Source organism: Zosterops lateralis (genome assembly GCF_965231275.1).
Source record: "Zosterops lateralis genome assembly, chromosome: 3".
Classification (NCBI taxonomy): domain Eukaryota; kingdom Metazoa; phylum Chordata; class Aves; order Passeriformes; family Zosteropidae; genus Zosterops; species Zosterops lateralis.
Window position 1 is genome coordinate 33,428,147 of NC_139764.1, and position 121,207 is coordinate 33,549,353.

Sequence of the window (121,207 nt, forward strand, 5' to 3'; positions counted from 1 at the left end):
AGTTCAGAGGAGGCACTTGTTCTGTTATGCTGCCATTCTTTGGGGCAGCTACTTAGGAGAGCAGAGCTCTTTCAATCCCAGCCAGTTTCTCCCTTATCCTCGTAGGGTGCTGTAGTTGCTTAAGGTCATGTTTGTTGCAGTGAGTAAAACAGGTCAAGGTTTTTTTGGCCTCCAAGATGTGTGACATACTATGGCGGTCAGCCACGTGCCAGAGCACTCTTCCCCCACAGGAGATGCCTGTCTCCCTGCAAGCTGGCTGCTGCTCACAGTCTCTGGTACATGCCAGAGACTCCCAGCTGTGTGTGAAAGAGGGCAGGACCAGCACTGTGCCAGCCATAAAGCAATGTAGATGATCACAGGCTAGCAGCAGTGGTACCTGTGTCCAAGCAATAGTTCTGGCTGTGAGCCATCACTGGAGGAAGGTGCCTGTAGAACAGATTTTGGAAATCTGCATCTGTATCTTAATTACCAAGAAGTGGAATCCAAAACAAATGGTTGTTTAGCAAAACAGTTGAATGTGGGAATTTGTCAAACATGATATGCAAGTTTCATGGCGAATTGCTTCCAACTGCCTCTAGCCTGATTCTGTGAATTGAGGACACATTAGCAATAGAAGCACAGGAGGGGCATTTGTGGAGTGCATCTTCTGTCATAGTGCCTTCTGATGGAGATGCAGTGATGGACTTTCAGATTTTCACAAAGCATATCAAAGGTCAGTTGGGGATGGCTGTGGGATGACTGCAAAAAATGCTTTGTATTCAAAGTAAAACCCTAAAAGAGGCACAGCATAAGAACTAGAGAGGGGTATGATCTCAAACAGCACTGGTAGCTTCAGGCAGTCCCCTGTTCATCATCCTGGTTGGTTGGATTCAAGCTGAAGGGGTCTAGTTGTACTTGTTTGCAGGGGAAGACTAAGGAACAAAAATGCTTCTAGTGGTGAAGCAGTGAGCTACTCACACAGAAACCATTTCCACATCCATGGAGAAAAGGAGGCACTTTTAAGGTGAGATTCATCTCATCCAAAAAGGTAATGAAACAGAGCAATGAATCATAATGTAGAAAAGCTTGTTTCTCTCCACTAGGCTCTAAAAGATGCCTAGAGAACTGTGTCAGGAGAACTGGATCCCACTCTTGCTCTGTAAATTAAGGTTCAGAAGAAACTCTTCTCTAAGTTAAATACCATAGAATTTATGTTCATTGCTGGAAACAAACACTGCATGATTACTCATCATATTCAACCACTGCACAAATCTTCTCCTGAGCATTCCTTCTTCTTGCCTAAGTACCACGAGGGGTTGTGATGATAAAGGTGAAAGCAGTGCTGCAAAAGCATTCTTTGTATTCATCAGGGCTTTAGAGAAAGTGGCAAGGTCCAGTGTTGAAAAAAAGTGGTTTGTATAGGATCACCAAAAAACTTTATTTTAAACCAAGCTTTATTTTTTCCATGGAAGCATATTTGGATATTTGTTTCACCAGCCCAAAGGAGGTTATAGTAAATCCTGCCCTGAAGTTATCTCAAGTCAAGCTACAAAACACAGACCGCTTAATTCAGACTTTTTCCCCTCCAGTAAATTAAAGATATTTGAAATGCTTTTTATGTCTCAACAGTGAATAATTCAGTGGGAGTGTTTGTTAAAAACTTACTTCAACAATAAAGCATTTGCAGGCCTGCTGAATTTGAAGGGAGAGGAAGAGAATGTACAGGCTAAGGCCTGTTTGCATATCTGATAGGACTTCAGAACTCTTGGCTTGTTTCATCTTTAAAAAGAAAAATCCAACTCTTCCAAAGAATTGAATTGTACAAAATGTATGGGAGGTACAAAATTACATATGTCATAGGTATGTATTTATACATGTGAGTCATCTGGAGAAAAACTGTGGGTCATTTATATATCTAGAGGCATATGGAAGTTTTTCAGAAGAAAATTATAGATGAAAATCGAGGTAATTTTGTACTATTGTGGGTCTCTTTCCCTAAGTTCAGGAAGTAGCCAAGAATCCTTGTGGCCCACTGTAGAATCCCAGAATGGCTGGGGTGCAGCATTCCCCAAATTCAGCCTGTCACCTTCTGACACACCTGTGCCTCTTTGGACCCCCGGGTGTGTCTGTGCTTCTGTAGCACTGGGTGAGAACAGGGTGGTTCTTGTTTCTCTGGGCTGCAGGAGTGCCTTCCTGCAGCTCAGAGAAACTCATCTGGGAGAGCTCCTGTCAACCAGGATCTCAGCACACTGGAGTAAGTGGTCTGTCCCTTTTACCAAAGGATCTGGAGCTTGAGTGTAGGGAGTACCAGCAGGGGTGTCACTCCACAAGTGGGTGGCTGCATGGTGCTTGCTTGCTGCCTGGGGCTCAACCACAACCTGAGCAGTTGCACAGGTGTAATCTTTAGGGAGGGCTCAGGATTAAGCTTTGAAAGAGAACACTCAATAAGGTGTGTAAGGTCATTCCTCAGATCTCCCTGTGCGCTGCTGCAATTTTGAACAAATCTCTTTCCAGTGCTGACATGAATGTAGCTAGACTGAATTTAGGAAACACTGGGAAGCATCAACTGCCATGTACTGTTTGGTTTGCATCATATACATCCTGTGCTGAATAAGGAACTCTCCATTTCCTCTTGGTCCATTTACTCTTGTGCTGTTCTCATAAAATTTTTAATTCCACAAGAGCACAGAGGTAATAATCCAATATAGACATTTCCCTCTCAGTCACTAGTAGTCTTTTGCTACTTAGCAGGAATTTTCATCCACTGACATTACAAGCTGCATGACTTCACTTTGCGATGTGTGTTAGATAGAGCAGGTGAAAGGAGAAAATTATTTTCATTTTCCTTCAGCCAAAGACATTTGTGCATAGGAAAAGCAAGAACCAAACAACATGTGGTTAGTATAACTCTCTTTGTAAAGGCCCCTCCTTTGAGTTGTACAAGCAACTGTAAGGAAGCAAATAAAACAGGAGAAGTAGGCATTAACTTCGTTTGTGAAATTTAATAAGAACTGTTATGTGTACTCCTAACACTGAAGAAAGTGTGAGAATATGTTTTGAGGAAGACAGGGCAGATTAGTTCAGTGTGTGAAGAAGGAGGAATAAATCTTTTATGGAATTAACTTTAACCTAATGCACGCAGAGTTTTGCAGCAAGTTACTTTTAATAGTATGTTCACATCATTACCGGAATGAATATAAAAATATAAAACCCATGACAAACAAAAGCCCACAAAGGAGAGGTGGAGGCTTAATATTTTAAAGCTTTTAAAGGCTTTCCTTTTACTTCAGATTTTCTTGAACAGTATCTCTATAGAAAAGCCATGAGATCAGAATCTGACACCCATTTCTATCCTTTAATTAATCTTCTTTTATCTGGTGACCCTCTTGCTATAATTTATGGTTTTCACATTCTGATCTCTGCAGAGTTCTTTCAGCAGAGAAGGACAGTACCTTTACACCCACACTGCCCCACCTATTCCAGTTTGTTAGCACTAAAACATCCTACCCACTCAGTATTAAAAGAGGATGAGGAAACACACTCAGGTTAACTGTCTGAGCTCACTGACGCTGAGCCAGAGAATCACGGAATGAAAAGCAGGGGGAGCTTGAGGAGCACAAGAGAATCTTCCTCATGTGGTGTCTGGTGTAAAGCACTGAGCCCACACAGCACAGAGCTGCAGTTTCTGTGCTCGCCAGAAGCTGGGACATTGTCATTGCAGACAGTTTCTCTGGGAAAATTAGTTATAAACTGCAATATGTTTCTCCTGATCGTTGTAAACCACATATTTTCAAAGACTTTTTTTCTTGGCATGTCCCAGATGGGGAGACCACCTCCTGGCAGATTTCGTGTGAATGCTCCAAAGCTTGGGGGTGCTAGAGCAGCTCAAAGAAAATCCCACTATTTTTTTTTAGCTTTGTTAGTTATTTTCTTTTCAGAAACAGTTGAATCGTTGGCTGACCTTTTCCGAAACTTTGAGCAGGCACCAAGCTTGGAAAATGGCAGACTATATGGTTAGAGCTGGAAAATTTAAAAACGACACAAGACAGAGCCTAACTATGGGAAATGCCAGGCATCCTTAATGATTTTTGGGGGTTTTTTTTCCCCTTCCCTGCCATGTATGGAAGTAACAAAAGAGGTAGAGCAGCCCCCATGCTGCCATGTTTCCCTGCCTGAACCCCAGCAGCAGGGTTTGCCACTGCCCCACTGCTGTTCCTGCCCAGCCTGTGTCTGGTGGCAGGGGTGGTCTGAGCCAGCAGTGCAGGCACCCTGTGGAAACTCTGGCTATGCTGGATTTCAGGCCAGATGCCTTCCCTGGAGAACCTCAGCTCTTTTCACTTAAAATCAGAGACCTGCCTGGAGCTGCCTGGAGCCACAACTTTGAGGTGGTGCTGCTGGGTTTCTCCTCCATGGAAATGGAGAGTCCAGGAAGAGGGCAGGACATGGCCAGATTAGATCTGGTGTCCTTACAGAGAGTTGACTGAGTAGTAACTTCTGAGTATCCAAGTTCTGCAAACACATTTTTACACCTCATTTGCCCGTGTAGGATCTGTTTCCAACCACATAAGTTAGAGAGCCTGTTGGGTCTGAGCTCTTGTAGTGGGTAGCAAGTTCGGAAACAGGAAATTTGATGAATACTTTAGGTCTGTGGTTTGCTAAACTTCTAGCAATTGTTTTCTGTTAGCAGGGAGGTGTGGAAAGTTTTCTCAACAACAAGCACGCACCTTCCTGGCTGGGTGTGCTCTTTGTTCTGCCTGTTAGCTCTGCCCTGAGGCACCAGTCCCACTTGGGCTCCTCTGAGCCCTCCAGTACCCAAATTATCTCCTGAAGGTAGACTCCACGGGTGGAGCCTGACTTGCAACAATCCCAAGATGCTAGAAAACTCTAGGCATCCTGCAAAAAAACAGGGTGGCCCAAACCTTTACTAAAAAAAAAAAAAAAAAAAAAAAAAAAAAAAAAAAAAAAAAAAAAAAGAGCGAGAGAGAGAGAGACATGGGATGTTTGGGATAGTTCAGTGTGATCCATTGCCATGAATATTTCTATATGATCGCCTGCATTAGGAGGATCATTGCCAGCAGGGGGAGGGATGTGGCCCTGCTCCTCTGCTCCACCAGCGGTGGGGCCACAGCTGGAGCACAGCTGTGCTCTCCGGCTGGGACAGGGAGATGGCGCTCTTGGAGAGAGCCCAGCAAGGGGCACTCTGAGGAGCAGCAAAAGCCAAGAGGGCTGGCACTGTTCAGCCTCGAGAAGAGAAGGCTTAGGGCAGATCTCATCAATGCATATAAATACAGGGTGTAAAGGGAGGGTGTAAAGAAAATGGAGCCAGGAACATTCCAGTGGTGCCCAGTGACAGGAACAGAGGCAATAGGTACACACTGAAACACAGGAGGCTCCCTCTGACTGTCAATAAAGATTTTTTTCACAGTTACGGTGACTGAGCTCTGGCACAGGCTGTCCAGAAAGGTTGTGGAGATATCTGTCCTTGAATATAGATATCCAAAAGCCATCTGGACATGATCCTGGGCAGCCTGCTCTAAGTGACCCTGCTTGAACATGCATGTTGAACCAGATGACCTCCTTGGGTTCTTTCCAACCTCAACTGTTCTGTTATTCTGTTAAATTCTGTGGTAACTTCTTTTAAATTGAGGTAGGGAAATTACCAAGTGAACCATTTGAATGCTAGTAACACATTTCTGTCAGTAATTGGATGCATTTGCTTGTTCTTTTATTGCATTTTCATTTTATCACTGATTTTGTGATTATCATCACATATATATAATCACATTTATATTGAAATTACTAATCCTTTGTGGTACTCTGTTTTTAATTTCAAATTGTTTACTCTGCCAGAATTACAAGAACTGAATGGATCTAATGTCTTCATGTAAATTCTTGATCCTCATATTTAGGGTTTTATGACAAAACTCAGTAGACCTAAAAGTAGCTATAATATTAAAATGATGTTGCTGTATCATGGATATAACTTCAGTTTGGGCAAGTGCATAAGCCTCCTCCAAGCCAGGACAGAAACAACCATTGGTGACAGAGCTGAGAATAACTGGCATGTGGGTTGCAGGTGTATTTTGGATTGTGACCTGTCCCAATGAGAGGAACAGAACAGGTCATATTTTCAGTGACAATACTCCTGGTGGTCTGTAGACTCATGGACACATTTCGCGTGTAAGATGTTTGCAGGGAACAGACCCTTGCCAACAGTAACAGCCAAAGCATGCATTATAGTAATCCCAACAGAGGGTTATTTGGTTTAGGCAAAAACTGTGCCAAGGATCATTCTAGCAATTTCACAGTTGCCCTCTAGTGCCATTCGGGGCATCATCCAAGTCAGAAGAGTAGGTGCAGCCAAAGTTTGTCAGAAGGTATTTATTTATTTTTAATGGAAGATTCCTCTACATCTATCTGAAGTCATTAGCAGCTTCTAAAGTAAATTTCATACCTACAAATCAATGCCTTTTTTGTTATGTTTTTAGCGTGGTGGTACAAATGCAATTTTGTAAGCCAATCAGCAGGGTGCAAATACTGAAAGAGAAGATTTTCCTTGAACCAGACATCTGAGCAAGAGGGGTGATTATGGGTGTCTGTCATTCCAGTCTCAATATCTGCAGAGCCACTGGGGTGCCATCTGTTAAACTGACTCCTGGAACCTTGATGTCCTCCTTCCTGACAGGACAGCTCCTTGCTGATTTTTTACTCATCATCTTGTGCAAGTTTGGTCTTCACAAACTACGAGAGATCAGCACTTAATTTATGTCTCTAAAATATAAACAAATGTCTCAAATAAATATACTTAGGTGGGACCTAATGGGATGACTTGTAAGATGAGGACCTTCATTTCCTGACCTCGCATGAAACAGGGCAGTTGTGTTTTTACCTTCTCAATTGTCTCCACTTTCCCCTGTTACTTCAGGTTCTTCTAAATCCATATGGTGTTTACAAGTTACAATGCCACTTACAAGAGTAATTCTGTTTCCAAATTTGCCATTAATATTATTATAAAAAATGTTTCCAAAAGTTCTGAAATGAGCTATAAAATACTCCAGGACTGAAAAAAACACCCCCAATTCATCAATAATTTAAGATTACTTGCTTATAAAAATTGAGCAGTGACTTTATACATGTGAAAGTAGCTTCATAGAGGTAAAATGCTTGATGCCAACTGACTACCTAGCTTATCAGAAAAATCTGCAACAAAAACCAATATCTGGAATTAAAAAACAGACAATGCCAATTAAAAAAATTATTTTTTTAAGCTGGAAATTACTATCACAGAATAAACTTTCAAAGAGAAGTAGTTGATTCTCTATTGCTTAATGTGATTTCCAAGCAAGACTGGCTGCATTTCCAGGGAGTGCACTTCAGGTGAGTCTAATTACTGAATTCAATACATGAGTAGCTGGATAAAATGAAGTGGCCTCTGTTAGGTACTTAGAGAAGATGAATTAAGTTCTTTCAGGCCTTGAAAAGTGCAAGTCTATGAGAAGCAAGAGGAAATCATTACTGGATCTATAAAATCCACTTCTGTTCAGGTTATAAGCAGGAGATTATGAAGCTGTGCTGCTCATATCAGAATTACTCTTCACTTTGACCATTCAAGAAGTCAGCAAAGAGCCTAGAAATAAAGAGCTCTCCAGAAGAGTGTGACATGGTAACTCAGACACTTCTACCTGTCATATGGAGCATGGGTGAGTTTCTCCAACAGAAGACAGAGAAAATAAATGGAAGCACAAAGCCACCAACACAGCTACCAACACAAAGAGTTATCAGCCCAGCCTTTAGAGTTCAGCTTTTCACCTACTGCATTGAGTAGTTTGATTAGATTTGCAGTGACAGTAAAACTAATATGATATTAGATTAATGAAGAAATTTTGTGTGATCAGGTAACAAGGTGGATTGTCGAATTTGTTGCTTATGCTTATATACCTTCTTGTAAATCATTCAATGTCTTTATCTTAAATAGGGAAATGGTTACAGTAAAGATTGCACAATGTAGAAGTTGGAAAACAGTCTCCTTAGACTTGGTCTGCTAGAAGTTCATATTCTTGATTATATTTCCAATTGTTTCTTATATCTTCCAATTTTTTTTTTATCTTCACAGTTTATTTTAAATTTTGGCTCAGTTATTCTTTGGCACTGATCCAGTAACAGGACACCACGTGTTGCTGTGTTGTAACTGCTGGAAGCCTGGCTGCAGAATCACTATTTGCCAGTGTCTACTAACTTCCACTTCTAACAATACCATAAGCAGTGGATAGACCCTTATGAAAGTATTGTGCAGAATGAGAATGAGTTGTGTCTGGCAGTTACAGTAAGAATTAGGGTAATGCCATCTGGATAATGAAAGGCACACAGCATTTGTATTTCTCATTACAGCTAGATATCTGAAAGCCAGCGCCTGAAGTGCCAGCAGGAATTAGAGGGGAGACACGAGGAACTCATGAACTGAGCAGAGACTGGTGGCTGCTAGACCTGCAAGGGGTAAATGTCAGGAAGAACAAGTGTGTGATGTGGGGCAAAGCATGCATACTGAATGTATGATTAAATATATTTGTGGATTCAAGCAGAATGTTTGAAGTACTTCAAGTGTGATGTGCTCAGTGCAGAGTTATCAGGTGACAAGGTGTAGCAAAAAGGACTGTTTTCTAAACTGTAAGTCAACACCAAATGCTATGGCTTGTTGGATTTTTTATGTACACATCTGTGATTTTCATAGTTTAACCAGCATAGCATCTGATTAACATGCAGTTATTTTTTGTTTGCTACAGGCCTCCTCCTCACTCCCTAAATTCATCATAAATGCATTGAGATTATTTGACAAGACACCTCTTGCCTTCAGAAAAATTGAATGTAACCTTTTCTTAGATTTCAAGAGAATATTTTACTAGCAATTTGCTACCATTATGTACCTGTACCTGTGCTGGGGCTCAGGGCGGGCTGTACCTGTGCTGGGACACTGCTGACCTCACAGCCTGGGAGGCTGACACATTCCTGCCATGACCCTGAGCGTCATGGGCCACACTGTCTTCATGACTCTGCTCTTGGAACATACTTCTTTTATTTTTCTCATGGCAGTATTCTTTTAGAAATGGTTTGTCATTCCTCTTGCTTAAGGTGCAAGCATCTTTGGTTGTTCTTCTATTTCCTTTTTGTGTACTTGCAAGTCTGGTATACCACTAGTGATGAAGGAGGGGCTAAGGAGGGGCTATAATGCTCTTTATTTCTGTTTTGCCAGGTTGCTCTGACCATCCTACAGGGAGTCAGAATCTCTATGTTCTGTGCTTCAGGCATTTGATTGCTTCCTTTCTGGAGCTGCTGAGCCTGCCTGATTGGCTGTACTAAGAGATGTATCAAACTTACACTGACTGTTTTAGATTGCTATCTTGTTTTATTGTGTTCCATTTGTGTCTCTTGAGGGTGTCCAGTTACACCATCCATCCTGCTGTCCTTTTGGGAACATCTGAGGAGCTGGAGCAAAGGTGGAGTGAATGGAAAGGAACAGGAGGGGGCAAGTATGTGAACATAAAACTGCATCTCTGGAGTAGTAGCAGCTCTAAAGTCATATTGTCTCCATAAGCAGATGTCCTCCCATGTAAAGCAGGGCTGCCAGCAGCCCTCTCCAGAGGCTTGGCTCAGCTGGAACACTTGAGCAGAGCAGAGAGGCCCTCCCTGCCAAGTCTCCTCTTGGGTCACAGTGGCAGAAGATGTTGCTTTCCTTGATCATCTCACTATCAGCTGTGCTCTCCTCTCACAGGGAGCCTACAGGACTGGTCCACAGCCAACACAGCTCAACAGCACACTGAGACTTGGCATGGGCTGGGGGAAGAGTAGGGGAATAACCTCTTTGTGGAGATATTCTGGCATTTTCTCTAAGTTTTGCCTCCTCCATGGTTGGAGACAGGGACTTGCTGTTTGAGAGTACTGGAATCCAGGCTCTGTTTCAAATGTGGCATTTGCCAGTCTCTTGAGGAGCCACGTACGTTTGTTCAAGTTAGAAGCATTGCAATCATTATCTCAGGCTAAAATTAAAATTTATGGCTTTTATTAAGAGAAGCAGAGTAAGATCAACATGATTTTGGCAGAATTAGAGGGCAAGTCTAGCTAAGTGCTGACCTACATAAAGAAAAAGAACAAACTGAGAACATTTTGACTTGGCATCAATGACAGGAGAGAAACAACTTTGCCTGCATTAAGCCATATGCCAAGTCCCATAATTTAAGAAGTTCTACATATTGGCAAGCATACAGAACTCACACACTTTTGAAACTTAGCAAATGTCTACTTTCAACTTTATAGAATTTCTAAAAATGTCTAATTGTGATAACAAGTAGAGTATGAATTCAAATGAGCTTAAATTAAATTTCTTAAACTAGAACAAGCATTTTAATTAGTGCATACCTAGGAACAAAATATATTTTGGGGCCTCTTAGAAAGTACTCTGAATTCATGTATTATATATCAAAGTAGCATTTATTTTTACAAATACCTAGGCAATTCAACATATTTGAAGTTGCAAATATGTGTTTCTACAACTAAGTGCCAATAGCATTAGGCAGGGGCATGATTATTGTTAGTGCTTGTAATATCTTCTGGAATAATAAAAACAAGCTGGGTCTATTTATGCCCTTTTTTGTTATGCTTTTTTAATTTTACTTAGGGGATTTAATTTTCTTCATCAATGTTATCATATGATCATTTGAAGAGAAAAGTTTATGCTGCTGAAATGTAAGAGGCAACTACAAAAGAACACAATAGTAACTGAGGATTTTTTTTAAATAGGGAAAAAAAAACACCTTTTACTGATATTGTATTTTTTTTCAATTTAATTTTTTTCCCCTCAAAATAATTAGATTGAATTTTGCTGCTTTGTTAGGAGTTAAAAGTAAAATATGTAAAAATGTTATGCTGATGTGCATACATTGTTCTGTCACAGCTTGGGCTGAATGTCCCACTTTTCTCTGAAAGTTATTAACATATGCCAAAAAGCTTGTGGAAAGCCTGATGGAGGATCAAACTCTATCCTAACAACCTTGAGGGGTCTTGCCACGGAGACATGCCTTCCCACTGGCTTCTTCCCAGCAATCACAGAATGCTAAAATATATCAAAAGTAGTGGGAAAACAGCCACTCCTGAAAATTCACCCTGTATTGTGACAAAAACAGTGAATTGCATTAGAACTGAACAAGAAAAAAAAGTAAGGATAATATCATCTATTCATAATCATCAAAACATCTCCAATGGAACTCATCTGACAAAGGAGTGTTACATTAGGACACATAACAATGGTACCAGAAATTTGCCAGGAGATTTAACTGGAAAAATGTCTTTCCATTTTCAGGCACTCCCCACAATGGCAAGAGCAAAAAGAAACTAAATTCAAAAACTGAAAAAGAAATTGTGGGAAAAAACCATTTACCCTGGCAGTGCTGCTGGCAGTTGGCTAACATTTTTATGCCATGTAGCTGTGTGGTTTCTCTGTTCTGGTAACCCCTGCCTGAGCATGGCCTGCAGAGCAATCTGTGTTCATCTCATGAGTCATTCCCAGGAGATGGCAAACATGACTAAAAGACTGGAATACGAGACACATGTTACAGGATGAAAACCAAAAGAACTGGAGGATATTTCAAAAGCAGTCAAGAGATTAACTATAGAGAGACTGTGTAAGGAAATGGGCATGAAGGAGAGATGCAGAACATGATCACAATTCCCTTTGCTCCTATTGTCCTCCAGGGCTGCTGCTGGAGTGCAGGGAGTCCATGGCAACCCCACAGAGAGCTGAAGGAAGAGACAGCTGTCTCACAGGTCCCAACCCCAAGACAAGGAGACCACTAATGGTCCCTCTGGCACACAACTACCATTCTCCATTACACACGTAGCACAGACTTTAGTAAGCTGTGCAATCGTTTGCTTGGCACAGGGTTGACATTGTCTTGCTATTTATGAAATCGATAAAAGCTTTTTTGTTTATTGAGCATATGTTCTTGATTAAATGGTTTATTGAAGCACACTTGTCCTTCCTAAAACATGTGAGTGTCTTTTGTGAGGGACAGGCAAATTTTCAATGTCACACAATGCCATATTCAATTACAAATACCATAACATATTGACAAGACATGTACAGCAGCCTCAACACTGATTATGTGCCATAATAATAGTTCATTGAAAGGGTTGGGGGCTTTTTGTGAATCAGTGCATGAAAAAGTACTGGGTCACACCTGATGCCTCCACACTCTGGTTGGGAAGACAGAAGTGCCTCCACACACTTGTCCAGCTGACAGAGGCACTGGGCAGCCACCTCTTCTTCTCTCCTTCTGTGCTCTGCTCAGAGGAGCTTTCAGCTATCCCACCACCCACCAAGTTGGCATTTGCCTTTAGAAAATTCTAAAACACAATATGCATTGGTAACATAAACCAGAAATTTCTCAAATGCTTCAAGCCATGTCCTGACATGCTTCCATTTTTCTTCCCCTCTTCCAAAATTCATGCTCATTATTCAAAAATTGGTCTGTAGCTCAGAAGATATCTTTCCCAGATTTCTATTTACTGAGAGTAAATGTCACCTGAGAGTAGATAAAATCCAAATAATGGTGGTACTAACAGATCTTTTGATGTCTGCAATGTGAGGCTGTGGAAAGTGGGGGAGATGCAATATATATACAATCAAATTACTTTTGAAACATGTTGGCATGAGAAGCTATTCCAGTACTTTGTAGACCATGTAGCCTAAAGCTAAAATTCTGCTCCTAAAATTCAGCAACAGAAATATGGAAACATGTTTTGAGATTCAGTTCAATATTTCAACAGAAGAGAAGGAAATAAAGAGAAAAAAAATTAGTTCAGTATAAGTCAATAACACATTTCAAAAGGGTGCTTTAATTTAAAATGTGAAAAAATGCTGAAGCTGCTTAAATCTGTAAAGCATAAGTTAATATATCATTCAAAAAAAAAATAAAACATCCTATTTTACCTAGTTTTTTATTTTGTTGGAATAAAAGGACAGCTATCAATTATTTGTTTATCTCTACCTGAGGCCGCCTGGCATTTCTTGTTCTCTTTCAGTTTTAATTCCTTTTTTGCACTTACACTCCATCTTACTATCTCTAGCTCATTCTACACCATTCCTTTTAGATTAAAAGAACCCATGTTTTTTAGTTACTCTGAAAGGTGATGAGAAGAAGATATATAAATGTGCTTGTTTGTTTGCTTGGACAGCAGAGATAACATTTTCAACTATGTTCTTTAACCACAGTTCCCAACCGAGAATTGGGGTAAAAAAGCAACATAAAAGTTGGTATTGAAAATAAATTCTCCATTACCAAAAGCAAGTTTTAAAAGCACAGCAGCCTATTTTATAATAAGTTATTCTAGTGAATAACTTCAGTCAGCACGGACTTTTGATTTTATGTTACAAGCTTTGGAAGGTGACAAAAGTACACAAAACATATTAGAGACAAATATATTACCACTGATCTATTAATTAAGAAATGTAGATCAGTTGGCTAATTATCTTTTCATTTTTCTTTATGCAAAACTTAGTAAGAACAAATTGTATTAGCCCAATTACATTCAAAGACTTATCTTCATTTCCTAAAGGCCAAGTTATACATATGTTCAGCCATAGTGTCACTGAACTTCCACTTCTGTCTGTTGTACAGTCAATTGAAACATCACCACATTCTTGCATTTTTCTTTGTGGGAGAAAGTAAAACAGATTTGGCAGTGGAGGAATGTTGCAGCTGAAAGGTTCACAAGATAACTCCTGGATGAAAACCAAGACTATCATTGTACCAAAAAAGCAATCTAACTTGGTTTTATTTTAAATTTAAATTGTGTTTTAAATTTAACTGCAATTTCAGGGCAGCGTTTCTTTGCTTTATGCAACAGTGAGATTTAGGCTAGCAATAGTGAGATTTACTTTGGGGACATCAGCTTGAGTTTTCCTTGGGTTTGTAAAGACTTTTTCCTCACCATAGCACTGTCAGTTTGGACTGAATAGGGTTTCCTTTTGTATTTTTCCATGCCCTTTGCTCAGTTGAAAAGTATCAAAGAAATTGTCATTTGTTGAGAAACTGGCATCTAGCAGTCACTGTTACAAGCCAAATGTTAAGCAAACTTTGCCACCACAGAGAAGCTTAATTTTTCTAATTGGTGTGTATGGTAGGATGCTGAGGTAAGGTTGGAGAAGATTTCCTAGTTCTAGCAGATGTTAAGCACTGGATGACTTCACACTTTAGATTGTTTCTGAAATAACAGTGTTTTAGAAGTATTTTCTTTTGGATTCTTAGGGAAGTCTAAGAAAGTCTGACCTGCATGCAGCAGGGATACCTGTGTGGGAGGAGACCTTGGTGTACTTCAGCTTTGTATTCCTGTTGCCTGGAGCAGTGACTCATGGCGTTGTGTACCTCCAGCATGCTGGCTCCCATGGAAACCCTGCTGACTGCCTTCCTCTGAGCATCTCTGTGGATGGTCTTGCCAAGCGGATGCTCAGACCTGAGGTGCAGAGATAAATGTGGGATGATGCCCCAGCCACTCAACACTAACCAATGGACAGTGGGTATTCATGGATCTGGGACTCCCTGGCAGCTGAGCTCTCCTAGGCCCGTGTAGCTTTGTCCTTCCTCGATGAGAATATTTTTAAGCTGATATTCCTTTCCGTGTGAGAAGCAAACAGGTTACCCCCAAAAATAACTGTCCTCTTTCCAGCCATCACTATTAAAGATGTCGTGAGGAATGTGGGAAAGCCGCATGCCACAGTTCCAATGGTACCAGTGAGAAGTGGGTGCCTAAGCACCCGAGGTGCCTTGGAAAATCCCAGACACTTATGAAATCAAGCAGCTCTCAGCTGTCCTTACACATTCCAGCAAAGGCTGTGTGTCTCTCCTTTGCAGGCTCCAGAATGTCTCTCTCTTTTCAGCATGGGAATGAGCTGCTCGAGGAGCAACGAGGCATCCCTGGTGCATTACAATGTAAAACCCTTGCTGCTCTGAAAGCACCTGTGGCCTGAAATATGGGGACAACATATCCCACTGAAGATAGGTTCATACTCTGGGTGTCAAAATGCTTCCCAAGTATTTGGCTTCCTGTTCAAGCTTTTGCTATTTTCCCTGGTTTGCCTTTTGACACTCATTTTTTCCATTCTTTTGCTGCTAGCTATTTTTCATTAGTATCCGTGGTCAGCAGGAACCTTCCCTGATTCAATTTTACAAGAATTTTGACAATTGAAATTCACCCCATCATGTATTTCAAAGCGAATCTCAACAATTCTTCATCTGTTCTAAGCTGTGAATTGCTGACACATCTGACCCAAATTATGGTTTCAGCTGGCATGAAGAGGAATTTACTCAATGAAAATCAGTTCCTTCCAGAGAGTTTGTTTCATCCATGCAACATTTTTAAATGCAAGTTTGAAGATTAGGAAGAAGTCTGTGTTATCACTTATTTCCAACTAAAGGTTGATTTCCTCCACCGTTTTAAAAACAGATGAAAATCAATTTCCCTGAAATTTTATTCATTTGTATCTATTCTAAAACAAATTTTCAAAATAATAATATTTGAACAACTTAAAATGGGAGACTACAGTCCAACTCCCTCAGTTTATTTTCATCCTTCCCATTTCCCTTTCACTGTTACATTGCAATTTTTTAATGTCAGAAATGTGTCTGTCTACGCCTGTCTATGTCTGTATTGCTGTTTCTATGTCTACAAGATCCAAAATGTAAGAATTTGCCATGGGATTTAATTTATTTTTTTCACCAGCTCAGAATTTGATCATAGCTGAATCATCTCAGTAGCAGGTCCTGTATCTCACATCAGATCCCAAAGCACTGAGTACACTTTATCTCCATCTGCAGACAGATGCACTGTCTCCATCCCAGGCTGTCTGAACCTGGGTAAGTACCCATCTGCCCCACACTGAGGGATTTTACTGGGGGCTCACTTGCCTCTGGGCAGATGAAGTGCAGGTCACTGATTTCAGCTCTAGGGCCCCTTCTGCCAGCCTTTCCTTAAGATGCAAAACCCCATATTCAAGCTGTTCCAGGTACTGAAACTAGTGGCACAGGTCACTCAGTGCCCTCCTTGGTTAGTCTCACTTCTTGGAGCTCCACCTACACTTGGGAACTCTCATCTCTTTTATTTCCTCCAGGAAAAAAAGAGTAAAAAAGAATGCAAGGCCACTTTAATTTCCTAGGAAATTATACACAAAAGTATCCTGAGCTGTGATTTGTCCACAGCCAGTCTCATCCCTATCTGTGAGTCTGAGACAGCAGATACAGCAAGACCTTGCTGCCCTGTAATCCCCACTGATATGCCCCAGGGATATGCACAAACTCACTGAAAAGTAAAAACAGTTTCTGCAGTGCCCACTTACAGCCTCACGGTCTGATGGTGTCCTGCATATCTTCTTTTACTGGCATCTCAGGGTCTCAGTAGTCTGTGCTGGGTTTCCACAAGAGTTTACATCTTGTTCAAACCTTGTGCTTTGTGAGAGCAAACAAGTCTTAACAACACCTTGTAAAGTCTCATGAAAGCAGTGCTGTGAGACGCACCTTGTTAGCTGTCCTGACAGCTGCAGCCTTAAACACAGCAGCTGCCATAAATACTGATGGAAATACAGCCTGCAGCCAGAGTGACACTGGGCTGCTGCCAGCGCCACCCATGCCAGAGGCAGAGTAACACAAGTGTCAATATTTCATAGCCCTTTGCCTTCTCTTCAAGTCCGGACACCACTGCAACTAGAGGAACCCAGGAAGGGCAGGAGGCAGATCCCTAAACACAGGTGGATACTGCCATTTTACACACCATATTTATATGTCTCTCCTCCTCTAATGTGCCTGTCCATCTCACTTGGCTTTAATCCATCTGTACCAAAATCTAGCCACATGTCATCTGTCACACACTTTGACAGCATCAGTGACAATGGTCTCCTTGTGCACCACATCAGGTGCTCATCATTATTCTCCCTGCCTGTATGTGATCAAACCTTTACACTTCACAGCCTGTCTGCCAAGGGTCATTATCCAAATGACAGAGGTCCTGGCTGGAACAAAGCATGGCATTTGGTGACACAACTTGCATTTCTCTCTTTCCAGCTCACCTCAGTGTTTCTGAGTGCTTATCTCAATGTATGTGGTTATTCTCAAGCCTATTTCAGAAAAACAGTTGCACTAAGCATGGGTTTAAGAGCTATAAATTTACTTGATGCTGAAAAGACAAGGTTTGAAATTAATTTGCTCAAGCACATCTTTGCACCAACGTGCTAGCGTTGTGTTTTAGCCAAAAGCTGGTGCCATGTCTTACCTCAACCTCCAAGGCAAATTCCAAGCGTGTTCTTTAGAAGGGAAGAAATTGCCACATAAAAGAATGTCCAGAGTCCCTCAACAGATGATTCTGGGTCATCAGAGAAACCTGTAATTGGCAGTCTTGCCACCTCCATAGGGTTTTTCTTGAAACAAGTTGTGAGAAGTCTGATTTCAATGGCAAGGCCCTAAGGATGCTGCTTTAACTTCTCTTGTGATTAATGTTAATGGAATGTTCTTCATATGTGTCCATCAGCATCTACTTTGTATACGAGTTGTGAGGTTTTGGTCTGAGTGACAACCACCTTGGCAGAGAGTTACAGTTCTGAGCTTGGGAGCAGGGAATCAGGGATGTTTTTGTTCTCACCGTGCCCTGAGAAGGATATGTTCAGTTGGTTTTATGGATGGATCTGAAGATGGTGGGTTTTTTCTGGATTTTGCCTTGTTTTGCACGCCTGATCAATGTATTGAGGTGCATGTCTCTATTCCTAATGCCTGGCAACTGGAAATGATACAGGCTAAGGGATGAAAACTGCTGTGCCTGTTGGACCAGTGATGGTGCTGGGGATTAGTGACTAACAACCATTTTAGTTCCAGTAGTTTGTCTGAGGCTCAGCAACTGGCTCCTTTTCAGTTTCTGTAAAAAGTGTTTTGTGAACTGTTCAAAGTGTGGGTCTCTTCTTTATATAGTACATGTTCCAAGAGCTGACAGATTTATGTTTTGCCAGAGGTGCACTTGGGTAGACACAGTTACACTGACTATTTTACTAAGTAGGGAAGGGAAGTTTTCCTGAGCAGCGTTGTAGAACTTGCAGCTTTGTCTTGATTTCATTTCTGTTCAGGAAGTAATTCCAGGTTGTTTTTTGGTATTTTGAGTGCCTCTTTTGATCAGTGTAATCTGTTCTTTAATTAGTGTTTATGTTTCTTCCATAGACATTATCTGTTCTTTTGGCAAATTGTTTAATGCCTGACCTTTTACTCTGGGGGAGTGATTTTAAACACTCTTAGCTAGATGCTACACGGAAAACATTTGGAACTGCATCCTCTCTGATCAGTAATTTAGCCTTGGCTGATGTTTGGTAACATTTCCATTCCAAGGAAAGACAGTATAACTCATGGCACTTTGGTGCCATGCTCCTTGTGGCCCAGTTGACAGGTTTTATTACAAAGGTAGATAATTTATTTTCCATCTTTATTTTCTCTAACAAAGCTGTAGATAAGAATTTGAACTGATGCTTCATAGCTCATGTTTTATTTCAAACATTTCCCTCCCATGACTTTCTATGATTCACCCTATATAAAACATGTAATTGTGGTACTGTTGGAATTTCTCCTGAAGAGATGGATTTCTTTTGAGGGAAGGCTTCTTCTCCATTTGGGCAGTATTGGGAAGTAGGAAAGTGAATAATAATTTTCTGTAAGCAGCACGTGGAAGTTCTGGGATCCACAGAACTAAAACTTTTGATGAGCCTTAGGCACTAGCAAGAGTACAAAATGGCAAAATCAGTCTTATAGGAGGTGTGGTATGACAAAGTTTGGGGTAAGTGGTCTGGGCTTGGCTCCTGAGCTCCCAAATTTTTGCACCAGCTCTGTTCTGCTTTGTGTGGGACATGAAAGGCAAGGAGCAGTGTCAAGAGCCTGGGAGGATCAGATCCTCTTTGACCTACCATGTGAATCAACACACAGAGGAAACCACAGGGCCACACCAAAATGCAAAATGCAGCTGAAATGTGAAGAGTGGATTTATTGCATTATCTCACTAACAACACCAGGCAGCTGAGACACACGGGGACACAGCCTTTGTTAGGCTCAGTTCATCCCAGAGACCAAAGGCACACAGGGACACAGGCTGTGTTAGGCTCAGTTCATCCCAGAGACCAAAGGCACACTGAGCTTTAGGCTCAGTTCATCCTGAAAGGCTTTATGCACACTCAGTTTATCACAGGGCTGTGTTTTTATCATCTCTTTCCCCGAGCAGGAGGCTGAAGCATGTCTGTTAGAGTGTTATCTCTACACAGGAATTGTACTTTTCAGAGCAGGCAGAGGATGAACAACACTAGGCATAATAAATGGAGTTTTCCCAAACTGATTTAGCATTCCCAGCTGCAAGGTCACTTCAAGAAAAAACCGTTTGGTCCTCACCAAATGTTCCAGCTTTAACCCTATCCTCCCAACACCTACATTTTGCAGAGCATACATCCAGTGGTGACTCATCAGATCTCATCAGTATCTCAGCTTTGGACCTGCATGTGTTGGATTGGAGCTAATTCTCTCCCCACTGACCAGTTGACTCAGGCAGCTGTGCTCCCGGGGTGGCACCCAGCTTTAATGGTTTGCCAAGTGAGATTCACAAGCTCTGTTGTCAGCTTCTTTTTTCAGGCCATATGAAAGACATTTGGGGAAAAGTTTTGCCACTTAGTTATCACCAGGCCTTTACCCTGAGGCTTGAGGAGAGATGGTCAAACCTCCAAGGAATGAGGCAGTGCAGAGTTTCATCCCTCCTTTGGCTGTCATCTTCAGGCCAAGAATCTGGCAAATAGACTGCAAACTGTGTGGTTTGGCTGTGAAACCTCATCATTCCTCCTTTGTTCTCAGTAGGGTTTTGTCTCTGGAGCATTCCAATTTTGCCTAAAATACATGAGGCTTTTCCACCAGTTTGATTGCCGTTGATGGTGGATGTCTTTTGATCATTAAGAGTTCTCAGTCTGTATTCCAGGTGCTTTTGGAGTAACATCTGCATTTTTCTCCTGTGTTCAGTAATTGTAAGATGCCTAGAAAATGAGACAGGGCTTGGCCCTCACTCAGTCTCTTTTTAATTAAGACTTAGTAAAGAATATTGTGAAATTGCCTTTGTGGCCTTTCCATTTTTCTTGTTGTTGTCTGCATCTGAGTGAGCAAAAGTATTTGAAGCAGGTATCTGAGAAAAGTGGATTCAGATGCAAATGAAAGTTTTCACTCAAAAATATGCAAAGCCTGACATAGAAATTATTCAGATAATTTAGAAGTCTTCAAGGGGACTAGAACAAATAAACTTCACCCTGACATCCTGAAGGCTGGGTAAAAGTAACCTCAGAATGATGCAACCTCAGCAAACCCACAAAGGACAAACAAGGTGGCCTGAAGGTGACAAAATCAAAACCACAGGGGATAATTTTGAAAGGTGTAGAATGGAGATGGGAAGTTATCAGCTGATGAAAGGAAATTTCCATTGAAAAGATATTGGTGGGAAAAATAAACAAAATATATGGAAGACAATGAAGTATTAGCTAAGATAGGTTTGTCATGTATAAATGGTGTTAAACTGGTTTGCTTTCTTTCTGTAACAGGGATAACACATCGTGTGGAAAGGGCAAAAGCAAGAGTTTCCACATCCCATGATTCTATCCAGCCTTCCCCAGCATTTGATACTACAGTTTAGGGAAACACAGTGTGGATGGTTGGTTCTCTGTCTTTTCTAATGTAGCTCACAGTGCTCCATGGTAAATTCTGCTTACTGATAATATGCCTTCTTCTCTTTGCTACATTTCAGAAACCTCTTAAAGGTAGCACATCCAAAGCTTTATGACAGTACTTTCCCAACCACTGGTTCACACAAAGCTACCACAGGCCCAGTACAAAACTGGTGACATGCACAACTACAGAGCAGCCCCTGGTGATCCACCACTCAATGTAAAACATATGGAGGTGGTTTCTGTAGAATCTCATCTCGGTTTGCTCTGTCTCTAGGTAATGAGACAAAAGCACAGAGACCCCTGGAGTCATAAATCATAGCTTGGAATGGTCCAAGGGGAATCAATAAGCTAATTGAAGAAGTTGAACTCACATCAACAGTGCTTGTCTGGTGACAATAAAGTAAATACTGTTCTTATAAAAGCAAGACTACAGACTGCAAGACATAAGAAATAACCATTCTGCTCTACTCTGTGCTTGGTAACAGCTCATCTGGAATATTCCTTGCAGTGGTCTGGCTTTCATCCCTGCAGATGGAGAAAGGTAAGGAAAAAGCAGCACAAATTACTAGTGATCTGGAAAATACAACTTGTAAAGGAAGACTGAAGGAACTGTGTTCTCAGATTGAAAGAAAAATATTTTAAAAGTCAGGAAGGTCTTTTATATCCTTAAACATGTATAATGTTGCTTTATAAAGGAAATGAATGAGCTATTTCCCATATTCACAATGAAAAATAGTAGGCTTAATTTACTGCAAGGGACACTGAATATAAACATTAAAGAAGACATTACAATATTTAGGGCTGCAAGATGGGGCCTTTGGTTTGCCTAAGGCTGCAGGTCTTTGAAACTTGAGTCTATCAGGAAAGGATCAAATTCATATCATTCAGGGTTAGCGGATTGTCTGGTCTCAGAAGTCTCTTTACAGCCTTTATTTCTAGGAGCCTGTAAAGCTGTTCAGCTTAAACGAAGATAATATCTGATAGCAGATTTCAGCCAGCCCCTTTTGGCCAGGTATCTCCAGTAAAAGAGACAGGGTAATTTACAATAAGCAGTTTTTTATAATACTGCTTTGTAGTACTATTTTACTTGAAAGCGACATAGATTAAACTATAAATCCAGATTGTAGCTGATATTTTATTTGCACCAGGGTGAAATTTCAGTTGTCTTAGACTTTTTGTAACTTTGTCCATTTTTTCCATTACAGATTGGCTAGTAAATCATTATGTGACTTGAAAACCTTGACTGAACTCAAACAGGCACACTACATCTGAGTAGATTTTTTTAATCAACAAACTTTATTGCCTCACTGTTCACACACATCTAATTATTATGCTGAAGAGCACAGTCTCCACCACTGATTCCTTAGGGATTCCACTGAAATTCTTTCTCCATTGAGAAAATTTTGTTTTCCACTATTCAGCCAGTTATTGATACACAAATTATCTTCCTTCTAAGTCCCTGGGAATTTAATTCTTTTTGAAAAGCTCCAAAAGAATCCAAGATGCACTGTGGCTTCTCTCTACACAGTATGAGACCTTTCCCAACATGCCACGTTTATCTCTGTGACTACTAGTCTTGGTCTGTGCCATGACCCTGAGTGGAAGTAAGGTTTGTTATCTGTTTCCTGGATTAAAAATGAGTGTCACATCTATCCTCTTCCATTCCTGTGGCACCACAGCTGAGGTATTATGCCTAGATGGATTAGATATCCAAGCAATAGCTTCAAGACTCAATATCTGAGTTATAGCTATGTGGGAATATACAAGACAGGGAGTAAGACAGATTTAATTAGCATGACTGGTTTGGTAACCAGGATGCCATGGCAGGAACAAACAGAACTTTGAAGATTACAGAGGATGGGATTAAACCTGCTTATGGGAAGAGGAGAGATTCAATCAATCCCCTACAAAAAAGATGTTGTAAATGCACAAGTTGTTTGTATGATCTTTTAACCTAATTATTGTACCTTGTGGAAATAATTAACCTTCCTGAAATGATATATAAGCTTTTGGAAAACCTGAGTAAAATCGAATTCTGATCACTGAATCAGAATCAGTCTTCCTGTCTCTCTTCAATTGTCAGTACAGCTATATTCAGAAACCTGGTCTGGATAGCTTCTGGCCCTGATAACTAGACATTATCTATATCAGCACTTCTGAAGTCTCTTTTACTCATTCTTTAGGTTTAGGAAGTTTTCTTGCCATAAAGGAAGGCTAAAGTCCAACACAATGAGCACCAAAACTTTCCTGCTAACCTTATTGCCAGGGCCCAGTAACTGTCCTGCTTGCTCATTTTACACCTCAATATCATGTTACCCCCACAGACTTCTGTCTGGTTTGTTAGGGTGAAATACATCATGCTGGGTCTGACAGCTCAAGAGAGGCGAGTCTGCCACAGCTCCATACCCCAGGTCAAGCCAGTAGTGGGACTGGAAATTCATTCCCAGTAGGTATGGGCACACAAAGCACTCCAAGTCACAGAAATCCCTGCCTTTAGCCTCCTTTGGTTTGTCCTCTAAGCAACTTGTCATAAGGTATGAATAATTCCAAATTGCTTTTCCCATAATGTGTCCTAGAGCTCAAACAGTGACCCTCACAGATCAAAAGGAGGTCTGGAGAGTTGCTCCCAATGACACTTTGTGATGAATTTCAAGTCTGGACACTGGGGTTGAAGTCCACTGAGGACAGCCCTGGGAGTAGCCTGGAGAAGTTCCTCCCTCATTTCTTGGGAATACTTGATTTGGATTCCCACTTGCCCTTGGGCATCTGTGATCCTCTGACTTCTGGAGATGGGCCTTTGGTGGTCTGATGGTCCCTGTGATGGGCCTGGGAGGACCTGGGCAGGGTGTTTTATACCCCCTACCCTCTGCGCTCCTCTCTGGGTGTGCAAATGAGCTTTCATTACTTAACCTAACCATTTCTTGCTTCTGATGTGCTTGCAAACACATCCTGCTTCTGATATGTTTAAAAACATTCAATATTAGCTTTTGCCTCTGGTGACTTGCTCTTGAAAAAACTTGAAAATCTTTCATCTGGTCCAACTCTTTTATGTTTTCACGTTTACCTTGACAGACATTATCTTTATCCCTTGCTTGAAATAACATTTTCCTTTTTTTTTTTTTTTTTTTTTTTTTAAACTTCTGTTAGTTTCTGCTGGTTAACCACACTGACTTATTTGCCTTATCAGGGGTCTTTCAGAGTTTTTTATTCATTTGAGAGATGCATTTACTATCAATTTCTAAAACGATGTCCTTGAAGTACCTCTGGGATTCCAATAAGCATATTATCCTCAATTCCTTTTTAATTCCATATCAAACAGCATCTTCATTTTTTCACAAATCTCTTTTAAAAATACAAAATAAGTCAATTTTCTGGGGTTTGTGTGTCTGTTTGTCTTTTTTGCTCTTGCCAGAAGGCTGGGTTTAATACATTATGAGCCCTTGTGTGGGGTTCTATGTAAATAGTTACCCACTGAGCCATGTTCTGTGCTGTGTCTTTGTTGCAGGTCCTCCAAGGTCATGGATACAGCATGACTTTAATCAGTTTAATCAGTTTGTGACACTGCTGAAGAGGATGGTCTTCCCTTTTCTCCCTGCTGCTGCTCCTTCCCCTCTGGATCAGGAAACAGAATTCAATAAAACTATGTGACACTTAAAAGTTCCATTTGATGCCTGCTGCCTTTCACCTTGGGAACAGCGTGCTGAGCAGGGACTTGAGCTGTGTAAAGCTCCAGCTCAGCTTCCTTTCTGGTTTGGCTGGGGCTGAAAGTGCTGCCAAGAGCAAAACTTTAACAATTTGTCTTAGGCTCAGCTCTCATCCAGTTTCTTGTTCCAGCTTACTGCAGACCCACTGGGCAACATGTCCTTGGATTTGTTGCTTGCCATGCTGGAGCAAGAGGGCCTTTACTTGGCTCCTGAAAAAGCCAGTATAAAACTAGAGGAGGTTTATCAGGAAGAAGTTCACCACCTGTTGGAGGAGCAGCCTTTGCACTCTTCTGCAAGTTCTAGAGGAAAGGTTTTGGACTCTGCAGCTTTTTTGCAAAAAGAAGATTAAAAACATCACGCTTCTTACCACCTTTGCCAAAAGCACTTGAAAACAACTTCAAAGAAGAACATCCCCCCTCCACACTCAGAGTGCAAAACATCCCTTTGTAGGGAGTCACACCAGACCAATGAAATGGGGGAGAGACATCTTCTTTGATCATTTGTTGCTTAGACAAACTCCTGGGTAACAGTTTCTAGGTTAATTAAATGTTGTTTTGTACTAACAAGCTGAGCTTGTGCTAAAGCCTCAGGATTTGTTTGTGTGGCTGAAAGCTTGCACTCCCTCATAGTCACAGCATAAACCAAAAACCTTCCAGCCTAGTTACATGCAAAGTTAATAGCAAACAGCAAGATACAAGACCTGACCTCTTGGCTGGAGTATTGGCTTGTGGGAATGAGCTTCCCATGGCAAGAACTGGTTATCTTCTCAAAATCCATTTCTTTTTTTTCAGGAAAGGAGCATGCATTCAGTTTCTATAAACTTTACTTACTTTTTTTTTTTTTTTTTTTTTTTTTTTTTTTTTTTTTTTTATTGCTCTCTGATAAGACTGGCTCAGTTAACTTGCTTTCTCTGCAAAAAGGAAGAAATGGGAAGGAAGGAGAAAACAAGTCTTGCCTATGCCTTTTATGATTAGGGGTAAGAGGAACAAGCATGTTACAGATGCAGGGCTTTGGTTGCTCTGTGACTTTCCCACTGCTTTCCCATGTCTGTACATTAAGCCTTTCTTTCAAAGCTGAATGAGAGCACAAAAATCCCACTCTCATGGGAGGAGCAATATTTCCATATGGCACTGCTTGTTGGCCACTTATCTTAGTCTATTTGAAATAGCTCCTGTCATAGCAGAACGATCAAAGTAGAAGTTCAGCAGTTTCTTGGGCAGCCCTTCTTTACCTGTACCTTATTCTGGGCAGCTCTTCCAAAGACTTCAAAAGGCTCCAACTACAGGAAAGAACAGAGCTTAAAACTAACCTGTGGTGCTGTGGATGTCAAGCCCTTGGTGACAAGCCCAGCTGTGAATGCTACCTCTGGAAAAGTATTTCTTTCTATTCTTTCTTGCTACCTCTGGAAAAGTATTTCTTTCTGTCAGTATTTCTTTCTGACACCACAGACAGCACCAGATGCTGCAATGCAAATCCTAACTAAAGTTGGGCAGAATCTCAAGAACAGATCCAAACAGCCAGGTATCTGAAGGTTTAGCTGGCAAATGGAGATCAGGATCTTAATTTCTAATATGTGCATATGGTGGAGCACATGCAAAGTCACCTGGCAAATGCAGGGTAGTCCTACTCACAGGATTGCCAACCACACTCTACAAAAATCACACATCAGGCTCTTTCTTTATATAAAGGTGGTAGTTTTAAAATAATTACATAAAAAAATAACCATGACATTTTGCTTATTTGAACCCTTTAATAAAAAACAAGTAACAATTTCAAGCTTCTCTCTAGCTCATGACAGCTAGAATCTGAATTACTACTTTTAATCAATTCTGGGATTGTTCTGTTTGCTGGGCTGTGGGAATCAGGGCTCTAAGGGACCCTCTGGTAGCATGATAATTACAATAAAATGCCTCGGTTCCACAGAGCACACCCTTGGCAGTAGAAGGGCAGATCTGTTTGTGAATTTCATTCTAAATAGCTGTTGGATTTAATTCTCATCTGCTTCAGTTATTTACATTCAGGCAATGTTTGCCTCTCCAGGGATGGGCTCGGGCCTCTCCCACCAGCACAGATAGTCTGGCTTTCAGCCTGACCAGCAAGGGCCATGGGAAACCCTGAGATGGTTTTGGCCCCACTACAGCACAAGATTTCTGTTGGCTTTACACTTGGGAAGGTGCAAAAAGCTGATAATGCAGCTTTCACATGGGACCTTTTCCGATGGGGCCACTCTCTTTTAATGCATCTGGGTGCTTTGGATCCCTTATGAGCTGGTGTTTCCAGAGACAAGAACTGCAAGTCAGCTTTTAATTCAGTGTGTGGGGAATGAAAGCCTGCCAATGCTGTGACCACCATGTGTGGTTTTGCATCAAGACACTGAGCTCAGGACATGGGTTTCAGTGGAGGTGAAGTGCTCCACTGTTTTTATCATAAAGCTGATAAAGGTAAAATGTAGGCTGTGAGTATGTAGCCAGCTTCAAAACCCAGCACTCAATGACTGTGCCTTGCCTCTGTGAGGTTTCTGTCAGGGCAGTTTTATTCCAAGGTAAGAATTTTAAGTATCTGTCACAGGGCCAGGACTCTTGGGCAGAGGTAGTACAAATGCAACTCTCCAAGCACAGCAGAAGAGACCAGGATAGAGGAATTATAACTCAGAAGGCCAGCAAAGCTCCAGTCTGTGTTCCCAGAATTATTCTTGCTTTTCATCCAAAGACTAGAGTGCAATGTGTAAGCAGACCTTCCCTCTGCCCTGAGAGCACTCTCATCCCTCAGCTCTTTCTTGCTGATTTTCTCTGATGTGGGTTTGAAAGTCCTCCAGCTGAGAAAAGCTTAAAAGGCATGTGTCACATTTCCTGAGCACATGTTCAAACCACCAATATGAAATTTAAATATTACCACTAATGCCCTTTTTTTTTTTCTTTTTTTTTTCCTTTTTTTTTTTCTTCTTTTGAAGGACGCAAAGAACCCATTTGGTTCTGAAAGGCAACACATTAACACTAACCCTCAAAAGAGGACCCGGGTTTGGGTGGCCACAATTCTGGAGGCAGGGACTAGGTCTTGACCTTTCTCAATATGTCTCTTGAAGGCAAATTGTAGAGGCACCCTAACCCGTAGTATTCTTGGTTTTAAGGGGTGCCAAACCTCCACTTTCTCCTGTATCAAAAGTGTGAGTTTCAGGTTTTGATATCAGTAGCCCTGGCTGACTGCTGCAGCCTTGCAGTGACACACTCAGGACTTTAGAGACAGTTGTGCAGGCAGAGTATGGTGGACCAAGGATCCACTTTCAGCTTCTCAGGTTCACACGCCAAGCATCCTGATGGCTTTCCCCCAGCATCCAATGCAGACAAAAGCTTGGCTTTGAACTTTGGAAAATTACCTCTTGCTGCTAGGGAATCATAATAGAGCATTTAAAAGGAAATGAAGAGTGATTTACAGCCTTCAAAATTATGCAACTGAAATTTAATAGAAATGATGCTTCTGGTGTCAGATACTTCATGATTATAACACCACCAGAAAAATACATGTTTAATGAAATCATGCATTTTAATAGATTGCTATAGCATAGCAAAAGTCTGATTAGTTTCCTTTTTATTAAATCACCTAAGAACTTTCTGCTCAGATTGAAGAGGCTAACCTGACCTGGCAGTCATGAAAGACAAAGCATGTTTTTAAAGCAAAGTAGTCTTGTCTAAGGATTTACTTTCAGAACACTGTTTTTGTAGGAAAAAAAATTACTATAGCTAAGAAAACCTTATTGTAATTCTAAATATAAATCTGCTTTCTGGAGGAATACTTAGTAGTCTCTTCCAATCTTCAGGATGAAATAATACTTTTTACTTCAGCACAAAACAATACTCAACCCTCTCATGGTCCAAGATAAGACAATCATCTTGCCCATTGCAGACAGAAAGAACTTTCCTGAACCAACATTAGAAGAATTTTTTTTTTTTTTAATTTCGGGAAAAATTTAGGAATCGTGTTTCTCTTCAAATTGAGTACTTACTGATGTTAAAAGAAGAAAATAAAACAGATGAATGTTTATCTTGCCATAGTCAAAATGTGCTTTATTCTCTGAGTATGGCATCACATCCAAATAACTTTTCAGATTCCCTGAGCAATGTAGCAAGCCAGTCAAGGTCCCAAAAAAATTCAAGTGTATTCACCAAACAGGTCACCATGGTAGTGGGATCATGCTGTGAAGTTGGTAAAATCTGTGTTTTATTATATATTTCTGTGCAACTGTTAGTTACAGGGCCTCTCCTGCCTTTTTAATTTTTCTGAAGCTGATGCCTGCTCAAGTAACACTCCTCCATGGTCGGCTGGACTAATAAAGCCTGGTTTCACATGGATCCACCTCCCTGCTTGAGCCATGCTGCAGACTTTCTAGAGGACCCTCATCTCCTCCTCCTCCTTCCTCTTCTCCCATGCTGCAGACTTTGTGCTCAGCTTTCCCCCACTGCTTTCTCCTGGCAATGCCCTCAGCACCCCAAACTGCTGGGGCAGCTGGCAAGAGCTGCAGGCTTTTCACCAACCAGGGTGAGGATAAAGTTTTTAGTCTGGTGGTAGCAGCAGAAATGTTGTCCATCAACATCCCTTCAGGTGTTGTACTGAGCCAGGCACACTCAGATCCAGAACCTCCAAGTCTGCCTTTCCAGGAGGGGTGCCCTCCCTCATACCAGAGAAAGAAACAGGCTGATACCACACCTTCCTTCAGCATGAGCCATAGCCTGTGTGAATTTGTCTTGTGAGGGACACTGCACTTTGTTACAGGATCTTCTTTGTCCTTAGAAACATTTCACAACTAAGGCAGAAGAAAAAGTATTCATGCCCTGCATTCTGTCTGCAAACTGTCTCCCACTTCTTGGCAGTGGAATTTATTAGTGGTGCTTTGGCACCATCATGCTCTCCCAGGATGAAAAGATCAGTTGTTTTAGTTGCTTCTAATTAATATACAATTTTACATAAATTTTCTACATAAATTAGATTTTTACGGTCTTCAGTAGTGCCAGATGGACAGAGCCATCTGTCAGAGATTAACACTCACTAAAGGACAACCATTATTAAAAAATAACAATAATGTAACATTCCAAAACATTTTTGCTTTGTACATTGGTTGAAGAAACATGTAAGAATCATAAAGAAACATGAAGAAATGTAAAGCTACTCTTATTTTTAAAGATCATAATTTGTGAATGCTTGTATAATACTTCACTGAATTTGAAACAAGAGATTGTTGGATGATTAATGCATTTTACCCATCTGACCTGGAAGGATGCTGCATGAAAAAACTGGAGAACTAGAAACCATAGAACCATCATAAAGCCATAGGCAAGTCATGGATTACTGCAGGAAAGAGTGAAACACTGAATTGTGTCTTTTCCTTTGAATTGAGAAGAAGAACCTGTACAAAAGTTAGCAAAAGCACTGTTTAAATGATGGGCATTACCATTACCCCAGGCTCCCACGTGGAATCCTTGTCTATATTTTTCTCCTTGCTGTTCCACCACCAGCCAAAGCTTTGCACCAAGGGATTACAAGACCAAGCCTTGCACCAATCCCCCTTGGCACCAAGGGCTGGGGGAGAGTCCCTTTGGATGTCACAGCCCACTCTGGGGTCACACTCCTTGGGCCACTTCAGCCCCCTCCTGCTTTGGGGACTGTTCCCCCAGGCCTCCCCTTCCAGCCTCAGCCCATTTTGCCAGCCCAGCAGTGGTGCCTGGAGTCTTGCTGAAGCTGCCCACCCAGCAAGGCAGCAGCCACAGGTGTGCTGGTGCTGCAGCCAGGAGTAGGAACAAGTAGGAACAAGGTAAATCCTCAGGTTTCCAAAAGCACAGCCTGTGTTTTCAGTGTAAGCAGCCCAAGCTAAGCTGCTCCTGGCAGGAACATGCTAAAGCAGGTTTGGCTTGTTAGGTGCAGAGACTGTGTAGTCTGTCCAGACTGACCAGGCTTGAACGAGGCTGTCCCTTCTTTCCCACGTTTCTATCACTTAAATCTATCAATATCAAATTTGTCTAATTTTTTTTTTCTCTTTCCACTGAAGGGGTCAAGAAGTGATTGGATATCTGACAGAACTGCCATCAAAAGACTGAGATTTCAGGGTACTAAAAAAGAGAAAGCTATCTCAATTTATTTTAAAAGACCATTTTGATAAATTAAACATTTTCAAACTGGTTGCATCTAATGAAATTCCCCATTGGTATTTCCACCACTGGCAGAAAGTACCTGAGAGCTGGCTGCAGTTACCTGAGAATTTGAGGTAGGTGACCAAGGTCCCACAAAACTGATCAAGGGCATATGGAGTGATGAGCTTAATAAAGGAGGGATAGAAAAGGAAGACAATTTACAGATCAGTTGGCTGAGCTTTAGTACCCAAAAAAACATTGCAAGAACAAACCAGGCTACTTGCAAATACATGAAAGGTGCCAGGCAGATGAGTGATGGCAAATACAGATTAATGAGGAACTAACATTTCAAACCGTTGCAGGTTCCTTCTGTGAGAGGATAAAAATGGAAACTGTCATTCTACATAAGCAATAGATGTGCTTTGACTACAGTAAAGCTTTAGTATTTTCTTACATGGGGTGTTATAGGGGAAGGTGACTTGAATCAACACAACACCATTATAAGGACAGTTCAGAGCTGGTTAGAAAACTTGCTCATAAGAGTCACTGTCAGTAAATTTCTTGTCAAACTAGAAGGGTGCTTAAAGTATGGATTTCACTGAAGCCAGTCTATGGTGCTGCTCTCTATCTTCATAAATGGATAGTGAGCTCCTGAAATACTATTGACAAATTTGAAGATGATGGCTAGGGTAGAAGGACTTCCAGTATAGAGGAGACAGCCTAGGAATTCAAAATGATCTAGCCAAACTGGAGAAAGTATCTGAAAACCAGAAGGCAGTTCAATACGGACAAGAAAAAGTGCAAACTTGACATGGGTTTCTAGAAGAGGAGACATTTAACAAGGCAACACTTGGCTATAGAGTTGTTCTGTTGGATTTAGGTATCAGTGCGTGTCACAGTGACTTGTTGCTAAGGAAGGGGGAGCATCATCCTGGGTCACATCGTGCAGTGGTGACAAATGGGAAAACATGAGGTTATACTCCCCCACACTTGGCACCAGTCTGGGCTCAGCATAAATGAGTCACTTTGGATGCTCGAGTTTGAAGAAGGGTTGACCAGCAGCCTAGAGGAAAAGAGCAACTAGTCATGGTGTAAAAAAGGATGAAGAGAATTGGGGCTGTTCCTGACAGGGAAAAGAAAAATGAAAAGAGATACAATAAGGTTTTCACAATCAAAAACAGCAGCTGCAAAGGAGGTGGAAGAGTTTAACAAGCCTGCTAGGATAGGAAAGCAAAAGGGATTAAATTGAAGAGAGCTCAACCCAAATGCCTCCCAGGAATAGCATCAAAGCCCTGGCAGGACCACGCTGGGGGCTGGGGATCACCATACCAAAGATTTTCCATGAACACAGTGGAGAAACATCTACCACAGGCAATTTAAATTTGGGCATCCTGAATGAGAGACGGGTGCTGGACCTCCCAAATGCCACATGATGTAACACTGCTATCTCTCCAAAGGCCTGCAAGGGCAACAAGGCTGGTGAAGAGTCTGGAACACAAGTCCTGTGGAGAACAGCTGAGGGAGCTGGGGTTGTTTAGCCTGGAAAAAAAGGAGGCTCAGGGGGGACTTTATCACTTTCCAAAGCTGCCTGACAAGAGGTTGTAGTCCTGTGGGGATCAGTCTCTTCTCCCAGGCAACCAGAGACAGAATGAGAGGACACAGTCTTAAGCTGTGTCAGGGCAAGTCTATTCTGAACATTAGGAAAAAATTCTTCACTGAAGGAGTGATTGGGCACTGGACTGGACTGCCCAGGGAGGTGGTGGAGTCCCCATTCCTGGAGATGTTTAAAAAAAGACGGTGTGACACTCAGTGCCCTGGTTTAGTTGACAAGGTGGTGTTAGGTCATAGGTTGGACTTGATGATCTCAAAGGTCTTTTCCAGCCTAGTTAAATCTGTGATTCTGTGTAAAGACCTGGACAGATTTAGTAGAGGTTGCTAATGTCTTTCTGTTATTAAAAGGAAGTCAAATACCGTGGTTTCTGCTATAAAGACGAGGAACCACAGGCATAGATCCTGTCTTGGATGGAACTTAAACATTTGGCCAAGCACAGAGCTGGGCAGGAAGGCCAGTGCACTCTCATACAGAACATGCAACCACATCACCAGGGATCAGGCAGAGCAATTGCCCAGCTGGCATATGCCTTTGGATAAAATTATCAATATTAGAATCAGGGCTTCTTTTTTTGTCAACATCATGTTGCTCAGAAAAATATTCAACAAAAACATGGTATTTCATTTATACAATAGTTTAAAAAAGTTTAATTCTTTTCATGAGGTGTAGACATGTGAGAAACTTGGAAGATTTCATTGCCTTTCATTCATGTGTCAAATTGATGTATCCCTCTTACTCTTTAAGGAGGAGTCTTTTTGCTCTGGTAAATTTCATCCTAGAGTTACACATTGCAGAAGGTATTTGCCTGCCATGCCAAAAGGAAGAGGGCAGCTAAAATAAGACTTAATTCTTCTGATCTGTAGTTGGGAGAGCTGAAGAAGCTTTGACAGACTCTGAAAAATCTCAGGAGCATCAAAACAGAGCTACTCCTAAAACATCCTTACACAGCATTTTTAAAGCTCATGATGAAAAATACAGGACAGTGACTGTACCAGTATCTGACTGTGCTGTTTCAGTGAGACTGAACCCAGCACATCAAGGGTAACAACTCTCTCACATCACCTCTGGACACTGTGCCTACTATTACTCGCATGGTCAAGAAGGACATTAAAAAACTGGGGGCAGCCCAGCAACTTTAGGGGTGGGGAGGGGGGGTTAAGTGCCCCAAGATGGTTTTAGGATTGGAGACCTTGACACATGAAGAAAGGCTGAAGAGATTGCGTTCATTCAGCCTGGTGAAGTGAGGGCTCAGGGGAATTCCATTCCTCCCTTCCAGCATTAGATATTAAGAGATGATGAAGGCACTCTTCACAAGGATTCAGTGTGATGGGCAGTTAAGTAATTTCAAAGCAAATTTCATCTCCAGACACGAAAAAAGCTTCTCCTGTGAGACCAGCTAAAGGCTGGGACAGGCTGCCTGGAGGTGTGGTGGTATTTCCCTGTGCTTTGCATTGCTTTGGCAGGTCTTCCAACTCACACAGGTGTAATTGCATTTTCTGGCTCTGGTCAAGCTGGGCTTTCTCCCTCAGTTTTTGTTTCTCTCAGTATAGCAAGATGCTGGGGAGTCCAAGATACACTGTCTGTTTTACCTTTCCTCCTATGAGGGTACAGCTCTGCACTAGTAACAGTCAGCACCAAAAGGGCATCTTTAGCATCCTATCAGGTACATCCACGCAAAAAAAATTATATATATATAAACATGGACACAGTAGCTACAGTGCCCATTTCAGCATCCACCTTCCTGCTCCTGGGCAGAGAGCAACACCAGTGCTAGGTGTCTGCATTCCTTGGTAAGGGCTAGTGATGGCACAATCCAGGACATCAGGAGCTGCCAGGGCCCACATGCTCACAGTGATAAAAACAATACAGCATGGAAAAGGAAAAGTATGAACTTCAAAATTTCTTCACTGGGCCAACTCTGTTCCAGTTAGAGACAGTTGGGCGGAAAAAGAAGTGAATGTTCTTTTTTCTTTGCTATTTTTGTCTTTTCCAATGTGACTTTTTAGACCCTCACCTTCTGACTTCATTCTGGAATGCCACAAGTGTAAATTAAGCTGGATCTGGCCTGAGATTTCTCTCTCAGATAAAGATGAGGTTAGCTAAAAGAAACTAGTCATGGAAAAGCTCATATGTCAAGAAAATCTGATGTGTCTTAAAAAATAAAAAAAAAACCCCACCAGCTTGACTCCTATTCCTTTTTTAATGAACAGAATAATCTTATAAAAATAACTGAAGATCAGATAAACAAACCTTCTGCTTAGGGCTAGACAGCACGGACATTTATCTCAGATACAATTTGAGTGCATCTTCTTCATCTGTGCCTTTGTTCTACTGCATGGGCTGCCAGCACCCTCCTCCCACAGTCTCTCCCCAGGTTACAACAGCTGAGACCTGGCTCCCTCATCACTTTCTTGAGCAGTTCCAAATCTCCTAAAGAATGTGAAGTTTGTTATGTCTCCCATTGACTTCAGTGAGAGCTCAGTCAGACACAGAGGTGTATCTTAAGGTTTGAAAAAATAAGTATCTGTGCAGAGGTAGGATGCTCAAAGATACATGGCTCAACGGGTGTCCCCATCTCCATGGGGGGAACTCTCCACTTGTCAGGCTACACCAAACACACGGACCAAGGTCATGGGGTGCAAGGGTGGATGATGCCACAGAGGACTCCCACATAGCTCCTGCTGCCCCCAGCTCGGGCAGGGCAACAGCTCCAGCTGCCCCTGTGAGCCTGTGTTGCCAAAACCCATTGGAACTTTGCCACCACCTTTTACAGTGGCAGGAGCATATGTTGAACAGTGCAGTGCCACTTGGCACTTGGAAGAAGCTCTTCCCTCACACAGCTCATAACCTAGGTTTGCCACGATGTCCGGAATGGAAGAACACCCTTCCTGAAACACCACACAGCAGCAATTTGTGCAGGACTCACAAAGCACAGAGTGGTTACAGCAGAGCAGGAAGGCCTGGGCCCAGAGGCACAGTGGGAGCTGTGCCTTTGCTTCTCTTGCAGTGTTTGGTTACGAGCTTCGTCAACTGAAACATCTGTATATAACAGATGCTGTTGTTACCATTTTTCCCATCGTTTGATAGAGGCAACTCAGCAGGTGACGACCTCCAAACTAATTCTATATATAAGGATTTGCATTTAAAACACGGAGGCTGTTGGAAAAGGGGCTTTTGGCTATGGCCAAGAAGCTCAGGACAAAGTAGAAAAGACAAGGCTGTGTCTGATATTTTGCACAGCCCAGCAGCTGCTCCGGGCGCGCTCCCACACTGACACCTAGCGCCGGCCAGCCCGCTCCTCGCACTCACACACCTCCTTCTTCTAAGCCTTGGGGAGTTGTCTGCGTTCCTACGGTTTGGATTAAATTTTTTCTTTAAATGAGCATGAGACTACTTACACTTGTCAGTAACGCATCCGGTTGCTCTGCTGCCCATCTGATGGATGCAATGCTGAGCCCATTCCACAGCTGTAACAACTAAGTCAGTTTATTTCAGACCAGCTTGAAAGTAGCATTTGGTTATATTGCAGCTCTGCAAACAGAAAACCATTCCTTACAGTGCAGAAATGTGCTTTCTCTCTGGAAGCAGTTGTGAGGCCAGACTCACATTTCCAGACCACCCATTTACAGCAGATACCTTCCTGAATGTTTGTGTAACACCAGCTCTTTGGACTGTGATCATAAAGAAAAATAAATTTTACCAGTAAAAAATATGCATGAGTTCAACACTTATTAGTCATAGCTGAGCTTAAAGGGTAACTCTTCAAAATCTTTGTAACAATTTTAGAGACAAATGAAAAGTCTCAGCTGACAAAACCCAGGGGGAAGGTTTTCCCTACCTGCCCACATAGATCAGGAGCCCAGACAAAGCCCTCTGCAGCCCAGGCACTAAGATGCAAACATTCCACTTTCTGCTTCAAGAGTCCAGCAGAAAAATAAACATCTTTTAACAAAAAAAGGGCCTTCACCCAAGAGCACTGCAGTTCTCACTCTTGTTAAGATACAGTCACAGGATCAGGAAAGTAATTTCCCACTTTTTAAAAACTCAGTAGAGGAAAAAAGAAATCTGAGAAGTTTAGGTTTGTTAGGAGTTCTTAATTTGATGTTTAACAGTGCTTTATTCTTTCTGTCATTTAAATCTTTTTCATATACAGAGCAGATATTAGATCATTTAAGTCTCAGTTTCATTACTGGCTTCATTCACTGCAGAATATGAGGCCCTGGCTAATTCTTTTAATGAGATCTAAACACAACTACTAAAATAAGAATACATTTTTGTTTGACATTAACAATAAAATAACTTGGGCTCCACAAGCCTTAAAAAAGGTATCTAGAACTGTTTACAGGGAATACATTTCTGCATCAATCAAGATGACAGGATTAAGAAAATTACTGAAATTACCTTCTCTTAAATCCACCAAGAACCAAACACATCACCTTAGAAAACTGGGGAGTGTGGAGGTCCATCTGTCACCTTTGGAAAAAGGCAGAGATACCTCTATTTACCTTTAAGACTTAAAGATCTCAGCATAGGATTTTCACCCCTGAATTTCAACAAACTGAGCTCCACTTGACAAGATACCTCCAGCACTCTTTGAAGCAGCAGGAACAGGCTGGCCACCACTGCACCTGACTGACAGCTGCACTGCTAGTGCTTGGCAGCATGTCAGCTCCCAAAAACAGGATAGCAGAACAGTTGCTGACATCCAACTTAAAAAGCAACCATTTTTTCCACTCCATCTTCTCATTTCTCTGCCCTTTCCAAAAAGATCCAAGCCTCTACCAACACACCCTCCTGCAATCTGCAAGAAAACAAACAAACTGACATAACTGCTTTCTTCATTTGGATGTATCAGTACCACACCATTTTCATTCCTGGGGCATAAGCAATAGGACAGATGCCTCAGACCCCAGCGGTAGGAAATGCACATACTAAATAGGCACCAGAAAAGACATGAAGAAACAAATATTGAGTTTTCAGCTAATCCTGGCATAAGATAACCCCCAAATGACATCAATTATCTGGAAGTTGTCTGTAGGGCTAAATTGTTTCCAGAATTAGGCAAAATCACATAAGAAAAAAAAGAAATAAAACAAACTTTAGAGACAATAGATTGTGCATTACTGAGAGAATACAGTAATTTCACCCCTACAAATTAATTCCAAGTCATGTTTTGCAACCATCTATTGAAAAGGCCACCTGGCTACACTGTGGGTCCCAACCCAAAACATGTCACAGCTTTGACAGGCACTACATTGTTCCCCTAATTAATACTTAGTCACACTAAATATCTTTTCAAGGTTAACTTTCAGGAAGTTTTGCCACGGATGTAGGAAGGCAAAGGGATTTTAAACATTTCTCCAGAAATACAATAGTTGTGGCCATTTTTTGAGGAGGATCAGATGTTAATTGGCACAACTCAGCCCGAGGAAATAGCAACTACAAATCATGGTGACTGATGATTTCAGAGCCAAGCTTCCTTTGATGCAGAGAAGAGTGTTTTGTTGTTTTTTTTTCCTGAGGGAATAAAGGGAAAATTAGGAACAGGAAATGGAAAAACCCTACAGCTACAGAAACAACATGCTGAAGCACTGTGAGACTGTGTGCAGGTGTCGAATATACATCCTCCTCCCCTTCCCCCCATTTCACTACTTGACATGTCAATCCAAAATTATTTACTTTCCCAAGTAAAGCTTAAAGCAATATGCAAGACTCCTTAGACACAGCAACAAGCCGCTGACTGGGAACCAGTGAGAGCAAGAGCTGTCTAAAAATGTGAGGGCAAATTCAACATTTCTGCAGGCACTGAGAAATAAAAGCTGCACTGGAGAAGCAGTCCAGCTTAAATGAGAACACTGGATCAAAGCCACTCAAGTATCTTCTTCTCATCTTCAAAATAAACAAATACAGCCAAACTATAATTATAGCTTGACAAAGACTGAGAGTTGGAGCAGCTACACCCAACTCACTCCATGCCAAAAGGGTTTCAAAGCAGGAGGTGGCTCCCAATGTCCACTGAGCCATTCACTGTCCCGCACAACGATGCTGTTTCTGCCTCTGCTTCCTCCAGCTTCTGCTGATCTAAACATAAAACCATGGAAGACCTATTGTGCCACTTCAATGTCAAAAACATTGAACTGAAGAACTATGAACTCAGTAGACAGTACTTGAAAAGAACTTTTTAGGCAGTATTTAAGAGAAACAAGGTACATAAAGCTCTTCTGTGAACAACATGAGAACAGAAAAACAGAGGAGTACTTTGCTCACCATTTTCACAGTGACCATTTCTCTAAAATGCCAAAATTTTAAAATGGGACTCAAGTCCCTGGCAGGATTTCCTTCACCTAAAGCGTGATCAAAGCTCAGGCACTCTATAGAGGCATAGAAGAAACTTCCAGAAAAGGGAACAGGACTTGAGTATTCAGTACTGTCTAAATCAGACACTCTTTGTCCCAACACGCTATATACAAATGTTTATTTAAATGAGAATAAAATGTGTGGTAAAGCTAAATTAATAGTCTTGAATTAATAGTCTTGAGTGAAGATTTTTCAGAAGATTCTGCTATTTCTCTTGACACATCTTAAACACACCAGGAAACAGAGCATTCAAGTCAACTCCTTCCAAACCCAGCAAAAGGGAAAAAAAAAAAAAAAAAAAAAAAAAAAAAAAAAAAAACCAACCCCCCGAGTTCTTTGAAATCAGGTATTTCCCGCTAGAAAAAGAGAAAGCTTTTACAAAGGCTTTTTAAGTTAGAACAGGTTCCACAAAGCTTTAAGTTTCTCTGAGTGGATTTCTGAACTGTCATTGCTGGTTATTACTAGTAGGCACAGAAATTCCCATTTTAATTAGAAACTTTATTTTGAAATACATTGTACAGTTTACATGTGAAGTGCTTTCAATATAAGATATTTAATAACATTACGCTGAGCAAAATGGCTGACCAATTTCCTCAAAGCTCTTCCAGTTATGGGCTTTTTTTCATTAAAACTATCTTACAGAACTAAGATGCAACTTAGGCATTTGTATTCAGAAGCTAATTACTATGTTTACCTTGGGGAGAAAGAATATACTTAACTGTTCCAATTAACTGTATTCAATAATGATGTTAAGCATTTGGCATAAGACTGAAAGAAACCCAAGCCCTAATTAAACTTGTATTCATCAAAGTTTTTTAAAAAAACTTCATGATCAAACTACTTTGTTAATAAGGCACAGTCAGACAAGTATTTACAAAGACTGGCTACCAATTCAGTTTTACCTGCACGGCCTTCTTGCTGGTCTGTCAACAGTAATCTCAAAGTTGTTTTCCCTGTCTGCTGCTGAGACTTTCCAAGAACAAGGCAGAGCAGTAAGGCAACTAAAACAACAGGCATGCACAGGAGTTTGGCATTTGGGATGGATTTTGAACATCTGCAAAGTAGTTCATTTTATAAATGGAGCATTCACCTCCTATTATTAAAATGGTGACCAACTGTGGTAAGGTATAAATAGAAGTGATGCAAGCAGAGGGTATTTTAATAGGAATAATCAAGATGTCTGGTATGCTTTCAGCTAAGACTTTGCATGCAGCAATTCTCACAACTTTCAGAGATAATCTAAATTGAATTCTGAAATTCCCCTCTGCCACTTAGAAAAGCTGAATGTACCAGGAGGTTTCTTGATAGCAGGTGAAATATCAAGAAATGAAATCTCCATTTAGATAATGAGCCAATACTGCATCCTACTTTGCATGTCTTACTGGAACAAAAGGAATTTTTTGGGAATGACAACTGAAATAATTACAGCATTATGTTGGCTGCAAGAAAGTTCAAGAATTTTTAACATGGGATGTTTTTTAAACATGAAACAATTCTACCCATGGTCAAAGAATAAAAAATAAAAATGGGAAAAAAACCAGAAGCCTTACCTTCTCCTTCCAAATAATTTTTGAGGAATAATTGCTTGAGATTAGCATTGTATGGCTTCTGTGGCCTATGAATGCTGGACTTTGATCATTCTTAGAGTATCTTTTTCAAGCTACTGCTTGTTTTCAATTATTAGTAACTTCAAACAAAAATACTTCATCTATTTCACCTGAATAATCAAACTGAGCATAAAAATCATTAAAAGTGTACTGCTGATACAAATTTTTATCACATCCTAAAAGATACTACTTCATAGGATTAATTGTGAAAGAAAAAAGATTAGACTATACAAAAAGTTTTCCAAATTCTTTTGCACAGCTGAAGTCATAGTGCAGGTTTAAGATTAAAAAAAAAAAATCTGTAAATGATGTAGTCAACAAATGTTGAATACAAAATACATTCTAAAGTATTTTACAGAATGGCTGAATTATCAAGCAGAAGAACTGAGGATAAAGAATGTTAATGACAAGCAGCCACATACAGAACACAAAGCAATAAGTTTAAATCAGACTATTTTGGTTTGTGTAGCCCTTTATTAGCAACTAAAATAGAAGATATCTGTTGTACATCACGGGTAGTAACTGACTATACTGGAGTTTTATTATATTCTAATACAGAATCATTTATAAATGCGTTGTTTTCCTTTTTTATCTTTTATTAAAAAGCTTCCACCCCCTTTCCCCCCCCCTTTCTGCTTACAATTTGCAAAACTATTCTGAAAGCTGAGTATATGTGCACAGGTCTGCAAAGAGTGCAAATTTAGGATATGGTAATAAATGCTTTACATGTTGTATTTTTAAGGACGGTCTACCACCATGCCTTCATAGCCATTATCTTCCAAAGAAAAAAAGACTCTCACAAAAAGCTCTGATACCAATCTTCCTTCCATTGTCCTAAACAAGAAAGCATTTTTAAATGAGTTGAAACTAAGGAAGGACTACACCTACTAGAAAAGAACAGAGTTCTATTAGTTTGAGGTTTCAGTATACCCAAAGACCAGGGACTGTATCTTTGTAAGGGCTAGGCTGGGACCCCGTATACAGAGTGTGTGCAGGTGCCATCCCTGAGCATTCAGCAGTTCAGTGGACCATAAGTGCTCCAGCTGCATAACTCACTGAGCTGTCTTGCCAGTTCCGACACTGGCTTGACTGAGCGTAATTCAAAAATGAAAAGCTCATATTCATTCCATTCTTCTGGAGCTCGTTGATAGCCTGAGGAGAAAAAAAGAGCTGTTTAAAAAAAAAGGCATCAGTGAAATTACATTTCTTAGGTCTCAAAGGTACTTGTAACATCTCCCATAAGCTCATTATACAAGCACCTCCCAGTAACTAGCAGATCTAGACCATTTCTGTGTTTTTTCATGCACTGGTGCTTCCCCTACTGCACTGTGTACATCCATGCAGTTCTCTAAAGCACACTGAACTTTTCATGATACCTTCTTTAGAAACAATGCTTTCAGTTCCATGGGGAATTTATACAGAGACACAGATGCAACAGAAAAAAACCTAACACTACTAACACTTTTCAGATTCTGTTTCTTCCATTAAGCAAAAAGAAGATAGAAGGATAATTTATTAAAGGGTGACAATTGGCAAAAGTAAATGAACAGAATTTAGCTGTGATTCACTGCAAAACTAATAATTATCTGAGGGTAAGAGCCAGGAATATTTGCAGAGTTGTCATAGTACTGAACTTTGCTACATGCATTCCCTATATTGATATTACTCATACAAACTTTTAGACTCCACTTTAAAAGGTTCCTCTCTATGTTCTCCATTCAGACTACATTCCCAGTGAATTAAGTATTACTTTTTAAAGAAGTTAACATGCTTCCTGTTTCGGATTTGAATGACAGTAAAAATACAGTGAGAGTCACCCAAGCAGTATAGCAAATCTGCAGCACTCCACCAGGGCTGTAAAGCCGCTGTGACCAAATTCAGACAATTAAGTTAAGCCAGGTTTATGTCTGCACTGCATCACCAAAGCAGAATACAGTAACCAAAAAGTAATCTGAATTTTAATTGCTGTTGATTTATGAGTTAATGGTGCTCTGCACTAATACTTACAGAGGTCATCTCTCAGGATATTTGCAAAACTTAAAAACACTGCCAGACATAATAAGGCACTCACAATAGCTAGCTAATAGCAATATGGAGAAAATAAATACAAATTCATAAGTACTGATTCAAAAGAATAAGTACATACTTCTTCAGGGAGATGGATTTATTTTTTCATTTATTTAGGGTCAAGAGAAAGTGAATGATTGCATTTCATTGAAATTCAGAAGCAATGTGGTATCTCATCTCCCTTAGGGAACTGAAAACCCTCAGCCCTTTCAAGAGCTTACACTTGCCTATATGCAAGACACGAAAATCAGAGACCAAATTGAGAACACTTAAAAAATAAATTAATTCAAAGTTTGACATTTTAGAACTAAGTAATACTGCAGCAATACTGATTTACAAATGCAAGCCTTTTTCCAGAAGTTACATTCTTCAAAAAAATCAAATTACTTACATTTAATAGCACTCCAATAGGATGCCTTCCACATATTGTATTATGGTATTTCTTCAAGTAATTGCTAAAAGATACAGGATCTAGCTGCTCTATAATGCTCATACCCTGAAAAAGAATCGATAGCAATAATTACATTACACATTCACAAGCAGGTGTTTATACATCATCTATTTGTTGCAACAGAGCAGGAGGAAAAATGAAAAACCTTTACTTTGTACCAAGGATATCAAGGGAATCTAAGCATGTGAGCTCTAGCTTGTAGTCATCTTGTTGCCATTCCTTGCCAAACTAAAAGTGCAAGAGCTCTTCTAAAGCTGTCAATAATCCACAGATCTGTGAAGTTATCATTGCAAATACCAGCAAAGTTCATGTTAAAAAAGCTCCTCCTGCAGACTAGATTCCCACCATCCAAGACTGCCCTACTTCTGTAAGATTTGGTACAGCTACAACTAAACAAATTTACTAACAGGGCAAAGCATGAAGAAGTTGTGCCCCCATCTGCTCTCTCTGATAACGAAGTTGAGGGCCAAGAACTTGTCTGGGACTTCCAGATGTCCCAAAACCCTAGATAAAACTAACACTGTACACACGCAATTCATGTGCATAACAAGTGTGACATACCCTGGACACGTCAGGCATGCAAGGGAGTTGGATCTGGGATGGCCTGGCCATTTGCTTAGAGCATAAAAATCTGATCCAGACAATCTCTAAAGCACTATCAAGTTGGTGCACAACAAAAATGTAAGAACCAGGAAATGGTGCTTCCACTTTACATGAGGCAGTCACATGTATACATCCCTTCTTCCATTGAGAACAAGACCTACGATCCCATGGAGTCATGCTAAGAATACCAGCACATATGTGGAAAACAAAACCTTCCACATATACAAACATTTGCATTCTTAAAAGCAAAAAGCATCCTACAACTCCAGATACAGCCTATTCTTACCCCATCTCATAAAGCAGATCGAACACCATGAAAATAGTTTAAAACAAGTCTAAACCAATTAGTCTCTGTTTCATCACAGGTTTGCTCTTTTGCCTGTTTTAGACTCCATCCGCTTCTTTTTGTCCTTCCTCTGAAAATTATTTACCAGGGAAATGAGTTCCAGACACTAACTCTAGAAAATACATAGTTATGCTGCTTCTGTTGGTGAAACAATAAGTTCTTCCTTAGAGACTAGAAAAAAACATTTACTTTGCATGGGAATAACTGGAGGTTGATACTAGAAAAGGAGATAATTTCTTCTAGATTTCTGCATTTGTCCCAGCTCTTTCCCCTGCTTTTGGGTGATAAAAAGAGAAGCCACAATGCAGGAAGCAGTCAGTCTGAAGTCTCCACCTCAAGAGTGAAATCTCCAGAACACTCTGCAAGGGCATTGGCTGATCTGGCAGATATCAGCTAATTATTCAGGCTGGATCACAGCTTACAAAGGAGGAGCAGAAGATTCCCAGGAGAGCTGGGAGAATTATAAAACAGCAACGATAATCACTACCCTTGTGCACTTTTAAAAAGAAACAGACATAGGATGAATTCATAAAGAAATATGTTTCATGGAAAAACAAAGCCAAGTTAAGCTGGCCAATTGGTGGTAAGAGCTCAGTTCGTCTGGAGTCATGGAGAGGGTGTTTAAACCCCTGGCCAGTAATTGCAGCTGTTAATTACTCCAGATCTACAGAGCCTAAATGGGTGCCAAAAAAACTAAAAAAAGGTAGCTATTCTCTAACTACTAGTGATTACATAGATACCATTGCATTTCCAAAGTTTCCAAAGCATATTTTTCAACCGTCCCCTTACTTGTAGATTGTACATGTCAATACACAGCTAAAGAAAGCAGAACTAAACTTGACTACATACTCAAGTGAAACTAAACATGCACAAGGCATTTACTCAGGTACTGAACAGTTCATGAGAATGCATTTTATCTGTTTGTAAAACCCCTTCATGACCTTTAAAAAAATGAAAATGGCTGCTCAACTGTGGGACTAGTTTTACAGTTTAAAGTCACTGGAACATACTGGGCAGAAACATTTGAGCCTTTGTCTCAAATGAATGGACATGGATTTATGAGAATGCCTAGTAAGCTTATTTCAATGCACAGTTCAGCACTGCAAAACATTTACAGCTATGCAGTTCATCCCAGAAAATGCTAACAGAGTTCCATACATCAGAGACTAGCGGAAATCTACAGATAATTGGTACGACCAGATGTCCTATAAGCATTAGGTTGCACTGAATTTTTCAATCTTTTGGATTTAAAAATAGTTGTGGCAGAGGAGCAAAGACTATCAAGCCTGTTTCTCAGTCTAAAACAGTGTTGAAGAACAAAAGAAATATTTCTGCCAGGTTGTGTTTCATTAAAAGCAGAGGTATGAAGGTAGTAATTTTCAGTACTAGAAACAACTCAGCCAGGGATGGCTTAGAACAGAATTAAGATACATAACAGAACCCACATGATAAAAGTTGTAAGCACAGTTCCACAGTTTACCACATGGTCATTATGGCATCATGTAGAAATTGTACCTCAGTTACACAGGTACTGCTAATGGCATCTACAATACCCTAGCACAGTACACTTGATCCTATTAAGGCATGGTATATAGAAATGTAACTTTTAAATTGTATTAAGTATCTACAAGTCTACAAAAAAACTTTAAAAAATAATACCCCCCCCCACACACACACACATATCCCAAAACAAACAAACAAAAACTCCCTCCAACAACCAAAGGCTCATTTTATACTATATAGCAATAATGCTTTGGCTGGTCATGTTGAAGTTTGTTATCAGTTATTTCAGCTGTTTCTTCACACTTAAAGATCTAAACTAATAGCCCTCTAATCGAAGTGGAAACAAACTTTGTCTTAGCACAATCCAGCCTAACTACCTTTGCACGTGTCACTCACACTACACAACAAATAATCACCAGGAAAATTACTGTCTGGACACAGAAGAAAACAGGGACCTGGGCACCCAGGCAGAGACTCATAATCTTACATTACGCCCAGCCTAAGAAGCCTTCCCAGGCTGGAGCACTGTGGAAGGTCCTGGCACAGTGCAGCAGCACTGCAGAAGCCACCAGAATTCAGCAGGTACCTGAGAAGCCATCAGTGCTGAGCATTTTTTCTGGACAACCAGTACTGGCTATTCCCACACAACACTCCTCGTTTGCCTGCATTTTCCCCCATCAGCATTCAGGGTAACACAATCCTCCCATTGATCCAAGTGAGGCGTAAAGTATCCCATACCAAATATATGCTCATATAAAATGAGGAATGTGGCAGTGAAGATTGAAGTGAGCAGTCTGCATTTTCTGGATAGCCAAACAAAACCAATTACTCTACAACAATGTCTTAAAATACTTCTCCCACCTATATGTAAAAGATAGTGTGTTTCAAGTTATGATATAAAAACTATTGCACATCAGCTGCTCAGTTATAATTATTCATTAGAGGATTCTCCCCTCAGGTAAGCCCTTCCAACCATGAGGTTATTTCCTCCTTTTGCCATTACATCACAACCTGTGCTGTGGTGACAGTGGTCAGACCAACAATTAACATGGAGAAACTGATGTCTGCCCAGCAATATTTACTACTCTGTATTTGTTTTATGCTGGAGTCTATGCCTATACTTCAATGCCTAAAGTGTTCAGCAGTTTTTATACACTAGATGAGAAAATGCATCTATATGTAAGATCCAGTCCAATTAAGGAAGAGGCCATTATCCTCCCATGAAAGCATTTCTAAGGAAAACTGATTTCATATTGCCCCAGAATACCCTCCTGCTTAAAATGTGCTCAGCTGACTGCTTTCCTAATTAGGACCAATAAAATTAAGCCAGTTTTAGTACAGTTTTGTCTCTATCTTAAAGCTATTTTGTCTGTGCAGAGACCTACTGGTTCAACAGTACAAGTTTAGCACAACAAATCACATGAAAAAAATCCAATACTTATCTAAGGTAATAAAAAGTAGTCAAGTGGGACATAAAATTGAACAAACTTCCAAAAACTAGAAAAATGTGACAGGGGATCTTTGTGATATTGCTAACAAGGTATCTCTGAAAATCACCCAAAGTAAAGCCTCCTCCATATAGTGTCTGAATATGGTGTTCAAATATGGCATGATATAGACAAACAAAAAACAACCACAGTATGCTGCTATACAGCATGTTTAGTTTTCTAGTTAAGTTTAAGATTGAAAAGTATTTTCATAATTATTAAACAGTAAACATGATTTTCCATGTCACTTCCATTTAGCTGAATAACTACCAAAAGGAAGAGTTGGTGCAGCAATGTATTGCTAGAAGTAATTAAATGCCAAAGTCCAGTCTTCAAGCTTTCACCACAGAAATTAACAAGAGGAAACTAATGTTTGCTAATGCACCTCATCTGCTCTTCTGCAAAAATACTTGAAGCTGCTGATTCTGGGATTCTGTAGAAAAGCACATTTCTTGATGGAGAAGCCTCTCAACTGACTACAAGAATTAGTACAAATGTGATAAACAGAATGAAGGCAAATTATTTACTGTTATTATTTCCATTCCAGTGATGAATAGTAGAAGAACAAAGGTTAATATGTATACACAAAGCAAAAAAGCCTAGAGATCTCTCCAGTAGATAGGATTTATTCCTTCAAGACAAGGAAAAAATTAACATGCCATGATTAAGAACAGCTCTCTCTTCTAAAAGATTCTACAGAAGTTACATAAATCATTATTATTCTCATTAATTATGCTAACTAGTTTATACCCACAATATAATTGTGCACAGTCAGTAAAAACTAGCTAAAACCAACAGCTAAATTCTTATTGTGGTAAACAAAGGAAAATGATACATTCAATAAGATAGCTGATCTATAATATCTTGTTAGAGAAATTTCTCAAGTGTTCAAAGAAATGGAATGTACAGGAGAAATTTGTTAGTTAGTTCCACCAAATCTGAAAACTTACCATTTTATCTAGGTGCTCAATGGATCTATAAATTTCTCCTTGGGATTCATCATAGTAACTGTAACGGAACCTCTGACCTTGAAACAAAAATCACGTATAAAATAAAAAAGGGAAAAATTGTAGCTAAAACACTCCCTAATGCTTACTAAATATCTGAAAGTATAAATACTTGTAAAGTAGCAATCTTCATTTATTCTATACTTTTTAGCTCCATTGAGGAAATTCTAGGGCAATCATGAAGTAGCAGCCCAGAAGTCAAAAAAATACACGATGGGTGGCTATATTCCTAAAGAGAAATCTACTATGTAAAACTGACACTGAAGTATCACTCATTAATTGCCTCTTATTTCCTTAGAATCTAATTCTGTAAATTAAGAAGTAAGGCAACATTTCATTTTACTATCCCTCTTGACAAAGTCAGCCATGGAGTCAGGCTACTTCTGCTTGCACAACAATACCCATAGTCAATGAAGCTTAAAAGAAAAAATTCATGATAATTCAAGTAGCAGTTCTAGATGGGTCATTAGCCACCATAGGACCAGGTCATTCTTAGATTCTTCCATCTACTCCAAAATTCAAAGATGAGCAATACATGCACTTAATTAAGTCAATCAAAGATGACAATGGAAAAAAAGGAAGAAGGTCTGTTGTGTCACATATCTTTCTGAAGCAATCTCTTTCCAGCTACTATCACACTTAAAAGAAAAACTAAATGATAAAGCGGGACAGAATTCAAGGCTTCTGGAGTCTTTATAGCTCTGCCACCAAGATGAACTGGGGTAGCACTGGTGAATTGGCATAAATAATCCATCTGCTATCTTACCCAGCAGTAAAACATACAAAACTTATTTCTGTCAGAGGAATGTGGCCACGCCCAGCGAATTTTTAGCTAATTAGTTTTGAAAGTTGTTTTGAGGTACTTAAGAGTAAAAACAGCAAGCAACTTCAGACAATTAATCATTGTAACAGTAAAGAGATGTATATAAATCCACACACCTTCACCATTTATTTCCTCCACTACATTGAAAACACATTACCACATTAATATTTTTACATATTTTTCCAGATTTTAAAGACTTTTTTAATTTTATGAGGGCATTTAAGTTGCAAAAATAAATTTACCAGCAGTTAAAATGTTCAATGTTTAATAAAATACATTATTTGAGAATAGCTACAAAAATTCAATATGATCTTATTATGAGATATGAAACTTACCCCAATGGCAAAAGTCAGAAGAAACCACAAAGAGATTACTAGGATCAGCTAGGTATTTACTGAAGAGTTTTCCAAATTCCTGCTCTTTTGACTCACTCAGTGCTCCGACCAACACAGGAATAATAGTAAACTCATCCTTATGGCTTATAAGCAAAAGAAAAAAGGTTGTAATTCAAGTAACATCTGAAGATTTTTCAGGGCTTGCTAACTGAAACTGCAGAATGGTTTAAAAGATTGCTATTGATTTGAGGATAGTAATTTGGTAAGATCATACTAGGATGTTGCTTTAGAACCTCAAAGAAAACATGCCCCCCCCCCCAACCAGTATTTCTCTCTGCAAAGTAAAAGTACCAGGCAAACAAAAAGACACAGTGAAATCAGCAAAGTAAGAATTGAATTTTCCCTGTATAGATGCTGCATGTTGGGTAATTCTCCAAAGTATATGAAACGTATATGAAAATGCTCAACACACTACCCAGATATATACTGATACTCTAGGGAAGATTCAAAACACAATGGAAATTTAAAAAAAAAAAAAAAAAAAGGAGGATGGGGCACATGTTAGGGAAGAAACCCCAACACAGACTGATAATTTTTATTTAAAGTAAACATCTGAAACAGCAGCTATAAACACACCCCTGATTTCAAAATTAGTATTAAGGTTCCAAACAAACTTAAAATCCGACAGAAAACTATGTGAACTTCTTTTAGAGATGCCTTGAAAAGTCGGGGGAAAAAAATCAGCTATTGAATAAAGTTCATGAAAGCATATCTAATATTAACTCTATTAAGTCAACCTGTTTCTAAGAGGTGTTATAACTTCATCATTTAGGTGTTTTCTCTGCTCACTGTTTCAATTAGAGCGACTTATCTTAGTCTCTGATCCTCTCCTTACCAAAATTTTTATTGGGGGATGGGGGAATATGAGCATTATATACACCATAAGGTCTTCCATGCCATAAAATGTATTATTGTTTCCTACTGCACTTCACAGCAGCTCAAACATTTAATGCATGTAAAGTTTGTTCTTGTAGAAGTAATTAGCCCTAGTACCTTTCCATGGCTTTAGCAGTATAAGGCAAATGCATTTCAATACTGTGTTCATCTTCGTCTGTCTGTAGGGACATGCGCTCAAACATTCCAGTCTTCCACAATTCTCCATAAACTGAAATAAATTAAAGATCAAGTTTTACTACTTTTTTTTTGTGCTTATTTTTGAAAACTACTTCAAGTGCAAAAAGCAAGTTACAGTGTACCTTTATCAGAACATACCCACTATAAAAAGTTAGTTGCCTCCAAGGGCTATCATCATAAATGACTTGTTTCTAAATAAACTCAAAACTAAAATTACATTCAAGTCATTAAAATAGAAACATAATTGACTCAGTTCACAAAATTCAGTGTTAAATCCATGACCTTATTAGTATATTGAAAAAGATTTTCAGCTTTGATACAAAATTTAATTACACAAATAAAACATATTTGAAAATGTACATTCATTTGCCCAGTCAATGAACTTTTATTTTCATAAACTGCCCATTATATATTTAAAAATAAAACTTCATCAAATGAGCTACTGCTCAATTTGTTACTACTTAACTGGATTTGTTATTCACTGAATCATGAAATCTAGAGACAGCTACAACTGATTAAGTAATCCACATTTGTAAGTTATCTTTTCTACTCTCAAGCATATGTGAGTATACAGAGTCATCTCCACATTTTGAAAATTCTCCACTGGATGAGGAATTTGATATAGGGCCCTGCCTCCTTCTTGACTCCATAAAGGAGTTCTACAGAAAGCAAAACACTTCTTACCTAAGAAAATTTCTGCAGACACTATGTAGAAAGCCTGAATCAACTTGCTTAATCACAGTTACAATGAAACACATGTTCACTAACTAGCCCTTCGGAAAATATACTGTATCACTTAGATATAGCTCAAAATACATGAAAGTCAAAATAATGAATTTATCTCCATTACACTTAGTTCAAAAGACTGGCATTTCATGGACTAACAGTTTCTAAGTTTGCAAGTTAAAAAGTCACATGCAACCCAAATAAAATCAATTTTTTATTTCTCTGTTATTCCTCTATCAGAAATCAAACTCAAACCAACTAAAGAACGTTTCTTTCCAGCCAGAACACTTCTCAGGAGAATGGAGAAGATGTTTAGTGAATTATTATTTGATATAACACTTTTTTTTTTAGATTTAAAATCCTGAAGCACACACTCAAAATTGAAAAGATAAGCAAAAACTTAGAATTCTTGCCAGAAGGGAGAGAGACACTATGGTTATAATGTGACCAAGTCTGGAACAACCAGAAAAATTAACTGCAGAAGTTAATTTTTGTTGCACTAAAACCAGACTTGCACTTGTATGCCACTCACAGCAAGGAAGTGCCCAACAAGAAGAAAATCCTCAGCACTGTAGTATCAGTCAAAATACCCAAGCCTCGGTGAAGTGCAAGCTTTATAATGCACTTACTCTTTTGGTCAATTCGAAGATCATACAGGGGTGTTCTGTAAATGTCCACACTGGAAAGTGCACATCGGGAGAGGGGCACGTGATGGGAAGGCCCAAGAATGAAAATTTTTCGGCTACAACAATTAACACAGAAAGCCACAATTTAGACAATTGCAGTTGTGTAGCAACTCAGCTTAGAGTCCCAAGTTTAACAGAACTATACAAAGTGATACTTTCTCATGGCTACAATAGTTTTACTCTGTTGTCAGTAAGACCCCAGACCAATCCATGGCCCAACCTTGCTTGGTATCTCAGGAATTATCATGAGATCTGTTCAATAATGCTCTAGCCTTAAATCTCTTAAGCAGGTTATATATCAGAGGGCACTCATCAGCTAGAAATTTGTCTGACTTCACTCATTTGGAGGCTGAATGATGCGTTACAGCTGCTTAGAACCGATTTTTGAATTCTCTCCTTGAATCAACAAACTTCAGCTACTCAATACCTTCAGTAAATACAAGATCAAATAATTATGGGTTCATCATCTATTTAGAGTTTTTCACTTATTTACTTGATCAGCTTTACTTAGGTTTCACTAAATTAAATTTTAAGTCGTTCTCAAATGCTGGGTTTATGTTCTTATATGTTACTTTTTTTTGCTGTTGCATTAACAACAGAGACTTGGACCTGCACATTCATAACTTTAGCTGATACTGCAACCTTTTACATGTCATCATGACATCATTATTTCATCAAGTCCTCAGTTCCTGGCTCTTGATTAGATGTTAAGGGTCTCCTGCCATTACAAGAAAAAAAGAAAAAAATATATATATAGACAATTCAGCTTTTCAGATTCAAGATTATATTGTCTTGTTTCTGGCACTGAATTAAAGGGGTGGGAGACATGTAAAGTTCTGAGGGTTTGTGTTTTTTTTTAATCCTTACACAGGGAGTGCTATAACAAGGTATACTAAAACACAAACTTCCCGCAAAGCTAATAAAAAACTAATATCCAAATATGCAATAGTTCAGCTCAAAGATGAATGAATTCTAAACATCCCATACTGTAAAATAGCAAACGATCCAGCAAGTTCAACCAACTCCTTATCAGGGAACCTAGGGAATGCAGCTTGTTCCAGAAATTTTACAGAAACCAGGTATCTGTCAAACCAAGAGGTATTTTCACATAATTTGCAATAGTTCAGAAAGAACTAAAACCATTGTCTTTGAAGAGTATTACAGCATATTATCTTACAAACAAATAGTAAGACAGTTCTTATTTACCATTGTAAAATACATACTTTGAGTAAATACAGGAGACATTTTAATTTTTTTGTCATAAAAAAACCAAAGTTGGAGTCAGCAGAACATAACAAGAATTATATTCCTTTACCCAAAAATAACTGGATTCATATTTTCAGAGGCAGGCACAGACTACAACAGCATGTTGGGTTTTTTTTAATTTTTCTTTTTTAAACTTGTTAGAAACAAAGACCATTTAAAATTTTTAGAACAATTAACTTTCACTGCCTTCACATATTATATAAACACACTGGTCACTTCCTCCACAGCAGAAGAGAATCCTGGCAGTATTCAGCCCATAATCCTGCACTAAAAAACCAATGCAGAATCATGCTGAAGTATTTTAATAGACTTAACAAACAAAACCTCCCAACAATAACAAAACAAAAAAACCAAAACAAAATCCAAAAAAATCAACAAAACCAGCTTAGGGTTTTAAAAAGCAGTGGAACATCAGTAATAAACAAACATCTTTAATCCTTCCCTTTTGTAAAAAGCTAGTTACCAATTATTTTAACAATATTCCTTTCTTCCCCCTTTTGTAACAACCAATTTGAACACTTATGATATTAAAACAGAAGTGATGCGTAGAAAGCTAAAAAGAATACAAAATTAAAATGTGAATACTTCAAGATGTAAGAATGTAACAAGAACATTCCACTTATCAGAGAATTGCAACCTCAGGGTCTTAGGCTTTGTACAGAAAGCTGTAATACTCACGTTATATTGGGATCCACTTGTTTGTAAGCATGGGCTGCACAAGATCCACAATAGGTATATCCTGCATGGCTGCAAATCAAAGTGTACAAAACATTAAGATTTAAATATTGCTTAACATTTTAAATATGTTGGTATTCAGTGTTAATCTCAGGATTCATTTTTTGTCCCCAGTGAACTAGAAAGTGTAAGAGTGATCCAAAACTCCTGTAAGAACAGGAAAGCACTGCTGCAAGTATTGATCACACAAAACACGTATTTGCTGAAGAACTGGCAGTGACCATTTACTACCAGTTGAACTATCAGTGCTCACTGAACAATTGGGAAACCCCCAGATCAAAGGACCTTCCCTAATCTGTGAATGATGCACACAGACTGCACAACCACCTGTTATCAGAAGCTCATGATAGCGCAGCCAGGGAACAAGGGAGTGGCAAACGGGCAAACTACTGGAGGAAGCTCTTCTAACCGCACTCCAGTAACTGAATATAATGACAGCAGAGGGGTCTTGGCAAAAAGAACTACATGTCACAGTAGAGCATAAAAATGCTCTGTCACTGAAGAATAACTTAGCAACAGAATGAACGAGTACAGGGAAAGGAATGGAAGGCAGCATGCTAGCTTTTACTGCAGACAATGACTACATGTTTCACCATTTCCTGGCCTGGTCCTTTCTCAACCTCTGTTCCTGTGTGTGGTACAAAATGTTGTGGTCCACAATTATTTTGACTAATTCTTTCAAATATTGCCCTCAAATCTGAAGACCCACTCTCTTCAAGACCATTAAAACAGCTGAAAAATCTCTTTACATTGCTAAAAGCATTGATTTCAGAGAACATTTGTTCCTAGAGTCCAGGTGAAGTGGCAGAAAATGGCTCCTGGTCACTCAGCAGCCACCACAGCTTCCCACAATGACACTGAGAATGATGCATGCTGCAAACCCTGGGGTATACAGGATGTTTGAGGATCCGAGTTCCCATTGATAGCACTGAAGGATTTTATATGAATTTATATGTATGTATGCTCAGATACATCTATATTCATCCACACACTGGTATCTGGAGCAAGTTGCCTTCAAAATGACCTCGATTTTACCTCAACATCATTTACCCCCACTCATTCTAAAGAGCTCAGAAAGGAATTTAACATACATGCTAGAGGAGAAACAAGAGACCGAGACCTCACAAATGAGCAAGGAATGTTACTAGACAATGTCAAAAGAGCCTGCTGAAATGTCCCCTCTGCTTCTTCCATCTTCCACAAATATATTAGATACATCCCACTTCACAGGTGGCAAAAAAAGGCCACAGTTAATGAAAACACATGGTGAGATCACAGGAAGACCCTCAGCAATTCTGGAAAAAGAACCAAACTACACAACCTACAGCTGAAACGTCTCTTTCCTGACATTCCTGCAGGAAAGACTAAGGCAGATGTGAGACAATTTCTTCTGCACACTCAATACTATTATGCGATACTTCAATATTACTTCATAATACTTCATATTATGAATGCTAATGCTAATACAATGCTATGTTAGCACAGGAAAAATATCATATTTAAGGTGCTTTTTCTAGTGTTTCCTTCCAACTCATGTTGGTCATTCAAGTAATTATACTTTTGTCATTACATGTCTCAGCTATCTTCAGGAAATTGAATTCTGCCTAAATAGTTCAAATGACTCCTATTTCAGCTGTGGACAAACAGCTCAAACCAAACCAAACTAAAAAAGCTCAAAATTAAAACCATTTTGGATATAGTGTTTAATTACTTTCTGGTTTAATTACTTTTTTAAGCTTTGTTAAATTTTATTTCAGGGGTGTGAGGGATGCAGGAGTTTTGTTTATTTTGTTTTGGGGTTGCTTTTCCTGTTATTGGAGGGATTCTGTTGTTTCTCTCATTATGTAACTCTTACCCATTTTACTGGATCACAAACAAATATGTGTGCAGTCCACCAGCAAAAACAAGCTAATCACACACCCAAATGTGCACAGATACGTGCATAGCCTTTCTATGCTATATACAAAATACTTATTTAGAAACCACATAACACTTCTTTCAGCTAAATACTAGCTTTTACCAGTTTTCACAATCACTCAGGAAAAAAAAGAGCATTTAACCAATCAAGTATTAGACACACTGAACTTGTGTTTCAGACTTACGGTGCAATAATGGCTCTTGCAGGTCTTTTTGTGGACTGTACTTGAGAAAGCCAAGCTTCGAGCTGTGCATTCAGCTGGGGTCCTGTGAAGAGACATGGAAATACTGAAGCCATAAAAGAACCTAATACATTTCAAAAATTTACAAATAAAGCTTGAAAGTCTAGCAGATTTAAAAGTCATCTTAAACATTAAAAGCTGGGTTTAAATCTAAAAACAAACCAACAGAAAAAACATCCCCCCAAAATACCCAATGCAACAACAAAAAGAAATCCCAACCCTGTAATGTTGAAGGTTACAGGAGGAAAGTTTCAACCTCCTGGTCTGAGAAGTTCATTTACTGGACATCCAAACACACACTTATTGTTTCTTGCTCTGTGGGGACTAATGAACACACCGCTTCACCATTTGAAAAAGAATCGCTAACAGATAATTGTTTCCTCTCATAGACACATTTGCAGAACTCAAAAGTAAAAAGTTATGATCTTTATCAAGAGAGCCCAATATGAGAAGATGACATAATACAAAGGCCTGACACTTGCATAATAGCCAATGACTATGGTAATAAATCCTTTATTAAGCAAGTAAAAGGGCATAATACAAAACACTGTTACCCGGAAAATCTGTAAATGCACAAGAAAAAGCTCAAAGTGAGAAGACATGCTTATCCTAAGACCTTAACTTCTGATCAATCAACATACACCACAAGTACATGATCACTTTGTCAACATTAATTTCAATAACTGGTTAATCCAGAATTTAAGTTTTTTAAACTAAGTTCTGTACCTCAACAAGTAGCAAATATTCTTAATTCAATCACCTGACAGATGATAAAAAAGCCTTCTAGAAATACAACATTAAAAAAAACCAATACCAAACAAACCACATTTTGATTATTTCCCATTACTAGAAAAATTTCTGATATTAAGCTGTCTTTCAGGAAGCAAGTCTGGAGATACAGTACAACATTCCTTCATATTAAAGACCACTAAACAAGGTTTCAAGTAAAACTCATTCAGCTGCTATTGTTACAGGTGACATACCATTACCAAAGAAAATAGATGCACTTCTTTCAGCTGATACTATGCCTCTGCAGAACTCTATGCCAGCAGAGTTTATCTGTCAAGTGTGGTGCAGCAAGCTGCTTTTCTTCTTCCATGCATGTTATAGATCTTTGTATCTCCCCCACGCAGGTGTTGAACTACCAACCGCCCGTGTAAGTCAAAACCAAATTAAAGTATCTGAAGCCATTTCACAGATATGTTCCAAACAGCCCTGACAAGGGCTGACAGCTCTCCAAAAGGCTGACAAGAACCACAGACAATGAGCGAAAAGATGTCAACTTTTGCAGAATCCAATCAGTCTCTAACCAGGGATAGTCAAAAAGCTTTCCCTAGAAAACACGGGGGTGAAGGGTAGAGGTGTTGAAGCACTAGTTTTTATACAAAACTTAAATCCATATGTTTCTTGAAAAAGGACAACTTCTGTAGTTGTGAAGAGCCCTACCTTCATACATAAAGAAAGTGAACAAGTGCAGCACCATTTTCCTAAGCCTTCTATTCCACTTTAGTTACTGTCTACAACTCTAACAAGGTGAAAGAGTGACACTGATTAGCTGTCACTCATGTCATACAGTGACTTTGGGAAATGATGAAACTGTTACAGATATTCCACCACATACCAATTCTGTTCTGCTGCCTCTGTTGCTTGGGGAAATTACAAGCAGCTGATGCACAATAGAGATAAGCATAATGACATCTTAGAAAATGGAGGCTACTGGAGAAGCAAAGTAAAAATAAATATGTTTATATTTCCATCCTCCTCCTCAGATAATAGGAGACTAACAAAACAGTACTCTTTTGCAGTATTACCACTTTTGTTATTTGAGTTATTCTTTATTTGAGTAAAGAAACAAATCACCTAAAAATTTGTTTACTTCTTAATTCTCCCAAAATACACAGAAAGATAAAATACTTTCTGAATGAAGGTCTTTAGGACACTTTTTTCCCCACCACTGAATACCCAGACTTAAACATTACTTCGCCCCACTTGACCTGTTCTCCTTAAAGAAGGGAGCCATAGGCAGCACAACTGCAAAAGGGGCAGAATTTGTTAAGCCAAGAGGAACTCTTCTCCTGCAAGGCACTGTGCTTAGCCCTTCTCCATCCCTTCTTTAGCAAGGATTTTTCACTAAGGATGTGGTTAAGACGATTTGCCCTTGGTTGAGATAAATCAGGTAACCTGCTAAACAGTTGAAAGACAAAGGTCAGAACATCTGGTAATTTCCTAAAATTTCATGATTAGTCAAATCTGACTAAAACTTCCCATCTTACAGTGTAGTAGTGGAGTAAGATACACAGGTTTGCTTAGTCTGCTATTACAGACACATATTCTCTAACAAAGTAATATTTTCTTCCTAGAGGCAGTAAAATAACAGATCTGTATGACCCAAGGGAAGAAACTTCTGTCAGTGTTTACTTAAGGACCAAGGAACACATCTGCTTTCAGTTTTTTTCCCTTTAATGCCAAGTATAAGGTGCCTGTTTAAATAATTAATTTTAACCTAATGTAAACTTTCATTTCAACTTATACTTACCTGCACTATTTTAATAAAATATGCTATCAAATTTCTCTCTCCAGAGGACTACCAGAGAGAGAAGGGAGAGTACAACATATCCATGACCTTTTAGCTAAAGGAAAAAAAAAAAAAATCAAACAGCACCCACATGAATTGACAAAAGTATGACCTTACCTGCAGCTTCCTATGCTTACTAATACTTGAAGTGGACAGTCTAGAACTGTAATTTTCTTGTTACCAAATCAGCACCAACTTTTTCTTGAACTGTTCAGACAAGTTTTTTCCAAATTTCTCAAACATGAGGATGCTTAAGGCTAAAGTCAAAATACTTGAATTGGTTATACAAAATATAAATAAACCCACGCTATCACAGTAGCTGTGCTCTGCCATATGGAATTGTATTATAGTAGATGAGTAACATCTTCATAAAGAAGTAGGCTTTGTTCATATTTAAAGGAAGTTTAACTGGAAAAATAATCATCAAGACAATCCAGCAAACATGTATCTCCTTAGCTGACCAGCATGGATAGTGAACAGCACTGCCACCCATGTATCCTCTTGCATTAATACTGTAAAATCAGACCTTCCATTGATCAAAAGAAGGTTAAGCAGCAAAATAGAAGCTTCACTGAAGTATGTAACATTAGGATCTGCATTTTAATCCTATGAAGTCAGTTATAAATAAACACAGGTGTGTAACTAAAGATTTCTGACATTATCTGTGGCTATTTCACATCCTGTTTTGCTTTGAAAATCACTATAAGTTATGCCAAGGTTTAAAATAATTGCAAGCACAGATGAAGTCTCCTCTAGGCAAAATCATGGAAATTACTACAGGCAACATTTATTCAATTATCTTGACTAAAAGGACAACTTATTTTAACAATCAACATTGTCCCATCACAAAGCTCTAGAGTAAGTAAGAAAGAATCCTTCCACATTACTTGCATGCCATTGTCACCCAGAGAATAATAACACAAAGACATCTGGTAGTGAGTCAGCCAAGTTCATCACCCCAATTTACAGCTGTCATGGTCTAGGCTTTGTAGCTTAAGCCAAACCAGCACATTCTTTGCACAGCCAACCTCACCTTGTATGCCAAGTGTCAACACAACGTGATGGTGTTTTGCTCCTTTTCCTGCAGCCACCATTACACATACAAAGCACACTTCTTCAGATTGGTAGGGAAGACTCAGTGTTAGCTCTGAATCCTCAGTCTCAGTGAATTCTTTTTTACTGGAAGAACATAAACCTCAAACAAAACTTAGAGAGGCACCAGGGAAAACTGCTCAGGCTGCATGTGTACGGCACTTGCAGCAAGGCAAGTACTGCTGGAGCACAACAACAGGAACACTGTAGTCCCCAGTCTTGACAGCTTTTACTTGTCCAAGGATGTCTCCTACCTATAAGAGTTACCAGCCTTCTTTGAGTCTTCCACTTTTTAACGACCTTTTCCCATTGACAAAAAAAAGTCTACACCTTAAAAATGCCTCTAATAAATATCACATGTGTGGTAAAAAGCGAGTAAGTCTTTACTTCTGTAGAGTGTTAGAAAAATCAAAGTATTAGTGAAATCCTAGGGACTGGCATACAATTAGTTTAGTAACTGGAACTCAAGGGAGCTCCTCTCTTCACAATTCTGAAGGTGAATCTAAAACAACTGTTAGGCAAACTCAAATCTGAAATGTGACAGAGAATTAAAAGTTAAAATTCAGAAAGGACTTTTCAAAAAACACAGACTGCACTTGAAAAAAAACCAAACCTCCTTCCAATGTCACAAAAGCCAAATCTTTGAATAAAGAACAAGTTTTAGCTATGCAAAGAAAGACTAGGATTTGTCAGATATAGAAGGTAACTTCCAACAACTCATGTTAATAGGCACATTCTCCACTGCTAGCATAGTCTCCTCCAATATTGATAAAAGGGCCAAATAAGATTATAGGCAATGCAAGAATTTACACATGCAAAGAAGAACTGGGGAGAAAAATTAAGATGCAAATAGAGATTCCACCAATGCCACATTAATTCCTACTTATACACATTATAAGAGGGAACTATAACTGCAAGTAATGCTTGAATGGGGGAAAATAAAACTGAAGCCACAACGGAAACATTGAAACAGATACAGAAATCTGCTTTGGTGGCAGTTTTTACTTGCGTGCCCCAGTTCTCCAGTATTCCACTAGTTCTTGATTTTCCTTTACTGAAAGTTGGCAGGAATTTAAAAAAAATAAATAAAAAAAATCAAACTATAGCACCACTCATTAAGATTATCAACTAACATGTATCTACGTAGCTTTATAAAAAACCCCTTAGTACTCAGGTCATTCAGAAATCCAAACAAACGTTCTGCTCCATACCTCTGAGAATGATTTTGGCTCTAATACACACTGAATGTAAATGAAAATTGTGAAGGTATTCACTAAGTGATATTTGTGGGCCTATTTTAATGATACTAAAATTACACCAAATATAAAACTCTTTTTCAATTCCAACTGCACAGTGAAAGTTGAATCTACATTCTTTTCTTCAAGTATATTGATTTTGACAGTATTTAAGTGATTCAGCTGGAAATAATAATCTAGAAATTGTATTTCAAATTATTCCAGTACACTTTTTTCAGTATACAATGCTAAATAATACAGTCTGCATATTAATGCTGTGTTCCATGTTTAATTCATAAAAGAATCACTAATGACACATCCAGTTTCCCCATAAAAAGCCTAAAAAAAGATAAACGACCGAAGGGAGAGAGATATTACATTTGGTATTTAACACTGCAAACCAAATACTTGATGAATTCATAAGACACTATGATTAGTTGTTCACAGATTGCAAGGTAAGAACTTAAGCTAACAGCTGTATTTGTAATGCTTCAGCTAATGTCACAACATTAAGATTTCATGATCAGTACATTAATTATCCTGCTACTGCAGAAAGCTCCGTTCACTACAAGAGATCATAGACTTATTCAAGCTGGAAGAGACCTTAAGATCACAGAGTCCAACCATAAGCCTAACACTGCCAAGTCCACCACTCAACCACATTTCATTTCAGTCACCTTCACATGCTTTTTCCGTGTTTTCCTGGAGCCATTTGTCTATGACCATCTACAAACAACATGATGATTCATTACTTCTACATTACATTTATGAACGAGCTGTGATGAGTTATTCCAGTTTTGGGGAGTATGCCAGGGTTCTTGGCATGCCACAGTAAACCACTTTTATAGACTCTTTTATGACACAGAGAACATCTTCTCATCTGCATTCCCTAAACCACACACAGTCACACATGATATTCCCTTCTGACCACTTCAGCTGCTGCAGAAACCTATATCCAACACACTAGAGAGAAGAGAATCCACCTTAAGTCAAAGTGGGATACAGCCACTCAGGATCAGTGAACCCAGCAGCAGCATCTGCCCTTAGAAACTGTGGGCAGCAGGCCTGGGGAAGGGATTACACACATTTAGCAACATCATGGCAAAGCAGAAACAGCTGTGACTGATGTACACACTCTCTCTAATGCTGATGAGAAGTTCCAGCTCATGCCAACAAGCATACAAATGCTGGGATTACAGCACTACTGTTAAAACCAACAGCCATTCTCACATCACTCCTCAGGGCCCCCAAGCCCCAGAAGGCACAAATGAGAGCAATTTTACTATCTCAGAGTCACACTGCTATTGCACCTTGAAGCTGCCTACCTCACAGAGCTGCTAACAGAGTAAGTGGGTTTTGACGTCAGAAAAAGCAGTATTTGGTACAAAGGCAGTAAAAAAGCATTAAGACTGATCTTACTGTGGATTACAAAGGAATAGAAGAGACTGCAAATGCAGAAAAACAGTGGCCAACTTTGAGGGGTATGGAATTTCTAAACTGATCATTCATGGCACATAATTGCCTTTTCATTTATTTTCTGATCTGCTGAAGTTCTTCAAAGCATTATACTTTCCTGCTGAGGTACACACCATCATGCAGTCTTCCACCCAAAAGACAAGGTGGAAACACTGCTGGCTGTATGACAGTCAGTTATTCAAGAGTTCGGGCATTTCTTGTCCAAACAAGTGAGAAGCTTAATCTTTACAAATGATAGCAACAAGATGTCAGTGCCTACATCCTTTGGGGCCCTTTTGCTGACAAGCTAGGACAGCAGAAAACTCTAAACACAAGTGCACCATTAACTTTAAAGTCTCTTAAAATATTTAGTGGCCATTTGCTTGGCTCATCATAAAAAAAAGAGCTTTGAAGACAATGAGCACAATGGTGTTTCAAGTCGACACAGCAATTACTCTGCCAACTCACATTTGCATTAATAAGCTTATGGAAATTAAGGTTCTCCTAGTTCAAACAAGTAGGCACAAGCAAACAGCACACCTCTGGCCACAATGGTTTGGTCAGGGAAAGCAGAGAAATAAGCCCTAACTAATATAACAAAAATTTGTTTTTCAGGGCAGGTTTCACATCACACAGTATTGTTATTCACACACACTCTCAATTTGATTTTTATTCCTGTGACCTAGAAGAGCCTACTAAAAACCTTCATGTTTTACCTGTACCACCATGCCACTGACTGGGGAAAAGCTGAAACAAGAACTCTTATCACACACATTAGTAAGGAGCAGTGCAGTATTCAGTGAGCATTTCCAGGGGCCAGACAAGAGAGGCCAGCTGTGAGCCAATACTCCATGTTCAGCACCATAATGTGACATCCCAGTTGTCACGACAGAGGAAAAAAAAGATGCACATAGCTAATGTTTATTTCCATTTCAGAGGCATATGGATTGATTTTCTACAGCAGTAACTGCCCAGCACTTACTGAATCCATTCACATCAAAGAATAAACATCCCTATCCTGCATACAGTCCATGCTCAGGATAACATGTCATTTCCATTGCATTTCATCTGCTCCTTTTGTATCTAGGAATGTGTTTGCCTGCATTCAAAGACACTGAAAATTATGTCTTTTTGTTTTTCAAGTTTTCTTTAATCTTCCTCTTCCACCTGCTGGTTAAAAGTCAATTTCTCAAAAGGTCTGGATACTAGGTGGTTGAATTAACACAGCAGGACTGGGACTTTCTTCCAAAAATAAATGTGAGTGTACTATTTTTCACCACACACGGGTGATTTTTTTAAAACAATCTACATGACAGCAGTCTGTGTGATATTTTTATTTACATTGTATGCTTTCATCTAAATTTTGTAAATGTTTTCAGTGGCCACCATACACCAACCTGCTAGTCCACAAAAGCAATGGCATGTCATATACCACTGACTTTTTTTTAAAAGCAGACATGCAGATCAAGCTCTTCGAGTAAAGAACAAGGTTCTTTAGACCAGTGGCCTACTATCAGCAATGGACATAGCACAGTTTCAGTTTGGAAGCTCAGCTGTAAGTTTCCCATACTCAACTGTGCTGCTAAGTAGGAGGAGAAACAACTGACCAGAATTCACTGTTCTGTTCACTGCCAATCAAATGTTCCAGAGGTTACACCTGAAGTTCATTAAGATACTGCATTGACTGATGTGGAATGAACATTAACTTCCCCACACCAAGAATTCTAGAGGAAAAAAGATGACAATCATTTTGGTTAAAATACTCATACTGAACTCACCTGCTGAAACTTCTTAAAGAACTTAATTGTTAGATTTTTGTTTGTTTGTTTGTTTTGTTACAACAGCCCACAATGAAGAACACATGGGAAGTCAAATGCTAATATTATGGTGAAGTTCATCTTCCACTTCTTGCCCCCTTCTCAACTTTATTGAGTAGGAACCAGTGAGCTTTTTACCTGAGACCTCACTTTCCCTCTAATACAAAGTTGTTTACTTAGATGAAACATTCTAACATGTGAACATGCCTGGATGTGCCTAATTGCACAGCCAGTCCCACCTGCTCTACAGCATTCATTAGCACCATACAAGTAGGTGGCCTACTCCTACTAGAATGGAGTGCATGTTTGTTTTCCAAGGCAGAACCCAAGCAGTGCATATCCTATGGCCAGAGAAAACCATGGAGCAATGGTCTATTTTCAGCTGATGCAATTGCTGTCCCATGGAAATGAGCAAGCAGCCTTGAAAGAAAAGAAGTGGCATTTCTTCTAAACCCTCTTACACACCTTGCATTGACCATCCGCAAAGAGTAGTAGTTGTGGCTTCACTTCTGAAGTGAAGTTGTAGCTTCACTCCTTCCACTCCTGGAGTGGAGAGGAGACAGCTAACCCAATTTATGAATATCTTCTGACCACAAAAGCTGGTCAGCATTCTGGATCCATCCTTTGTCTTCTTCCCCCTCAGCTGGCTTTGGCCCTTTTTTCCCAGAGCTGACTTCTATAGCCAGATTTTAGAGTTTTTTGTTGTTTGTTTGTTTTTTAATAGCAATGGGTGCTTCACTTTTGCAGTAAATCCCCTCCCAAGTCCAGGATGCCATGCATCAATCCTGGATGATATGTTGATGTTTTAGCCCTAGGTACCAGGCACCTCAGGACACAATACAACTTAAAAACCTTATCCTCACTCAGCCCCTTTAAAAATGCTTTGAGATGTAAAGATTTTGAACATATCTGTCAAAAATCACATTTCTCACTACCCTTTCAGACGGGCCATCTTAACTACAGCACAGGATGAGGGTAGCCAGGGTATCCACTCAGGCTGTGTAATCAAACTCAGCTCTGAAGAAAGAGAGCAGTTTGGAGGAAAAGGGAAGCTTAACCACTAACCAGTTTATATATAACGCAGCAAATCGCTTCTGGGCTGAGACTATAGCGTGAAGAACCGAGGAGGTAGGAGGACTTGAAAAGATAATCCCCAGAGAACCATGGGAACACACTGAAGAACTATCACAATTCAAACTAATCCCTGTCTCAGCTCCAGCCTTGAAGCTATGCAGGCTAAAAACACATGGTAAAATCCACTTTCTTCAAGTAGTACAATTGAGTAGCCTATGAGGAGTTTGATATTGCAGCTGACATGTGTATCTGACCTGAAATACAGGAAGATTTTAGGTTAAATCTATGATGAACACACAGCCTCTTGGGCCCCCATTTGTTTTCTCTCTAGTTTTGATGGACCTTCCTAAATGGCACATAAAAATTAGCTTTCAAGCAATGAATAATAGGTAGTCCTTGTCTTGCTGAACAGGCACAATTCCTGCTCCCCAATACACAGTGCAAACAGCAGGAGAGAATTCTATAGCAAGTCACATAATATTCCTAGTTCATTTAAGGAAAAACGTCTTTCCAAAATCCCCAGATTATGCAACATCAACCACTTACCCCCACCATAACACTGTAACAATTTAACTTGTCACAAGCACAGCTGTCATAATTCATTATTACAACATGATTCAGTTGGAGGGTTTTTTTCAAGCAGTGTGTCTGGGCAGCCATCCCACATCTCCTCAATCAGCAACTGCCAGAGGGCTGCCCAAAAGCAATGGGACTAACATGCTTTTGGATGTCCTACTACAAACAACTAGTACTGGCCAAACTAGTCACACACACTTACCAGAGTGTAGTCTAACTAAATTATGCATTTAATTTTTATAGAAATAAAACAGTCAAGCACAGTATCCGCGCCTCTTAAAAGTATTTTTTAAAAATTAAAATTCTTATTGGCAAGTACCTGGTAATAACTTGATATGAAGTCCAATATCAAACAAACTACAAAATTTGTGTGTAAGGTCATAGCCATTCCACATCACAGATCAGTTTTCTGCCTTACTCATAAATGAAAATACAAATTGCATGACCAAGGTGATTACCACAAAGCTCTGATGTTTTAATGTCTTTGCACATGGTTAAATATATACTTTTGATATGATTTTGTATATTTTCTGTAAATGGAGTACTACGTGCCTTTCTAGATCATTGGAAATAAATGTAGATGCAAGCTGCACAAAGATTTGAGGCCAGTTTCACGAGAATTATGTTTAGAATATTAAGTTTAGAAGGAAAACAATCATCCTCTATTGTTGTCTCGAAAATGCCTACCCAACCATTTGAAGCCCAGCTACTTATCACACAATCCTCCTCTTCCTGTGTTGCCCTCCTCCCCGTATTTCTTTTCTTCCCTTTCATTTTTTGCCTCGTACCTCATTCATCAATTTATGGAGGAGAGGGGAAAACACTTCTATTTTACCCAAGTGTATGACTTTTCACATTCAATTCTTCTTGGATGTTAATTTAGGATCCTGAATGCAACACTCCATTGTTTGGTTTATTTCCAATTGTACCCCCTATCCCTCTGAACTGCTCATTACCACAGCCTCTTGTTCATCTAAGCTCGTTCACCTGCAGTTTTATAATCATCTTTACTCCCGAGGCCAGTAAAAGAACATCCCTCACAAATCTTATTAACAGCTCTGAGAAGACAAATGTGCATCCTTTTCACAAAGGCCCCCAAACCGAACAAAACTTATCTCCAAGCAGAAATGCTATCGAGGCATTATTAGGTATTTCTGCCTTTTTTCTGGGTGGGTGAGGGGAGCAGTAGCTCGCCATCCAATGCACCACGTTTCTCTCCTATTCTTCCTACCACATGTTTAAATGGACAGAGCCGCTCGCCACTATCGCTTAGTAACTTTTTAGTGCTACTAAAAAAAAAAAAAAAAAAAAAAAGCACTCGGGAAGGAAAAAATAGGTTTTCTTGGACTACAAAAAGAGAAATAAATCTCCCTGTTTTCGCATGTCGACAAGAAGTGAAATAAACCTCGCTGTTTTCACACCTTTCCCCCTGCCGTCTAACCGGAGACGGGAGGTGTTTTCTCATGAAACTAAAAAAAAAAAAAAAAAAAAAAAAAAAAAAAAAAAAAAACAAACAAACAAACAAACAAATAAAAACACCACCCAGGAGCAGTTGGAAAACACTGAAATCCGTCATCCGTCGGTGTGCTCTAAGGGAGAGCAGCAACACTCGGTCCGGGCCGGCTCCCGCCCCGCCGCCGTGACACGGAGCTGCGGCTGCCGGGCCGGGCCGGGCAGGGCAGGGCAGGCACACGAGGCACAAGCCGAGGGCCCGATCCATCCCCGGCGACGACCAAACAAACGCCGGTTTCCGCCGGGAGGCGCCGCTGCGGTACCGGGCCGGAGGAGAGGGACACGGCAGGTGTGTTGGGGCGCTCGGCGGCTCCCCCTGCCCGGCTCTGCCCGCTCTCCACCGGTGCCCGGGCCCGGCAGCCCCCGGCCCCCCGCCCTCCCTCCCGCCATGTGCCGGCGGGGGCGGAGCCCGCGGCCCCTCCCCGCGCCCGGTACCGGCCCCGGCGGCCCCAAAGTGCTGATTCAGCCCCCGCCGCCCCGCTCCCCGCTCCCGGCGGCGGTACCTGAGGCCGTGTACCAGCTGCCGGCGTGGCTGGCCTCCCGGCAGAGCACCCGGTTGGACATCTTGGAGCCGGAGCCGCCTATGGTGTTCGGGGGGGGCGCTGGGGGACGGGCCCGCCCGCGGCGGCGGCGGCGGCGGCGGCGGCGCTGCTCCCCCTCCTCCCCCGGCACGGCCCGGGCCCCGCGGGCGGAGGCGGCGCTGCCGGAGCGGCGCGGGCCGGGGGCGCGGGGCCGGGCGGGGTCGCGGAGGGGGGACGCGGGGACAGAGCCCGAAGCCGCCGCCGCCAACTCCGCGCCGGCGGATGGGGGGGCACGGAGAGAAGGAGGCCGCGGCCGCAGCTGGGTTTGGCCCCGCTCGGCTCCCGTGGACTAAGGGCCGCGCGGCCGCCGCGCCCCCATTGGGCACCAAAGCAAAAGCCTCATCGTGATTGGCCGCTCACCCTCCTTCGGCCACGCCCACCCCTTTGACAAGTGTGGCACCGCCCCGCGGGGGAGGGGGTGAGGGGCGGGGCCAGGCGGGAGAGCCCGCTGCCGATTGGGCGGCGCGTTGCCGTGGCGATGGGTGCCGTGCGCGCTGATTGGCCGGGCCGTGTCTCCGTGGTGGCGGGGCAGATTCCGGGCGCGGGTCAGGTGAGGGGAGCGGGGCGGGGGGGCCGGAGACCCCCGGGGTGGCCCGCGGCCCCTCATCCCCTGATCCACCGCTTTCCCCCCCGGCACGGCCCCTGGAGCACTCGGGATGCTGAGGGCTCCAGGGATTTTGCTGTGCTGGGGCTCCGTGTTTCCGAGCCGGGATCCTTCTCCGCGCCTCCCTCCCTGCCCGCAGTGCCTCGGAGCGAGGGCCGTGGGAGTGCAGCTGTGTGGAAAGCTCCGGTTCTTAGTACTTCCCCACCCCTTTAATTTTTATTTTATTTTTTTTATTATTATCTGGGTGAATGGAGTGCTGCCATGGAGACATCAGGCGCGGCTGAAAATAGCTAACGAGGCAGGACTGAAAAGAGGAGCATGGCCGGCACAAAAGGGGGAAGGGAAAAAGCAATTTCAGCCGCTGACGTGAGAGGTGCAACCAGCAGAGAGGAAACCACAAGAGGAGAGAGAGATGAGGGGCTGCGGCCATTGAGGCCCTAAAGGCAGACTGGGCCCTTGTGAGGTGGAGCCAGGTCAGGAAACACATTCTCCTCCTCCCCCTTTGTCATCTAATGCTTCGAAAAGTCCTCCAGGCAATTACAAACACATGCAAAATACAGAGGTTTGAGGGGGTTGTTTTGTTTCTGTTTGCTTTAGTTCTGATTTTTTTTTACTGTAAAACGTAGTGAGGGGACAAAGGCATTGTTGGCAGATGTCTTGGGGATCAAAAAGGCTCCTGCTGGAGGCATGGCTGGTCTCCTTTCCATCAGTGAGGAACCTCCTGTGCACCCATGACACTGCCGTGCCAGTGCAGATGAGGGGCAGTAACAACCGGGCTCTCCATTTTTCATATTTCATTTTTCATATTTCTCATATGTAGCCATGAGGAAATGGGGCCCGATTATCCCAGCAAATGTTTTATGAAGCTTTCACTGCTCTACATATCCTTACAGTATTGTATTGTTATTTTACAAACAGTGTCTTCAAAAAGGTTAATGCAGATTATAACTGCTACCTAGAGTGGAAGAACTACTCCACCTGATTCTTTTAACATAAAACTATATTGGTAGTTGTGATACCCATTTACACCTCTCAATTCATTTACATAAACTTCAGTACTAAGAGTAGTTCCTGAAGTGATCCTTCAATAAACTAATCCTTCAATAAAGTTAACTAAATGCAGCAGAGGATAAATTTTACTGCGTGGAGAAAAATACATGTTGTGATTATATCACACCAGGGTATATTCAAGTTATTGATACACCATTGTCCCACGGGCCATCACCAGCAGAAGAGTCTGCTAGGAGGAACATTTTATTATAAAACATTATTTTTCATTATCTAGTATTATTTTCTATCACTTAGAGGAACAACTTTAATTTTCTCTAAGTATTTCCCTTTCAATTAAATTAAAATATAAGAACTTCTGATTAGTAATCCAGATGGTTTACTAAGTAAAAGCATTTTATAAGTATTTTCTTCTGGGTGTACTACCTTTCTTTAGATGTGTTTTTTTCCTATTCTGCTTGCCTTTTAAAATTCCTTAAATATATTTCTTCTTGTTGTTGCTATATAACAGGCTGGATTCCTTTTCTCCACGTGCTTCTTTTCTAAGCTTCCTTCTCCCTTGCTTTCCTCATTAACCTTTCTTTCCTTGTGTGCAGTTTTACCTCTCCTAGACTAGGCACAGATTGGGATGAAGTTTTTACTGGGTGTAACACGAACACAGCATCCATGTAGATGCAGAGGAGCACTACAGCTCAGTGTTAGCAGCTCACAGAAAGCACAGGCTTTCTCTTTGCTAATCCTTAAATTGTGGTGTGTGCCACAAACACTGTGACAGCCAGGTGAAATCTCTGCCCTTCTCTGTTGTCCATTAGCACTGTCAGTCCAGAGCCCAGAGAAGCTGGAGAACATCCTCCAGTTTTTGCTTGCTTCTGACAAAGCTTGTCAGCCATAACACTACAAAAGGAAATTCTGCCATTTCCACTGCTAAGGGTGACAGTAGGATATTAATTTGTACCCTATCTCAAGTGGTGATACCATTGAGCAGTGTTTAGTGATTACTGTCCTCTCCTGATCACGAACTGTTTGTGTAAGGGGCTCCCTCAGTACCACGTGTAAATGGAAGAGGCAGAAACAGAAAAGCAGTCAGCTCTTCAAGAAATGTTTGGAAAACGCTCTCAGGCACATGGTGTGAGTCTTGGGGTGTCCTGTGCAGGGCCAGGAGTTGGACTTGATCCTTGGGTGTTCTATCCCACAGGGTGGGATCCCACCTATGGCAGTCCCTGGTGCTTGGGACACAGAGCATGGAAATGTTCTAGCCACAAACTGAGAAACTAGGCTGAACTTTCAGTGGAATGATGTGAAGCATGGCTTAGGTCAGGAGATGCTCCAGCTTCATCTACAGTTCTTTCAAGTGCTGTTTGTATGGGGAACAGTAACAGGAGCACTGAACAGTTCCAAGCTGTTATTCCAGTCGTTTTTCTCTGATATGCAGGAGAGAGCTGACACAATGCAGGGACAATCCCCCAAGTATGCACACCCTTAAAGCACAGACCTCTGCTCCACTTGTGTCTGTTGGCAGTTTGTTCCTTACCTGGAGGAAAAGCATAAAGCACTGACAAGTGTCCTTAGCATGTCCTCACCAGCACCCTGTGACCAGCTGGGATGGGACATTTTCAGCTGGCCCAGCTTTCACGGTCTGTTACTTTCTTGGTTTTTGCTCTCATTGTCTTCATGCATGTGGTTTTTTCCTATTGTGTTTTTCACAATGTCCACTTCCTGTCCCCTCCCTTCTCAGGAAGCTGTTCACTGTTACTTTAGGTTTTTCTATTTACAAACTGTTGTTCTGCATCTGAGGAACCTGCTGTTCCTACCACTCCTTCCTTCTACTGTTAAAAGCAGACACCCCCGCCTCACCCCCAGCTTCACAATCCTTACAAGGGAAATATCTCCACTTCCTGTGTAACATAAAAGCATCTGAGATAATATCAGTGGGTAATTATCCAACCTGTAAATACTTCTCAACCACCCAGCAGTCTTTTATCAATTTAGGCTCCTCTTGGAAAACAGGTCTGTTACACACAATTGCAAAGCAAACTTGAAGAAGAGAGCTAAAAGCACCTTTGGAATAGGAATATGACACATTCCTAGTCAGTGTTGCACTAGCACTGATGTAAACTGCCCCATAATTATTCATGGTACATTTACATTTGAAGTCCTTGCTTAAAACTGTATTTGAATGGGAACATTGGCAGAAACAGTGCTGATAGACTTTTCATCACCAGGTAAAATGCCTCTTTCTGTAACAGCTGGCATTCTGTATTTCTGTGATCTAGGCTATGTAGTGACTCTTAAAATGAATCCTGACTATGAAAGGGAATAGGGAACACAAGCTAAGCCTTGGCTAAGAATAATTTGTTATGTAATTAGTACAATGATAAGAATATATCAAAACCTCCACTCTATGAAGCGTGGTAGGCATAGGAATTTTTCTCATGTTTCGTTTCCAACCTACGGGTTTCAGCTGCTTGTATCTTTCAGAAAATTTCAGATTTTTAATTTGTTTGAAAGCAGGTCTTTTATTTCTAGAAAGTCTGATGGGGAGAAAAAAGTTCTTTTGATCCGACTGCTTTTGCAATGGTGACAGCGCCTCAGAAAATAAAATGGGTTGCTCAAAGACATACTGATTTTGGAGAAAGTCCTTGATAAATCAGAGGAGAAAAAAAAAGGATTTGGCAAGTCAAAATGTAATTTTAGGTGGTAACAGGCTTCAGAATAGAAGGATGTAGAATCCTTTGATCAGAATTGCTTTTAGTGGGAAATCCTTTCTTCTGTCATTGTTCCCTTCCAGGTAAAAGACAATGTTCTCAGTGGAAGCAGTTAAAAAGGCACACTTCAAAATACTGCATATGACTCATATATAATTCTTTCACAGTTACTGAATAGTAACTTCTGGATATTGGAGATCTAAAATAGTCATCCTAAAAGGCATGTTGTCAAGTAAACTAGGTATTCAATTTTATTTTCTACTCAATTTTACTGCCATTTGGAGCATATACTCAATTACCTGGGGTAGGGAACAATAAAAAAAAAATTAGAAAAAGACCTAATGGCTTTCAGCTACTTAGCAGTAGCCTGTCATACATCTAAAGTTGCCATTTTAAAGTACTTCTTCAAGCTTTTTCTCTAAATGTATATGTATTTCAAACATAAATACAATTTATCTTGAAGCTTTCAGAAAGGTAATTTCCTGTGGAAAAACAGTACCACTTTCTTTCTAGATTAAAATGGGACAGCAAGCATCTGTCAAGTCTCTTCACAGAATTTTCATTGTTTTGTAGTGAAGAGTTTAAAAGAAGTAAATGCTTTTAAAATTCAGACTTGATTTTGTAACTGAGAACTAGATAATACAGGCAGTAACTTGCTATTTATTCCTGTTACAGAGTATCTTCTATGCAGAAGCTCTCAATTGGTGAAGCCAATTTAACAAGTAAAGAAAAACAGTTGTGCTTGTCTTGTTGGCTTGTCATACCTTCACAGGAATCACTAAGATTTAATTCTCAGAGCTGGTGAGTTCACTGCTGCTAGTTACATTTCAATTTACTTCTTAGAAGAGGCTGCCCAGAAAAGCTGCTGTAGTAAATCTTCTAACATCATCACTGTGTGAACATGGCTTTTTCATTCTCTTGAATGAAATGTCTAGCCTAGATGGGAAAATAATAGATGACACCACATACCAGTGACACCAGCATTGAGCAGATGGCAGGGACAGCTTCCCTTAGCACTGGGACTGATGCTTTGAGAGTCCAGGTTGATGCAAGAGCTGTGCAGAAAGCCAGAGTGTTTCAAGTTTTGTGCAGCTGCTTGACAGGGCTTACTGTCAGGTAAGAAATCTGATTTTATTCTGAATTCAGGTATAACAATCTAGGAAAACTGCTCTGTGTGGGGAGGATTAAAAGCAAAACTGTTTCTTTTTGTTTGGTCTTGCACAAATTCTCAACGTAGAAGCTGGGGAGCAGCATAGATTCTCTCTGCATTTAACAGTTCTTAGTCTTGCAAAGTTGTTTCTTATGAAATGTTGGAATGCCATTTTAGCAATAAAAATAGCAGTACCAAGTCCTTATGGTGTTTCCTTGTCTTCACTTAAATGTTATTAATCATTGCAGAAAGTCAAAACACTGTTGTTAAAATCCTTTCAATATCATTTTAGTGTCACTGTTTGATGGAGACTGTGTTCACCACAATGCAATAGAATTAGTCATCTTTTTCCAAATTTTGGTACATTTCCCAAAAGACAGCTTTTAGGCTTGATTTGGGGTTTGTAGGCTTCTTTCAAGAGTCCCCCACTCTTACTGCTCTTAGACTGTACTAATTCAATGTTTCTGATTTCAGATACTAAGATATATGTAAAATAGTGAGAACCTTCCTACTAAGGCTAACAGCAAGACCTCAGTCCCTTCAAGTTTTTAGACAATTCAACTAAGGGTGGCAGTACAGAGAACTGAATTACAGAACTCTTATACATCACTTCCAAATTCATTCTGTGCTTCAGCTGAATCCAGTACACTGAATCCAATCATAGAAGATCAATGTCAAATGCTGAACACCTCATAAATGTTCCTATGTGAGACACTGGCGGCTGGCTGTAGGTGATCTGTTCAGCTGCTGGATCTCATTGTTTGCTAAAACTAAATCCATTTCCTGGTGTCCTGAAGAAGTTCACTCCTCTCTACTTAATAAATAAATTTTAATTGTTCTGCATTTGTTTGCTTTCTGTTTAGGCATGTTGCACTGGAGGGTGGTATAAATAAAATAAGTAATAATGAAATCAAATCAAATTAAATCATATAAATTATCAGCCATGTGATTCTTGTAATAAATGTTCCCCTTTATGCCATGCTTTCAGAGGATGTAGCCCCATGGAATTATTCAGACTTTCATCCAGTAGTGCAGTTTCAGTACTTTATTTTGAAAGTCTCTTAATAACTAGTTTAAAACAAGAGAACAGTTAAATGTAAAGTGTTCTTTATTAAATAAACTCAAAAGATAAAGCAAATTGTGCAGTTTAGAAAGACAACAACGTGGCCAAAGGATTTTTACAGCAGAAAACAAATGGCGGCAAATCAGCATTTCAGTCTAGCAGCCAAAATGTCCTCATTTTTATGGAGTTAATTTCGGTCCTCAAATTGTGACTTGTTTTTTAAAAGATATGCTGCTAGAAATTCAATGGGATTGGGTGGTCTGCAAAGAAAAAAAGTAAATCAAAAGCAATTATTTTTTATTATATGAAATTAGGTAGCTGAAGGACCAATCACCTTCCCTTAAAAGCAACATAACTCCTCCCAGACACTTCTAAGCACTCATTTAGGGATGATCAACTACCTAGAGTGACTGTAAATTTCCAGTTTATGTCAAATGAGAAAGTTTTTAAAAAGGGTCTTAGTCACTGCTGGTTCAATGTTACTAAATTGCTAGGACGATTACATACCTAAAACCACAGTCTGTAAGTATAAATACTGTATGTACATCACTGGATATGACATGCATTTGCCTATTTCTTTAACTCATGCTATTTAAAGTAAAACTGAATCTCTGCTTTTTGCTTAATTTTTTTTCAAGTGGTTATTGTGTAGCTTAGTGTATTAAGAGTTGATTTTGTGGTTTCTGGCAATTGAAACAAACACAACAAATCTTCAAGTGTGAGAAGTGCTGTAACTTGCAAGTAGTCAATAAGAAACACTTTTGATCACTGGCCTTAGTCTGTAGTTTTTTAAAAAAGAACTCCTCCAGCTATACCACGTGAATCCTGCTAATCTGGATTCTGTCCACAGAATAAATGACACACTTATTCCACAGCAGGTTAAACCAAAGGTCTGGCAGTGAGCAAATATGCCTATAAAGAGCACAAAAACAACAACAACAAAAATATGCAGAGATACTTCTCAGGACCATCCTTTTGGCTCCCAAGCATGTAATAATCTCTGAGCTAGCACCCTTAATAGTCCTGGGTGGATTCCTCTACAGCCTTGACCAGTTGCCTCTTGAACACAAATAAAATGTTAATATCCTCAACTGAAAGCAAAAAAAAAATAGCTTAATTATGTGACCTGTGAAACATCAGCCCTTTCGTTCGTTATAAATTTGCTATTTGCTTCATTTAATTTGATTACTGTATCAGAAGAGATAATAAACAGTCCATCCCAATCCATCATCTCTGTGCTGCTGCGATTTAACAGGCTCCTAATATGTTCATCCACAGAAGCCTCTTTTCTAGATATCATCTATTCAGCCACTCCATATACATTCCATAGAATTCCACACTTCTGACCACCTTGCCACTCTCACTTTTTCACATTCTACCAGAATACAGGGGGATTACATATAATATTAAAAACACATGAACATTACAAATTTAAATGGTGACATTATGCTTGTGTTTTACCCCTTTAATTTTAAGTTGGTTTTACCCCTTCTATTTCTAAGTCCTACCATTCAGAATTTATTTTTGATTAAGGCAGTGCATTGACATATACATGTATATACATGACATATACATGTTTCCACAAGGGTAATTTTCAGCTCATTATCTAACATCTTGTCAGTAGTGTTTTTCACTACCCTCAGAGGTCCACAAATTTATGTTTATTTGGATTCAATGTCACTGTCAGTTTAAATTTTTCATGGCAGTCTTCACAGTTTTATGAAGTTCCTGTGCAATTATTTACAATCGATCAACTTAAAAAACAAACAGAAACTTAAAAACAAAACTCCCTAATCTATTTTGTAAAACTCAATTTCATTAACAACTTTTTTCAGCCACTCTCGAATTGTTTTAAGTGATATTTTCTATTATTCTAGTGTTGAAGCATTTTGCACTGCAACATTTCACCATGAAAATTCAGCATTTACTTCTACCCTCTATTTCATATCTTCCCATCAGTTCCTCATCCATATAAAGGTGTTGTTTCCTTTAATCCCAACAGCAGCTAACTTTAAAAATCTGTTAGCGAATAACGATGTGAAGAACTTCTCTGAAATTTAAACAGACACACTGCATCATCTGCATTCCTCTTTATGTATGCTTGCTGACTCCAATAAACCCCAAGACACTTAAAAGACCTGACAAAAATTGTGTTGACCTCCTCCCAAATATGTCACTTATCCATATGCTCAGTATCCTGGATGGTAATTTCTACTGAATCCTAGGCATGATCATCAGATGTACTGGGCTGTTCCCTGAACATTTCTATATTCCCTTGAAGAACTTAGCATCCACTAGTTACTTTCCTGTTCAATTTTTAGCAGTAGATTATACAGCAGAGCTGACAGTTCAGCTTTCTCACTCCTGAAGGTTTCTTATGCTCAGGTGAACAGGCAGTTTGACCTGGCAGGTTCATACTATTCACATTTTTACCTGTATGTTCCCAACCCCTCCTATCAATGATCCAATTTCACTCCTGTGATGAGCCCCCATAAAGAAGATGGGAAAAAGGCAAAGCAAGGGAAAGAGAAAGGGAAGGGAAAGGGAAGTAAAAAGCCTTCTTGTCACACAAGTATCCAGAGTGTAAGGTGGAGTATTAACCTTGGGCTGTATTTTACATTGACTCTGCAGTAGAACTCCCACACACGTCAGCTGAAGATCTGCACATGGGGTGGACCTTCCCAGGCGCCTAATTTTGCTTAATTAGTTGTCTGTACACTGCAGTTTAAATTCCCAACTCCTTTTGAAGTTCATACACTGTTGATGGTTTTTCTGATTGTAGGTGCCATGATGCAATTATGGTCATCTATACCAGCTTTTGATTGTATTATTTCAATTTGAGAGATGGTTACACACAGTATGATTTGCCATTAGAGAGGGGACAGCAGAAGGCCAAAAATCAGTTTTGTTAAGATGAACACCTGTTTGCTGTTATTGAAGGATACCTTTCTACACTGACTGGTAAAGAGAGCTGGGGCACCTCAACAGCATAATATTTACTCAGAGGATAAACCATCAGTCTGCTTCTTACTGTGTTGACAGTGCAGGCTCAGCCTCGCCCTGTAGAAAGTATTTTAATCTCTGACAAAGATGTATGTCATGCCTGATTTGTCTTTCCTTCTCTTAAATGTCAAGCAGAACTCTTTATAATTCCACACTACAAAAATCTTCAGAACTAGAACATCCTCTTTCCTTGCTTCTCTAAGGTGAATTATGTGATAAAATCAGTAACAAAATCCCTCCCATTTTCCCCTCTAAACTTCTACAGCAGCGTACCTCATTGGGAGATCATTAATTCAATCAATAACTCCTACCATGCCATGCATGCCTAAGTGAGGAACCCATCCTGCAATCACAGTAATTCATAGGCTCATAAACCTGTTGTAATGATGATCTTACAAAGAGTAAAACCATATTTGGTGTGTGAGGTCTGAGAGGTGCTGCACTGCCCAAGTTTGAGACCTACCTTTTCCCAGGAATGGAAGGAACGTGGAAACATCTTACCTCTCTTTTGCAAGAACAGCAAGTCCCTGTAGCAAGATAGGTACAACTGTCTGATCCAAGTAGGCACGTGTGGGTAATGACTGAAGATCCACCTTCTGTTTTGATGTTTTCTCAGCATTTAGTTTCTCATTTTCTACTATCCTCTGAAAAAGAAAAAAAAGTGCATGAACATTGGTAATAGCAGCCACATCTGCTTTGAAGTGTGTGTGCAGAGTACCCATCTCTGCAATTTGATGGCAATAATTTCTTTACATCTTTTGAGAACATTTAAGTGCATATTTTTCCTTGCACAAAAACCTAATCCAGAGGAACCTTCTGTAAAATTCCTTTGTTTCAGGGAAACAATGTTTAGAAGTTTTAAGTTTTCTATAAGAGAAGACAACCAATTCCAGAAACTGATATTTCTGCTTTTACATTTACTGATTTGAACTTTACACCACTAAGACAGGGATGACTGCTAACGAGAGTCTCAGTTAATGGCTTCTGTACAGACAAGCTTCTAACACAAAATGCTAAAAGCACAAGGAATTCAGGTGAAGCCTGACAAAGGGGAGTCTGCTAAAGCCAAGTACTTTGTGACTGTGCTCTACTCAAGCAGAGATGGACACTTTAAAGAAAACATGCAAAATGCTTCCAGGTACTTTTTGATCAAAAAGTGCTGAATCATCTCACACCATTAACTGTAATTGAAAAGTGACACCCTCACACTGCCAGTATGTAAATACATGGAAAGGTATTCAGTGCAATGTACACGAATCTACTGACATGGGACCAAAGTGTCTGAAGAAACCACGGAAGCTGAGGCACAGAGACAAGCAGTTAGCAGAGAGATGAGTTTCAGAAGATGCTTAAGAATAGTTTCTGCAAAAGCTTAGCACAGAGTAAGAACTTACAATAAAGAGAGAGACTGAAGGCTTTTCTTTAATAAAAAGAGTACATAAATGCCATAGAGTTAGGATGTGATTGTCTCAGTCTACTCAGCACAGGCTGAGACTAATGTGGATGGCTTTTTTGTGCCATAATATATATCTCTATCTCTCACAGATAGCAATAGAACAGATAATAATCATAAGAATCTTCAAAAAAACCTCCCAACTCATTAAAAGGCTCATTATTTACTTCAGTACCATTTAGTACAATAGAAGTAGCACAACAGAAAATATATTTACAGCCATTTCCAAAAAAGGACAGGTATTGCTTAGCTCTGTTGAGAATATTACATTTTTTGAAGTTAGACTCAGGATTCAACTTTTTTCCCCAACTACAAATGTGACTTCCACTACAACAAGATCTTTGTTACCTCTACATTTTCAGTGAGGCCGTATTCGGAATGAGGATTTTCCGGAACCTGTAAAAGAACAGGTGGTTAGCAAAGCCAAAATGCTCCTTTTACACAGATATTATAACGCACATAAAACATCTCTTGCAATACCTGTGGCTGTCCCTCCATAATCTGTTCTCCCTCCATGACTCGAAAAGTGAAATTTGATCGATGTACAGGAAGATCCTGGAAGGCAATAAAAGAACTGGTCAGCAGGCTGGGATGAAGCCCATGTGAGTTAAGCGATATTGCATCACTTGGTTACCAATGGTTACCAAGGCACAATTACTAGAAAGCAGAGGGAGTTGCCCCGCGCCAAAATTGAACTGGTTTCTCCCGCACGCAGAACTCAGAAGTGCCTTTGAGTTTCGCTGCTGAAAAGAGCAGCACTGGGATTAGAAAATACAGCACTCTTTCCCTCGGGAAGCCGGACACATCCCTTTCCCTCCTTCCCGCCACCCCCCCACCCACAGCGCCGGGAGCCCCGCGGGCAGGGCCGGGCCGGGGCCAGGAGCAGGAGCAGGAGCGGGAGCGGCCCCGGCGTGCCCCGGGCGCCCGGCGGGGGAGCGGCGGCCCCGCCGCAGGGCTCTCACCGCCGGTGGGTCCGGGCTGGGCGGGACACGGGGATCGGCGGGACAGCGGGAGCGGCTCCGCACCAACCGGGGCCGCTGCGGCCGCTTGTTATGACGTCAGCGGAGCGGCGGCGCGGCCGGCCCCCGGCGCACTGCGCATGCGCGGGGAGGGCGGGGCGGAGGCGGAGGCGGAGGCGGAGGCGGGGCCGCGTTTTGTCTCCAGGTTCTGTCTCCAGGTTCCTGACGGGAATAAATCCCGAGGGATGGGTTCGATTCCACACCAGCCCCAGGTGTTGGGTTGCAGGAGGGTTCTCGGAATCGATGCGGTTTGGTGTCTGAGCCGTTCACTGCGGTGTTCGCGGAAAACAACACTGCTGAAGTTAATTTGGGTCTGAAAGTGGGGTTTTGTTTGTGAAATAACCTTGCACAAAGGTGAGTGCTGGACGTTGATTGTCTCTCTGTTTCCAAAATCGCAGCTGCTCAGCTTTCACCAGGGATCAGCTTCAGTCATCCCGTCCTGACTTGAAAGTGTCAAGGAATGGAAGATTTTTTTTTCCCTGCTGTTTCTGTAGCTGTTGTGCTGTTACAAACTGCGCCAGTGTTTGAACGTCTGTGCCTGATTGCTTTGGTTTCTTTTCATTAGGAATTGAATTTGAGGAAGAACTTCTTGACACTGGAGGTGGCAAAGCACTGGAGGACAGGCTGCCCAGGGAGGTCACACCAAGTCTCCTTTTCTAGAGGAGAATCTGCTCCAAAACCTGCCTTGGTGCATTTCTGTAACCTGCTTTTGGTAACCCTGCCTTGGCCAGGGGCCTGCACTAGAGGATCTCCAGAGGTCCCTTCCAACCCTAATGATTCTGTGAATTCTTCGTGTGGCAATGTGGTTTGTGCTAGTAAATTAAAACTAAGAATATTAAGAATATTTTTGGGTTCATATTGACAAAGTAGTTTCATTTTTGTAGGTTTGGCTTTTTGGGGGGGGTGGGGCTGTTTTGGTTTGATTTGGGTTGTTTGTTCGTTTTTGTTTGTTTGGGTTTTTAGAAAATAAACTTTCTTTTGTTGTTTTACAAAAATTGGGGTATTTCTTTTTCTGTCTTCTTGCTGCAGTGATGACAATGCATATAAATGATCTAGTTGACGCTCCTAAAAGATTAGTGACATGGAGAAAAGAAATAACAGAAAATGCCATGTTTTCAATAGATTCTGCTCTGATGTCATCTAGTAGTGGTGACAATGAAGTGCATGTACATAAATGAATCAGAAATAACATTTACAGAACTGACAATGTTGCCAGTTTGATAAGCAGGCTCAAAAACTAGTGCAGTTAGTCACAGATTTGATACTCAACTGAAGAACGTGGAATTAGAACAGAACTATGTCCTGTCTTGGTGTCTATTTTAGTACCTAGTGCTGGCAAATTTACCTGATGCTGAAAAGGTGAGGTGAAAACAGAGATTGCTGTATTAAAACTTAGAACAGGAATATAAGCAAATTCTTCATGTGAAGAGCTGTAAGCTTTTCAATCAGTTTTGAGCCTCTCTCTGAATTTTTCATCATGTTCTAATAATGATATTTTAAAGAATTGCATTTAGAGGTCATGTTGGGAAATGAAGAAGGTTTTCCAACTTACCTTTTTGTGCAATGGTAAGTCATGATGTCAGGGTAGTTGCACCTTTCCAGTTCCTTTGATTGTAATGCTGGTCTGCTCAGATTCTTTTGCTGAGACAACAGATTGTACCTCCTGTATTTCACAAGTCCTCAATCTTCAGAGTAGAGTCAACAGTTTCCCGCTCCAGAGGAGGAGGCTTCACTTCTTCCACCCCTTGCTGGTGTTCATCAGAATCCTTACTGAGCCAGGATATCTCACTAACCAGCAGGAAGCCACCCACTGCTCTGATGTGGTTTGTGGTTCTTTTTTTTCAAACGAGCATTAATCTTTTCCAGATTATTAATTAGAACAGTTCACCGGCTATTCAATGGACAAGTCCAATGATTGCTGGGGCAATCTTAATACAGGAGGTAGGGAAATTCAACCTGCAGAGCACTAAAATATTCAATAGCCACAATAGTGAACTAGTTCTGTAGGTTTTCACTAAAAACATTAAGACTTTCTCACAATTTCTCACTGATTTCTGCTTTTGAAGCTGTGTTTTGGCTTAATGTGTTGTTACGCCCCCAAAAAGTGCACTCTTCTCTTGTCATGATACAGTTATGTGATTCACAAAGGAACTGTGTCATTCTAAATTTTTTAAAAAGTAAAAATAACTGAATGAACTCACTAGTCAGGATTTATTGAGGTACCTTGTCTTCTATTGTCGTTCAATCTGTCCTTGTTAATGAACTTATTCCTTTGCTGGTTTTTCTATTTTGCTCAGGAATGGGATGATACTTTAGATAGGAGTGGGATAATAAAGACAATAGATGAATAATAATCTGTGGTTATGGGCTTATTTCACATTTTTGAATGCTACTTAGTATTAGCACTGCTTGAAGCTTCTGCAACTTCTTTGGTATTACAAAATCTGTTAAACCTTTATATCAGTAAATGAGATTTTTTTTTAAAGGACAGTTATGTATACTAAAAAAATAATTTCTCAACTGATGAATGGGCTGGAATATACTTGATAATATTTTTGTAATAGAAGTACATAATCCTTCTTACAAAACACAGAAGAAAACTACTTGATGTACATCACTGCATTTTTTTCAGCACTGACAGGTTCACTGTCTAAGAATGCTCTAGGTCACAAATAGTTGTTATACAGTTGTATGTTATTTTATATGTGATAAAATTCTGTATTTTATACAGTAAGTAAACTGTATACTCTGCACTGTTCTGTAATTAAAAGAAAACCACTCCACTCTGTCAGGTAAGAAGAAAAATACACATTACCAGGGGCAACTGGAAGTAACTTTTTGAGGCATAAACAAGAAAAAACCCCAGTAGTTTTATAGTAATTTTGGAAGAATGAATGAAATACTGCAGACAGTACTGATTTTAGTGTGGCATATCCTTTTAATTTATCCAACCCCCATTTCTTGCGATAAGCTGGGGGAAACTTGCTTGTAGATTGAATTATCTGTCTACAGTTTTGGGACTGTCTCGGCTCCTGGGTGCAGTTCAGGGGTGCAGCAGAGATGATCTGTCATAATCTAATATCACTCAGTATTTTTTTTGTAGAACAGAAGGTGTGTGACAAAGCAAAACAATGGCGAAAAAGATCAGCCAACAGACAATGCAACCACAAGGGTGGGAAGATTGAAGCAGAAAGGGAGGTGTTTGCTAAAGTGAATTATAGCAGTAGGCTGTCTAGATGCCTCCTCTAAGTTGCTAAACCAAAGGTACCAAAGCATTTTTAAGGTTTGGAATAATCAAGTAGGGAGCTGGACGACTTATCTCCGGTAGAGACACAAATAAATAAATACGGCTGGGCAAATAATTGACAAGGGCTTGGACAACTGAGTGTTCACTTTTGGTAAGGAGAGTGGAGTAAAGATTTTTCTTTTTTTAAATTTTTTTTTTCCAGAGTGATGTATCTATAATGTATAGTGAATTCTGTCGCCCCTGACCTTCTTGCTTTCAAGTGTTTGAGTCTTAGCAGCCTGATTCTCAGGCTGCTGCATGTAAACAATGTGTATTCTTAGAACTTACCAGTATGTTTTGCATTCTTGTTCTCTGAGAGAGAACTTGACTGATGTTCATAGTGACCAATGGAGTCAGGAGGTTGTAACCTCCTTGGGCCAATCTCAGCCCTCTGTACAAAATGCATATAAGCTATTGGAGTCAGATAATAAAGAGCCTTCCATGCTTGACCCCGCTGCTGATGCTGCTGTCCTCTGTGAGGGTCCACACCCACGTCGCAATGTGTCGCCCCTCTAAGGGCAGGGGTAACAATTCCATTAGGTCCCTGCATGTGAGGAGCCAGCCTGTCATTGCCATTCGGGAGCTGCGGAGCAGACAAAGCCCCGGAGCTCACAGCCGGGGGCAGCTCCAGGGCGGCGGGCGGGGGCACCGTGGGTGACCGGCTGCTCCTCCCCGCCTCTCCCTGCCCAGGAATTCCCCGGGCTCTGCTGTGTGCCACCAGCAGTGACTCCAGGCGGGAGCGGCGCCACGAACCGGCGCTGCATTGCGCCTGCAGTCAGAATAATTCATTCTGTTAAATTATTCATCGTCCGTCCACTCTGTGCGTTCCATGGGCCCCGGCCGGGGCTGGGGCGGGCCAGGCTCTCTGCAATCCCCGAGGGGAGGCTCAGCCGTGTGGGGGGCGGCCTCTTCTCCCGGGAAACCAGCGAAAAGACAAGGGGACATTGCCTCAGGCTGTGCCAGCGGTGCTCCAGATTGCACACTAGGGGGGATTTCCTCACAGCAGGGGCTGTTTAACACTGGGATGGATTGCTCGAGGAGGTGGCGTAGCCACTGGAGGCCCAGCCCAGAGCAGCCCTCTCAGAGGTCTCTCCAAGCACACCGATTCAGTGATTCTGTGCTTTCCAGGCCCAGCCCAGGGCGCTCCGAGAGGCGGGGGCGGCGCCGCTCTCCCCACACGCCCCGGGCCCGCAGCCCGGCCCCGCTCCTCCCCCTGGGCCGGCCGAAAGGGGCGTCGCCGCCGCCGCCATCGCCATGGCCGGTTGTTGTCAGTCCCTGGCAGCGGGTTATGGCGACGGCGGTGAATGAATTCTCCGGGCGGCCGAGGGAAGAAGAAGGGCTCAGCCGGCTCCAGCTCCGCGCCTCCGACCGCCGGCGCCTCTCCCTCCTCGCCGCCCGGGCCGGCGCCCCCCGTTCCGCCGGCGGGGGCGGCGGCGGCGGCGTCCCCGCACAAGCGGAACCTGTACTACTTCTCCTACCCGCTCTTCGCCGCCTTCGCCCTGCTCCGCTTCGTCGCCTTCCAGCTCGGGCTGCTCTTCGCCTGGCTCTGCGAGCGCCTCTCCCGCGGCGCGCTCATGGCCGCCAAGGGCAGCAGGGCCGGGGCCGGCGAGGCGCCCGAGCCCGGCGGGGCGCCCGAGACGGTGCGGGCGTGCCACAAGCGGGCCTTCGAGTGCATCTCCATGGCCCTGCGCATCGACGAGGACGAGACAGGTAAGGGAGAGAGGGAGGGAGCGCCCGGGGTGCGGGGGGAGGGCGGGAAGGCCTGTGCTGTGGAGCAGCTTTTAGCTCCGAGCAGACAAAACCCGCTCCGGGGAGAGGCGCGGGGCTGGAGCCGGGCCCTGCCCGCCTGCGGTGCCCGTGCTGGGTCCCCGGCCGGGGCCGCCCTGCCGCAGGTGCGGGTGGATCACAAAGCTGCGCTCGGGCTCCTTCCCTTTGCAATACAAGTCCTTGTATTTCTCCCCAAAAACTTAAAGAGTTTTCCTTGCCGCGGAGGTCTAGATGAGGCCAGGAAGAATTGCAGGCGGGTATGTGACTGTCACACAAGCCTTCCCCAAGCCAGGCGGACAACAAAAGCGCCAAGGACAATAATAAGGGGGCATCCTGTAATACACGTCCTGACAAATGGTGTGAGTGCTGAAGCGAGGCTTCTTGGCCCTCACAATGCCCATTTGGAGTGGTGTGACTTTTAAGAAAATAAATACTTACTTGTGTTTTGTCAGTTTCTTAAATAATGTTTTTCTTAGACTGTTTGACATGCATACTGTTAAAAAACGTAATAACCTGTCACTGTGTTGTGAGAAGACCTTAAAGAGGACGTTTAGGGTTCAGTGAAATAAATCAGAGGAGTGAGGATTTTTTTACTGTTATATTTTTTTGTAAAGCATTAAAAAAACCCAGCCAGCCAAAACACTTGATACTGAATTTGATTTAATCATTTATTCTAAATGCAGCAGCGTGATTCTTTCACCGTGCAAAAGGTGGGCCTTTGGAGCATGCTGTGCTGGTTTTTAAAATTCTCTGGGAAAGTCAGAATGCTTTACTCTAAACTTTCAATTGAGCTTTAATAAAACTGCTATCCTAGAGGAGGAGATTAAAAAAAATAGGAGTAGGCCTTCAATAGAAGCCGCATGCTGAGAGTGCCATAAAAATGTGGGATGTGTCCTCCTTTGCGTTGACAATTTGGGAGTGGCAGTGGTAATGCCCTGGGAGAGAAGAAAAACCTGCATCATGTTCAGCAAGGTCAGTTCAGCACAGATGGACAGCTGGAGAGCACATAGGAGCAAAGCATGAAAGAAGGTGAGATAGCTGAAAGCTTAGTGTTGTTGATGATTGCTCTCTGAGGAGTAGCAAAGTCTTGCCTTATCAGGCACCTGTTCCACTGTTGTGACCTTTAACTGTTGGTGGTTTGGAGGGTAAGCCTTAAATACATTTAATTATGGCCTTGCTCTGTAGATATCCTTAGGGTGATCATACATGAATTAGCTGCACAGGCCATACGTTTAGTAAGGTGATCTTTGCTGCTAATATGAGCAGTTGCACAACTGTTACAGCCCTGCAGTTGCAATATACATTCCACTGAGAAAGAACTCTCTTTAATGTATAGATTTGTTATTTGCTTATCTGATTTTACCAGAGTACCTGTCTTTGAATTTTTTTTTGATGTGTAAACAAGCTTTTTATAGCTCCAGAGAGAAAACCCTATGTTAGACATAGTGTGTGTGAAATGGTTGGAATTTCTGAGTTGTTTAATAGCCTGTTAGTTATTTGGTATTTTTACTGTTTGTAGGAGCTAGGCATGCTTCAGTACTTTTGGTAGCACTTCTGGTAATTTTTAATGCTTCTGAATTAGTGGGGCAATTATTCTTGTTTTGTTATTTTCACAGTTAGGCCTAATATGTTTTCCTAAGAAGGCACATGTGTCTGTTGACCCCTACAATCAGTTAAGCATCCACACAGCTGCTTGTTTACTCTTCTCAGTGGGACAGGGGAGAGCATAGGAGGAGCAAAAGTGAGGGTGGGAAATAAAAGTGAGAAATCTTTCCAAGCAATGATTGCCTTGGAAGACAGCCCCCATCCCGTTATTCATCTGCCCAGGTTTTTATTGATGAGCGTTGTATTGCATGATACTCCATTGGCCAGTTTGGGTCAGTCATCCTGCTATTGTCCTCTCCCAGCTTCCTGTGCACCCTCAGCCTACTCACTGGAGATCTAGATGGGAAAAAGAAAACCTTGAGGTTGTGCTGTTCAGCAATACCTAAAGCATTTCTGTGTTATCAACTGTTTTAGTTACAAACCCAAAACATGGCGCCATTGGCACTGTTTGAGGAAAATGAGTTCCATTCTGCCAAAGCCAATATAGCAAATCAGCAACTTCTGAGGAATATGACATTTATTGTATTTTTAATGTCATAAGCACTGAGAACTAGTCAACCATTCCTTGTGGAGTTGGAGCACAACCTTTGCAAACAGCTTGGTGTGGTATTGTGCTTTTAAAGCTTTCTCCAGTTAAAAGCCGCAAGTGAAATTTTAATGATGACCTTGGCATGTTTGCAACTGCCCCGAAGAATAACAAAGCAATTCAGGCTTTGTTAGCAGAGGTAGCTGGAGTAATGTCAAATCAGATTTTTATTTCATTATAATCAGCACTAGATTTATGATTTGCACTGCAGGTGAAACTCTTTCTGTGGGTGGTGGGGAGAAGAAGCTTAAAGAGAATGTCTAAAGAGAGGATTGAAGTCACTCACCTTGGGTGATTTAATTTCTCTAGCTTTGTCCATAATAGTCAGGATATATGAGGCTGGTGAAGAAAGGGCAGTAATGGGATGACTTCCAAGGTGTGTGGTGTTCATGACTGTAGGCAAGTGCTCTGTGGCTTGTGGTGGTGAGAATAGCAAAGCATGAAATTACCTGCACAGGGGAGCTTGCCAAATGTTATTATTAAAGATTTTTTTTTATCTGAAGGAAGAGCAAGAGAGGACCCTGGAGAGGATTCTAGAAATGCATTGAAATATTTTCACTAGCACTGAAATTTGCTAGAAAATAGGTTTGGGAGTGATATTATCAAAAGATTCGAGTGTAGAACCACACAACCACTGATAACTGACACTTAGGAGTAGTTTTGTGAAAAATTATCTGAAACTAGGGTAATGATAGCTAAAGTTTCACTGTAGGCATTTTTAGCTTTTTCTACCATTAGTAACTTGTTAACGCTGATCAGGTTTTAAGTTCTAATACCTGATATGTTACATTCCTCTGTGGAAATGTGTGCTTAGTGTGATATAATTATGTTGCAAAAGCATTTTTCCATATGCAGGCAATTGTTTTTAATGCAGAGTATTTATAGAAAAGGAGCAATATGAAGTAGATATTAATAGGTCTTTGGTGGTTGATTTGCAGTCCTGGTGTCAAATAGCTTAGATCAGCCATAGGCATGTTCATGGTTGTGTTTCCATGGATGTGGTTGGTACAGAGCTCTGACTCTACTTGTGCTTCATGTGAAAGTTGGCACACACCTGTAACACAGCAGTTTCACAACAGCATAAAGAAATACCCTCATGACAAATGAGCTGCACTGTACAAAAGTTAACCAGAGAAATGTCTCTCATCTCTGTCGTGTAATGTCTTACGCTTGTTGCTTTTCTTCTTGAGTTTCTGTGCTTCTGGTGTTACTTTGGCTATTATTAGTGTTATTATTGGCTATCACTGGAAGATTGAGGCACGTCTCTAGTTGATGTTCCAGAAATAAAACCTGTTAATTTCACCATTTTTGTTAGGAGTGAATATATGTAGGTGAGCTTGATCTTTTCTTTTTGGGTGGGAGGAGGAGGGGTTATTTTTTTAAGGCAGATGAAGAATTATTCTTAAAACAGGCAAAAGTGATTTGAGGCTGGTGTAGTACCTGTTTTTAATAAAAAACCTTGTTATTTAAATAGATATGAAGTTGACAGTGTCCCTTTAAGACTTTCTTTAAATCATAAGATTTTGTTCAAATGTCTCTTCCTCTCTCTTACTTGTTTTATCTAGCATTATATAGAACCATTCCTCAGCTTTAATTCATTCAAGAAAATAACGGGCTCACTTCCTTTTTAAGCAGGACAAAAGGAACAAGCTGTTGAATGGTATAAGAAAGGAATTGAAGAACTGGAAAAAGGAATAGCTGTCTTAGTAATTGGTCAAGGTAAGCTGGTTTTGAGTTTTGTGGAACTGATTTTGGGTTATGGCTTCTTTGAAGTGAGAAATGAATATTACTAAATATGGTAGGAGCTAGGAGCAGTCTGCTGTATGAATTATTTCATAAGGATCTTTCTTACTCCCATTTTAGCTGTAGGTGAACTCTGGTCCATTTCTCTGTTCCACCTTAATATTCTGGTCTATATCACATGCAAATTTTGCTCCAAATATTTTCAGACTCTGCAAAATCATAAGGAGTTCATGAACACTGTTAAGTAGAACATGTGATTTCTTATATAATGAGAGTGGCAAAATACTGAGTTTTGATTTGATTTTTGCTGAAGTTGACAGTTCATGTTCTCACTTGTGCAGAGTTTTATATTCCCTTCAGTATAATCTAAAAAGAAACCTCCCAATTTGGAATGGCCTGACATTGTGTTTCTGAGTAACTTAGGCCAAAGTAATTGAACATTTCCAACAAAGGAAGAAAGCTGTCTCTCTATGTAGAAATATTTTAACCTTTAGTGTAGAAACAGATACGTACTGTAGAAATACAGGTGTAGGTGAAGGACTTGCTGAGAATTTCTGTCCTCAAAATAATACTATAATTACAGTAATAACAACCTAAATCACTCCTGCTGCAAACCTAAACCTGTAAGTGTTTTTGCAGACTTACATTTTGTTCCTCAGCTGTGTTTAAAATTAAATGGTGATTATTTAGGGGGCAATACTAGTGGCATTTGATAGAACCTGTATAAATTGCACAGTTTTAAAAAAAAATCTTGACTTGAACAGACAATATTTCTTAGGAAGTGGTAGTGTTAATGTCTAATTGTGTTTTTAAGTGTAAAGGGACACAGTCAACTGAATTTAAATCTGTTAATTTTGTCAAAATGAATTCTTTTAAATTGTACTTACCTCTCAGTCACTTTTCAAGCTTTTTTTATTTGATTTGTTTTATTTGTTCTGAGAAATGCAGGACATATTAGATCAGCATGAAGTGTTAGACAATGTGCAAAGCAATGTTTGGGTTCCCATCACTCTATAAGCACTATTGTAAAGCAGATAGTGTCAACTAACTTTAAGTTCTTGATTAAATAGGAAGCTTTAGAGTTTTTTTCTTTAGTTTTGTAATGAAGTTCCATAATGGAGGGGATAGATAAGAGGTGGTGGGAGGAAGAGGGGAGGCTGGGTATCAGTATTTTAGCACTTAATTTACTAAATTGTGTTTTAATGTGGATTTTTCTTTGTAAGGTGATCAGTGTGAACGGGCTCGACGTCTCCAATCTAAAATGATGACAAATTTGGCAATGGCCAAGGATCGGTTGCAGCTTTTAGGTACCAGTTACAATTCATGACTTTGGAAAGTTTGTAATTATTTGCTTAACTTCATTTTATGTATTCCACTAAAATATTACTTTGATTTTTGAAGTGAAGGAGTCATTATCTTTGTAGGGTCTCTTTAGTTTAATTTTTAGTTGAGAATAAGTGCTGTTGATGGATTTTGAAAATGGAATTTCATGACCCACTTTCAGGTATAAAAGTAACTGAGAAGTCTTTATATCCTAGTACACTTGACTCATAAAGTGAGGAAGTCTTGATTAACTCCTGATGGAGTTTGTTCAGGATTTTTCTGTTAATACTATAGCGACATTTATGATATATTGCTGATCATGAGTGCCAAGTGTGCTTCCTGTAAGTGTAACTCCTTCATATTCTGTTGATTTTGCTGTCACTTATATTAAGAATTTTTCTTATTATTAGTAAATAATAATAATGATGATTATGATAATAATAATTCTTTAACATCATGTAGACCATAAGGTTGTGAAATTCTATTTTTCTCAATTCTTTTCTAGTAGTGTTCTATTTTAAAATTAGAAGGTAAGGTCACTTTTTTCAGAAACATAGTGTTGTATAGTTTTAGCTTTATTAATATAAAGTCTTGCATATAAACTCTTAACAGAGTAAATATCCTCCCATCAAACAACAAACCTATGGCTCTGTGTAGTGCATCCTCTAAATTTAAAACTTTGAAAATGCTTTCAGTTCAGTCAGTAAAATTAAAAGAAGGATTTTTTTTTAATTACTCTTTAAGAGTACACTAACAAATATACTTGATTTTAACTTCTGTATCTCGGCTTTAATCTTTCCCTCTCTTGTGTGTTAGTTCTACTAACTCATTCTTCTAGGAGCATATAGAGCAGATGGGAAAACTTGAGCTCTTTTCTCCTCTTACACTTTGTGGTTCTGTGGTCCTAACTGGTCATGGGCAGGGAAGTTGTGACAGCCCCAAGGAAATGAGCCCCCTTTGTTTCCCTTGACTTCCTAATGTCTTTAGTCTTTTTTGAAAAAAATTGAAGGGGACAGGAGGCGAAAGAATCATATCATTATGCCTTAATATGGTTGTTTCTTGGTACAGTTTTAGTACATAGAGGAAAGATATTTTCCACTTACTAGGGTTAAAGGCTGACTTCTGCAGGTAATATGAACTAGGGAGCAATAGGGTGAAAGTGATTACATGCTGACACAAGGTGTGGCTTGTTGCACACATCCTAATGTCAAGTAACTAGAATTTCTTTTTAGAAAAGAAATTTTCTGTTCCTCAAAGCTTGAAGAAACAGTGTTTGTATTTTGTACATAGTGCTTCATCCTTGCCTGTATTACTTTAGTAGTGCTTGCAATGTTGATAAGTTGCTTGCTTGCTGTGATCTGGTTGAAAAGAAACAAAGGGTAAAATTCACAAAAAACTCTAAAGTTGAAGTATATTCATCTCTACTACCAGAATGTGTGATCACATGCTATTTGTTTGCTTCATTCAGAGTGCAGATTGAAAGGTAAACAGAATAGTGTTTATTATGTTAATTGATGTAAAATAATGCTTTATTTTTGTTTTTAAATTGTCAGTTTAGTGCTTTGTTCTGCCTAGGTTCTTGTTAATTTTTACTGAGTATGTGCTTCATACAATGTACCTAAAAGTGAAATTTGGATAAGAAGGAGCAAGTGAAGTCATGTGCCCTTCAGGAAGACAAAAGATGTGGTTTGCAGAGATATTTCAATGGCTTTAAATCCCTACAAGTTTGATCATTAGTGTTTTATTTGAGTAATATTTTTATACCATCTAACCAACTTTGAAGTATTGACAGCATCTTTTTTATTATTTTTGCTGTCATTTTACATGGGTTTTGTAGAAATTTAAGGTAATCTTGAGTTGAATTCCCTGTGCCATTCTAAACACACTTTTAGCCTGTTACTTAACAGATATTTGGAAGTTTTTGTGTGTAAAGATCCTTTTGTAGTTGAATTAAGCATGAGGCTCTTGAAGTCTTTACAGTTTAATGAAGTGATTTTTCCTATGAATTGAACTCACAAGAGTGTTGTCTGCTAGCTTTGTGGAATTTCTCCCTTTCTTAAGTCAGAAAAGGCAAATCCTTTATTGCATTAGCTGAAAGGATATAACAAACCAGACAATAATACCAAATATTTCATCCTGCTTTCTAGATGGGGATGTCATTGCAGACTGCCTAACTTAAATGCCATCCAGTCAAGCAGGTTACATTGGTACTACATAGAAAGCAAAAATTGAATCATGCTGATTACAACTGTCCCTTGAAAGTACTCAGTGTTGTTGTTTCGGGGTTTTTTTTGTTTTTTTAAAGTGTTGGTACATCAGTGTAAGTTTCAGTTGCATGACCCCACTGATGGGGCTGTTGGACACCACTGGTGAGAGTGTGATGAATGTGATGTCTGATCCTGCCCACGTGTTACCACTGTGTCATCACACCTCTGATGCCTTTTAATGTTGGAAGAGGATGAGTTTTCTACTTTCAGCCCTGTTTTCATCCTGAGTCTAAATTATTTTGCTTACTCTGTTTAAAGCTGTACTGTGACACAGTCTAAAAGCTGAAGTGACTGCTGGTGTGTTTCAGGTCACCTCAGGGGGACTTGATTGCCTTGACAGTCACATTGACAGACAATATTGGGTTGTGTTGGCTGTCAGGGGACTTGAAAGCTCTTCCATTTGGTTCTGGCCCCCCATTTTTGACATGGTTTAGGGCGTGTTTGTTGTGTGGTAAAACCTTGGCTTTGATGGTCTTCACACACCTGGTCTCCCCTGGATGACTGATCACCCGTGTTAGAGTCATTAAATTTGATGTATTTAGAATGACAGGAGGGTATTTGTTTTTTACTGTTGATACACAAACCTTGGCAGCTTGTTGTTCCTAGAGATAGATGGCTGTAATGACCAGTGCAACACGACTCAGTTCTTATGCTATCTGTTTTACCTATCTGTGCTCTCTCATTTCAGAGAGACTTTCTGTAGGGGCACAGATTTCTGTCACAACAAGTGCCTTCCTGTGTATTTAATGTAGCTTCTGTATTTTGGTTGAAGGATGTATGTGACACATAATTCAACTATCTGCTAATCAGTGTCCTCTTTGGAGGATATTAATATTCCTCTATTCTGCATGTATAGATACAATTTTCAATGGACACCTTTTGTAATATTTCACTTTCTTGGAGGAGATGGTGCTTTTTGCTTCAGGCTTATGTTAAGGGTAGCATTTATTTAGTAGAAATTAGTTTCCTTGAACTCAAACTCTGGTGTTGCCTGAATAAGACAGTGGCTGCAGTCCTTTTGTTTTTGGTAGGTTTATGTCAGTGTTGTGTCATCAAGGTGAAATAATGAATGAGATACCTGTAAACTTTCTGTCAGTGCCTGGAAAAATAGTCAGAAAGCATTTAAATGGAAGATGATGGTATCCTATAATTCCCTTGAATAATATTTAAAAGCTCAAGTTAATTTATTTTTGATATTCCAGCGCATCCTACAGCTATACTGTCCCTAAAGAAAGGTGATATATTTGCTTTTTGAATTTTTATGTGCAGTACTAAAATGACACTTTAATAGGTAATGTGATGAGAGGACTCTGAATTGAAATTGGACAACAGTTGGATTATGTTTTTTCCTTTTTCTTTGGTTGGAGTTCTGGAGTTCCTGAATATGTGGAACTAGCTAAGCATTGATAATTGTAGTACCCAGTGTCAAATTGTAGCATTGAAGCAAATAGCATTTACTGAATTCCTGCACAAGCCAATTGATGTTATTATGTGATGCTCACTAGAAAGTCTTTTTTTGTTAAGCTCAGAAATCATCTCCAAAACTCAGCTGATTATCTAGTATTTTAAGTCTATTAAGTCTATCCCATGCATTGGGCAGGGAGTTGACCATTCTGCTGTCTTTGGTAGTGCTGTGTCCACTGAAGTAGTGCACTCTCTGCAGTCAGTCATACTAAAAGGACTTTCCTTACCCTTCTGGAGAGGAAAGCTTATGAGGGTAGTTTTTTGTAAGTTGCAGAGCTTGTTGTTTGTAGGCTGTCCTTGTGTGACTGACTTTTTTTTTTTTGTTTTTCTCTGACTCTTGAAAGCTTTCCATTTAAGATGAAATAAACCTTGTGTACACGTACTAATCTTGAACTTCAGCTAGTCATATTTGCCTGTGACTACCAAGTTTTCATTCTAAACCACATCTTGTTCAAACTAAATGTTATTAAGCCATCACTTTAACTATGAGTGTAAAGATACTATTCAGGAAAGCTAAGCAGTGAGTGGTCAGGAGCAGGAAGAAAAAGAAAGGAATGAAGCAGAAAGATTAGAGAAGGATCTGTAACAGGTAAAGAAGCCTAGGGAAGGAAGTGCTCATGCTTGTTGGTTGTACCATCTGCAGGCTCTGAATGGCACTTTTTCCTCCAGGCAGGAGAAAGAAGTAATTTATGATCTTAATTGTGGACATTTTCAGTATAATTTGTCTGCTTTTGCAGTATATATTACCAGAGGACATTGCTTCTCTAGTTGGCATCTCTTTTCTTGCAGCTTCTTGGTAGTGTTATCAAGAGTGATCAGAAGTGAAAAAAAAAAGAGAGAGGGAACGAGGGAGTTTGACAGTGTATGCCTTGCATCTTTACAGATCGTGGGTGGTTTTTAAAACAAGAGGGATGTGTGTGAAATAAAGGTGGGAGAAGCAGTAAAGGGCCCCAAAAATATGGCCTAGAGGTTTTTAATTGCAGTGGGAAAAGAGGAATTGTAGCTGAGCTGCAGAGAGCAACTAGTCCTTAACTTTTCTTTTGTGTTTGCAGCCTTACACCTCTTTGACTTACGGGTTGGCTGGTTTTCATTACTTCTCATTGCTTAATTTCTTTCTCCTTAATCTTTAGCTTTATAAATATTGTATTCAGGTGTTTCTGAAGTTAATCTTCCTAAAGAACACAATTTGCATGATAATTTTATTGACTTAATTTCAAAGCAATTAAATATCTAAATAGAGATCTCAAAAGACATAGTTGTAATGTGTCTCTGGTGTTCTGCTTGAAGTTTGAAGGTTTCTATATAATGTTAACTGGCTGTTGCTACTTAAGTGGAACATTTATTATGCAGAGAAGTGAGGACTCCTTGCACCTGGTCAAAAGTAACACCTTGAGGAGGACTTTTAGAAATGTGTTATCAACATAAATATTTATTAAATTGAAGTGAACTAATCCTGAACATTGTTTTTGAGAAAGTAACTGTAATCACGAGACTGGAAAGGTCGTTGTAATTAACTCAGCCATAAAGGGTGAGTTTTAAAGCTGTTTTCAGTCATGCTCATACTAACAGAATTTTCTTACACATTTGCTAAATGTGTAGAATAGATAGAAATAATCCTTTTATCTTTAACTATAACAAAGCCGAACTTGACATTTCTGTGTTCAACATACATAAATTTTCTTGGTTCATTTTTGGTTTTTGTTTGTTTATTTTGTCCTTTTTCCTCCCTCCCCCTCTGTTCTACTATGTAGAGAAGCTGCAGGCAGTTTTGCAAATTTCCAAGCCGCAAATGGAGGTCTATAATGACAGTACTAACCTGGCATGCCGCAATGGACATCTCCAGTCAGGTGGGTTTGGTTTTACCAGCACCTATTGAGGGGATGTCTCTCACTTCCTGCTGTACTGCAAGGCAAAATAATGCAATGCTATATGCTGGCCCCACCAGCTTTAAAATAAAATGGTTTATATTTCTGTTTTTAAAGGCTTTGTATAAAATACATTCCATCCTTTCCATGGCTTTGACAAAGTGTTTTATTTTGTAGTATTCAGTTTTCTCTTACAATGATTGTTCTGGAATTCAAATCTATTTACTAAGGCAACATTTTAGAAAATATTTCTTATGTAATATTCTTCAAGGAATTACATTAAACCTGTTTTAGAAAGTGTCAGTGTTGGATATATAGGTTATGTGTTTTTATAATATAGAGCCTACATTAATTAGCTCTTTATGATACAGTGAATATGCATTAAGCAACTTTAAATTTCAGGGGTTTTTTACATTAGGAGAGTGATATGCAATTGAAATGAGGGGAGGAATGACAGCAGCTCTCGCATTTTTGTCAAAGAACATTGTTTAATGCTTGTCCAGAAGACTGAACTGAACTTACTAAAATAGCAGAAATAATTTTTTTGTCCATAAACAAGGTGTAAACTTGTGAAAGTCTGAGGATTACGCAAAGTACTGAGTGTTTGCAGCTGTGGGATCCCTGATACAGTCCCATGAAAGTCAGGCTATTAACAGGAATCTGGATTTCCTAAATGGCTGGTGCCTATGCTCCTGTGCTTGCTTTTTCTGTCTTTTTGGGGTGTGGGATAAGGGAGTGTTTTTGTAAGAACATACCAGTAATACACTTTTTTCTTAAAAGCAGTGTAAAAAGGTGGTTATGCTTCAATCTGTTAATTATCTTCTGTTGTTCTTCCTTTATATGTATAAAACAGAATTTTCATGTGGCCAGCCCTAATAATTTAAAAACATGAAGTAGATGACAGAATTTCTTAGAAAACTACAAAATCAGTTTGCAGGCTATTTCAGATAAGAGGAGTGTTGTCTCTGCCTTGAGAAGTTAGAGATATTTCAGAGGTATTGAGCCACAGTGCTCTGGCATAAGCTTGGTTTTCTGTCTGTGCAAAGTATTACCTGCCCTGTTGTCTAATCAGATTTGGTTTCTTAGAGGTTCAGGATTTTGTGACATATGAAACATGGTCATTTTTAGTTTTAACATAAAACAAGTGTCTTTTTGCCCATCATTTGGTCTAAAATTACCTTGCTTTCTTTTATTTGCTTTTAAAGGCCGAAGTCTTTACAGATGTTTTTGCTGCATAAATTTGTGTAAGATTATATTCTCGCAGCTATGTTGCACATTTTTTATATTTCCAAAGTGTTACTGATTTGAGATTATCTCAGGATACTATTTATGTCAGCCTTCCTGACCAATTTACTTGATTCTAACACAAATGACTTCCCTGTCTTCAGCATTTGTGGTTTTCAAACTTACATTAGTAGCTAGAGATTTTTCTTGAAGTTTATCTTCCAGATCTATACTGAAGGTTTTTTAGACCTCACAGTGGTAGTATCACCTGCCCTTCAGTTGCAGAGGGCTGTGCAGTAACTTGTCTAAAGAGTGGTATCAAGGAGCCTTGACCCAAACCTTTACCTGGAAATCATATTAATTTAATATTCATCATTCTTCTCATAGCAGTCTTAAACTAGATGTCAAACAATTTACCTATATTTTTTTCCCCTCAAATGTGCTTGTCTTCCTTTGTGGATCATTGTTTTCTTTTTTTAAACAAGCTAGGGAAGGGGATTATGCCAATCTTTCCAAAGGCAGAGTTTGAGTTTTATGAACTCATTTACTAGTCATACAATACTTAGAGTGTTACAGTAATGCCAGTGTATACCATTTTACATGTAAATCTGATCATGATAGATGCTCAGAGAAAGCATTACATTGCTATGACCTCAACATGAATACTGTGCAGCTAGCTAGTATTTTATCTCAGTTTTCACATGGAAGGAGTTGCTGGCTTGTCTTTAATAGCAAACATATATTGGTAATGTTTGTCATGGTGCAGAAGCTGTATTTTTAATACTGAAGTTTTCAAAGGAGTTCCCCGAGTATATGAACAAGTAGCGAAGAAATTATTTTTAACTGCATAATTTGACAAAAGCAGATCTTTGACTGATGTGGCTCTGTCTGTTCAGAAACTACATATATAAAGTTATGGGTAATTCTAGACTGGTGGATTTTTATTCCAACGTGATGTCCACAGACTGTGTACAATAACTTTAGTCTCTTTATATTACTTGTCAGTAGGCATATGTAGGGAATTTCTGAGGAATATTCCCTGATGATTTTTAAGATTTTGCAACTAAAGCCTAGAAATTGTTCTGCAGTGCTGGAATTGCTGCTGTTAATTTGAATTTAAACTTTCTTTTGTATGCTTAAGAAGTTAGAGACCAGTAGAAGCTTGTTTATTGACATGTGCTTTCATCTGGTTTAAATGCAGAAAAGAAAATACAATGGGTTTGCTTTTTAGAAATATAAAGAATGTTATTATATTAAATAAATGAGCTACAGTAGCATAATTTTAAGATTGTTTTTGCATTTCCAGGTGTTTAATATAATCAAGCTTCTCTAAGATTTGTTCAAACGTGTTTGTACTTTATCTTTAAAACTGGTGTAATAAGTATCTATATAATATTATATAAACTTTTGACATTTCTCTCTGTAAGGGAGTCTGAAATTGGGCACCTGTGTCTGCAGTTTATCACAATTTAACCAGTAGAAAACCCCAGACAAAATTCTGCTACTTACTTGTTTGTAATTTGCGTTGTGTGTGTATTTGGATGGCAGATTAAAATTGCAGGGATGCTTTCAGGGCCAGACAGCTATTATGTCTGTGTAACCCAGTGGCATTAGCCTGGAGCTATAAAGTAAATTATTCTGTCCAGAATTAGAGAGTAAAATCAAACTGATTAAGCATCTATTGCTATCCTGTAAGTATTATATATGAAGTAGACAGTTGAGCTGTCCAGTGTTTCAAATACACTTGAAAAAATTCCATGGTGTCATGTTTTAGGTACTTCCTTATTGTTTCAAACAGAGCAGTGAAACACTTGGCAAAAGGCTGCTGGAGAGACTATGAAGGTGTTAAAGTCACTTGCTATGTATTTCCAGTCTTTCATTAGATAACAAATAAAAATGGGTAAGAAATGTGTTTTGGGGGGTTTTGCATTTGTTATGGCAAAACATGTATCTTGCATAATGGAACAGTAGGAGCTGTCTGACTTGTGGTGTTCACTTAAACACCTCATGCTTTAGAAATAGATAAACTTTAGATAAAATGTAATTCTGAACTATTTGATAACATTTTTATTTGTCACTTCAATGAAAATTTGTATATAAAATGAAGCTTCCCTCTGGAATTGACATTCAACAACAACTACGTTCAGGAGCTGTTCTTTAGTGCTTCTTTATGTGCTACCCATCAGGACTGAGAACAAAACATGTAAATCTACCAGTCCTGAGTCCTGGATGTGCAATTAGAGTAAATCATAATTTGTATTAAACCTTGTCTCTTCTCCCTTCTTTCCTCCCTTCTGTTTCTGGCTTCCTGAAATACCCCTTACCTGTGCAGTTTTATGACCCTCAAAATTGAAGTTATCTATGTATCATTCTCAGTGTGCGGGAGTAGTTCTGGGAGAGTGAGATAATTTGGCATTGAGTTAGGGTGAAGGACATGGAGAAAAACTGATTTAGGTTTTTGAAGCCTTCCTATGTTGACTTCAAGCCAGCTGTGCAAATGAGGTTGAGGCAGACTGGAAAAAACCCAACCAAACTGAGTGCCACCTTTTGATTAAATTGGACCAAAGTGCTGAGTAGCTAGATGTGTTAATAGAGTCATATACTGCTTTCTGAACTTGAAAGTTACTAAGTATGCCTAATTTTAAAGAGGTTTTGACTTGGAAATTCCTATGCAGGAATGGCTAAGTAAATGTATCCAGGTCTGGAGCTGTGTTTGGCTTAGTCAGTCAGTAGCCAGTTTTGGTGGTGTTTTGTGTGGTTTTTTTTTTTTTTTTTTTTTTTTTTTTTTTTTTTTAAACAAAAAACATACTACAGGTAAATATACTTAATTATATTCTTCAAGTTGCCTTGTTTCTTGTCTATTGATATGTCTGCATTGTTTATTGTGACCCCTGCAGAGTTTCTGTTGCTCTAAAAAGGGGTAGATTTGTGGCTGAAGAAGGCCTTTAGAAACTTTTTCACTGAATTCTTAAGGATACCTGCATGCTGTGTAGAGATTTGGTCCTGGTAGTATGTTAAAAGAGGCTGAGAACATAGTAGTAATTAATTGATCCTTCCATAATACTGTTTGACTGAAGTATTCTTTGAGTTTTTTAAGGACAACATTTAAAATTACAAGGCTTTTTACTTAAAGTATTTTTCACTGAACTGCAATGTTCTAAATTAAAAATTCTTTGTAGAGTCACTAATTTCCTTAAAAATCAGAGTTCTCTGGTCTATTTCTTAAGACTAGCAGGTCAAATGGAGTTGCAAGTTTCTACAATCCTAGTGCAGACACTTGTAGTTGAAATCTGTTTTGACCTTCCTTACCTCTGATGCCCTATTTCTCTTACCTAATCAAAAGACTCTTTAATCCTTTTAAAAGGATATAAAATAAGACAGTATTTATAGTTTACATCTCAGACAACAGTGCTGCACTAGACAGTTTCCAGTAGTGTATTCCCACCACAAAAAATACCCTAATTTAAGCTATGCTCTAATCCTTAACCATCCTGACCAAGCTGCCTGCTTGCTGTATCACCTTCTTACCTCATCATTTGTGGTTTGATGTTTTTTACTTTGCCGTTTCTGTGCCAAGGAATTTTATTTTATTGTGTATCCCATACAGAGAACATAGACATCAAGTGCTATTTTGTTTACTCTGGACCAAAATGGCTTTTTGTAGTTTGATGACCTGTGGCCAGTATTTCAAGTTTATATGTCACCTAATTTGAGGCTTTCCTGCATCATCATGGAGGTGAATAAGTAGTGTGAGTGGAATGTCTGGTGATGTTTAAATATATTTTAAGACTTAATTTTTAATGTAGGAAGGTAAGCTGCTTCAGAGTTGTCCATTCAGAATTTACTTACACCCCGAGATTCCTAAAGTGAAAGCAAGTTGAAAGAGAAAACACCTGACAGTCACTTGCTAGTATAAGTACTACTATAATTTTTCCAGATTAAAATGCTTTGGTGAAGCTTCTGTGTGGAAGGTGCCTAGATAATAATGTTAGCTGATATCCAATTTACTAGCCTGCTAACATCACTTGAAGAATCAATACTCTGAATCTAAAGGCTTGAAATTTGGGGGTTGTTGTAATGGTTATTTTTAAGAGTTCTTGGGGAAAGAAGACAGCAGAACACACGCCAGAAGACTTTGCGTTGAAGAAATAGATGGTGTTCTTCCCTTGGTAACAGAACTAAGTTCTATCTGTCTTTTCTAAGATGGCTAACTAGGGTTCATTTTGAGCACTCCTAAAAATTAGAATTTTAACTGTCGGTGAAAGTAGCCATCAAATCTCCTTAAAGCCACTAAACCTCTTTAGAAATGTGCATTGCTTTTCTATAATGTGGTATTCAACACTTCTATCTTCTAGTTGCAGTTCATGGTACAAGTAGGACTGCTGCAAATGTTCTCATGACACTGGTTTTCTTTATAGAAAGTGGAGCAGTTCCAAAAAAGAAGGATCCCTTAACACACACGAGTAATTCCCTTCCTCGTTCAAAGACTGCTGCAAAAACTGGATCCACAGGCCTTTCAGGTCACCACAGAACGCCCAGCTACAGTGGGGTATCATCATCTGTGTCTAGACCAGCACCTAATCCTACACCTTCAGCTCACAAGGTATAGTGAGGACAAATATGAAAGTATACGCTTGAAAAATGAACTGTAAATTCCAGAAGAGGCTTTGGATTTAATGCCTTAATTGCAGTGTTGTAGCAACAGAAAGTTTTTTGAAAAAACCGAAACTTCAAATTTTTTAGCCGGGCCACTTGAGATATGCTGCAGAATGGATTTTAGAAATTGGAGGGCATCAGGTGGATGCATGGGCAAAAGGATTTGAAGTATGATCACAGTAATAAATTGTTTTTAAAATTGCATGGGAAGCTGAGCAGAAGTTACCTAGAAGAAAAATAAACATTACTTCTAGTATGTAAAAGATGGAGAGAAAAGCATCTTACTCCAGAACTTCAAGATTTTTCCCCCTTCATGTTCTTTTCTTCCAAAGCATGCATACTACACAGGTTCTTTTGCAACCACATTGAAAAGCAAATTATGATTAGGCTGGGGCTGAAACACAGAAATAAGTCCTATAGAAAGAATACAGAAAAATACAGTGGTTTTGTTGACCCATCTTTTTCCTTTCCATCATTATTACCAAGTAGAGTAAAGAGCAGAATGGACTCAACATAACTGTTCTGTTAAAACGTTATTGCTACTATAATATACTATGACAACTTTTAAGTGGCCTGTTACTAAGTATGACAGCAGTAGGAATTCTTGCTTATAGTTATAGAGAACCTGAGATGGTTTGCGATGCTTGTTTTCAGAGTATGCTGGGGGAAAATACTGTAGTTAAGTAAACAAATTATCAAACAAAAAAACCTTAAACCAAAGACCCTTCACCACTGGAGCCTAAGATATTCTACCTGTGGTTGACTAATATGATAGTATGATTTATAGCAAAATACAGAATTAGAATATTGAGTATGTGTTAACATGCTGTTTTACTGGAGCAAATGAAATGTAGATCTTATTTTGTTTAACACTACACTTTCAAAGTATTAATCTGGGGGTTTTGATTTTCTTTTCTTCGCTCATCTCCAGGCTGCTCCTAAAAATAGCAGAACAAATAAGCCTTCTACTCCTACCACTGCTCCTCGAAAAAAGAAAGACACAAAGATATTTAGAAATGTGGACAGCAATCTTGCTAATCTTATCCTAAATGAAGTTGTTGATAGGTAAGTATGAGGAAAAGTAGGCTTTTCAATCCAGTAAATCAGTTTTGCATTCAGTGCAATCTTAGTCCACTTGGAATGAAATTAATACTTCTACTTCATTGGGTTTCTTTGAGGATTTTTTGGATGGGATTTTTTAATTGTTACTTTGGGAAAAGGATGGTTTAAAATACTTAACAATATAAGTTGTAGATTTTCTCAAAAAGATTCTGTATAAATAGTCAAATGCATTAAATTAGTCAGCTGCAGCTGAAAAAGAGTATCTCATTGTTAGACTAATTAGTATTCCGTTTCTTTGTTAGTGGGCCAGCTGTCAAATTTGATGATATCGCAGGGCAGGAACTGGCTAAACAAGCCTTGCAAGAAATTGTTATCCTTCCTTCTCTTAGGCCTGAGGTAAGCAACTGGGTATTGTTATCTATCTGTGACAGGATGAAAGAAATGTACTCTGCTTCACACACATGATGATGCTTGAAATTACGATTCTTGAATCCTGTTCTTACTGATTATGATTGCTACGAGTAGCTGTGGGGTCCTAGCTGTCTTGAAAAAGAATATAGGATTTATGTGTTAAAATACTGCCATGAAATTCCTTGTCTTCTGAGAAAGACTAGAGCAAGAAAAAAAAAAAAAAGAAACCCCCAAAAAGCCCAAGTCCAAATCAAATCAGCAAGCCACTATCCCCTAAAAAAACCGAACAAAAAACCACAACACTCCCACAACCCCAAACAAACACAATTTCTCACCATTTGTCAGGCTGACTGTTCCAGATAGCTATAGCTGTGTGTCCAACCCTCTATGGCCATGTAAAGCACAAAACCCACAGCTGGAAGGGTGAAATGGGAGAGATTTGTATAGGTAAATTAGGTCTATCTGATTAAATAACATTATTGTTATTGTGGTCTCTCTGTGAGGGTGTTGGTTAAACACTGAATAGTTTATTCAGTGGAGTGGGTGGAGAGGATGCAAAGAAGTGTAGTGAACAAACAAATAACACTGAGATATATAACATTTGAGGGCAGATTTTCTCTTTATTTTGCTGTATGGAAGTTGATCATTTAGGCTTTTATTTATCATGGTATGGTACCTCAAGTACTGTGACTGCCTAGATTCCAGCCTAGTCTGCATACTGCTGGAATTTTCTGAGCTACTTCTAAGAAAAAATTAAATTGGTCATTTTCTAAAGCTGAACTTACTAAAAGTTGCAGTACTTTTGAGGAAATTGTGTGCAATGATTTCCTGCAGTGCTCTCATGAGACCCCACCTGGAGTGCTCTGTTCACTTCTGGGGTCCCCAGCACAGGAAAGTCAAGGAGCTGTTGGAACAAGTCCGGAGGAGAGAGAGCTAGATGATCAGAGGGCTGGAGCACCTCTCCTGGAAGGAAAGGCTGAGAATTGGGGTTGTTAAGCTTGGAGAAGAGAGGGCTTCAGGCTGACTTTAATACATTATTTCAGTACCTGAAGAAGACATAAAGGAAAACTGGTGAGGAACTGTTTACAAGGGCAGGTAGTGACAGAACAAGGGAAAATGGCTTAGTACTGGGAGTAGGTTTAGATTTGGATATTAGGAAGAAATTACTCACTGTGAGGATGATGAGACACTAGAACAGGCTGCCCAGAGAAGTTGTGGGTGTCCCATCCTGGAGCTGTCAAAAGCCAGATTGGAAGGGGCTTTGAGCAGTGTGGTCTAGTGGAAAATGTCCCTGCCCATGACAGGGAGTTTGGAAGTAGATTATCTTCAAAGTTCCCTTCCAACCCAGGCCCACTTTATGATTCTATGATTATTAAAGAAAATTTGCTGTTTATACTTTTTGTTTGCTTGTGGATCTCATTTGTTATATGGACAGGTGACTGGAGTTGCTCTGTTGTTTTCCCCTTAATGCAGCTACTGTTTTTGAAGCAGCATAGGGAAGAAACCCTAAACCTGGCAAAACATCACAGAAATACAAGCTGTAAGGAGAACAAAGCTTTGGCAACAAATGTTGTGCTCAGATGTTGTTATACAGAAGGAAGATGTCATTATAGCATTTCTGTTACTACAGTGCAATAGTATGTCAAGTGTGTTGTTCTGTGACACCAATACTGTGAGCTGAGTGGGAAGGACTTGGAGATGGGAGGCTTGGAGTAGTTTTTCCAGTGATGTGGTATCTTCAATAAGGTTGTCTCATATTACTGTAGCTAGCAATGGTGTAGGTTGAGATGTAATAAGGACAGAGAATCCCATGAATTTTTAAACTTCTCCTTGGAAGTAGAGAGGGTTGGTTTTATTCCTTGTAAGTGAACATAGTTGATGTGGCAACTGTAGCGGGATGCCTAGTAAATTAACACTAGTTCAGTCTTAATCTTAACGAGTTTTGAACTCAAATTCACATTTGACAAGCCAGTGGTATTTTGGTAGGAGAGCAAAAGTTGAGGTACATAAGTAGGAAACATTGGCTGCAGCCATTTCAGTGGTAAGATGCTGATGAGATGTTAGCAATTAGTTCAGACCATGTTCAGTATAATTAGCCTGTTACACAAAGCTTTTCAAGTTTTTGTTATCTCAGTAATAAGTGTCAGGGCAGCTGAACTGTAGGTGATGATTAAGGTGAGGAAGAATTATAGATTTGATTTGATCTGGGCTGTGTGAAAATGGTGGAACTCCCCAAGAATCATTTCAAACAAAAGAAGTCAGACAAAGAATGAACATGGTGGTAGGCAGCATGGGAAGCAGAAACACTGGAGTGTTCACTCAGTGAATAGCTGGGTAACTACTTGTAGGGATCAGAGTCAAGCACATACAAAATGCTGTGGATGATGAAATAATAGAGAAAATACGTGTTGGTCAGTCATGACAGAAATACAACACTGGTAATGGAGCTATTTGTTGTCATGGATATTGTGGAAAGAAATGCCTGCCCACAGTGCTGTTTACACATGGGATGTATGTGAGATAACCTCCTATTGCTTTTGCTTGCTAATTGGAATTGTTGGAAGCTGGAAGGGAGGGGTGAGTGTGAGACCAAAAGAGAAACTCTGAAACTTTTGAGAGAAGGGGTAAAGACAAAGCGCTAGAGAAAACAGGCAAGAGTAATAACTAAAAGTTACGTATTCTGAGAATTTGTAGGCTTGCTTGCTATGATGCTACATATGGTGGGGGCAATGTTATAGAGTAAGAAAAAAGAAACTAGTGCAAAGTGAGAGAGAGATGCTTATCAGTAGCATAGAGTAGGTGGTCAAGTAATATTTTAAATAATTTTGTTGAAAGCTTGTCTTAAGTTTCATTTAATAAGGAAAGATCAAGGAGTTCTTCCATATGGAGGTAGTAAGAACGTTAGCTCTCCTACCATACACCTGGATTACTCCTTTTTTTAACTGGAATTGATGCTTTAAACTTGATAGGCTACTCTGTCTTGTGGAAAGTGTTTTAAGCTGCTTTCACAGTGCATCCAGGCACAGAACAATTACAACATAATTTAGCTGCTGTGTGGGAAACAATAGTGGTGTGCATTAGGTCAAGTTAGTAACAGAGTGTAGTTCTCTCAAAGCCTGTACTGTTGTGGCACTCACTGCTGCTGTTACTACCAGTGCTAGCCAATGTCCTCAGTCTTAAACCATTCTCTTACAAAGGTAAAGCAATATTTTATTCAAGTCTTTGATGACAACTTATGATGATGTCCTTTTCAGTTATTTACAGGTCTGAGAGCTCCTGCACGTGGTTTATTGCTGTTTGGCCCACCAGGAAATGGGAAGACAATGTTGGTAAGAAGATTACTTCATGCATGAGTTGGTGGGTTTAAGATGTAACCACGAGGAGTGGCTTCCATTTTGGGCCTTGAACTGATAAACTGTACATTCTCACAAAATATGTATTGTGGTGTCATTGTATATGTAAAAATGCAAAATTGTTCTTGACCCTGGGCTTTATGGAAGGAATTGCTAAACTGTTCTCTCTTTAATTATTTTCATTATGACAAGTAATATTTTAAAACTTAAACCAGCAGGTCCAGGTTTCATTTTCAGAGAGAGCAAAAGGAAGTGGGTGAATTATTTTATACAGCAGTGATTTATCAGAAATTATCTGCTCTCCACTGAAACATACTAGAAGTACATTTTGGAAATGGGGAGGGAGCATAGTAGCAAAAAAAGGGATTGTCTCACTTGCACACTGCAAAGAGTGCAAGGTCTGTGGAACTGTCTAGGCACAGCTTTTTTTCTCAGCTTGTTGGAGTCCAGGGCATCCCTCTGGGTGCCCTGGAAAGTCACAGACCTCGGTAGAGAGGCCTGGGACCCAAGAAAGAGGATCTGGGGTCTGTGCAGGGGGGTTTGCCTGGCACAGAGCACAGGAAGACACAGTCTTCGATTTTGGTCCGTGTGAAAAACATCCAACAGAGAGAAGAATTGCAAGTCACAAAGGTGTGACAGAGAGTAGTGTATTATCACTGTGCAGAAGATTTTGTAGTTTGGATTTTTAGAATGTAGATGCAAAGGGACAAGATGGTGGTTTTAGGGTGGTGCCCTGGGCTCTTCTTCTTCTCCCTTGGCATCCATCTTCTGCAGTGATGTGGGCACAAAGTAGTTTCAGTGGATTGGATCAAAGTAGAAATGACCCTGTTAGTACAGGTGATAGACATTGGCACAGAATTGTAAACAATGGGTACGTAGTTATCTGTATAAGAGGTAGCGACCTCCCATCACAGGGGGAGTCACCTCGTGTCCAGGCTGCTGTGAACATCTTGGCTGGACACGGAGAATTGTAAGATAAGAACTAATAAACAACGCGAGAAACCAGAAAACCAAGACCTTGAGACTCCTCATCATTCTCGCACTGAACACCGAGCTCAGCACAGACACAGAGACACAGAGTCAGACAGCAGACCCTAAATCCTTCAGAGGTCAAGAGGGAAAATCCCTTCGTGCCTACACGAACCACCAGCCAGCCAGCTTGGAATCCCAGAAGAAAAAAAAAAACAAACAATTAAACCCGAGAAGGCTGATGTGCTGGCTCCAGGGAGGTGGAGCTCCTGGCTGTGCATCAGCCCCGGGAGTGTGGAGTGTCCTGATCATGTGGTGTGCCTGCAGCTGCACACTCTGCTGACACTGGAGCTGCAGCAGCGCTCAAGTGCAGGACTGGGAATGTAGAGCAGCTCGTGTAGGCTCATCTGTTATGTTTGACATACTGGAATATAATTGCTAATCACTAAAATTAGACTCTATAACCAGGGAGTTGTAATTTCTTGAACGTGGTGAAACTGTTAAAGAGGGTATGAGCATTCCAACTGATTATTTTCCCTAGCTTTCCTCTGAAAACAGCTTTTCATAGATAAAGGAGGGAAAAAAACCATAATTTTTTGTGATTGATCCAACTGATGCCTTAAATTACCCCCCTAAAATAGTTAAAACTGGCTTAGATGTTTATTCAGGATAAATTGAAAGGAAATGGAGACTTTTATTCTTCTGAAAGCAAGTTGTAGTTGGCTATGGAGCTAATGGGATTAGAGATGTCTATGGGAGTCTGGAAATTTCTCTTTTGGTTTGACTGTATAGCCATTCTCATTTGTAAGTGGCCTGGACAGGAGTTTTCTGTACCATTTTTACGAGGTTCTCCCTTTCAAAACTGTCCATCAGGACATGAGTGGTCACTACAGATGCAGAGAACTATCTTCAATATGATAGTTTTTAAAAGTATTTTTGTTTTTCCCCTCTTTCCTAGGCCAAAGCAGTCGCTGCAGAATCAAATGCTACTTTCTTTAACATCAGCGCAGCGAGCCTGACTTCAAAATATGTAAGTAGTGGCTGTAAATTACATTGATTTGAAAACACCCAAGCTTTAATTGAGGCTTAAGAAAGCCAGAGACTTCTGATGAGTCCTCGGTGAACTGTTAGCTTGTCATTAACATAGTTTTTAAAGTGACTTGTTAGGTAAAAAAATTTTCTTCTGTTCTTGTGATAAATCAATGTCTACACTGGCAGTAATGCAGATGAGTGATTGTGGGTGTTTCTGTCTTTAAAAAGTGCATTAGTTGGGTCCCAGCTCTCTTTCACTCTGGTAATTTAAGAACCAAAATCTCCTGACAGTAAACTCAGTTGTGATTGTAAGAGAAGTTGCAGTGTTTCTTTTAAGATGTAAAGAATACCATTGTATGTACTGAAGCAGTGATAATCTGAATGTGTATAAATGGATTGGGTGTGGTTGGTTACCAGCAAGATTTTCTGTAGATCCTTCTGTTAACTGTCTTGTAGTAAAAATTTTTAACTCCCTATGAAACCAGTTTATTGTTATTTTAGGTGGGTGAAGGGGAGAAACTGGTGCGTGCTCTATTTGCAGTAGCCAGAGAACTTCAACCTTCTATAATTTTTATTGGTAAGACCTTAAATGTTAACTTTTATTTACTCTCTTAAATAATCTTGCTTACCAAAGATTAGTAAGTAATTACCTATTGGAATAGTTGGGTAAACTTTTGGGTAATTCTGCAGCTCAGGAAACTGTCTCAGATACGACCTGCTGACCAATCAGTAGTTCATATAAAGCATGTTAGATTATTGTTAAGTTATTTAGTTGGTGGTAATAGTGGGAAGAAATGCTCTCAGAAAGAAAAATATTGTACTGCCTTCACAGAATAAGTCTATTAGACTTCAAACATGAAAATGTGTTTTGCTTGTCCTGAGTAGCAGTTTATCATCAGAAAGATTTTTTTTTTTTTCCTCTCATCTGTGCTTGGCATTACCTATTCAAAGGCCAACAAATGACACAAGTTTTTAAACTTTCCTGAGATCTGTCTGTCTCCTAAAGAATAAAGATCTGATCTTTCTTAATGGAACCCTATATTAGCAAAGGAACTTAGGCAAATACAAAGACTTTGATGTTGTATGCTTAATTAAGATGTCTTTCTTTGTTTTTTAGATGAAGTTGATAGCCTTTTGTGTGAAAGACGAGAAGGTGAACATGATGCTAGCAGGCGTCTAAAAACAGAATTTTTAATAGAATTTGATGGTGTAAGTATTTAGTCTGGGTATTGTTTGATTTAGCTAAAATTGGCTAATGTAGTGGGTACCAGTACAACCTATAGGTGAATTACAAAGGGTAATAGGCTTATATCGGCTATAGGCTTAGCTCAGCCTCCCTCCCACCTCACCATAATTGGCAAACAGCTTTTTTTGGTAGTTCTTGATTTTCTACCTCCTTACTGTGGTATTTTGGAAGACGAAGTCTGGACTAAAAGGTAGCAATCTGGAGATGAGCTGTAGTAATGTGTTGGAAGATTATGGACAGAGAAGAAGCTATAACAGATGGCACTAGTAAAGGAGCTGTGAGGACAACTGTTCTTACAGGGCAAGAGGGACATTTGAGGGTCATGGAGAGCTGAATCCATGTTTGCAATTGCATGGCTTGATGAATCACTTCTCTTTATTCTGGCAAAGCAAAACAAGATTAAATGGCTTTTCAGTAGGTTTTGGTTTTGAAGGAATATGTGTCACAAGCATGCACTGTGAAGGGTGAGACTTGAGGGATGAGGATTTCAAACAGACTAGTTCAGATTATATATATATTTATATATACACGTATATATATAGGTATCTCATGTATACACAGCTCTGACACATCAGAAAGATTAATTTCTGTGTAAGTACAACTTTTATTGAACTATAACTTTTTTCTTGGCATTATAAGCTAGAGAAGACAGAATCCAGTAAGAAGTATTTAATGTTGTTCCAGGAGGAGGAACTGGATTTCATTGTGGATACAAACACCAATGAGTATCAGAATATTTTTCTGTCATAGTACTGTTCTTGTATTGAATAATTTTAGTTTGTGTTCCATTAGTGCAATGGAATATTGGTGCAGTGGTGAAGCAATAGTAATGAGGTACAGGAGGAGCAGATAACAACATGGAGAGAAGCAAGGTTGGGAAAAACTCCAAAATGGATGAATCAGGACAAATAATGCAATGTGACAGTGATATGCAGAAATTATTACACACACGTGCAGAGTTTTCCCTTAAAATGAAAAGGGAAAAATAAATATAATGCAAAGTTTCTTGATGTAGTATTTATAGTGTAACTGTGTCATACAGTACTTCTGGGAAAACTTTTGAACATGGTACGGTAGCAGTGAACCTAAACCTATGAAGAATTGAACACTAAGTGAATAATAATGTCTCTGATAGCCCAACGCTTTCTCTGAAGTTTGGAAGCTCCAAGTCTCCATATTCTTGGGTATAAAATGAGTGAGCTGGGAAGGAAATTGCAGTGTCTTTCTGCTATTGTGATTATTTTATAGTCTGTCTTGGCTACTGGATTTGTGCAAGGCCTGTGTTCTGATTTTGTGGTTCTTGCTATATGTCAGTTTAAAGTTTTGATTCTCACCCTATAGGCTTCAAAACAATGTTTGGTGTTAAAACAGAACAGCAGAAAGTCGCTGGCTTTTTCAACATAATTTTCTCCTGGTGACAAAACTTATGAGTGCCTTTTATAGTTTTGTAGTCTCAGTTTTTTCCAGAAAGACATTTTTGGGTTTTATTTTCCTACCTTTTCCTGGTTTGACTTTACATTTATCTGAGGAATATTTTAAACCTACCTTAATGGGGAAAAAAACCCAAAACATCTGTATATTAAGATCTCATCAGTGTACTGAATACATAGCAAGTCTCTAACTGATTTTGTTGTATTTCTGCTTGATGTAGACTGTGTAAACTGAAAGCTGTCTTACCTTCCTCCATCACATAGGTGCAGTCTTCTGGAGAGGACAGAATACTTGTGATGGGAGCAACAAACAGGCCTCAGGAGCTTGATGATGCTGTTCTCAGGTATCAAAATGTCTCTTTTTCTGAATATACAGTAAGATGATATTCATTGTGAAGAGCAGGTTTTGCCTAGTATCTTGGTGAGGTTTTGTAATCAGTAAAAGCTGTTCAGCAAGGCTAAATTATTTAACCTCTCAAAGAGGGGTTTTACTCTTTTCTTTTGAGATGCATCTGCACAATCCTGATTGTCTTCGAATTGTCTGAAACAGTAGTACCTGTTGAGATCAAGTCAGTGTTTTTTAAATTTCTTGAATATAATATTTTGCTTTTTTGTTATTTAGATTTTAATGGCAGAATAAAGGAGAAAATTTGATCTGTATTCCAGATTGACAAGAAATCCAGTATTTCGTCTCTGTGAATATTGTCTTCTGATGTCCCATGGAATTACAGATCTCGCTGTAGATCTGCCTTAGGACTTTTTTGTTAAAAATACTCATACATTATTCTCTTTTCATTCTTGATTGAGGAAAATAGATATGTCAGCACTGTCTGAAGAAATTATTCCAATGACTTTTTTGTGTAAAAATTAAGAGATGCTTCATTTCATTGCTGGTAGTCAGTGCTGTTTCTGCCTTTAGAGTGTTTCCCCTCTGAGAGGAGTCTTATAACTTCAGATAAGAATAATGTGGCACCAGTGGCTTGTACATATTTTTTGTTTGATTGTTGGTGATTTTTTCAAAATCTCCAATTCTGCTTCCTAGAATTTGATGATGGAATTGAAATTTTGTCACTTAACCAAACCAAATGTTAGATTTGTATGTGCTATATAGTTACAGAATGGTGTGAACAATGTATACATGTTTGGGTTTTTTTCAGACGATTCACCAAACGGGTATATGTGTCTTTACCAAACGAGGAAGTAAGTATTGTTTTCCACTCATTTTTTTTAAGACACTTACAGGCAATTCTTAACTTACCCTTGTGGATGGTTACAATTCTGTGAACTAACTTCTGGCTCACCTTGATCATAAACCCTGTGCAGTAATTCTGGGGACTATTTTACGTTTTTGCCTTTTTTTTTTAATTCACTTATACTAGTAGCAAATGTGGTGGTAGCTACTCAGTATTTCTTGACTAGTGAGGAGTTGCTTACAGACTGGCAGATGTGTGCAGGTCTGAAGTAGGGCTTAGAGGAGCATGTTTGTTTGGCTGAAAGAGTGTTTTATTGCAAGAGATAAAAGTAATTTTCCTAATGTTTTTCAGTTCAACAGGAGATCAGGCCTTTGATGAAGATTCTAATGACTTATTCTTGTTACTAGTAGATAGGCTCTTGATCTTGTTTTTTCCCAGTCCTTATCTCTCCTGAAGAGATGATATTGTACAGTCTAATTGCACAAGCACTATAGGCAAGTTTAAACTGGTGAAGCACAAAAGCAAACCTGACAAAAGCATGGTTCTGTTCTTGCAGCACAATTTCAAGTGTTCTGTAAAGACAAGTTTTACATCTGATAATTTTATCTTCTTTTCAGACAAGATTGATTTTGCTAAAAAATCTTCTAAGCAAGCAAGGAAGTCCATTAACCCAAAAAGAGTTGGCTCAACTAGCTAGGTAAGTATTTTGTAACCATACTAAATAAATATTTTCCTCTACTGCATTTGTTTAGACTGTTTACTTCATTCAGAATGTAACTGATGTAAATCATCCGACAGCGACAACATGAATTGCATGCATTTGTGGAACATGGTTCCCTCTCAGGCTGTATGAAAATGTTTTTATATATACAAATGTAGGATACACCCAGTCAGGTTTCTGTTGCTGAGACATGCTCATCAGCTTTCCTTTGAGGAAGAGGGAGGAGGATGCTTCTTTCCACCCATCCCTCAAGGAGTCCAGCTCTCCTCCCTGATGCAAAAAGATAGCACCAGTTTTGCAGTTGGCATTCATTTCAAATAAAAGGCAAGTTCTCTTTGCTGGTGCCTCGCTAGGCTTATTGAATATATTACCAACATAGCAGAGCAAGCACTGGATAATTTGAGTTTCTTTTGACTTTCAAATTTGATGGGGAAAATGTGGGTTAATTTTTCCCTCCTGCTATGAAATAGTTGTTTTATGTTTTTTATCATTTAGATTGACACAGTACTGCTGTTAGTCACCTAAATCTCATAATGGGTGTGAAGGAGATTAGACTAAAAAGCAGGTAGGGCAGGAAGGAGTGAAAGCAGAGCATGAAATAGCACAGATAGGCAGGTGGATGTACTTTAATCTGTTTCTCTTTGTGGTGGTACACTAGAGGTTTGTACAGTCTTGGATATAGCATTTGTCAGCCTCCTAGCAATGTTGCAGAAGTTGATGTGTAATCCAACTGAATGTATTCCCTCTGTACTTGAAGGTTATTAGCTCAGGCCACACTTAGGCTGCAGTAATAGTTAACTGGAGGAAAAACACATTCAGTGTACTGTATTCTACCTGCAAATATAAGAACCAAATTACAAATGCAATTTAAGTACACCTTTTTAGAGGGATTTGGAGAAAATACGAAAGTTGAGCATCCTGTCTGCATCTTTTTCCATCTTTCTTTGTTTTGAAAGAGTATTTAACCTCTGTTATGATTTTGTGTTCCTTTGCTCCTCTGCAACTTTTTCTATAAACTATAACAGCCTTCATGATCTCCAGAAGACTAAGCTCTTGTTGCTGCAGCTAGCCACTGCTCTATAAGGGTGGTGGGTTTGTTTTTAAACTTTCCTTTAGGTAACCTGTACTACTAATTTTCACTTGTGTTGGCATTTTGTATCGGTGGCTTCCTGGTTCAGTGAAGGCCTTTATTTCTCCCCTGTATTTCATTGGTTAACTTGGATATTGAGTCTGATTCTGGAACAGCTCCCACAGTTTATAAGACAAACAAACCCTAGTGGGTAGCAGAATTTACCTTCCTTTTGGTTCACTTTGTATCATATTAAACATGTGGTGTTGGTTTCTCTCATTTTACTGATTGGATTGAAAGAGTACAGGACAGTTGAGGTTTTGGTTTTATGGTAATTGACAGATGTTGATAAACTACTGGTACAGAACTCTCCTAACAGAAATAATGAATGTGCTTGGGATCAGTTTACATCTACAAATCCTAGTTGCTACCTTTTTGTGTTTCTAGGATGTTACTCAAGACTTGAATATCTGTATTTTAAATTTAATCTGTGAAAGATCACTTGCAGTGCAATATAGATCACTTATAGTGAATGCACTTCTGATTTATTAAACTTGCAAAATAAAATCAAAGTAATACTTCTACTGATTAAGTAACATTTTGATTATCTGCAATTAAGTTGATGTGGTTTGAAGAAGTTTTTTTGTTTTTTTCCTTCCTCCTTGACCCCACTTTTTCCTTCGACAAAGAATGACAGATGGATACTCTGGAAGTGACCTAACTGCATTAGCGAAGGATGCAGCACTGGGCCCCATTCGAGGTAAGCTGCAGAGATTTTTATTGAGACATTAGAGAGATATTTTCTTACATTCTTATAATTCTCAAACCTCTGAAATTTTTTAACATTGGATTTTAGTATGCTCCTCATAATAGCATCTTTATAAGATTTGGTTACGCAAAAACCTTCAGCATCACACCATGTGAAGCAGAAAATTTTTGTGTCATGGGAGAAAAGCAGTGTGAAATGCTTCTGACTGATTTGTAGGGGTTTTAACTAGTGTTTTTCTGAGGCTGGTGTCAGTTCTGTTGTAGCTAAGTTATTACTGGAATAGCAATTGCTGATTGCATTACTTGTTTTTATAAATGGGTCAAATCTCTTTCAAGTCTAAGGGAAGGGAAAACTGAAACAAGCAATTTTATGGAGTTTTTCTAGATACAGTTTGAATGGCATAGCTTTTTATATTTTTAACTCTTAATGTTGAACTGTGATCCAGATGACAACTGAGAATGAACTAGAGTTTTACTTATATTTGTTCTTTCTCTGACATATACAACTAGGAAAAACCCACAGTTTTAATGTGAATACTTTTTTTCTAACACCTCCTCTCTTTGTTCTGTTTAACTAGCTAGTTATGTGTCCAGTAGCTGTATCTGAGGGAACTGATCTTGTTTAGTGGAGATCAGTAGTGGGGTTTTTGTGTAGAAAAGATTGTGAAGATTTGTTAGTTTTCTGTTTGTAGGCATATTGTCCTACTTGACAGAAAGGTACTAAAGGTAGGCAGAGCAGAAGTGGTCTCTAATACCAGCCTACAACGTGTAAATAAAAATTGTTGCAGCTCTTTTAAATTATTTATGGGAAGGAGAGGTCTATTCATGTTTTGTGGCTGTGTTTGTGTTATTAATTTTTAAATCCTGTAGCATGCATTTTTGCCGGTGCACCATCTCTTTTAAAAGCAGCTGTTGGAATGTAATGTTTTTTACCCACTTTCTTTCAGCTGCTGAATTTGTAAAGCACATCTTTCGTAGTCCTGCATAATAACTGGAAAACAGAACTGCATTAAATGGCTCTCATAAGAGACATCATGTCTCCTAAGAATTTGAATATATTTATTTAGAGTGGTGGAATTAATAATGTATGCATTTAGGTATGCAGACTTTACTTTGCTGACAACTCACTTCACACACAAGTCCATTTCAAGAAAAGACCATGTAACATTGTGCAACACATTTCTTTCACTTGCTCCTGTATTACATATAAAACTATATATTTTGGAAAATGTTTTGTGATATCATCTTTGCCAGTCCTGCCTAGATTCTTTTTCTTGTACCCTCACAGCAAAATGTTACATGTTGATACCATGAGAGCATTGGAAGTAAAAAAAAAAAAATAAAAAAAATTGGTGAATGATACAAGAATGTTTAGATCCCATGAGTGTAGCATAGGGTAAGAAGCACTTTGTGCCCTGCCTGATTTTATTTCACTGTTCTTGGCTGACTGTACCTTTCGTTTCCTGAAATTCAGTAGGGAGGTTGTGGATACCATGAATAATATGGGGGAAGGTAGCTCTGTTGCCTTGTGTGCTGTTTTCCATACTTTAGCAAGATGGGATAATTCTGCTACCACTTTGTACTGCATCTGCAGTAACTGAGTGTGGGAGCAGCCTGGTTGAGGAGCTGATAGTTGAGGAAGAAGGAGGCAAAACCACCATGTACCTTCCTATATAGGAGATTGTGTTGAGGCAGAAAGGTATAATTTTTAGCTGCAGGGGTTCTTTTCCAGAATTGAAGTGCTTTTAACCTGTTTTAGTTGTCAGAAGTGATGAAAGTTTTCTAGTAAAACTCACCCATCTGTCTTTATTTTTACAGAATTAAAACCAGAACAGGTGAAGAACATGTCTGCCAGTGAGGTAAGCTGTTCTAGCCAGCTGTATTTTCCCCTTTGAATAGAAGGTTTTCACACTAGAAACTCTTAAGGTCCTTTTTTATGTGTAGTATCCTACAAAATAGAATAATTTGGGAGGTATTATCCTTTTCAATCACTTCTTCATTAAAGAAAATTCTTTAGAATAGAGATCGAGAAGATCTGTTCTCAGATCTTCAGATGTCTGAGGTTCATGGATACTTTGTTGGGTTTCAGGGTTCAGAGCACTTCTTTTTCTGTTAGTATGTCTTTTGTTCTTTATTTCAGCTGACTGTCCTGTCTTTTCCTTCACACTGAGCTGCAGTATTTGTTACCTAGCTGATGATGTCAGAGGCCTGGCTTTTATTTTCTCACAGTCTTTCTTCCCAAGAACATTCCCAGAAGTATTTTGTGGAATTACTTCTACCCCCTCCACCCCATCTTTACATAAAGCAGGTTAACTTAGGGAGAACCTAAAACAGATCTGTGCATGTACATGTATAATACTTGCATTCATTACATGCATACATTACATTATAAAGAAAAAGATTAAGCTCCTGACCACAAACTGCAGCTGTAAACATAAAAAAAAAAAAAAAAAGAGAAAAGCGATTGGTCCTGTGTATGGAAGTTTCAGTTCAAGTGTGTGTGCAAACTGTGGTTACAGAGGAAAATGAAGCAAAACTTAATTTTTAAGTTGCTTTTTGTGTTTAGCCTAAGGTTGTGGCTAAAGCTATAAGCTGGAAGGATTTATTGCAGGAGGATAACAGGTTCTGTGATAATTGGTTTTGATGTCCTCATATGCACCAGCTCACACCACCTACTGAAACAGGAAGTAATGTAACAGTCTCATGAGCAATTAAGTATCAAGACAGATCTTGCTAGTGTTAGCAAGTGTTATTTGATTAAAAGTGGTAAATACTGATAGTCTTAAATTACAAGACTTCCATCAGCTCATAAATAATAGTACACCCTGGGTTGGAAGGGACCATGAAAGATCATGTGGTCCATCCTTTTGTGGGAAAGGGAACTTAGATGAGATTATTTAGCACCCTGCCCAGTCACATCTTCAAAACCTCCAGCAATGGAGACTCTACCACATTCTTGAGGGGTTGTTGCAGTGAATGACTCCTCTCACTGTAAAAAAAATTTGTTCTTACATCAAGATGCAGAACTCATAGAATGTGTTGTGTTAAAAGTGAATATTGAAGTACTACTTGAATAAACCAAAGTACATAAACCAGTTGTAACCCTGATGTATTTCCTTTTCTGTTTAGATGAGAAACATCAAACTGTCAGACTTCACAGAATCTTTGAAGAAGATAAAGCGCAGTTTGAGCCCGCAGACCCTGGAAGCTTACATTCGCTGGAACAAGGACTTTGGGGACACCACAGTGTGAGACACTACTTGAAGTGAACACACTGCTGCCTGGGGAGCAGCCAGAGTTTACAGGACTTTACAGATATTTAAGTATCTGCATTAAAACTTGAGATAAAGAGAAAATTACACAATGTGATGTGTTCATCCAAGCCTCCTTGCCATTTAGTGAGGATTGACACACTGTAAGTAAGAGCACAACAGGACTTGAGATAAGATTCCTAGCAATCTGATTCTGGTTTGAACATTAATATATGTATATTGTTTCTGCTACAAGGCTCTGATGATATTGATCATTGGAAGACCTTTCCTTATGTTGTGTGTGTGTTTTTTTTGTTTTTAATTTTGCCATGACATTGATGAACAATGAACTTGGAACAATGATGTTCAATTGGAGGTTTGTAAAATTCAGTTCATTTTTTTGACTTTTTTATCCTTAATGTGCCAAATAAAACAATTTCCCTGTGCAGAGTGGAAGAACAGCATTGGGGAATTACGATAATTAAAATGTTTAAAGTAGCTGGTCTGTTATTATTTGTCTTTTTGTTTTGTTGTAATATGACTGAATTGTTCACAGGACAGGTTTAAAGAAGACCTTTGATAGCAGAACAGCAAAAAGCCCCAGCTTAAAAAACCAAACTGCCTTTTAAAAGAAAAACCACTAAATAAAAGAATAGACTGAGATACTCATTTACTGGCAGTATTTTCTCCTATTGCATTTTGTAACGCTTTCATTGGTAGAATGTTAGCTTATGCTTGCAGTGTAAAAACTTGAAGCCCAGCTGATGTTTGAGAGAGTAAGTGATGCTAATTGTTGAGTTTCAGAAATGATGTGTTTCTACTCTGTATCTTAGTCTGTTTATGATAATTGAAAGTAAAATTTCCATTGTGATAATTTTTTAATCTCCACATGTAAGCATTAAAATATGAGGCTACATGTTTAATACATGGCACACATTAATGTTTTTATAGCTTTCATATGTTTTGGTTTATATATTAAAGTATGAAACACTCAACTGATCTGCTTTTTTAAAAAGAAACTGCATCTTTGTACAAATACTTGTTTTTATTATATAATTGATGAGCTATTAAAAAACACCAAAATCTTAAATGATAGCCTTTAAATACCATAATAAAGGAAAGCATTTTTGCCTTTACTTCTAAAGGCCCAACATCTTGTTTACAAATTCTACACAGATTAAACACAGAGGTTTGCAAGGCAGAAGACTAGTTCCTTGTTAAAGCAGGTTTGTGGGTTGTTGGGTTTTTTTCCATTGGTTTGGGGTCTTTTTCACACCTCTCCCAACTTAGTGATACTGCAAAAATGCATATTGTTTACTGTTGTTTTAATGAAAATGAATTGTAAATGTTGTTTGCATTTGGTCTTAACAGAAACTTTGGTTTTAATTTAACTTATTTTTTTGAGCTACTTACCTGAAAGTTGACTATAAATAATATATTATATGTATATATGAAAACAAACCAACCTTAGCTGATAGATGCAGTTGTAGGTATAGTAATACTCTGAGAGGACTGTGCTCACTGTGTGGTATTGAGTACTAAATAGCAGAAACTCTGTCAGACCTTTGAGATGCACATATGCAATATGTTTGGGATTCTTTTTTTTTTTTTTTTTTTTCAACCAGAGATGCTTTTAACTGATTTTAGGATTAAAAGCAATCAAATAAGAGAAGATTGTGTTCCACTCCTATGCCTTTTGAAATAGTCTAACCAAACCACTTCTAGCCTTCTAAGGATAGGACTCTCTCTCTCAAATGTACATCTTATGTAAATGAAATGTGACTTCACTTCCCCGATTCACTTTTCTGGAGAAATGCTAAAAGATTTCAGATTCTTAAATCTCATGTCTTGCTTTGCCTTAGCTCTGCCTTCAGTAGACCATCTCTGTTGTTAGAGATTCCTGGCTGACTTGATCCATATTTATAATATTCTTCATAGTGCTAAGCATGAATATTGCTGCTGTGTTAGCATCTGCCAAATAGCTGCAGCTAAGAAAGGGCCTTGGTTTTATTGATAGAGCTTTGGTAAACATTCCTTGAGATCCTTTGCAAATGAGAACTTTGAAGATAACACTTCTGGTTTTGAGTGTCCCTAAATGATTGCTATAAAACTCTTGGTTTTGTCCACTTAATTTTGAGGAATATACTGGTTATTTATTTCAAATGCATACTCACTGGTATGGGATAGGTACCTGAAATGTTGAGATAGAAGTTCTCCTCTCCTAAAGTAGCACCAGTATGTAGCGCAAGGAGTCAGAATCACCAGCTGCTACATAAAAAGAAAAGGGACCAGCCCTTTCACCAGTCTGTACAGTCAGTTCAGGCCAAGAGAATCTGTGTGACTGGTACAGGTGCTTTTTGGTCTTCTATTATGCCTGATTGTTTTCTGCTTAGTGGATGAACTACAGAACTACTGTAAATTAGTGCTGGGCACACAGTAAAAATAAGAAAATTTTGTTCTGCAACATCAGTTTGCCCCTCAGCTGCTGGATTCTTAGCCCATGGCCAGGTGCTGTTTGGTTCATCAATCTCCTTTAAATGTCTTGTCTTGGGGTATTTTCTGAATAGTGTCTTTTAGGAAGAATTCTGTTCCGCTTAAGGCGTTATCTTGCATCTTACTCCTCTTTTTACATGTACTAAGTTCCAGCTCATTGATTCCATCTCTGTGTTGGATTAACTGTGTATAAGAGCAGATTTGGGGAAAAACAACCACAACAACAGAAAAACAAGACCAAACCTTCCCCCCACTCCCCCCCAAAAATCCCCCCTGAACAACCTCAAATTACCTGAATTTCCTAAGTCTATAGTGCTTACACAGAACTTTACAACTATATTTTCCATAAAATCAGATTATCTTCTAATACAATGTCTTGAATCAGGATAAACAGGACAGCAACTTGGGTGCTTTTAACCTTTGTGAAGACTGCCCTTCCATTAGCTCTCTGAACCGTTTTTTTTTTTGCGTTCTTTTATTTTCTTTCCCTCCCCTCCCTCCCCTTTTTCTGTGAATCTGCCCACTGCTAGTGAATGAGCAACTTGACCCACTTTTTTGACATGATTACTAAGCAGCTTGTCTGGCTCTCTGCAAGTGTGTTTTACTGACTTTCAAGTGTAGCAGTTAGTGGAGGAAGAAAATAAAACCAACCCAAACCCCTTGTGTTTTTCTAACAACCGTCTTTGTACATCATTTTGCTTTTATTAAGCAGGTTCCTGCTCTTTATTAAGCAGGAGCCACATTTTTTTTTTTCTTTCAACATACTGGAAGAGTAGTATGTAGATTGCTTTCTTCTTTAAAAGAGAATTTATTACATGTTATGATGCTCCCTTTCCTAATGTTGACTTTTCTATGGACTACAGCAAATGTGCAGGTTCTCAGAGAATGCTGAGACAAAACCAACACAGAATATTTAAAATAAGCCTTAAAATAGGATATTTATGCACAAATAAGTTTCTCTGTCCTGTTAGTTCCTTAGTCTTTACAGTGTTTAGTGTATCATAAATAGGCATTGTGCCCCTGAGATGTTTTAC

The 121,207-nt window shown here is 39.6% G+C and overlaps 3 protein-coding genes and 2 long non-coding RNA genes across 9 annotated transcripts; 3 read left to right on the forward strand and 2 right to left on the reverse strand.

The window, feature by feature from the left end:
* Positions 1-40,593: 40,593 nt before the first annotated feature.
* MEMO1 (mediator of cell motility 1) lies at positions 40,594-67,457 on the reverse strand. The gene is made up of 9 exons (XM_083856853.1): positions 67,307-67,457; positions 55,411-55,492; positions 53,252-53,320; positions 51,251-51,363; positions 49,815-49,926; positions 48,762-48,904; positions 47,547-47,623; positions 42,598-42,702; positions 40,594-41,291 (listed from the first exon to the last, which is right to left on the reverse strand). Exons 1-9 carry the CDS (start codon positions 67,365-67,367, stop codon positions 41,160-41,162), a joined length of 894 nt encoding a protein of 297 aa, XP_083712979.1. The 5' UTR covers positions 67,368-67,457; the 3' UTR covers positions 40,594-41,159.
* Positions 67,458-67,951: 494 nt separating this feature from the next.
* On the forward strand, positions 67,952-73,766 carry LOC310907034. The gene is made up of 3 exons (XR_014589525.1): positions 67,952-68,461; positions 72,377-72,502; positions 73,326-73,766. It is a non-coding gene; the product is annotated as an uncharacterized lncRNA (long non-coding RNA).
* Positions 73,767-73,941: 175 nt separating this feature from the next.
* On the reverse strand, positions 73,942-79,464 carry DPY30 (dpy-30 histone methyltransferase complex regulatory subunit). 2 transcript variants are annotated; one of them, XM_083856855.1, is made up of 5 exons: positions 79,400-79,464; positions 78,851-78,925; positions 78,719-78,766; positions 77,419-77,561; positions 73,942-74,174 (listed from the first exon to the last, which is right to left on the reverse strand). In XM_083856855.1, the coding sequence occupies exons 2-5, from the start codon at positions 78,884-78,886 to the stop codon at positions 74,102-74,104; spliced, it is 300 nt and encodes a 99-aa protein (XP_083712981.1). In that variant the 5' UTR covers positions 78,887-78,925; positions 79,400-79,464; the 3' UTR covers positions 73,942-74,101. The 2 variants fall into 2 exon arrangements, with proteins under 2 accessions (XP_083712981.1, XP_083712980.1); XM_083856854.1 differs by having other exon boundaries at positions 79,333-79,443.
* Positions 79,465-79,523: 59 nt separating this feature from the next.
* Positions 79,524-80,384, forward strand: LOC310907984. The gene is made up of 2 exons (XR_014589755.1): positions 79,524-79,743; positions 79,955-80,384. It is a non-coding gene; the product is annotated as an uncharacterized lncRNA (long non-coding RNA).
* A 3,521-nt stretch (positions 80,385-83,905) lies between these two features.
* SPAST (spastin) lies at positions 83,906-119,406 on the forward strand. Of its 4 annotated transcripts, none has more exons than XM_083857105.1 (17): positions 83,906-84,385; positions 88,266-88,352; positions 89,600-89,683; positions 95,182-95,277; positions 100,938-101,122; positions 102,107-102,240; positions 102,540-102,633; positions 105,903-105,977; positions 107,929-108,000; positions 108,504-108,579; positions 109,120-109,211; positions 110,943-111,022; positions 111,836-111,878; positions 112,489-112,568; positions 114,351-114,421; positions 116,248-116,288; positions 117,559-119,406. In XM_083857105.1, exons 1-17 carry the CDS (start codon positions 83,980-83,982, stop codon positions 117,679-117,681), a joined length of 1,839 nt encoding a protein of 612 aa, XP_083713231.1. In that variant the 5' UTR covers positions 83,906-83,979; the 3' UTR covers positions 117,682-119,406. The 4 variants fall into 4 exon arrangements, with proteins under 4 accessions (XP_083713231.1, XP_083713232.1, XP_083713233.1 ...); XM_083857106.1 differs by having other exon boundaries at positions 88,269-88,352; XM_083857107.1 differs by lacking the exon at positions 95,182-95,277.
* Positions 119,407-121,207: the final 1,801 nt, after the last annotated feature.

Bases quoted from the DNA above. Each gene is read 5' to 3' on its own strand.
- DPY30 (XM_083856855.1), bottom strand. From the start codon at position 78,886: ATGGAGGGAGAACAGATTATGGAGGGACAGCCACAG. The intron at 78,767-78,850 runs GTATTGCAAGAG...GTTCTTTTACAG, and splicing joins TTATGGAGGGACAGCCACAG to GTTCCGGAAAATCCTCATTC. The intron at 74,175-77,418 runs GTAAGATGTTTC...TTTTCTTTGCAG, and splicing joins GCTGTTCTTGCAAAAGAGAG to ACCACCCAATCCCATTGAAT.
- SPAST (XM_083857105.1), top strand. From the start codon at position 83,980: ATGAATTCTCCGGGCGGCCGAGGGAAGAAGAAGGGCTCAGCCGGCTCC. The intron at 101,123-102,106 runs GTATAGTGAGGA...GCTCATCTCCAG, and splicing joins CTACACCTTCAGCTCACAAG to GCTGCTCCTAAAAATAGCAG. The intron at 102,634-105,902 runs GTAAGCAACTGG...TGTCCTTTTCAG, and splicing joins TTCCTTCTCTTAGGCCTGAG to TTATTTACAGGTCTGAGAGC.
- MEMO1 (XM_083856853.1), bottom strand. From the start codon at position 67,367: ATGTCCAACCGGGTGCTCTGCCGGGAGGCCAGCCACGCCGGCAGCTGG. The intron at 51,364-53,251 runs GTGAGTATTACA...TAATTGTTGTAG, and splicing joins CAAGTGGATCCCAATATAAC to CCGAAAAATTTTCATTCTTG. The intron at 47,624-48,761 runs GTAAGTTTCATA...TTTTGTTTCAAG, and splicing joins TTCTGACTTTTGCCATTGGG to GTCAGAGGTTCCGTTACAGT.